General features: G+C 41.6%; 1 protein-coding gene across 2 annotated transcripts; it reads right to left on the reverse strand.

Moving 5' to 3' along the window:
• Positions 1 to 360: 360 nt before the first annotated feature.
• MET (MET proto-oncogene, receptor tyrosine kinase) lies at positions 361 to 91,157 on the reverse strand. 2 transcript variants are annotated; one of them, XM_068400785.1, is made up of 21 exons: positions 91,086 to 91,157; positions 70,106 to 71,317; positions 55,815 to 56,006; positions 44,578 to 44,712; positions 42,711 to 42,884; positions 37,090 to 37,250; positions 35,780 to 35,882; positions 35,430 to 35,566; positions 32,791 to 32,955; positions 31,817 to 31,916; positions 22,907 to 23,125; positions 16,720 to 16,866; positions 14,537 to 14,693; positions 13,577 to 13,717; positions 10,905 to 11,135; positions 8,639 to 8,719; positions 7,839 to 8,020; positions 6,147 to 6,256; positions 3,865 to 4,030; positions 2,822 to 2,958; positions 361 to 2,676 (listed from the first exon to the last, which is right to left on the reverse strand). In XM_068400785.1, exons 2-21 carry the CDS (start codon positions 71,300 to 71,302, stop codon positions 2,466 to 2,468), a joined length of 4,146 nt encoding a protein of 1,381 aa, XP_068256886.1. In that variant the 5' UTR covers positions 71,303 to 71,317; positions 91,086 to 91,157; the 3' UTR covers positions 361 to 2,465. The 2 variants fall into 2 exon arrangements, with proteins under 2 accessions (XP_068256886.1, XP_068256887.1); XM_068400786.1 differs by lacking the exon at positions 91,086 to 91,157 and adding an exon at positions 77,421 to 77,458.
• Positions 91,158 to 144,179: the final 53,022 nt, after the last annotated feature.

A 144,179-nucleotide genomic window follows, 5' to 3' on the forward strand; every position in this document is an offset into this window, starting at 1 on the left:
GGTAGAGCCTGTGGTTTGGCCAGAGACTTCCTAGTCAAACAGAGTATGCCTTAGCTGTTCACGACAAATATTGTGCACCTTTCTCTGATGTATTAATGGGTAGGAGGCTGATGAACTGCATGTTTGATTTACTGGTGCACTCTCTGTATTTTTATGTTTCGGAGTTGTTTCCTCTGTCTCGTAAAGTGCCACAGGTTGCTCTTCCCATGTTAGTCAGAAAAAGCATACAGACTTTTATCAGCTTAACAGTCAAATGTTAACAGTAATTACAGCACTCGGAGCATCAAGTATTACAATAATTCATTTTAATAACACGTTTATTAGGTCATAACAACAACTATAAACATAAGTACCATTCAGCTCTTTGCAGATATATGAACTTACTAACATCAAATCTTTACCAGAATCACGTATTCTTACAGGGGTCCCAGACACAACATTAACTTTATTAAGCAAAAGTTCATAAATAGTAAAAAGGTCCTCTGTTTCACATTGCAGCGTTCCTCAAGCGTGTTTGTACAAGTTTGGAGTATCTTCTCCAAATCTATGTGTCATAAACTTCCTTAGCTGTTTTAACAACCATAGAGATGATTTTTTTTTTGCCTGCAGCAAAGCCTTTTGTCCTTGAGCAATCTACAATTAGTACTGCTCTCGGCAGACATGAAAGTTCGTTTCTCAAATGAAAGTGGTGATGAAACACAATACAATAGTATCTGCTCATAGTTTGCCTACACACTCTGCCCTCATTATAAATCTTTCAGTTCTAACACTGTCTCCCAAGAACGATATATCTCCCTTATATCAGTTCTTTATTTGCACTACCTCTCTTTGAAGATCTTAAAATGGTTGACTTGCAGCAATGGAGATATTATACTCAGGGTGGAGTGTGTTTACAGTCAGTTCTTTTCCGTTTTAATATTTACACAGCATTTTTTTAAGGTTGCTACAATTATGAATCATGTATGTTGACATACATTTTCTGAAATGTTCACAGTGCAGTATTTTGTGGCCTAACCAAACTTTGTAAATGTCATTAAAAATAAACTTTTTTTTTAATATAAAAATAGAATACTTTATGCGTTTACACCAACAAACCCAGTTCTATCCTATACTAAACAAGCTATACAGTAGTATGCACAGAATTCCACAGGAACAGAAATGACATGTGATGTTTGCCCTAAAGCTATAGTACTCTTCCCTAACAAATTAAAGTTTTATTTACCATCTCTTTTCAAAATTGTTTTTCTGGTCATAATTTAGAAATAAAAGTAGGTATCATAATTCACTGGGTTTGTGATCCAAGAAGAGGCTAGGGGGGCTGAAAGCTGTTTCTTCTTTTGATTGGTCTTCTCAGCTCTTGCCGGCTGGCATAAAGAAGTTACCAACATTCCTGCTACGGCAGTGTCTTTTTAGGTCAGGGCTGGCTGCAACGCCTCCGCTCCTTACTCACCTTTGGCGGCAGCTCCACCCAAGGGTAGGTGGCAGAGCTTCAGCTGCTCGCCATGTGACTTACTAGACAGCAGCTCCATAAGGTTGCCAGCCTGGCTGTCTCCTCTTCCTCTCTAGAATAAGGCTGCCTGTATTACTACATCCCAAGGATTAGCCTGGCATTTAATATGGATGCCTCCAGGTTTTTATTCTCAGAGAGTGGTTAATTCTTTATTGAAAGAAATGGAGGCTTTGCATTTTTCAGCGAGAGATCTGTCAATATAGGCTGTTACTCAAGTGTTTGAATGTTGGAATGAAGTTGACACTAGGAATGCTTTAAGCTAGATGATTTTCCCTTCATTTTATGTACCGTCTGACTACACCAGAGGACTGGCAAGGCTGACGTACTTATTTTACAGCACACCGTTTTTTGCTGTTGATTTCTGTTAAGACATTTACCATGAGGCTGGCTCTCCTAGCTGTCCATGTTCTATGAAACCTCGTTGATATAGTGCAAAAATCCAAAGTTTGGACTGTGCGGAAGGAAAATACATTTTAAACTCTTGTAGCTCTCATTGTCTTAGCCTTTTGTGTGAAAACCATTTCTGCACCTCTCATTATCCTGTGATATGTAATATGTACATTAAAGTACATGCAACAGTAATGGACCTTCCAGCCGTACTTATTGGTATTCTACTTTCTCCTTCATGGCATTAATGATGAATCTTTGTTCTTGGGTCTGAGCACACATTAATGAGAGCTAGTGGGAACTAGCTCTGGATGGTGGCACACAACATTTTCATTTGGTAAATTGATGCAGTTGTCCAAATACTTGGAAATTACTGTGATGGTTTATAGAATCCCATAGCCTTAAACAATATGATAACATGTCCTTGTACTAGTGCAACTTGGGCAGTAACATAAACATGTGCAACAGTGTTCTCACAAAGACCGGGCAGTAAAAACTAGTGGACAAAATGTTTTGCTTTTTGTTCATACAACTAAGAATAGATTTTCCTCTATTTCAGACATACCCGTCATGTGTCAACATCCATGTCTGTGTTGTCTTGTGATGATAAAAGAGAAGGATAGGGAGCAATGCACTTCATGTTGACGTAAGTAGCATTGACATGAACGTAGTGTTCCCCAATAAAAGTGGAGAAGATTGTTGATATTTTTGATACAAGTTCAGAAAATGCTGGACGCATCTCAGGTTCTGGATGCCAGCACTTCAGCATCACTTCATACCTGTCATTCAGATAAAAGAAGTGTTCCATTATGAAATCATGTAAAAAGGAAAAAAAAAAACCAACCTTTTTCCTCCCACAGTCTCACTTACTATAATATCAGAATCAGCAGCATTTGCAGAAGGCTTTGCAAACTATTTACTTACAGTGGGTCGGGGCAGTATTCAGGTTGTAGCAGCCTTCTTCCTTGTAATAAGTAAACAGTTATATCAAAAGAATTTACATCAGGATAAGGTGGTGCCCCTCTTGTCATAAGTTCCCATAACAACACACCAAAGGACCACTAAGAAAACAAAGAAATAAATAATAAGTGATAGGGTTGGAGAGCTTTACATTTCAGTTTTAGAAGATGGTTGGACAGATTTCAGCATTCAAATGCATGGATTTTCCCTTTTGGAAAGTTGTTTTACTTCATTCAGTTTTCTTTTAAGTGGGCTAATAAATGCTGTAAGGACTTGAGGAGCCACTTACATTACAGCCAGGGAAACTCAACTAAGTGAATGAAAGAAAATAAAAGCCTATAGGCCTGCTACTTAGCTGGTATAATTTGGCAGACCTCTCTTGAGGCTAATGGAGCTCTGCCAATTTACATGAGCTGATGATCTGACTAACCCTGTGTAAATACATACTGAAGAGAATATACGTGGTGAAAATTCTATGCATCACAGGCTATTTTGAAGCTGGATGGAAAGGAGAGCTAAAATACAAAGTGATCCGGCCAACTAATGACTTCATCTTATAATTTTTTCTTCATAAATGGCCAGATAATACTTGAGATTGCTGTAGGCAGTCAGCAAGTATTTCTAAAGCAAATAAAGTCTTTTTGAGAACTATTAAATTTTACGAGTGTCAAAGTTAACCTGTTTTGTCAAGCTTTCCAGAGCCCCTCCTGTAGCAGGGTTCAGCTCCAACTTGGCTTCTTGCAATGTCCTTAGTTTCCCTTGGAGTGGGATTAAACTCCTAATTCTTTCCTGAGCAGTAACAGATGATCAGGTCAACAACTTGTTGCTTTGCAATTGGTACAAAACCCCTTTCTGGATGTAGAAACAGTCTCTTATTCTTATGTGAACTACAGTTAGATTCAAATATAAGTTTTGGTTTGGAGTTAGTCCATTCATTAAATACTGGAGAGATGCCTCAGGCAATGTAAGAGAAATTAAGAGGTGATACAAATATGTTTGTACATTACCACATCTGACTTTGTTGTGAACTTCTGAGTTTGTAAACTTTCTAAAGCCATCCATTTCACCGGCAGTTTAGCTCCTGTTTTATTGTGCACACTGTAGTATTCTTTATCATAGACATCTCTAGCAAGACCAAAATCGGCAACCTTGACAGTGAATTTTTCATCCAACCTAGAGAAATGACAAAAAGAATTATCTGCAGCTGAGCAGATGAGATTTACAGTGATGGTGGATTATAATGAGTGACTCACATTTTAGAGACCGTGACTTTGGAAGGCAGTACTTTATCTTGGATCTATTAACTCATGTAACAGTGAAACAAAAAGAGCAGCAAAGTATATTTGACACCCATTTAACACAGTGAATGAACTCAGGAAATTACTGATATTGTTTTCATAATATAATTTGAATTACAGTTCTTTTAAAACTATTGCTCTGTATAACAAGATTTTTGCTAATAGCCTATACATCCTGATTGAGTGCTACATCATTTCTTCCACAGCTGTTTCTTCTCCCGTATCCTTAGAAACCTCTCATTTTTATTGCCAACTCAAGGCATCACCTTTCCTATTCACTCTCAATTTTGATAAGGAAGGACCCATCATTATCTCAGTGACTGCCTGTATATAATAATGTAGTCCTGTAACTAAGGCTGTGTTTGGTGTCTGTACTAGGAAAGAATGGTGGCTAAGGAAAGTTCTGCTGAGGTTACAACTCAGACATACCAGATCTCCCTAGCTTTGCTCTGCCTAAGCTTGTGTTTGTCCTGATAAGCTGTATCACTGTCAGAAAACAGATGGAGGATGGGTGTTGGCATGCTTAAGCCTATCCTTCTTTATATGTGCAGACTTAGCGACAGCAAACACCTGCTTTTGGGCTTCTTTACACAATCACACAATTACAGAATGGGTGAGGTCGAAAGGGACCTCTGAAGATCATCTAATTCACCACCACCACCACCTCCTCCGCTCAAAGCAGAGTCAGCTATTGCAGGTTGCCCAGGACCATGACCAGTTGGGTTTTGAATATCTGCAAGAATGGAGACTTCACAACCTCTCTGGGCAACCTGTGCCAGTGTTCAGTCCCTTACAATAAAAGCATTTCTTCATACGTTTAAATGCAATTTTCTCTATTTCAATTTGTGCCCACTGCCTCTTGGCCTGTCCCTGGGCACCACTAAGAAGAATCTGGCTTCATCTTCTTCACTCCACTGTATCAGGTATTTATACACATGGATAAGATGCCCCTGAGCCTTCTCCAGGCTAAACAATCCCGTCTCAGCCTCCATACGTGGCATTTCCCTGTCTTGAATTTATGAGATTTCTGTCTGGACAACTCTCTGGTATATTGAAGTCCCTCTGAATGGCACACAACCATCTGCTGTGCTTACTGATGTAATAACTAAACCAATATCTGTGAAGGGAGTAGGAGGGAACTTTGATGAGTCAACAAGGGACAGTTTATGTCATAGCAGCTTCCCGCATCTCTTCTGGGATAGTGGAATAGAGTCAAGAGTCCACAGGACTGTGCACGAGCATGCACCCTTTGAAAAAGAATAAGAAATTTGATGTCACAGGTGAATAATCTTTTTGCAGCCACAGTTCCAGATTATGACGTGCTAAAAATAAACTAACATTTAATCCTGTACCTCATTAATTCACAACATAGGTGATGAATCAGCATAATGGTATCGGCAACTCCTGTATCAGTCTTTGTGTGAACTGAACTGTCTGGCTACCCAGACACTAGTAAGATTCTTTGCATGCTCTAATTTTTTAATGTTAATTTATGTGTGCAATTGAGCCAAAGTAAGCTCATACTCATGTAATGAAAGATTACTGTCAGTAAGTCTCACTGGTGTTTCTTTGTGTTCCTGTTTTTCTCACAGTTCCCCTGTGTTTCTCTCGCTCCTGCTAGGTGCGGCAGCAGAGATGTGCTGCTTCTGAAGAGGCTGGGTGGAAGCACAGCAAGTTGAGACAACAGCAGTTTAACTTCCCTTAGGAGATGCCTTTTAAACACCCTAACCAATGACTTTGAGAGACTACACCTTCACCTCAGCTTTTCTTATTTCCCACACTCAAAAAAAAGCTTGTGTAAGAAGTGAGCCCTTAGCAAGCTGAGTGGCTCATCAGTATGCAAGACAAACATCAGTATAATTATGGAACAATGAAAAAAACATCCTATTTTGACTAAAAAAGGAGAATCCTGGAAACTTTCATTTACCTCATCTCATTGTCTTACACAGAAGAGCGTGATAGCATGGCTGGAATTAGATGTTTGTACTTACATACAGTTTCTTGCTGCCAAATCTCTATGGACAAACTTTTTGCTTGCAAGGTATTTCATCCCTTTTGTGACCTGAAGGCCAAATCCAATTAAATCTTTTACTGTTGGGTTCTGTAAAATACAAACATTTGTGATACAATCAATGCAGAAGCCCAAGGAGCAGACTGTTTTTTCGCTGTGACTCTCAGTTTTTGACACACCTATCTTGCCACCAGAATGATCACGACAGGTTGGTACTTGTAGTAAAACTGGTGTAAGTTTAGGTCAAGTTCTCACCTCCAGTAAGAAAATGTGCTTTAAGAAATCAAAAAAAATTACAGACTCCAGAAGAGTGGAGTTTGCAGCATAAGCAGCATGACAGGGGCTGGGAAGTGGAACAGTGTGCTGAAACCTCAACATCACAGCTGATACACAAAATTCACATTTATGAACTTAGAGTAATAGCATGTAACTCTGTAGAAGGTGCTAACAATGAACTTGGAGCTCATCAGCTGGAAACGACCAAGAAAGGAGAGAGTCCTATTTGGGGCAAAATAAGTACAAGCCATCATCAATATGATGCCACGGAAAAGGCAAATGAGACCTTAGCAGTTACCGGAGGAAGATTTTCCACACATATTGGTAACTCTTTTGGCTGGTGTACAAGGTGAGATCTTACTGAAAATGTTAAATATAGAAATAAATATAAACATAAACCTGTAATTCTTTTATCCAACATCATGACTTGTGATGTAATAGTATGGTCCAACAGATTTTTGTGTTGTTGCCATTGCTCCATGTAATTTTCTTCTGTGGAACAATCCTGTTCAACTGTTGTGTTATTCTGTTTATTTCAGGAAGGACCATGGCACTATTCACAGACAAGATCCCTGGTGCTTGTAGAATGAAAGAAACTGAAAAGGGAAGAGGCTCCTACCTCAGAAAGCTTGATTCCCCCAACAATTTTTCAAGATGCATTTTTTTTTAAATTTTACTGGCTATTGTTGATTGCCATAGAGGTAGGGATGAAATCCCATTGGCTCAGAAGTCACTTTATATTGTCCTACCACTGTGAAATGAGTGGAATAGTACAGTATAAAGTGGGCTTACACTACCTGAGGCAAGACGTGGGGTGTCATACTTGAGAGAAAGCAGTGAGGCACGTTTGAGAAATTTGCAGTCTTTCAATGAAAATTGGGAAAAACTCTGATAAGAGAGTACTCATTGTTTGTATAACAATTGCTGTTTTTCTCTCTTAAGAAGAAAAAATATTGATAATAACGGGACTGTGACACCCTCTAGCTGGATGTGAAGATCCCATACCTAGAAGTTGGAAGAGCAGATGGTGATGACTGACACAGCTGTGCTGAAGTCAACAGAGATATGCCAGTTTAAACCAGCAGATGGTTGGGCCCCTTGACTTAGATCCCATAAACACATTTGTTTATAAAGAGGTTTATGGATGGGAAATGAGAAATACTTATTGCTGATAATTTCTGGGAAACATTCTAGAGAGGAATTTGAGGGGGAAGGGAAGGAGTGGCAGCACTGTGGTTGGGCTCGGTGCCAGCCTAAGCAAGTGCTAAAGGCTGAGGTGTAGTAACAGCAGCAAGTTATAGACGTAATGTAATTATCAGAGCTTATAACCTGTGGTGCTGGAGCATGGCGTGGCTAGACTTGCATTACTGTTTTGTAGACCTCACCATGTACTTACGTGAGTCTCATCCCTAATGAAGTTTCGAAGATCTCCGTGTTTCATGTATGGAAGAACGACTAAGGGGGATCCTTCATTGGGCAAACAGATTCCCAGGAGCGACAGAACATTGGGATGAGTGAAATCTTTCATGATTATTCCTTCTTTCAGAAACTGAGCTACTTCTTCCAGGTCTGTAATCCCTGATAAATCCAGTAATAACATGAATTAATTAAAAAAAATCCAAACAAACTACAGTTCATTTCTCTACAGCATGTCATTGCACAACAAAGTGATAATGAGAAGCTACAAACATGCTCCCCACCTCCCATATTACAAATAGGTTATGATGTGCATCGGTTTTCTTAAAATGACCAAATACAGTTTGTTGGTGATTTTAATTCCATTTCTCCTTTTCTTATGAATTATTTAGAACTGAATAACAACACTTGAGTAAAGTCTTTACTAAATGCTGTTATAGTCTCTTTCTGTTTTTCCAGCAGCTTTGCCTGCTCTTTAGCAATTTAACTTCCAAAACCAAATCTTCAGTAGTCAATAGAATTAAAAATGACACTGCCTTTCCCTCGTTTTCCTCTGTCCTTTCCTTTGTAGAGGAAATACATGGGCATTTCATTTGATGCATAAATATATACCAATGCCTCCTGTTAATCTGAAGTCTTTGGAATTGCTCCAGAGATAAGTCCGATCCAGCTGCAACTAAAAATCTTTATTTATGAAAGTACACTTCACTGTAATTAATTAGTTCACCCCAGTTATCTTTGGAATTGTGCTAATGTCTCACTATTAAACATGTAACTCACTATTCAGTGACTTCACAGCACAATGAATTTTCCTGCCATCGTTATCCAGCAATGTCCCATGGTATACACACCCAAAATGTCCTGTGAAAAAAATGAGAAAGACTAGCTTTAATAAGTAAAATTAGCTTTCTGGTATTTTCCACTGGGTACCAGTTATGCATTAAGAAAGTGATCACACTCCATTTCTGTCCAATTCCCAACACTTCATAACTAACACATAAAACTATCATTACATAAAACCATCATTACATAAAATGAAAACTCTGTTTGCAGCATAATTGATATTTCTTGACCTAGCTGGAGAGTATAAATAATGACAAGGCTGGCGCCACAACAGCTTCATACTCTTGTAATGACTATGCACACAAAAATCATGTCAGCCCATTCCCACCATACTCTCCCGTTAGACAGATGTCAAAGGATGGCACTGGAAGGCACAGGGAAGCAGTTAGAAGGAACTGACATGACCACTGGATCAGTGGTTCCCAGTGGTCTGCAAGCCCATGCTAAGTGGTCCACTGGATTGTACAGCCTCGATGCATCTTCAGTGTGAAGTTCCATAAGGAGGGTCACTGTGGGCTTACAGTCTCTCAGGTCTTGCTCTTCCATGGAAAATGTTGAGTGTTAGAAGTGGTGTGTTGGCCAGGAACGGTTTGGGAGTTGCTCTACCCATCACAGACTGACCGCATCACTAGGCAGCAGTCTATGGTCTCTGCTATGGCCTAGTTCCTAGTGCAAAATATCACTAAAAGATGATGAGCGAAGTTTGCCTTCTTGCTGATGATCTAAGTAGTGAAATAAGCTGCCAGGGACACAGAAATCCTTCCTGATCCTGTGCTTTCCCATCAAGCAGATGGGGTAGTCTGCAGAGTGGGGAAACCTACTATGAGAAGTCAGCTTGACCTATTTGGGACACACAGAGAACTTTGAGCTCCAGGCACATGCATTGATTTATCCAAATCAAATTATGTACATGTAATGGTGGCTTTCCTTCACAGATGTACTATTTACTGGACACTTTTGAAATATTAATATTTTCAGTTAGAAAGCAAGATAGGTTTTTTTTGTCAAATGTGAGTTATGCAGAGAACAAGACTATCTGATTAATTCTACTAGGTTCCAGTCATAAGTGCTGGTCAGAGCCCAGTTGGCTTTGCATTTGGCTTGGGGTAAAATTAATACAAAGTTTGTTTTATAAAAGCAACTAAAATCCCATCAGACCACAGCTTGTTTGGAGCCTGGGCACAAATCCTAAAGCTTGGATTGGGTGTGTCTGAAATATTTTTGGGTTTGGCCCATTCCTAGTTATGGAGGAGAAAATGAAAAAAGTTAATTGTATCGGTGTCATTCGTGATATTTTTCAACATTTAAAAAATGGGAAATTACTTGGCCCTTTCTGAAACAAGAAAGAAAAGAAAAAGGCCCACCCTTGCTTTAGGGATGATGAATTGTAATACATGGAAGGGAAACACATTGACTGTTTGATTTGTGGCTATTTTCCTGCAAAGAGGCATTAGGAATATCATTTATAGCCAAATTTTTATCAGTATTCTGATACTCAACAAGAGACCTCTTATGCATGATCTGCAGAAGAACTGAAAATCCAGTTTCTACTTGGGTTGCTAATAAGTACTTAATAGTACAGATTTTAATAAATGCTGCTAACAGAAATAGTGGCTTGGGCTATGAAAGAAGGAAGGAACCTGCTTACAGAGATGTAGAGGAATAGGGATGATGGGAGAAAGTCAGAAAAATAGGGAACTCGCTATATCAGGGACAAAAAGGGAAGTGAATCAGGAGCTATGCATTGCTGCAGCTGGGAAGAGAAAGGAATGAGGGGGGGACGGAGAGCCTTCAGCAGGAGGAAACAGTGAATTCCTCAGAGCTGGAGGAAACTTGTGGAGGAGAAAGGGGTGTGTGCATTTCACCTGGCCCATGGGGACTTTTACTGAATACACTAGTGACTGCAGCAGTTTTCTGTGTCGTGTGGCAATCCTGCCAGCTCTCAGGCTCCGAGTTCAAGATCGCTGGTGCCCACGCCTCGGCACCCCCTGCCATTTAGACATGTGCCTTAGGCTTGTACAGTATTCTGTGGCAGCCTCGCTCCTGCTCTGAAGCCTTGTGGATCAGAAGCCCTGCCTGAGCAGTGCAGTAAGAGGTAAAAAGCTTGAAAAACCTCTGTGTAGAGACCTTGTTCAGAATGGTCTATAACAGATGGGTGTGCAAAAAGAACAGCAGTTTGCAAGGTAAGAGTTGTGGTACCCACCTCTTCCTATTACTTCACTGAAGTGCACAATCAGGCTGTCAGCGCCAATAACCACATGCTGCACTTCTTTGACCAGGTCGGGATTTAAGGCGCTGATGTCAATGTGGACATTAGTTTGGAGAAGTGGACTCGCTAAATCTGCTTCTCCGCTAGACAGAATTGGGGAGAGGTCAGAGTGAGGATACTGGGCAGGTCTGCACGATCCATTCTGAGACATGCTTGGAAACTGATCTGCAAGATGAACAGAAACTGTTATAATCCTTTCAGACTTCTCCTCGGAAAATGAAGAGCTTTATTTCATTGGTGAGCAAAGGTTTTGAGTTTATCAGTTTGGAAGTGGCTTGGCTTTGCAGAAGTTTTGGTCACAAAGGGAAAATGAAAATATGCATTGCTAATCTGCCAAACTCCAGGAAAACTATGTCACTAGAAACCTATGCTTGTCTCAGCTCTACTTTCATGAAAGTAAATGGCAAAACTTCCACTTTTCTGAGAGGATGGAATGAAGCCTTGTCACTTCTTGCGAAGCGCAGGTTATAGCATTTCTAGTAATTGGGAGTGACAAGAGTAAAATGTAGAAGTGACAGCAATATGGGAGGAGGAAGTACTGAAAAATAAAAAACATGAAACCTTTTATTATTGTCATGTTCTAATTTGGCAGGGAACTTCACATTTCATGAAGGTTTCCAAACTGCTGGTGACTAGCTATATTTATCCAATGGTAAATATTCAACCAGGGAAATGCCTAGAGGTGATTCATATCCTGTAACTGCTGAAGATAATACAGTTGGTGCTACTCATGAAAATAACATGAGCCGGCTGATTTAAAATAGCAGAAATTAAAATGTTTCAGTCAAGCAAGGAGTATTTATTTGAGAAAATTATTTTTGTCAACAGCATGTTGTTCAGGTGTTTTAAATTGCTTTTGTTTAAAAGATTTTTCTTCTAGCATTTCTTGTAATAGAATCAAGGAACTAAGTTTAATTGACACCCATTTCACTCTGGAATGATTCCAGTGGAGTCAATGAGCAGAATTTAGCCCAGGGTCAAAAAGTAAAAAAAAGGGAATAAATTTAACAACAGAAAATATCAGACATTATCACAAAGAGTAAAAGGTGTTGTACAGACACGCTTTATATATTTATGTATAAAACTTGGGAAATTTTCATATAGGGCTCTTATCACTCTAGGTGCTGAGAAAAACTCAGTGCTGCTCTATCTAGAAGCAAAAATACAAACTCTTATATTAAAAAAGCCACATTCATGTCACCAAGGGCAAATATCTATTTAATAATCATGGTAAAATACTCTATCCATGGATGCAAAATAATTTTTACAGCTGCTGCAAATAAATCTGCATGTTTTCTAACGTTCCTGTCATTTTATTCTTTGACAGTAGTTGATGTGAACATTCCTACAGGAACATTAAATGAACGCACCTCCTTCTTGGGTGCGCTCTCTGCTGTGCTTTGCCAGTGCACAGGGGCCCCAGGACCACTGCAGATTTACCTTCCACCAAGGATCTTTGCATAGTTTTGTCTCATGTACCACTTTCCCTTCTAACCAGTGGCACAGGTCTTCCTTTTCCTTTGGGAATCTTTCAATCAGGAAACTTCCTGTGCGAGCTGGTGGCAGCAATTAAAGAATCATAAAGGAAGCTCGGAACGGGCCCGGCTCTCAAACAGCTCCACAATGGGGAATCACAAAGGTGGAATAAGGATTTGGAGTGATTTCTATTGAGATGTATACAGCAGCACCTGAAATAGTACCAGACTATGCCTATACCAAGACTAACAAATACCTGTGATATCTCAAATATCATAATATGGTAACTCCTAATAGTTAAAGATTCTTTAATGGTAATCACAGAACATGGGCTCCACACGTCTTAAAGGACATGTTCAGCCTAAAGTGGTATGGTAAGTGCAGCAGAGTGCTCTTCTGGAGAATACCCAGTCTAAAATGGTGTTATAAAGCACAAAAATGTATTCAGCATAGGGTTATTCTTTGCTCATGCCGAGAGGCCTGAAAATGAACAGTGTGTTTTCTGAGACCAGCACCTCAGCACACATGGACCTCCACTCAATTTGTCATGGTTTTCACATCCCTTTAGCTTAATTTTTAAAATCAACATTTCTGCATCATACAATGTGCCACTTTATAGGAGGGGCATGAACAGACAAAAGAATATCAATTTACAAAACTCCACGTCCCATGTTGGGCCGACAGAACTGCTTTATAATGACTGACAGCATGAAGTCACCGAGACACACTAAACCTACAGCCACTCGATGCTATTCTAAAAATCACTTTTTTAAGAGTGGATTTGCGCACGGTGTGATGGACTTCATGATAACACAAAATCGTTATATCCGCTAGCTCCTAATAAATTGTGGAGCATGCTTACAGAGAATTTTTACTAATAGTATTTTATATATTCCTCCAACCTGAGTAAAAGTAAAAATCCTTTGCACCTTAATCTCGGGAAGCACCTGAGAAGCTCAGTTCAAACAGCAAGACTGTGAACATATGAAAGTCCCAAACAATGCCGCCACAGACAAACCAGATGAGAAATTGAAATTAAGATATTGATCAAAATAGCTATCATCTGAAGACATATTAAAAGCAAGATGTATAAAGTATCATCTGTACAGATTCATAATAGAGGGGCGTACCTTCTAGAAAAGTTGATCTGTAGTCTACAGATTCGCTTGAAACCATTTCTGTCGTTGGGCTTACACTCCTGGCGCTCACCAGCCTGTCCAGGTGAGGAGTGTGCACTCTGCCATCATAGCGCACCAGGTCACTTCCCAGATCTGAAGGGGGAGGAGAAAGAAATATTAGAAAACCCTCATGTTTACTGTGTGCCAACATTCATTGAGGTATTTATTTAAGTTTAGATGTTCTGCTCTGCTGGGAAGAGGGTTGGGTTGTTGCTGAAGCAGACGTGCAGGACCTGAACTTGAGCTATCTGTACAGCACAAGATTTGCTGTAACTTGTGTTAAAGCCCCACTCTTGGCCACACTGGAAAATCCAAGAGACCTTCAAAGCCTCTGGGGCCAGCTTCATGATCTGGCTGTGATACTGCATCAGAACAACACCTATACTAGCTCCCCTTCTCCTCCCCGATTGCGTGGTGCAGCAGTTCCTGCTGGAAGGCAACCCAGACATGGGGGCCAGAGAGGAGGCACACTCTGACCAAGTGCCTGATCTGGGTGAACAGGAGACCAGGACACCACAGCGCTCTGTCTCTTGCACAACTTAGGCACAGCTTGGAGGACTACAAGGCAACTGGATGAAGCTGAAGTACTCGTGATTCCACACATGCCATTTACTCATCCCCTCTTCCAAGGCTGATTGGGGAAGAGAAGTTACTAAGTTTTCCTAATAGCTCAGAGTTCCTCCAAAATCATTCTTCTTTAGGCATAGTGAGGCCCTTCACCCAGCTCAGGCAAGAGCCAAGGGCCGAAATGCAACTAAACATTGGACTTGATTGTGAAACCTCTGCTGACAGGTGTTACAACAGGTTACAACAAGGCATTGCATGGCAGTTAAGCAAAGCATAAATTGATGTTAGTTTTTAAAATCTAAGATATAATAGCAGAATTATTTGATGGAATTGACTATGATGGACCTTTAATTTGTTTTTTCTTCCTTCTCCAGAGGAAAAACACCAAAAAGATAAAAATTAAAACTGATGTTGAAACAACTCCAGCAATTAGTCCCGTGAAATTCTGATCTTGCCGGATCAGCACTTTTCCGATAACTGTTGACAAAACTTCTTGCTTCCACTGAAAAAAAACAAAGAAAAAAACCCAGTGTGATGATTTCAAAAGACAAGTAAGAAGGACATTATTAGTACTGAAGTATGAGCTGATATGTCCCACATGTGTTAAATCTTGATTTTGTGATGCTGTACTGTGGTAAGACACTGGCAGTGGAGAAATTGTTATATTGGTGTATGTGAAAGCAGATCTATATTTTTATGATTCATTACATGTCTTCAAGAGCTCTAATGGTGACACAGCTATGTATGTGCTACACCACACACACGGCACGCACTCACACATGCACTGTGGATAACAGGGTCCCACTGCTAGCAGATGTTAATTCAAAATGCTAAATTAATCCTTTTACTGAAGTGGTGCATGGAAATGTATGGGCTTATGGATATATGGGCTGAGATGTGTGTTAAAAAAAAACAGCCGAAATGTCTTTAATATGTGTCATTCTGGCTTAAATACACTGTAACATCACACTGTCTCTCTGTTGACAGCGTGCCTGCGTTTTAGTTCCCAAGGTCACGTGAGCCTGTCCCTTGCCAGCCTCTAACTTGTTGACAGTTTAAAGAAACAAAACAAAACAAAACAAACAACCCTCAAAATCAACAACCAAACAAACACCAAGCAGCTAACAGGGAAAAACTGTTCTAGGTCACACAGCACTAGCTCAGTCAGTTGGAATGCATTTGGCCATCTTTTCTCTTCCTCCTGTGGAATTCATTCCTCTGGGTACTGTAATGATGGATTTGCCCATCAAAAGAGCAAATTTTCTTCTTCGCTGGGCAGACTGCAATTTCTGAGGCTCCTTGCCAGTAAACAAGCAGAACCTTATTTAACCCCTTTATGTTGTGTTCTTTTCTAGGTACGAAATACATGTCACGCATATCTGTTTCTTGGAGGTTAAGGAAATACCACATAGCAGAACTGATTGAATGTCATGTCAGTCCCGGGTGCATATGTAAAAATACAAACAGGTACAGAATGCAACATGTGCACAGGTATTATATGAAACTAGGCATTTACAGGTCTGGGAAACATACACCAAAAGGAGAGCTGCATCTAATTTTATAGTTTGCCTGATGCATCCAAGAAATTTAATTTGTACTTTTCAAAATAAATTACTGTTAAAATAAATTAATATTTACTGTATTAATAAAGAAAATTAGTTATTACAATTTACTTAGATTTCAGTAGCACATAGGAATACCATGCATGGCCCAGGATCCTTTTGAGATGAATGCCATAAAGTAATAGAAAAAATAGATGGTCCCTGCTCCAAAGAGCTTACATAGACTTTGATCCTAATCACACTTACATGACTGGCAAAGTCTCCACTGTTTTCAGTGAATCAGAGGCACGAGCAGCGAATTTCATAGTTTAAAGGTAACTCCATTCTGCTGTGATTTTCCTTTTTTTATATTTAAAAAAAATACAAATACTGAAAGATTTGTGTCTTATTCTATGAATTAGTAGGTCAAAACTGTCTACAATTTAAATTTGCAATAGCACTCTGAATGACTCTAGTGAGACCACCTTTAGAACAACAGTGGAACTCAAACATTTGTCCTAAATGTCTGCGTCTTACAAGAAGAATTGAAATGAAATTATAAAAAACAGACAAAAAATTCTTTCAGAAAGTATCTGATCCTCTTGACTGCAGCAGAATTTTTTGCTGAAAAAAGGGCTTGTGAACTCCAACGTAAACCTAGTCCATTATAGCTTCCCATTCTTCCCCATATGTTTCCTCTTGTGTTTGGATTAATAGCTATCATTTTATTTCTGTGCTTAGTTAGAACCTACTTTGTGCCTAAGGCTCCAGAAAGTCTCTGTACAAACAGGTAATAACAATAATAATGATAATATTTCTTTTAAAATAGTCGATATTATTTGAGTTTCCATCCCAAACAAACAGGGATAGAGATATCTCCGTAAATACAGGCTTAAGCTTAAATTTAAAGTTTATAGGTTCAATAGTGACATTGGGAATGATAATAAAAATGGCATTAATATCTCATGTGTGGTGTAGCCGCCTCACCTCTATATTTAGCTCGCTGTTGGATTTCAGGAGGTCGCTGGGAACCGTACACAGAATTGATTCCGACTGCAGGAGGAGGTTTTCACAGCTTTTATTTCCAACTTTTAGCACCTCTCCTTTAACAGCTTCTGAATCAATATAATTTCCCTTCAAAAAAATAAAATCAGTTTCATATTACGTAGCCATCTCATAGAAGTTAAGGAGAAATCCTTTTATTACCTTGGAAAATGTTTTTAATGGAAAAACAATTGTGAAATTAATACTAATGGAAGTTTACATTGCCCTGTCAATATGCATGTATCAGATTTTCTCATGTAAATGGGAGTTTGACAGACAGGCCAAAGGGGGATGATGAAGTTTACAGATAAATCTGCTGCCACTAATACTCATACAGCCCGTACAGACTTCTAAAAATGTAAATGTCCGAGGGATAAACCCTGTTGGTCCTGTTTAGATTTTTGCATAATTTGCACAAGAAAGGACGCATTATGTGACCCTGTTGTTTGTAACAAACTGGCATTATATTATCCGCAAACTAAAGGCATCTCAAACATTTTGTTTTGCAAGTGGTTATGGGGGCCAGAGTGAAGCTTTCAAAAAGAACTAATTAATTATAATAATAAAAATGCACAAATCTGTTAAAATCACATTCCACAGACCAAAAAGGAACAAACCCTGGTATAGATGACAGCATGAAAAGTGCACTCCCTACTCAGAAAACCTGCTTTCACATCCCAGACTTGGATGAAATATTATTCCTTCTGGTATTGTGATAGTAGTGTCCAAAGGCCAAGTTCAGGATCTTTTGTGGTCAGGAGCGCATCAGTATTTAAGAAGCTGCCCTACCCCGTGTACAGCCCAGCTTAAGATGAAAGAACAGGCATATTAAGCGGGATTTAAAGGGGAGAAGGGAGGATGAGGAGTAGCACTAATACAGGCTATTTATGTGGGCTGGATGTGGGAGTTTTTCACAAGAAGGGAGGAAGGCGTCATGATTGACACTGCTATGAGGCCTTGTGTACTGGAAAGAAAACAAGAATCCCATTCTGAGGGGCAAAAAAATCTTACTTCAGCATGTTTTAGGTCTGCCACAAAATCAGACTGAGCCCTGGAAAATTGTAATAAACATATAGGAGAGCCAGTTTAACATCCTATTTTGACTGGCAAAGCCACACCCCAGGTGAGGGCTCTTTAATTGCTGGCCAAAAAGTCCATTTTGCACTCTATCTTCTGTCTACTTGGAGCCATTCTGTTTGGTGTTAATTAAGTAAATATTCAATGGGCCAGGGAGCATGTGATCGACTGCTTATTGCTTATTAGTATGGAGACTTGCTGCAGACTGTGAGCCGTTCATGTTCAAATCTTTCCTCTGAATGATGTACCTTGAAAGACCTGAATTTGAGACTCCATCTTCAGGATAAACATACTATCCTGGAGAGTGTGGGTGAGTGGCCTCTTTTTCTTCTACACCACATCTTAGAATTTTTCTTCACCAAAACTGATGCTTACCCAAAGGAAAAAAAATCATACTGATGTTTCCTAAGGTGGTCCTTAGCCAGTTATAATGAAGACAGTATTACTTATTTACTACCATTATATTGCCATTAATATATTATAGTTACAAATATATTCAATATAATATCTCAATAATAAAGAGTTTCAGAACTCTTTCAGCAGTAGTTTTGCTCTTCTAAGGACCACAAAATTTGCCTAAGATTTTAAGAAAAGGAGAAAACTGACTCCTGTGAGAACTGGGAAACAATATTTCCTATTTAAAATATTACCCCCTTCTTGCTGAGCAATGCTCTTGCATGCAAGCTGGAAAAGCTAGTTACTGGACTGAGTAGCTGTTGCAAACCAGTCCGATGGATCAACTACCTCACAACTTTAGAGAGATGGGAATAATTTGGGTGAAAGTCTAGAAGCAGTAGAAGGACCACAAACCAAGGCGTGGAAAGGTGTCAGAAGAATTTTTGAGGTTCCTAAGCAGAGCGGGTTGACTTGGGAAGAATGAGGAGTTACTGCAGCTGCAGAGCTTCCACTTCAGCTTGCTCAGAAATACCAGTTTTTCCATATTGCACTCTCTTGGACCAGACATTGAGAGAAATATACTTTTCTATGCAACGTGGAAGAAGATTGAAAATAGGGTGACCTATAAATAGACAAGAAGAGTTCCTTAAGATTGTCTCATAAAGAATGTCTTGTACTGGCTTAGGAATAGAGTAGGCAATTTAGTAAGTCTTGTTCTACTCTTAGTTTTCGGACAGATGTGCCAGAGGACAGCCAAGATTTCAGACGTGATGCGTAACATGAAATGACAATTGTGCTACTTATTTCTCTAGTGGAAGATTTATATTTATAAATACACTTTAGTCACCTACTGGCCCATTCCTAGGCCTCCTCTGGAAGCACACACAGAGACTGTGCACCAGCTTGGTGCATGAGCACAACGTCTGACCAGGCCAGGCCTCTGGGCACACTGAGGTAAGAAGTTGTTTCTTTCCTAATTTATTTGTTTTTTTTTTTTTCACAGCTAGGACACACTGGGCTGTCAGCAGGCCAGCTTGCAGGTCTGGGACAGTGGCTCCTGCAGAAGGCAGCAAGTATACTCTGTCCTCTTGAGCAGACTCAGGTCTTTGGTCATCCCCAACAGCAAAACAACAGAATTTCTCCTGCCCTGAGAGCTTCCCGTGTTGGCAGGAGACGGGAGCACTTCTAAAGTGGTGTCTTCATGGTGTTGAAGCGGAGAAGTGCCTCAAGCCACTCTGCCATGACCCCGCTGACTGGGGCATGGTGGGCACTGAGAGACTTCAAAGAGCCACATACTTGGCAGAGGAAGACAGTGATGATGTGGGACCTTGAGAGGCTCGGTAGTGTGGAAGACAAAAGGGCTGGCACTGAAGACAAGAAGGGCTGGCATTCGTGGCACACAGTGCCCTGTGTTTTAGATAGAAGACTTAATGTTTCCTCGTGTGTAACATTTTCTTACAAAAACCTCTTACGGTCATCAGGGGAAACCAAACAGAACCTTTCAATAGGTATCCACTGTCATTTGATGAAAGCCATATATGTCACACTAGATTAGTTTGATTGAAAAACTTGGGATAAAAGCTCCCTCCACCCCTCTGAAACTAATTAAGAAAAAGATAAAAGAACTTTGGTTTGGTAGAACAGACTGTTCACTGAAGCAAGCTGCCATTTAATTTCATGCTGAGCTTGCTTAATTACTGCACAAAATATGACCATGAGGCATGTAAACTTGTGTGTGTGTATTTTTGAATGCGGGTACGGGGTGAGGGAAAAGTGTTGCCAATATGGCTTGTAGTGATCTTTTGGCTCCCAAATATAATTTCTGAAATTTGCCTCACTGTTTTGGTGAGGCAAATTATAACTAATTCTGTTTAGAGAAAGATGTTAAATTGGTGCTTGTTCATGCTTTATTCTAGGAGACCAGCTTTCATGAATGTTATCCTCCGGCTGGTTGCCAGGAAATAATCAGGGCATTAGCCTTAGGTAGATATCTGCTTTGGGTGCCATGACTACAGGTGACATCAATGCTACAAAATTGTGACTTTGGTCAGTTGTCAGTAGGACAGTCCTCGGCCAGCCTTTCTCATCTGAATGGCTTCTTCCCAGCAATAAATAGCACTAGGGACTTCTCCTTAAGGGAGAATAAAAGGTTAAAGAGTAAAAGAAAGAATAGGGTTAAAAAACACCTAATTTTTAAACTCAGTCTCTGGGAAGATCATGGAGCAAGTCCTCATGGACGCTTTTCCAGGCAGAGGAAGGACAAGAACTCAATTGGGAACAGCAGCATAGGTTCCTAAGAGTGGCTTTTGCCTGAGCAGCCTGATTGCCTTTTATGAAGAGATGACTGGTTCTGCAGATGAAGGGCGAGCACTGGAGAACTTTTACCTTGATTTTAGCAAGGTTTGCAACACAGTCTCTCCTAGCATTGAAAATAAATTGAGATCATATGAACTGGATGGATGGACCATAAGATGGGTGAAAAACTGACTGGCCATCAGCTTAAAGGTTAGAAGTCTAACAAGTGGCATTCCTCAATGGCTGATACTGGGACCAATACTGCTTAAAATCTTTATCAACAACCTGGACAAACAGACAGGATGCACTGTCCTTGTGCTTTCAGATTACATCAAATTTAGGAAAATGACTCAGATATTGGAGGGCAGGACCACTGCTCAGAGTGACTGTGGCAAGCTGGAGGAGCGGGCCAGCAGGAACCTCATAAATTCAACAGATGGATACAAAGTCCTGCACCTGGGGTAGAGTAACACCATGCACCAGGACAGGCTAGGGACAGCAAGGTAGAAAGACACTCTACAGAAAAGGACTTGTGGTCCTTGTGGACCACAAGGTGAAATGAGGCAGCAGTGTGCCCGATTTCGTTGTAGTGATGAAGGCTCACCACATTCTTTAGCAGCAGCAAAGACAGGAGATTGAAGGTGATTGTTTTCCTCTGCTCGTCACTTGTGGGAACACATCTGAAGAATTGTGTTGAATTTTGAACCCCACAGAACAAGAGGGATACTAACAAACTGGATGAAGTACAGCAGAGGGACACTGAGCTAGGAAGGGAGCTGAAGCACAGGATGCGCAATGCAGGGCTAGTGGAGCTGGGTTTTTTAAAGCTGTAAAATCTCCATTCTTGGAGTTTTTCAAAACTCATTTACACAAGACCGTAGTCAACCTGACCTATTTTTTAACATAGCCCTGTTTTGAGCAAGGGAGTTAGACTATGAAGACCTCCAGAGGTTCCTTCCAATCTAAGTTATTCTAGGATTCTTCTCAAATTAGTCTTCTTTGAATTGTTTGATATGCATGACCTGGAAAATACTGTAAAACTCTGCTGTCACTGCACAGAGGCACTGAGCCATGCAGCAGCTGTATATTCCCAGCTCTCCGTTGACCCGCACACCAGAACTCTTTCTAGCATTTCTCCATAACTGAACAGGAGAATTGCTCTGCATTGAGGAAGGGGTGATTGTACGGCCAAGAGTTCCAAGTAGAAAAACAAAATAAAAAAATAAAAATCAGACCGATTATTCTTTGGGATTTGCCCAAAACACTTTGTGGAGACAGATCAATATTCAGAGAGTTTGACTGGAACCCATCATGGCTGACAGAAGCTCTGAAGTAACCCTCTGATTTCCTGCAGCTCAGAAGCTGGCCCACTGGCCCATCTTGAAGTCAAAGACATCAGGGCTTCAAGATTTCATGACTGTCATAGAGGAAAAGAGTTTTGGCTTATAAAGCTGTGGAGGAGCTACACAAAGAGCTAACCCCAGCATTAAGCCTGATTCTCTTCTGTAAAGCATTTTTTATAGATTATATTCTATATAAATTATAGATATTCTATATAAATTATATGTACATAATAATAAATTTTCATAAACATTCATTGTAAATTAGAAATAACTGTACTTATACTGTTTCTTTTGATACTTTAACTCAGAAAACCACTAGATTTCAAGAAACTGGACTCTCGCAAGATGGATTTAACTTTCTCTGCAGCCCTCTAGTACAGAGCGGGCTGCCTGCAAGGGCCCCGAATTCCTAGGGGATGTTTCTCAGTGCCATGTAGGCTGTTCTCAGTGCTCTTTTAACAGACACTCAGCATCGACTTTGCATTTTTCATGGATCCATAAACATTTAGGCTACAGTGGTGACTGATCCTCATGAGTGCCTTTGTGCACAGGCCAGAGTTTCCCTCAGCTCTAGAGAGCCAAAGCCGCTAGGCCACTTTCTAAAGGCAACTCCATGTCTTCTGTGAGGAAGGACACAAAACCACGTGACAGTGAGAGCCGGCACTCGCGTGCAGATCGCATGCTTTAGGTTCTGGGCTGCTGGCCATGTTTAATCCCGAACTGGTCATGCAGCTCATTGCAACTGGAAGCTGATGCAGCAGGGTCCTCCCACGAGGATGAGGAAAGCCCCTCTCTCACCCAACCTGATGCCAACAACCACCCTCGTATATCTTTGGTTTCAGCTCTGCATCTTTTAAGTTGTGACAGCTGGGGGCTCAGATGAACGCAGTACTGCACACGCTGCTCTCTCTGCCCTTGCTTCCTTGGGACTTCCTTTACTTCATCAAAGTGTCTGTTCTGTACTATGCTGTTGATGTGCACTTGCGAATAATTGAAAAACTTATTTCAACTTTTCTTACCTTAATTTCCAGAACATTTCGGTTGCCTCTTGAGATGAGCACTGGCTTTTCAAAATGCTTAAATACAGGATTATTTACGTAATCAAAATCAAAGTACAAAGAGCTGACACCATCAAAAATAAAGAACACACTTGTTACGAAGGGTGGTTGGAGATTGAAGGCTTTCAGTGAAGGAGTTGTACAGCAGATTATCTCTGAGCTAGAGCGGTGGCTACATGCCTATGAGAAAGAAAAAAAGAGGTAATTGGAGTAAGTACGTGCATAGGAAGTTACTGATGAACGTAACTGTTCTTTAACAATACACATATATTGAAAAAATAAACACCAGAGGTCTTGTTCTTCTTTAACCAAAGCAAAATCCTCATCAGTGCTACACAGCACTTATTTAGAGCTGGGAGAAAAGTATAAAAACTTCATGTCAATGGTGTTTGCACTCTTGTTGAGGAAATGTTCAAGTAAACAAGCTTCCTGGCCTGATTGTTCACAGCACTTTTAAAGTAAATATTTTGCAGCTAATTAATGGAAAATTATTTCCAAAGCCAAGGACCATCAGGAGGCTATCCTGATGTACTGAGCTGTATTGGGACACAAAGCAGCCATAATTCAGTTCATCCAGCCTATGCCAGAGTGACTGCCACATGGATTTCTCTTCCTTTTACACTGCCAAAGCAATAGCAAGGAACCAGAGGAGAAGGTAAAAATAGGGCCAATTAATCTGACTGAAATAGTGGAAAACAAAAGTAAAGCACCGCTTACTGACACCGTAGCTAATCCGCTGTGTTTCCAGAAAGACACTGTGGATGCTGTGAGAAAGCGCTTCAAAGCCAAAGCTACCGTGGGATTCTGGGCCACGAAACCTCAGCAAAGTCTATTTTCTTTCTAAAAATGTATGTGTAAGGCCCCAGATGTGCGGCATTCAGTGCTTAGGTACACATGCAAGTCCCTCCTGGGACTGTTAACTGCAGGACGTGCTTCATGCTGGATATCCTCGGACCAGCGGGGATGAGATGTTTGCCCCTCACTGCCACCTGACAACAGGCGCGAAGCCATGCTTGCCCCTCACTCTGCCGTACTCCTCATGAGGACCTGCTCTAAAGGTGCTTCCTGGTGGAAATCTGCTGGTGCCCTCTATACTCCAGAAGACCTCCCAAAGCATGCTTTGTGCTGTGGGGGTGTGATCCAGCGTGAAATGTCTGGCCAGGGCGCTTCCCTCTATCCCATACCGCCTTGACACAGGACTCACAAGACAGACAAGAGAGACCCAGGTCCTTCCTAAAAGGATTGCTGTATTGCAAGCAAGGACAGCGGAGGTTTGCAGGCAGCTTGATCTGAAGCTGAGTTTAGGGAGTTTGCAGGGATAATATGAATCCTTGCAGATGGGATTCATCCAGCCTGCATCCAGACACCTGCGTTGGAGTTAGTTGTCTAAACTGCCTTTATAGACAACCGAGGGAAACAGGCTCACCTAGAGTGGGATTCAGCTGATCCATTTTAGACAACAGCTTTAATTAGATTAACGGTGCTCTAGAAGGGTCAACTTCTCTCTCTTGACTGTGAAGGTTTCTACGCGATTAATTTGATTATAATGTCAACAGCACATCTACAAGCATCGCTGGGAGGCACGGTGGGTGCTGGGCAGCATCACGCAAACCGCAGAGTGGCTTGTTTGTGATTGTGCCATGTATTCCCTTCACTGTGCCTCCCTTTCACGCTGCCTACTGTGGATACGGTTGAAGGACTTCTGGCACAGAGCTGCTTCAGCTCCACAGAAGTATTTCTCTTCCAACTGTATAAACCTTCTGTAAGTAGTTCCCTGTACACTGTGCCCTGACAGTAGAGATTACACTTTCTTTTTTTTTTATAAATAGAGTGGCTGACATGTGGCCTGGTAAGAACGGGACTTAGCTCCTAATAATCATAAATCTTACATTTGTTCTACAAGAAATTTCCCTGGAAAACCAACAGTGCTGTTGAATACCTTTGCGCATCTAGAGAAGGCCAAAAAAATATATATTTTTCTGTTTTGTTTTTCAAATTAAATTGGTTCTCATTATAAAACGCTGCCTGAAGGAGCTGTGAAATTAGTTTACATTTGTCTCTAATATGCTAAATTAATGCAGTGTAATTTTGCTGTTTCAAATCAGTGACATAACCATTCAAGCTATATCAGTTATATACTCACATTAACTTGAAAAGTGGGATTAAATTAGCCATCTAAGAATCAGCAGTTTTTCTTATTACCATAGCAATTCTTGTTTCTGTGCATAATATTGTGAAATCTTGAATCTGCCAAGGGAAACATTTTCAAAGCTCTGAAACTGAGCACTAGAGTTTTAGAGCTCTACTCCAAGAGTTACATGCCTGTGAGCTGTGAGTTCGGCACTCAGTTAAATAACTTGGTGCAGCTTTCAGTGATGCTAATGGGACTTACACCCGTGTAACTAACAGCCCATTTAGATTCCTAGCACAAATTCAGAAATATTTGTGCATGACGACAAGGTAATCTGTGGAGAAAAGGCAGAATTCCGCTCCATTTGCTTACAGTATTAGACTGTTCCTCCTCTTTTGAATACCTTGTTATATACAATTTACCATATCTCAGGCTTTGTTATATCACATGGATTTAGAAATTAATTTGAATCAGTATGGTAATAATAAGATGCATCATTAGTATAGTGTTTGATCAAGCCATATTTTTCCATGATATAGGAATATTCGTAAAGTATCCATCATATTGTGTCAATTCTAAAAAGGGATTTCTAAAATATATATAATTATAAAACCAAATATGTCCCAGGTAATCATTATATTTATTTGATTAATGTAAACTCATTAGACTTTTTATCTACTGCAGAGTAGTGATGTCCCTTAAATGAATAGCAGTGGTATTCATAACTTTGTTTGTGGCTATCTATTAGAATCAGATACTTTACTTTATCAGGCTGGTCTCTGAAGAGGAAGCTTTCAGAAAATGATAAAAATCTAATAATACTCTTTGGAGGGAATGCAATGTGACTGATTGGTAAGGTCAAGAAAAATCTTATTTGCAATGCCCTTATTGGTACATGATTTGACATAACATTTTTACCTTGAAATTGATTTTAGCAATTGAAGAATATGACGGTTTAGTTTTCAAGAAATATTGGATTGAGGATCTATAAGAAAAAAACTCTAATTCAATCTATTGCCTTCTCAATTAAGATACTGCCTATCACCCAGCACCTTTAACTTTTATCTAATTAGGTTTTAAAGTACATTCACTTTAAAAGCTAAGCCTACATTCTTCTTGTGACTACAATCTACATCTGAAGACAATAAACAAGAAAAGATGTAAAAATTATGGAGCATTTCACAAGCATAAGTAAATACTATACCCCAAAGGGAATAATAATCCATTGCACAACGCGTATGACTCATCACTTAAAGGTATGTATTCTTGTTTCATTTGTAAAATATGACCCTTGAGGCAATTAATTCAAACCTGACCTACAGAATCTGAACTTCGGTGCCCAATTCGTTTTCTTTTCATCTGATAGAACAACAGGAAAAGTATGAGGGAGGATCTCTGAGCTCCAGAGGTCTCCCAGCAGCTGACCCAGATAAGAGAGGGGCAGTTGGATGTGTATTACAGGATCTGTAGCAGTCAGAAGGGAGAAAAGGGACAATTTGTCCTTTCATAAAAAGTAAACTTTTGGACTTCCAGTGAGGAATGAAAGATGAATGCGGTTAAAGACAGGCCAGGAGACTCTCCAACTGTCTTTGCCAAAGGGTGATTTCTCAATAGAAAGAGATGAGGATTCAGGTCCAGCTTGAGGAAAGCCCATTCAGAAGGCTTTTCTGTGTAGGTGAGAAATGGAGCAGTGACACTTAAGCAGGGTACCTTGAAGATTTTTTCAGAGAACTCATTGGCTTTTGCTGCCATTTCAGGTAGTGCAATGAATGGTGCTAATGGATCGGTAGCATTTTTATTCTAGTTGTCTTCTTGGATGAAGGCATGGGAGATGATACTTCCAGTCTATCATCAGATCATTGGACCAGAAGGTAGAGTAAAACCTCTCTCGCTCCTGGGTCTGAGAGCCACCCCTTCTCACAACACGACCAGTACTTATTGGGAGTCTAAATTCCTCCCTGGGCTTGGGATGGCCAATGTACCTGATAGCACCACATCCCTGGCACCCTGGTGATTTCACAGTGTGGACTTTTCCCTGACACCCCCTGCTGCACTCTTTCCTTGCCAGGAGATGTGCATGACATGCAGATTCAGCACAGAAAGAACAGCTAATGGTTCCTCTTTGTGAGGGAAACTTTGATGGGCTTCAGTGGCAGCTTTATGCCACAGAGTCAATGCAGACAGAGGATCCAACCCTGAGTGTCTTTGGATAGGTAGTCAGGAATATCTTCAATAATCACACGCTCACCATCCACAGTTTCCAGGGAATTTCTTCTATCACTATTTAATAAATCAAAGGTAGACACTCACAGGTGAATTCCAGGCATTTTGATGAGTATCATGAGTATGGATTGTTCACGAACTTGTAAACATTGAAGGAACTTTATGGTATTTTAAAATTGTCCTGTAATACAGCAGAAAATAGCATCTAGCAGGAAGCAATTAAGAAATGCTAAAGATCATTCAAGAGACTACTTACTGAAGAGATAGATAATTAAAAGTCTGTGGAAAGAGATCATCTTGCATAGCTACAGGGTCAGTTGTTGGAGGTCATGCATTAAAAGGTGCTTCTCCCTAATTTTGCAACCTTGGAGATCTTGGGACATTCATGGTTAAAAGAGATTAAGCAGTGGGCATATACATCCAAAGTAATTAATGGATGGAATATTAAAAATGCTACAGCAAAGGATCCCCAAATGACCACTTGTTCACTATTGGGGAATCAATGCAAAGTACAGGCTTTTAAAGAGAAAATATTGGCCTCAAGTGCTTCAGAAGCAGAAGGATCATGTAGCAGGACTTATAGCAGAGGTTAGAAGACAGTTATTTTGTAAACAGGCTCCTGATCAAACACGATTCCAAACTGTGCAAAGCTTTTTTACAGGCACAATGCAAAGTGAAAGGAAGGAATGAGCTGCTTCCCTCCTTGTGCACCTCACACAGGAACTGGACATGTGAGCAGAAGTGAGAGGGTTTGTGTATCCTTATGCATTACCTAGAGCTGTCAGGAATTTATGCAGCACTGCCTAAATTCATATTTTTTGTTCCTAGTCAGAACAAATGGTCAAAAGAACTCACGAAATAAAAAAAAATTAAAAAGAACTACATTGCAAGTATTGAAACATATGGTTCAATAACTCTAGAACACTTTTTTCTCTCGTTGAAATACCAAATTCGAAGAAGGCAAAATGTATTATTTTGATAGTGTTAACACAGAATGTAATATAAACACAACTACTGTGAACACAGTATTGAATAATTTTAAGGAAATTTAAATAAATATGAAATGAAAATGATAAAGTTGAACCAAGGCATTTTTGCCTTATAGAAGAAAATGTTTCAGAAATACTGAACTTCAAACATGAAAGCTGAAAAGCTCAACTTAAATGTTTCTTCTATAGGGGCTGGCATATTGCCCCCAGAACTTTTCAGTCTCAGTGAAACTGCATTTCTTATGGGGAGTTGTTCCAAAAAAATTCTTTTACCAGTCGTACTGCTCATCTCTTCCACTGGGATGGAAAGAAACAGGCAGAGAAGAGCAAATGCCCCAGGGCACGTCAGCTGGCTCTGATCCCTGAGGCTTTGGGATGCAGAACATGCCCAACAGCCCCGGCTGCTTACAGAAGTGACCCTCTGCTCACACTGTGACTCCATCAGGGCTCTAGGCCACAATTAAGCCCGAGGGAGTGAATTAAGGGCCTGGGGACAGATAGCTGACAGGAAAAGGTGACACATCTTTTAAATTGGGCACCACCAGTTTTAGGCAAATGGGAGAGGGTCTGGGAGGTGGCAGAAAGAATGAGCAGAGTTCTAGGAAACAACACTTAATGGGAGAATTTGGAGAGGTTTGGTTTGTTCTAACTGGAAAAGAGAAAGGCTGAATCATAATGTAGTGGAAATATGTAAAATTAGCAGGAGAGACTGGTAATCTGTTGTTTGTGTCCACTGAGGGTTAAACAAGAAGATAGCTAATTAGCAGCAAGGATTTGGGTTAATTATTAGAAAGAAGTCTTTCCAAACCACTAGGTAAGCAGGTAGAACAGCTCTCTCCAAAGCTTGTTTAAGCAAGGTTGTGAAATTTCTTTCACAAGGAGCTTTAATAACAGCCTAGACAAATATCCGTCAGGCAGTGGTCTGGGTACGTTTGCTCCTGCCGCAGGGAAGTGGGCCAGGCTAGGTCTTTGTGGTCCCTCCCAGCTGTACTTTCCTTTGATTCTTTGGGATGTATTTCAGTGCTGGCTTTGGTTTTCCCAAGAGCCAGAGTTTATGAATGCTGACAAAAGCAGCTTCTTGGAGGAGGCTGGTGAGAGAAAACTGAAAAGAAAAACGGCTTAAATAACAATTTAAAAAATGACTCCGTTAGCTCTCCTCTCCCAAACTAAGGAAGCAAAAGGATATATCACCTCAGGTACAGGACTTCTTGGTCATTTTGGTTTGTATTGTACTGTTTGTCTGGGTTTGGTCTGTTCAGGACCACAACCTGTTTTCTCCTTTATACACGGGATAGCCGGTCATTGCAGTGCTCTGGATCCCTGCTGGAAATAGTCCCTCATTGTTGTTTATTTTTGCAATGACTGAATGAAACCTTGTTTTTTTGGCATATTGCTCATGCATATGGCCCAGAATCTCCAGCGCAGGATGGGGCAGGCTGCAGCCACAGGCATCCTCCACCAGCAATTTCCTCAGTTACACAGTGCAGTCTTGTTTTGCTACTTATAAATCTTCCCCTTCTCCCTGAGAACAAATATCCTTCCTTGAGAAATAAGCTCGAGGCAATGACTAGTGGCAGAACAAATGGCAATCAGAGCTGGGCTGCCACAGAGGCAGGGAAAGCCATCGAGTGCCAGAAGCCTTTAACTTCATTAGAGCAAAATCTATTACTTGGGCAGTGTCAAACACTCTGGATTATAACCTGTTTGAGTTATATTCCACCCCTTGTGCAGAGAGAATGAACTTGTGTACAGAGTCTTCGAGATCAGCAGTGGTAGGGGACAGATATCCTTATGGAAAAGGAGGGTCAGACCTGCCTCTTCTTGTGTGTTGGCAAATATCACATACACTGCAAGGCACGAAAAGAAAAAGGGAGATAATTCTGACTGTCTATGTCCATGTCTTTTTTCAATAGCAGGTCAAAAGGCAGGCTGGCAGCAAACCACTGCTCAAATATCCCCCTGATATTTGGGGGAGAGAGTAAACCTTACAGTGTTCACTGTCTGGAGTTTTCAGTCACTTTTGGACAGTGCATTTAGCTCTTTAAAACTTCAGAGCCTTTCAAATCTGTTCAAATTCTGAGAAAGTCTCAAATACTTCACAAGCAAGGTATGCAGAATCAGAGCCTGAAGACAAGCAATATTGCATATTCTCACAGCGGAAGAAAGCAAGCAAGTGAATGATCTTTACTTCAAAAGAAAAACTGCTCAAATCCACACAAAGCAAAATCTAAAGAGCTGCTTTCAGCAATGATCTTCTCTTTGGAAATCTTTTGGACTTAGAAATAATCATGCCCACATTACTCAAAACCTAATAAATTTTGAATTTGGTTGATTTCAGTGAAATGTTTTGCTTTCCGACTTATGGGTGAAGTGTCTTTTTGATAATATTGCACACTGTGTTTCATTGCAAGGGCACTGAGTTTCAGATGAAAATCCGAACGCATTAAATTACAAGCCATGATTACCTCCAGCTGAAATTCAGGTCCCGACACTCTTATTACTATACAAATTAGGATCATGAAGAATATTATGACCTTGAAGCTGTAAAAGACTGCAAAATTGCAGACATACCATTTAAAATGCTTGGAGCAAATCTAGGTCTAATACTTAGAATTCAATACAGGAAATAGCATATGATGATCATTAGAAATAAGCTGAGAATATGAGCGTAGCGTAGCATGTCATAAAGAGTGTAGGTCAACTGTAGCTTCAGGTAGGCTAAACAGACCTTACAGGATAAGAAAAAGTTGGAGGTGCAAGACAAATGTGTAGGCAAAAGCTTACAGGAAACAGTTCCAGTACAGCTAGCCAATAAATGTCATCTTTGCCTTATGAAAACTAAAGTAGGTCACACGGTCATATCTGATCACCTTATTTAGATTTAGACACTGTGTATTACCAACTCCAGTAACAAAGGAAGGCTCAGATCCCTGACTGACCCTCTGTTCATGCAGAGGTACCAACTGCAAAAGCCCAAACCTCTCTTAAAACTTAGTTGCTGATCCTTGATAAGTTAGAAAAGATTTGCCCCAACAGGTAATTTGGCAATCAGAAATTCTTCAAAATAATACTTACTTTTGATGTTACATATTTACTTTCCCTCTTTGATGCTTGTTCCATTTTCCTTTTATATCCACAGTCACCATTTGAACATATTTCCTACCTATCACAGTAGCACTTGAATTTGCCGTGTAATCTGACATACCTATATTGCGTTGCTCTGTGTTTAGTCCCTGAATTTGTATTGTTAAAAACTGCAATACGAAAATCTTAGTATCAGATACTGTAAAAGCCTTATTTCTTTGGAAGAGGTTCCTTGGAAACTGTTGTTTTACCCCCAGCTTAATTTCAAATCTGTTGTTGAGTTTTGCCTATGCAGTGGAAACAGTCTGTGCAGAAAACACCAAAATGTCGGTGGAAGCCCTGAAGTTTACAGGCAAAAATCAAAGTATTTTGACTGAAAATTCTCTGCCGTTCACCATGCGAAGATGACAAGATAACAGATTGGTTTCTCCAAGACTGACTCACCACAGAGAAGTTCATTCCCAGTTTAGGTACAGTAATCACCATCTGAGGCAAGCACACTGAGTTCAAGTTGATTCCCTGAGCTGTGATTGTACTTCCACCACTAGGAAATTTTTTTTTTTTTAAAAAAAAAGGAAAAAAAGAAGATGAGTAGGATAATGATACATCTGCTATGATAATCTTAATTACAAATTATATTTTAGAGTAAATGACAACACAAACCCAGAATTAGGGATATATGGGGTGAATGCAAATACATAGCTCTGAGCAGTGAAATTATTTTTCTGGGAAACAAGTTTTACACTCGCTGTAACAACTAATCAAATACAAGAAAAGAAATATAATTTTTAAAATTGTGGTATGCCAGGATATAAAACAAACGTGTACATTTTAAAGGAGGGTGCATACTTGTACTTAGCATTTGCTAACTTAACTTATTGCTTTCAGTGATGCTGAAAAAGGTGTCTTTTTTACGTTGACATTTTTTTGGCAAAGGCAGATGGCTTGCATTAGAGCTACTGAGACCATAAATATGTCACTTAAAAACACACACATACTACCATACATATATATTCATAATATTTATGTAGCGCTGGATTTAGGCTGTTTTAAAATCCATTTGCTCTCCTGAGTACCGCTGACTTGTCACATTAAATGATTTTCCTCACTCATCAGTGTAATGTCCAGACGCAGTATAGGAAACACACTTAGCTGTACGGTAGGTATCTCGGCAGGACATCACAGGTATGCTCAGAAGCAGCTAGGAGTTAAATCACGTAAAGAAAAGAGGCGCCCTTCCCCCTTCTCCTTCACCTCTGAAAGGAAATGATCTGCCCTCTGCAACTGCGCCATAACAGAAGCAATTGGCATGGCAGAGAGAGATAAAAACGCAATTTCTTTTAATAGATTGCCGTGCAGCGCAGCCATTCTTCTTTCATTCATTACTTTTCTTATTTCTATAAGAAACTTCTACTCACCTAAGAAAAGATTTGGCCGGATGAATTTTTAAAACAACGGGGTCTTCTCTGTATGTGAAATGGTCGCTCGCGTTTCGAATAGCTTCGTCAATTCCCACCCTCACACGATATTCCTGGGAAATCCGTTGTGCCGGAGTGTAGCACTCCACAGTGCTCGCTGATACGCTGGAAGGACAGAAAAGGGCTTGCTTGACAGCATTATAAAACACGTACTCAGTTTAAAACACTGTCCTTTAGTGAGCCCCAACCCTGCCTAAGGATCCGCTTGTAAAAAAATGTCATTGATTCCCACACTGGATGATCATATTGCAACAAATAAGCACGGCGTGAGGCAAAAAAAGCAACATTGCCGCTTAGGCTCAAGATTCGTCTTCATTTGGTTGCCTTGTACCTTGCCAGGTGGAAGTGTTTCCCCAGTGCTGGTGACAGCCACATCAGCCCCTGCACCCTGCAAAGGCAGCTTCCAGCCTGGAAAACAACAGCACGCTCCAGGTTTAAGGAGAATGACTTGTTCTGCTGTAACCAAGGGATAATGTCTTTCTCTTTCAAATCCCCAGGATTTACCCTGTGTTAAAAACCTCAAGAAAAAGTGCTGGTGGAGGATGTACCAGCATGTCAGAGATGTTCTGCCCTGAGGGCACCTGCTGACTCCAGGTGCTGCTGAGGGGCAAGCAGAGCTCAAGGAGAAAGGAGGAGAAGGTGAAAATTCAGGAACAGCTGGCCAAATTCAGCACAGCAGCAGAGTCTCTGTGATATTCACCTTTCCCTCGCTCTCTCATGCTCGGCCCTGGAAGTCCTCCTCCTACACCGAGCTCAGGGAGTGAGCGAGCAGTGGAGGGGTAAAGGATCCTGAAGCTTGAAGGACATGAAGCGTGGCCGCAGGGAGCAGAGCATGTCAGAGGCAAGGGTAACAACTGATCAGAGAGGCAAATGTAACTCTACCAGCTGGTTTCAGTAATTTGAGCCCAACCACATCCAGGAGCCCTCCAAGTGAGGCCATTCTCAAAGGATGTGAGAGATTGTCTCTAAGTTAGACAAAAGGGGCATTGGCTGCCACTTCTGAGGCTTTCCAAGAAGGTGGGATTCACCGTGTGCTGTAGGGGTTAGTGATTCCTTCATATGTATCTGGAAGCTTTCTACCGTCTTTTAAAGGAAAAAATAAACCCTTGATCTAGCTGCCTTCAGAACTGGGGAAAGCTGCCAGTTTAGGTAGAGAAACACCTGCCCTGAGAAACTGGCTAAGACCTGTTTAGAAGTCTCTAGACAACTTGGCTGGTGAGAAAGAGGGGTGCTGGGGATGCTTACTGGGTAAGCCCCAACTATGGTTTGATACCTAGAGGTCCACCTGACCAAAGCAGATGTCTGCCTCTGAGCTGGCTGTCATCTCACCCCTACAGTAGAGTCTCAAATGGATCAGATGAATAATTCTCAAAAGGTTTTTATATTTGTCCATTAGTTGACCAGCTGAGATGATGACATCAATAAATGCCACCCTAAACTATTAAGTAGCCACTGAACAGAACTGCTGAAGATCTTGGTAGTGATTAAATATCAGACTTGAATACCTAAATCCCCTTCTTGATTTAGTCAGACTTAGCCAATTTGATCAAGAGCCTACAATAAATCATTTAGCAGCAGAGAATAAAATTTAGTTCTCCTGAATTTGAGTCTGATGTTAACTATTGCTATTGCTTCCCCACTTTCTCCACAAGTGTGATGTTTCACCACTACGACTTTTCATAATCATTAAGAGAAACTCAAAACTTAGAGGAATTGCTGGACATCCTGTTCCTGGAACACAGTGGGCCAGATTCTGCCCTTGGTTGCAGAGGTGACAATTCTGGAGCCACCCTGATGTACCTGAAAACAGGACCAAGAAGGATTTGCACCATGGCAGAATGGCTGCCAAATTCAGAATGCTTGTCTGCCCATAGCAGAGAATCTATGCTTGGTATTTAACATTTATATTCAGCTGGGACTGAAGGCATTCCCACACAGAGCATGTCAAAGATTCTTGACAGAGCTCCTACTGGATCCAGTACAGAGCCACAAGAAATTCTGGCTTAATCCTCAAAACAATTTTATATATAGCAGGAAAAGTCCCAAACTGCTGCTGCCTCTGGTTTGGAGGCTGTTCATTGACGGAATAGCTGCTCCTCTGCACGGGATACACACGCCCACACTGGTCAGGTTTCCACCGAACAAACCAGTGCGAAATGGTAACCTGCACCCACTGGACACTCACTGGGAGCTGCTGCATAAACAGCAGCTCTTGCTAGTACAAGAGAGAAGGCTAAGTACATGGGAGTCGGGGTGACAAAAATGATGGGAAATGGGCAGTTTTTTAGTCCATTAGAAGCTGATTTGCTGCTTCTCTATGCAACCTTTTAATGAGGTTAATGAAGGCATCGCAGGATAAACATGTCTTCTAGGGAACTGTAGTCCCTTCTAGAAACCTTTCAGACATCCTAAACTCAGTATGTAATCCAGAACTGAACTCTTATTACAGTATAAATTCTCCAATATGGAACATGAGGAGAGGAGAGCAATCATGTTTGTGTTTTTTTTTTTTTTACTCCAAGACATTTTAATCAAGCCGTTTCAATATTGAAGGCATCACTTTTTAGTAAGCACATTACCTTTTCAAGGTGCATGGTTTCTCACCAACAAAAATCCTTCTGGATTTTCCACTGTTTAGGTATTTTCCAGCTACAGTTAGCAATGTTCCTCCAGATTTGGGGCCGTAGGTGGGAGAGATACTTGTTATTACAGGATTCTGAGGGGAGTTAAAAATAAGAACAGTGGATTGTTAAATTATTTTCAAAATGTGAAGAGGAAGAATCTTAAAACTTTTATTAGCATTGCCATGAAGTAATGATAAAGCAAACAGGAATACAGAATTACCATACTGGATTGGACTCATGAGGAGTCTCCTTCCAGTTAATATTGAAGCTAATTTTGACAATAAAGTTTTAATCACAGTGCTTACCACATACGAAAATGTATTGAATAGTATTTTGCCATGTCCAACAGAAACACTACTGGATATGTTAAAACTCGGGGTTTTTGCAGCAGGAACTGTGCATTCCAGCCTTTGGAAAACAAGGAAAAAGATGGGATTATGTTTTTTTTTTTCTGGCTTGATTTTTTTGTAGTAAAATAGAACTACATCAAACTCATACTAATGGAGGATCCATACTACACACATCAGTCTGTGCACGTCAGGGCCATTTCAGAAATAACAGCTAAAAGAACTGTGATCATCTTCTTTAAATACTAAATACAAACACTGTGGTGTTTATACTTGGCCAGAGAAAATAATTTTAGTATTCCAAATAAATTTCAGAAAAAAAAAGCAGCATGCTAGAGAAAACAAATACCTCCCATTCCATGGCTGAGCTGGTTTTTGGAATTTTCCTTTAGTGCCAAATTTTGGCCGACAACAGAATAAGAAAAAAAATGCATCATATACACAAGTTTGCTGTATAACTTTAAATATTAGCAGAAATAAAACTTGATATTACCAGAAATAAAACTTGAACTTTTGTGGCAGCATCTGTCAATGTATTACATTAAATTTACACAGCTTCATATATGAGCTAGTCTCCTTAAATCATTTTGCTTGCATTAAGACCTTTCAGAATAGCAGTTAGGAGAGTGCTTCTGGAGGGTGACCTTTTTGCTGCTATGTATCCGTGCCATGATTTGCACATTGCTTTGGTAGTAGATAGTCATATGCTTTGAACTGAGAGAGGATATTATTGAACTTCCTATTTCTTCAAGATAACAACCGGAATAACCTCTGTCTTTAACTTAAGCCATTATCCCACTGTCTCAAATACTTATTTCTGAGGAGGAGGAGGAGAGGTGCAGCCGAGGGTCACAAGCCTCTGGATGACGAAATACCCGCATCTTCTCACATTTCTCTCTAGCAGCTTCGCAGACCAGGGAGACGGAGGTGACATAACTGAGCCCAGCAGGATCCTGGCCAAAGGAACCTGCCCTCTTTTCAAACCTTTGAATAGTTTCCTTCTTGCCAGCTCCCACAGATGGTGAACAGCGTTTTGCAGACAAACCAGAAAAAGCAGCTTGCAGGAGCTATTGGCATTAACTAGATTTATTTGATCCCCATTTTGAGCACTTTTTTCTTGGGGAGCTTATCAAACCAAGGGATTGTTTCCTGTTTGAAATTTCAGAATTGGAGATTACGCTTATAGGTTGAATGTTTATATCATAAAAAAATCCATACCGCATAAAGAACATCTGTATAAAAGGAAATTAATATTTTAGGTTTCTTACTTGTTTTTGTTGCTAGATTTTGCTTTCAGAGCACAAATTTGTCCTCCGATATGGACTACTGTATTTTTTAATTCAAATCTATTATTTTTGCTGAATCCAAAGTCCCATCCACACAGTGTCAGTTTTGTCCCACCTTCTAAGGGAGCGCTGTTCGGGAGAATCTGTTAAAAAAATATTGTGTTGGTTACATCAGGTTTTCTTGAACTTCAAATGGAGTTAAAGAATGCGCAAAGGAATAATTTTAGAAAAGCATTTCTTCTGGTAGACTATGTCCTACCATTCATCTTAATTGTTCTTCACCTTTCATTTGTCACATTATGAGCTTTCTCTGACAGTAGCAATAAATAACAAAACCTATACTAGAAAGCTTTGAAGGATAGTGTTTAGGGGCACTGAACAAGCTGTGCATTGTAATAGCCTTTTAAATCCTGCTGTTCTTGTCTTTCACATCTTATTTCTGGCATGTTAAACATACAATGTACTTATTTTGTTAGAAGCTGAATGCTGAACACAAAAGAGCCCCGAAATGACCATTTTTTTGTCAGTTTGATGAAAGTCAGGTTCAGAGTGAAGTAGCTTCAAAGACACCATAATCCAATATCGCGTTGGCTGTGATAAAGTTAACGTGACTTCTGCTATTCTTTCCTTAAATCCTTTACATTTGGTCACCTCTAATTCCGAGTTAAAAATAAACTGCCCCTCAGAAACACAGAGACAATCTACAAAGGAAATGCTTTTTTTTCTGTATATTGTAAATTGTCCTGTAAAATATAACAATGGTGGGAAAAATGTAGGAACACTATAGAAGTCTTGCAAAACTCAGTAGAAGTACTGGTCAGTACTGCCAGTAAAAAAAAAAAATTTAAAAAGACATTGGTTTAGGGTTTATGGGCACTTTTAACAATACTGCAGTACTTTGCAAACATATCGGTACCAAGGGACAAACAGCAGAGAATGAAAGACTGAATTTATACTCATGGTCATAGTGCCTAAATGCCTTAGACTTAATGCTTTAGTGATAGTAATTTTGCCCCTAAAATGCAATACAGCTGTGTCTTTCAAAGGACCCGACTTCATTTTCAAGCTGAAAGGAAAGTGTTTGAGAGATACTTGGCTATTATATCGTGGGGAAATCCAGTAAGACAGCACATTTCTTTTCAACTCTCTTGTAGCTATACTTCAAGACTCTCACAAATGAACTATTGTAGATAGAAAGTCAGCTGAAGAATACTTCAAAAGAATTACACCGTATATTCTATATGGGGAAATTTACTGCCTCCATTAGAAACCAGACAAAGAGTCTGATCTAATATGCACTGAAGCCAGTAGGAATCTTTCCTATTTAATGAGCTTTGAATCAGCTCTCAATGAGCGAAGAAGAGGGAACCTATGCAGGAACAGTACTTCTGCACAAATCCCATAAACATGGAGTGATGCTTGCACAGCCCCTTAACACACAACTCTACAGCTGTGAGCGTGGAGCAGTACTGTATCCTGTGGAGTCTGTGCTATTCCCAAGTTTAACTTTCCCTTATTTCTTCGTTTTTTTCCTCGACATCTGGATTGACTTCAGATCCTAGTTTTCCACTCTACTTAATAACTCAGCACACTATTTTTGGAGTAACAAAACCCCAGCAGAAACTGAAATTGCTGTATGGGGGCACAGGATGTCTCATGTTTTGTACAATAATGCATTGACGTGTGGCATTTGAAGAGTCTGAAATGTAATCCATAAGTTAGCAAAATAAGGGCGTTAAAATCAGGCTTCACAAAGCCATACAGAATAAAAAACGAAGGCACTTAACCGGTTTTGAGCAATCTTATCTGCCAAAAGAGTTGTGATAGCAGCCCATGTGCCTTAATTGAGGGAGAGTGAAAGTACTTACTACATTCTGCCAGCAAATTTAGGAGGCAAGACTTCTAAGTAGATAGCAAAAAGTAAACCAAAACTTGTACTTCTTTATTTAAGTTCTGCAGAATTTTCCCCAGAGTGTTTTTATTAATTTATTTTTATTCCACTTGCTCTGTATGATGAAACCACTGAAAGTCAAACGTAGTTTCGCAGACTTTTTCTCGGGAGAGTCGACAGGAATGAATAGTGAACCTCCTGGACTTACAACTGAGGCATACGTAAGCATCTTCTGTGTGCTTACATCACGCACGTAGTAACAGAAAGTAAGCAAAACCCAAATCAGTTATAAATCCTGTGAAATTTAGGATTCAAAAGTTCTCTACAGCAAGGAAACTCCACTGATAAGATGGAGTAAGTCCTGCTGCAAGGTCTGATGTTCTGCTTCTCCCTGCCACTCTCTGGACTTTGGGTTAAGGGAGAAAAAGTTAACTTTTCTTTTTCTTTTTGGAAAAATTTAAAGTGTTTTTCTTTTGTTTATGTTGACAGCCATTGTGCTACTATCCACTCACATACTTCATAAATTGTTAGAAGAAAATATATATTTATTAAAGTCTCAACGTCCCATTTTAATTGAGGCAAGAACATGTACAGGCCACATGTGAAATCTCCAGCAAAACCTTCAACCTAAACAGGCAGCAGAAGGCCTGATGTTCTTGATATGTCCACGATAAAACCCAGCTAAAATGACTCGCTCTAAAAACAACAACAAACCACGTTAACCACAACAAAGAATCCAAAGGGTGACCAACTTATTTCTTCTTTTACGCCGTTCACCTTCCAGCGTGACCTGAACGCTGCACGCAGATGCCTGCAATTTGTTCCAGCACCGAGTGATCTCCGAGGAGACTCCCTCGAGTCCCCCAGCTTTGCTCTAGCATTCCCTGTCCCGGCTGACAAAAGAAGCCCCATTGCTGGCAGAGGCGGTGGATGGGAGTGGGGTATGGTGGATGAGAGTGGGGGTATGCTGCCGAGGCGTGGGGTGGGAGCCAGGCTGTGGTGGGGACGTGTCCTGGCACCAGCCCTGCTGCACTGTCTGTAGCAGGGGGGATGCCTGGGCAGAGCTGGAGCTCTGCGCTCCCCACAGGGCTGGGGTGCAGGGCTGCTCCCAACCACCCCCAACTCCAAGGAAAAGTGCTTAAAGCAGGGCTGAGAGATGAAGGACCTGCAGGACTCCATGGGAGAATGCTGGATTTCTTCTCTATCATCCCTCCTGAGGAGAATATCTCTTATTTTTTTTCCATTGCACACCTCTGTGTAATAACCTGGGAAAACTTTGTTGAAGACTTAGCTCTGTGTTCCCCTCAGGTTAAAGCGATCGTATGACATATCTCAAGCAATCTGTTCCTCTGAAAGCTGAAAAATATTGGGGGAGGAGTTTGGACTGAATTTCAGATACTACGCAAAGCAGGTCATCCTCTGTTTGTTAGGAACAAAACAAGTTTGTTTCTCATATTTTATGCATATGAGTTTAAAGACAGATCAGAAGATGATGAATAATCTGTGTTATATTTTTTTCAGTAATAATGTTAAATGTCATGGTCCAGTAGAGCATGAAATCTATCTTAACAGCTAGCAATCCAAAGGGATTTAATACTCAGCTGAATTTTTTTTCCTTACAAGCCTTCTAGAAGCAAATTCTACCAACGTGGGTATGCTGTAATTCAAGATTCACTTTAAGATCCATCAGTGCCACAGATCCATATTCATTACAGGGGCAGACCTGGCTTGTGCTGAGCAGGCAGGGCTGAGACATATGGGGAACGGGAGCACCCAGCCAGCCCCACGCCTGCTCCCACCGCCCCACGTCCAAGGCACGCTCCCCTGGCTCAGTCCTCCCCGCGACTTCACAGGGACTGCAGAGGTGGCCTTGGGGACGACCTCTTGGTCTAAGCATCTCTGCATGGGCTCCAGGCGCTTGGTTCTTAAAACTGCCGAGTGCACACTCTCATCATTGAAATTAAAGAGGGCTATATGAGCTCAGCACCTCTGAAAATCAGAAACTAAGCAGTTCAGAGCCTTAGAAATCTTTTTGGAGGCATGGCAATATACAGCCACTGCTGGAAAGTTTTGCCAAGGAAAAATCATTAAGGGATGCTACTTGTGCTTGAGCTCTAGGGAAGACAAAACAAGCTGTGCGGGACAGGTGAGTAGCTTGGGCCTGCAGAGGTATATAAAAATATATCAGGACTAATTCTCAGTGTATCCCTTTGAATTGGTGATTCATAGTTTCATACAAACTAAGGCCAGGAAGGACTATTTGATCTTCTAATACAGCCTTTTTGAAATAAATGTGTTCTTGTATAAAGGGAATGTAAACTATTCACATTCTGTGTCAGCAATTTTTTTACATCTCCTTTGCCCAAAGGTAAACGGCAATACAAGGCAAGGCAAACGCACACACACACACCTTTCCATCTGCTTTGGGTTTGATTCCTATAATGTTTCATTGCTTGTTCATTGAATTTTGCCTGTGTTAGTCCTGAATTTTGTATCCGAAAGGTGAACATGGAAAAGAAAAAAAAGCCCTGTAAATGTGTTTCTAGATCTGTTTCTAGACTATTAGCACTTCTGCCTATCTACTCTTTAAAAGGTTGTTGCACATGAAATCATCTGCCTGGTTGAAAGAAAAACATTATTTATTTAAAAAAACCCTTTTGTCTCTCTTTGAAAGTTTAGAACGTCAAATTTTCATCTCTGTTTATAGGCTGTATGTCCATAAAGAAAAACTTATTTCTAACTACACAGTGTAGTTTAAATGCCCTAACAAAAGTAAATGGGTATAAGCACTACCAGAAAGTTTTATGCTTGTCCTTCCCTCAGTTTTCTAGTCCGTTAACTGCCCATAAACCTCCGCCTTCACAGCTATGTCACACTTCACACGGGATGATTCGGTTACACGTACAGCCGGCCAGTACGAATCCTGCGTTAACCATAGCTAAATGAAAACAGGAATGTGCCAGTGCAGCTCTCTGCTCGGCCGTGCGGTTTCGTTCTCGCACACCTTCAATGGGCTTTGGCCGGCTGTCAGCAGCCTCCGGCTGTCCCCTGTCCCAGGGAGGGCTGCAGCTACAGGCTCGTCCCCCTCAGTGGCGAGTGGACCCATGGGAACAAGGAGCCAGGGAGGGATGCTAGGAAAAAACATCTCCCCCAAGGTGATGCTTTGGTTGACAGCTCTGTTACAGAGCTTAGATAGGGGAGAGAGGGGCTCTTCCCCACAGGGAAACACCACTCTTTCCTCCAACGCTAGAGCCAGCATGGGATGGATGAGGAGCGGGGGCTGGAGACCTCCTGCCTTGGGTCAGGCTGTGGCAGCTGTGGGCGAGAAGTGCTTTCCTCCACCTTCTCCCTTTGAGAGGGGTTTGAGAGGAAGGGTGCTCCTTTTTATGACTGGTCTTTCCCATCAGACCCCTGCCAGGCTGGCTCAGACCCATCTTGTTTCCCCACCACGAGTGCTTCACAGGGCCGAGACTCTCCTGTGGCAAGCCAGGATGCTCAGACAGACCTGTCCACCATGAGCACCTGAGCCCACAGCATTCAGGAAGAGTATGTTGCATCCAGCCAGGGGCTTTATGGACCCTGGGGCCGAGGGGAAGTTGAGGACAGCAGACATTTCATTTATCGTAACTGCATAAAAATAAACATAAAATGTCTGCAGAGCGCAAACTGTCTTCTTCCCTCAGAGATAAATATGAGAAATGCACTGTTTTACCTCATAAACCCTAGGCAAGCAGGTCTCCTGGGTCCAGGTGCCATCGGGGCACTCGGGAAACCTGAGGCACTGCTGGCTGCACCAGCCACACTGCATGAAAGGAGGTGCCAGCAGGCACTGGCTGCAGGACCTGAAGTGATGGCAGCCCGGCCCCTTCAGCGGGATCTTCGTGATCTGTCAATGGAAAGACATGATGCACACATCCTTTTAATCATAGAATCACAGAATCATAGAATTGTTTGGGTTGGAAGGGACCTTAAAGATCATCTAGTTCCGATCCCCCTGCCATGGGCAGGGACACCTTCCACTAGACCAGGTTGCTCAAAGCCACATCCAGCCTGGCCTTGAACACTTCTAGAGAGAGGACATCCACAACTTCTCTGGGCAACCTGTTCCAGTGTCTCACCACCCTCACAGTAAAGAATTTCTTCCTAGTATCTAACCTAAATCTACCCTCTTTCAGTTTAAAACCATTCCCCCTCCTCCTATCACTCTTAATACATACCCTAAGCAGCAAGGAGAGTCTCTATTTATGCAATGCGCTGTGCTGCTACTCAGATTTCAGATGTGCAAGCTGCGGTTCAACTTCTCTTCAGCACAGTAATTACAGGATCTTATAAGTAATTTAACTGACATGATTTTAAATTCACTTGGGAGAAACCCTAAAGGCATCTTAATGTTATATACAGTTACTACCAGCATCTGGTGTTTACAGCAAGATAGCATTTTTTGCTGATGGAAAAAGAAAACAGCAGTGTGCTCCTCCCAATTCTGCACTAGTTCTTGGAAAAAACAGTGTATCTCAGTATGCCTTAGTTCATACATTTGCAAAAATAGGCACGATGGCTATTTCGATTTTGGCGAGTCTGTGTTAATACCTGTGACACACTTACAGCATGTGACTGCCCCTGTACTTGTTTTTTACCATCAAAAAACCTATACTATACCTAAAATATGAATTAAAATTTATATTATTTAAAATATCAGGATAGTTATGACAATAGTCACTCTAAATATATAAGAATTATTTTTAGTCAAAATATTAAAAGTAGTATATAATTACATCACTATATAAGTACATCATACTTCTTTACGCTTCAGTACCTTCCTTTAACTTATTTTGGACATTTTCTTGAAGATTACTCTTATAAATATCTCATACATTTCTATTAAATTATTAATAATCATCTTTCTTTACTAATGGCTGATGTGTTTCTGTAAATTCTTACAGAACTCAAGGGGTCAAATTATTGCTTACGATTATGGTTTAGATGATTATCTGTAATATTATCTGCTGATGTTTTAAAGTCATTCTACAATGCGTATCTACTTATGACAATAGCATATTTATGGCAGCTCTTCATCTTTTATTAACCCTTTGTAGACTACATGCTAAAACAATCTTCAGACCTTACTATGAACACTGACTCCCAATTTTAAACCCACCCACGTAATTCTTGCACACACGCCCCTCCTTAAAAAGTTATAATGTTATGACACAAACCAACAAAAGCCAGGAAACTGTGAGCACCATTCTTTCCTTAAGCCATTGTGTGTTTTTTCTTTGCAAGGACTTGAATTAAGGACAGGGTTTCAGCCTTAAAATTTGCATTTCCTGGCTTTTGTTGGTTTATATCACAGCTCTTACATTATTTAAACATTTCTTAACATTAGGCTGTCGGTTTGTTTAGTAGGGAAAAAAAAAATCTTGGAGGAAACTTGCCCCTCCAATGTTCCCGAGGGAATGGTGAGGCTGGTAGGATGCAGAGCATAATGCAGCAGTCTGAATAGTTGCTCTTACTGAACGCTGGTGCTCTGACGGCAGGTTTACACTGTGCACAGAAGGATTAGATTATGAACCACTCACCTTTCTCCCAGTCACTACAAGGGTATAGCCATCATCTGCTAATGAATTCTCGACAACAACTTGGGCAGAGACGGGGTGGGAGTCTAGCTGAAAGCTGACATGTGGAGCTGTGGGTTCTGAACGGGAAACCACTACCTAAGAAAGAAATTGGGAAAATCAGTAGGCAGCGTGTGACACAAATGCATGCTGCTCAGTGGTCTTGTGTTCCTACCATTCCTCTGCTTGCATTAATTACTGTGCATTACATTGCGTAATATTTTGCATAATGTTCCATCATGATCTGATTAAAGCGCTATAAAATCTACTTTATTTAACACAGCAAAATCATGGCTGTTGGAGCATCCTCAAAATACATCGTATTTATTAAAATATGAAAGAGTCATTGCATGTTTTCTAGTCCTTTAATTTCAGGTATTTATAAATCAACTGTAAAAAACGAAGACGGGTCATTTAGTCAGCCCAGTACATTTAAGAAGAATTTTATCTACAATGTCTGTTTAAAAGAATCTTAAATCTCCAGGCCTTCAAAAGTCAAAGATATTTCCATTTATTTTCACTTTGGTCCTCCAGTTTGAAAAGTAAACTTTACCCTGTGTCAGTAGTATCTGGTCTCAATGCACGTGGGGCCATTAAGAGTGCAAAGCTATGGCAGGCGCAGGAGCTACAGGTACATGGACCTCGATTCCCAGAGCTGGTGCGGTGGCTATTGCTACAGACAGGCTCTTTGCAAGACGTGGCTGGACACGTCGAGATCTGGCTCCTGCTGATTTCTGCGGGAGCCGGGTGTCCAGGACAGAGCACTCAAAGTGTCTCTTAAACAACAGGGAGAGCTGGAGGCTTCTTTGAAAGATGTTCCAAAACAGGAGTCTAATTTAGTTGTCCTGAAGCCCCTTTGCAAGAGCCCTTTCTCTCTCTATTGATTTTAGGAGATCTTAGAGAGATTAGTCACACCAGTATGAAATTCCCCCACTCCTCATCTCTCTGCATCTTGAGTTACCTAAATACTTCTGAGAATTTGGGCCTATTCCTGCAAACACACGCTTAACTTTACTACTGTAACTCTGTTGACTTTAATGGGATGAGTCATGGCTGTTAAGCACAGGCATAAAGCATCTGCACATTGAGGGAGGATATTCGATAGCGAGATTTTATAGGCTTGGGCCTGCAATCCAGAGGGATGTGCGCCCAAATGTGATAGCATCAGGCAACAAAGGCAGAGGATTGTTTACATGAGGGAAGATCATGTTCATGTTTCAAAAGCTGCATCACGTGTAGTTTACTTAAGGAATTTAGATAATCAACATTTGCTGAGAAGCTAAGATTCAATGGGGTTCATTATTTTAAAAGATTGAAGCCATTCTGGAAATAACTTGTATGTCAAATGTTTAATTTTTCACTATAATGAAGCTTTTCTTCTGACTCCGAAGGCAGCATCAGAACAGCTAGGACATTGACTTACACGATTTCACTGGCTTTTCGCACTGCCAAGGTCTTTCAACAAGATGGCTGACTCCAAAACTAGACTTAGAGATGCTGTAATTACAGCTGATATTTTGCTGTAATTCAAGACTTAAATAAAATATACGAGCAGTTAATTCATGGCAGTAAGTGCTTCACGTCCCAGAGGTATTTACAGTTTGGGGTTAAAAGAGGCTTTTTTTTCTTTAAAATGAAACTAGGTTTCTTAAAGACTTTGCTATGGGTTTGTTTCACAGTACAGAAAGTGCAGCTTTTAGAAATCAATAAGGTCTGATCATTTTTGGTGACACAGAAGTATGGTCTCTGACTCACTGTATTAGGGCATGAGCTCTGTTTTTATATTCAAGACAATGAAAAATAGAATGGACTGCAAAGCTGCATGAAAAAGCTTGATTAATGTTGGCATTATGGGGAGAGGTAGCACCACAGCTGCAAATACCTTTTCAGTTGATCATTAGCCGCGTCTCATCTCGAATACCCACCGCTATAAAATGCTAAGAATTCTCTTCTATCATTAATCCAGGCTTCCTCTTATTGCCAGGCATTCTTTCTGATTGAGCCACAGCGTTAACCCTTTAAACACATCTGTGTTGCAACCTCAGAGCAACACATGAAAATTTGAATCCCACCTCTATAATCTTGGAAAAATATTCGTTACTTTAAACATTGACTGACCTTTATTTTACTGAGGCTGATAGTCAAATCACCTGCTCAAAGCCTGAGTAAATAGACTTTGACCTCATGACATACGGGGCGCTCAAATTACACTTCCTAACTCATTTGGGACTATGGAATAAAAGTTTGGAGTTTGCCTAGTTGCTGCCGTAACAGATACTAGATGCAAAAATGCTCTTTTTGGTCTATACAACTATACGGTTTTTGTACGCATCAGCCCAGTCCTTGAAATTCTATCTTACCCTTATCCAACATAATCCTGAAGAAAAAGCCAAGCTGAAGACATCTTCTACAGCAGGAAGAAGAGGCTACTTATGACTCCAGTGTCTTTCTCAGAAACCTCTGATGTTTATTGCTTGGGACTGGGCTGGTATGCATACAGTGTGGCTTTAATCTACCGTGGACACACCACCCTACAGGGGCTACTTCTACCATGGAAATGGTTCAGTACTACAGAAGGATTTCTCTTTAGAAAGACTTTAAAGTGCTGGCTTGTTTTTTCGGGGTTTTTGTTTGCGGGGTGGTGGTGTTTTTTTTTTAAATTTTAATAGTTAATGTAACAAGCAAGCATTTCTCCAGAGCATAAGAGAAATGGAAGTATATCTATGTGCCTGCACTCAAGCAGTTAGGAGAGAGGGAAGGTCTTGCACAGATAAATAATTGACTAAAAGAGAACAAACAGACATTAGCAGTAAATGGTCAGTCCTTGCAATAGTAAGAAGTCACCACAGGTGTTCTGCAAGGTGTCTGTGCTGGGATCCATACTGTTCAACATACCCATAAATGAGTTGGAAAAGTGGTTGAGCAATCCAGTAACAAAGTTTTCTGATGATCTGAAGGTATTCAAGGTGCTAAGGATGAGGACAGACTATGAAGGATGGCAGAAGGACTTTACAAGACAGCATGTCAAGGCAATAAAATGGCAGGTGAAATACAACAAAGATGATGAATTTAAAGTGGTATATGATAGATAGTTCCATGAAAACATCATCTCACTGCTCAGCAGCAGTCCAAAAAACAAATAAAAATGTAGGAATTATTAGAAAAAGATCAGAGAACAAATCAGAAAACATCCTGATGTCATACAAATTCATGGCTTGCCTGAACCTTGAATTCAGGAAATCCCCAGAATGGAAAATAGTTGGAGGCTTGAAGCAGAAGGTATAACGTATGTTACCTGGGTCCCTAGGCATCCACTTGTCACCACTGCTGGGGACAGAGCACTGAACAAGATGGACCCTTCGTTTAAACCCATGTGGCTCTTCTGATGTTCTTACAAACAACCCTTCTGAGAATCACATTCATTATCAGTAACTACAACCCCAGACATCCTTCTCAAAGCAAACACAGTATTTATGTCCCTCTATTTAAGAGAAAGACAAAAAAGTATGTGGTCTTTTAGCATAGCTCAAAGTACTTCCATGAAGATACCAGCCAACAGCTAATTAATGAATATAGTAATTAATATATCCTTTATACTGGAAGTCAGTGATCACTTAGGTTCGTGAACATTAAAATAATTCATTTAAATATTCTTTCATGGCCATCAGCTAGTATTACTATTAAGAAGACTTGACTCTAGGTTCGTTTATGCATAATATGGCAAATTAAGACTGTAATAACTTGAGTTGAAAACCAGCATGCAACAGCTTCTTTTAAAAATAATTCTGATGCTCAGTTCTGCTAGTCAGCAGGATTGAATTACAAATGTTACTGTCTGCATGTTGAAATATCTTCTGCAAAAATGAGAGGCCTTCTAAAAGCAATCCCATCTAAGTATCATATTGTTATTTTTTCGCTAGATGTCTGGCAGGTGTAGGCCATTACCCAGCAGAGATAGGCTCAGGGTTAACTTTATTGTGTAACGCCTCAAATGCCCTGGGATATGCAGCGTAGCCTTCCAAAGGGCACATATGTAGCTCTCTAAATGCTGTATATCATTCTAATCCATGGAGAGTATAATGGATCTCCTCTGAAGGGTGTAAGCTTTTCTACTCAAACTGAATATTAAAACATGTGTGCTCTCAAAACAGTTATTTGGCACCAGGTGTTAATTTTAATTTTACTATATGGATTTTGCAGTCTGGGAGCATCAAGATACTTTCTTTACCACAGAAAGAACTGCTATTATAAAACTGTTAAAAGATATGAAAATATTACTTATCTAGAGTTTGCTACAGTTTTCTGTTGGTTTAAAAATGATAAAGTGGGAAAGACTGCAACTATTCACATTCCCACAAATGCACGTGTGCATAGTTTGTGTTTAGCTTTAAATAGGTCAGACTGCCAGTATTGAAAAGCCAGGTGAGTTACTGGATCACAGAGGCAGGACAGCAGCAGGCACTGAGGACAGCCCTTGTAATGACTCTATGGGCATCCCATCACTCTTTCCTCCTTCTGGCTCTGTAAGGTTTAAGGTCCATGCTCATGTATTTCTTGACCTTCTCACACTTGCTTCCAACTTGGCTTGCCACTTGCACCGGTGGGTTTCATTACACTTGTATTTGTCTAGTGGGACAGAAACTAGACCAAAAGATGTTTGATCAATTTGAAGGTGGAAATGGCTTCCAGTATGCTGTGGTATAAACTGGATTTGGATGACCATGCTGAAAGAGGCAAACTCTGTACTCCCTTGCCCTGCATCAACTTATTTTGCTGATAGGCAGCATGGCTTTGAGCCTTGATTCCTGGAGAGGCGAGGCCTTGCCACTTTGCTGTTTACAAGAGGAAAGCAATGCTGAAGGCTTGGCTCTCTTCTTGATGAATTTTGGGACAAATTTTTCCAAGCCTTGACTGCAGCTACAAATAAAAAGCAGATGTGATTATTTTTTGTCTATACTAATTTCTGTAGCATGCATTATGTTCCCTGGCATGTAATCTATGAAAGCAGATATAACACATGCTAATTTCTCTGTTTAAGGGAAATTAGATGTGTGTGTTAAAGTTCGGTGGTGGTGGTGTTTGTTTTTAATCGTAAGCATTCCTGGGAAATGAGTGTGACTACTAAGTGTTCTGTCTACTTGGACGTGAAAGACAACAGGTTTGTGCTCAGCGTGTGAAAATTTCCCAGACCATTTATCTGTGCCAGCCCAGTCCCTATTCCTCATCAGACAGAATCAGGGGCACCACACAAAACGATAAGGCAGGAGGTTAAGGAAACCCCAAAGAAAGCTCTTCATCATTCAAAGCAGAATGAAATTATGTAAGTCATTGTCACAGCATACTGTAAAGGACAAAACAACAAATAATTTCAAAAAACAATAAGCAAAATTGATGGAAAAGAAGTCCATCAAGGACTGTTAAACACCAGATATGGGTGCAATTTCCAGCTCAGGGAATCTCTCAGCCACTGAGTGCCAGAAGCAGGAGAGTACTGGAAGAAGTATCACTGTGTGCTTTTTCTTGCCTCATACCTCTCCCTTATCCATCTTAGCCCCTGCCACAGATAGGAGACTGTGATCCTTGAACCTTTATTCTGACCCCATACATTCTTTCCAAGCTAAAAATATGGTTAAAAATACTGGGATATAATGGTTCCCTAGAATAAGGCTTGTTATTATTCTGTATTCTTTTGTGCTTAACAAGTGCAGAGAGGCCGTGAGGAGGGTGAGTGGCCTGTTGTGTGATGTGCTCTGCTCCGAGGAGGCCTATCTGTACCATCATGCTTTGGTTCTCGTGCCCTAAGCCATTTTCAGTCCAGAATCTGTTCAGACATGATGCTGCATGACCATGTTTTGCTAACGCTTGGCTTCTCAGCTGGAGCTGGCTCATGTCCGTCTGGATTGGACAGGACTGCAGCCAGCATGTGGCTGACTGCATCTCAGGGTGTATGTATACCCATGAGAAGAACCTTTCCTTGCCTCCAGGAGCAACAGGAGGGATGTCCTACTGCCCTGTGAAGATGAGAGGGCGCATGGGGGGAAGCTCCTCACTCCACACGCAGCCCAGCATTGCCCCACTGTGTGCTGAGTTTCACTGGTATAGTCAGAAGGATGAGATGGCCCTGCTGCCAAAATTGCATCTAAAGAGAGTGGTTGCCCATAGTAGTTGAAAAATATACAGTGAAAACTTCTCTATCCCTCTCCTCCTCGGGAAGGTCACCAACAAGCAGTGCATTTGCTTGGGCTTTACCTCGGTGAGGCCAGCTTCAAGCGTAGGGAGCACATGCAGTATTCTGCTTCCAAACATAGTGTAACGCTGAAAACCAGCCTCTGCCCCGGTCTCTTGTTCTTTATAAGGCCAGACCACATGTGAGCTTTTCAGAATAAATCTTGTAAAACTTTCCCATATCCCACTCTCCCCAGAGCTATCAGAAAGATTTCCCCTTCCTGAAGAACTTTGCTCTTTTCTTCATCACTCAAAAGTCATTCTCTGAAAAATACGAAGCTCCAGGCAAAAAAAAAAAAATCACCTTGGAACTGAGCAAAACTAGAAGATTTTTTATCTCGATATATAATCTTTTTTTTTTTTGACAAACTATAATTTCCCAAAATACTGGCTGGTAATGAAAGTGTCTTTTCCAGTTGTGAGTCATATTCTCAGCGTAGCTGTTTTAGCTTGAGTGGAGTAAGGCTGCTTTACACCAGCTGAAAATCTGATTCCCCAGCTACTGCAGTGTGACTGGGTGCTGTTTTCTAATCAAATAACCACTGTGAAATACCTGATTCACTTTGCACCCAACAGCTGTACTTTCAGCCTGTGTTCCCAGTCACACTCTGAAAACAAGCACAATAAGAAAGGCCGAAACAGCTGCAACTTCTCAACAGCAAAAAAAAGAAGGGGGAAAAAAAAGCTTGTTGTCAGGCTCCAGCTTAGGAAGGAAGTAAAACCATTTTTCTTTTCCGTCTCATACATGTCAGCTGTCTTAGAAAAATTATTACTGCTCTGTTTTGTAACAAAAACTCCACAGTATTTGGTAAACTACAAACTCCAATCTATTCATGGCCAAATACAGATTTAACATTTCTGATGCAGCCAAAACATGCACAGTATGTCAATGGGCTGCAATTACTCTCCAGGAGAGCTTTGGAATTCACCTCCTGGCCCCAATTATCCTCCTTAAAAGAACTCATGAATCTTCTGTATTTGGACCATCCAGATCGATTTAATTTTAGTTTTAGACTGGCTGAAAAAAATAAACATTTAATGAAGGAGGCTGTATTTCATTTGCAGTATTAGTGCTTTCCAGAGCTGTTTGATTGCATAATTCTATTTAATCAAACTAAAAGCACAAGCAGAAAACAACAGGTGACTATTCCTTGGTTGGATAAAACATACCTGCTTTTGCATTCTGAATATTACTGGCTCTTTGGATGACTTTTTTTAAAATAAGCAAAATACAGGCTATATTCTGAGTTGGGTCATTAGTACAGTTTTGATGGGTAATGCCATAAGCTTCAGTGGAATCACTTGTAAAGATAGGAACTATTCATTGTGATGTCTCTAAATATATCAAAACTCCATAATGAGGTAGCCATCATCTATAGAAGGAAAAACTTTGTTCTCAGAAACTACACGTTAAAGCTTCTGTTGACTTTTGCAACAATGATGTGCTATAGTCGTGTGGAAAAGAGAGAAAAATGGATGGAGATGGAAAGAGTTAGAGACGAGGTGTTGGTAGGAAGGCAGAAAGTGATGAGCAGAAGAAAGTACAAAAGGAGATGAAAGACAGCATGAAAAAGGAAAGAAAGAAAAGAAGGAGAATCAAGTGATTGGCTGCTGATGAAGTATAAGCAAGTATAATGGGAGAATATGAGAAACATTTTCAAATAAATTTTTCTCAGGTTGAGCGTCAGTAGCTTGCAGGCTTGGAGCTTCAATTCTATTTAGGTGGCATGATCACTATGTTTTATACATCTTTTTTTTTTTCCCCCACAATATGTTTCATAACACTTAAAGGAAACCCTAAATTAATACAGCAAAAACGTGAATTAAATGTTCACTACTTTCACCAAGCTGTCTCATATTTGGGTACCTCAAGTTGCGGTTGTCAGAGACAAAGGTACTGTACTACTATTTCTTTTAATGTCACGGATGACCGGTAGTGCTGAAACTTATGTCACAAACTAAATTGTCTAAATATGGTAAGGTTTGGTATTTCAAAGAGGACACAAAACGAACTGGATTCACTGGAAGGGCTGAGCTGATTTTCTAATTTTAGAAACCTATCTATGAATATTTTTTCTTTTGCTTTTAAATAGTTGGCATGAAAATATGTTCGCAAGATATTAATACAATATAACCAGATTTAAAACAGGTTCCCCGATAGGTAGAGTTTTGCAACTAATTTTCTCTGAAAGCATACCTGCTTCTGAAGGGATATAGTCAGCTGTGAATATCTACAAGTTACAAGGGGATTGCACAGGAAAATTCAGTATTTGCATGCACAAAGAGCTAAAAATATGAGTGCAAATGACTGTGCAAAAGTGAGGTGTGTAATAAGTGAAAAACTGAGGATTCTTTGCAATATGTTCCAGTAGATTTGTGAATGAAACAAAAAAGAACATCATTACATTTCTGTGATAAAAAACATCGGGAAATGTTTGGGGATATCTTTTTGATAAACTAAGTCATTGTTAGATTATCCTGATTTTTTTAAACCCATTTTACTTCAGTAATGCTGGTTTAATAGCTCAATTTTTAATGATCTCCATCTTATTGCAGTTAATAGCTGTATTTCCATAGAAACACTGCAAATCTGCTTTACTTAGGCATTTGCTAATGAACATGTTTGATAGCACTTCCTAGATAACTGTTAGTGAAAAAAAAGAAAAAAAAAGATTTAATAGAAGTGAACATGAAATTCTGCAAAAAGCTGTGTCTGCTGTATCCTACATAGTATCCCTTCCAAGATCATTTAAAGGCAAAACAAATACTAACCTTTTAGCATCATTAAAGGTATTCTCCTGCTGGTTGTACCAAACCCTCAAAGAAAGAGCTCCGACTTATTACAATATGAGCCCTGTGCTGACTTCCCCCTGTAGCTCAAGCCGATCTAATTCAATGATGAGAATATTTCTGCTAATGGCAATGTGCAGTTTACACAATAGCCTTTCTTTTGATCCATAACTGAACCTGGAATGGGAAATGTATTCTGGAAATATTTTAATTGTTCCTTGAGTTGGGCAAACGTCTGAATGAAGTGTGTGGTGCAGGACTTGAATGAATAATTTAAAGAATGTTACAAATAGTAGAAATAATGCTGCCTTGTGCTTTCCACCAAAGCTCCCTAAAAGCTTTGTGACAGCCCAGAAGAAATTCTGCGAGTAAGACAGTAATTGTTATTAACTGTGTTTTGTGGATAAGGAAATGGCTTCAGAAAGGTTAAACAAATTGCTCATGTTTGCTGTGTGAACCAGCATCTACATTTAAGAACAGAGCGTAGGCTGGTCCTGTGCTCAGTATGTAGCTCTTAGCATTTGCCTTTCCTGTGCCGAAGACGAACTGCAGCTTAAAGTTATAATGGAAAGTTCACGTAAAACTGGCAGAGTTGTCATTGAACATTTTGTTAAATTTGTATCTTCCAAGGGGAAAGAGAAACATGATTTTCTCCAGTTTCTCATCTGTACTTTGCGTTAAATCACTTTGATGTCCTTCCCTGTAGGAGCATTACGGATTTTGCATTATGGGGCAGGTTCTGTGTCAAGTCTGTGCGGAAGACAGAAGTGGAGGTATAGGATTCCCTTTGTCCAGAAAGGGTGTATATACTGGGGACAATATGTAACCCTACTTACTGCATGTGGCAAGGACAGAGAATGAGGGGAAGGGAGAGAAGAAAGGGAAGGATTGTTCATGAAGAGTTACATGTGCCCAAGTATTTTCTAATGGAAGGTTATGGGAAATGGGAAAACTGGAAGGGCACAGCAACTGATGGCCTCATCAGGTTTCAGTTAGTGATGGCTGGGGGATACCACTACTAACTTTGATGACTCTCTGCAGCCTACACAGCAAGAAGGACAAAAGACTTCCAATACTTCAGGAAGCCCACTAGAAGACTAATAATAGTGGTGGAGTAAAAGGACACCAGGTCCTTGGGTGCCAGAGGGATCCAGGCTGAGATGCGCATCCAGGCTGGACTCTGTGGCAGCTAGAGAAGCCAAGCTCTCCAAGGCAGTCATTGCAGGATGACAGTGCTTGAAATAAGATGGGTGAATAGAGAGCCCTTGGTGCTTTCGAAGTATTTTGTATTTCTGATGTTTGATTTTGACTGCCAAGTTTTTAGAAGACTGTTGGCTCAATGGGTTAGATTTATTTCGTTAGTCACCTACAAAGAAGTCATGTAGTGTAATCTATCTGTCTAGGTTAGTTATGTACTCAGTGGAGGGAGATGACTTCTCAGGAGGGTGATTTACCACTTATTATGGAAAACCTGATTTAGGACAGGAAGAATTGCTGTCCAAAAGAACAGAGTGAGATGGGAATGAGCAAGAGCCCAAAAATCTAAGATGCACTCAGAAACTTGAAAGTAGGTGGAGGAGGAGCTAATCTCAATTCTACAGCTGTGAGTCATAGGCTATGGGTATGTTAGCAAGTAATTTGGTGCCAGAGGAGTGGATCAGTATATAGAAACAACTAATGCTGAGGCTCCTGCTTCTACATTATAAGATGTCTTGGCATTTTACATTGAACTAGGTTTAATCTGATCCTCTATACCAAATGACCATATGAAGTGTATATCTGAAGCTGTTTGAAGAATCAAGCACTGTTTTGGACCTTTCTGCCCCAGCTAGGGTTGGTGTATATTTGATGTGTATCCAAGACAGACCTTTCAGTTTAGTTCCTTTGAAAGAAGTCTAGTTTGTATGGATCAAAACTGCTATGTGAACTGAACCAGCTGGACTAAGTGGAGAGCATGGCAGAATTTGCTCCAAAACCATTGCTCCAAACCACAAAGCCCATGTAAATGCTTAAACTGCTGAATGCTCTATTAGGCACTTTGTTTATATTCCAGAGGCTCTATTTTACTCAGCAATTTCAATTTTCTAATGCCCTGTTAAACTGGGATAATACTGTTCATCACTTTTCACCATCCTGCTAAACTCCAGTACATTTTTTTATTGTGAAGGTGTTGTAGTAATGTTTACCTGCATGAAGCGGCCCTCCGAAGTTCCCAGATTAGCAATGGTGAGGTTCCCTTTGGTGAAGACAGATATCGAAGTTAACAGGACACTGTTGAACTGGCCCATGAACAAGTCAACCCTCTGCAAAGGAGTTGTAACTTCTAAGCGGTATTCATCATCTTGTGCTCTGCAGTATGAAGCATCTCTTGAAAAAGCCTGTTAGAAAATGAAGTACAGATGAGTACTGTCTTTACGAGTAGGAATAGATCTTTGTCAGAGTGAAGTCATTTAGCACAAATGCATTTGACCAAAAGTATTTTAAAATGTTTCAAACTTAATTGCTTCATCAGTTATGATGTTCCATGAGAAAGGCAATGACTTCTTAATGTTATGGGAATGTTTCTTTTAACTTTTTTTTATCCTGTCTGTTGGGTATAAGACGTACGTAGGGTCTTTATTTAACCAGATGATACATGTATAAGCATATATATCAAGGTATCCTTTCACTTAGTGACTTCTGTAATGCTGCTTCTCCAAGGATCTCAGAATTCTTTGACTGCAGAGCCTGCCCAGTGACATACCTGCTTCTAAAAGTGATTCCTAGAAAATGATTGTCTAAAAACGTAGCAATTCTTTTAACCTTTTTCTGCATTAAAATAACAATTTCCAGTATTCTCTTTCTATTCTCTTTTCACTATCTTTTTCAGTGATAAGACAGAAAAGGAGAGAAAAAGATGGAAGAGAAAAGGGAGATAAGCCAAGAAAAATACGTTTCTGACTGTATATTTAAATGAAACTATGGAGAAGCCAGCTTTTTATAATTACTTAGGCTATTGTATTGATCATCTATGGCTCATGCACTATTTTGTCCAATCTCTATATGTCTTGAGTGTACTACAATAGTTGCTGCATTTGCAGGATTTTCTCTTTCAGTTTGAGAACAGAGATTGTGTTTTTAATTTTCATTAGAAAAATTCTTGAACAATACACTTTATGTTATCACCAGAGAAGAATATAACCTGCTGTCCTGACAATTCAATAGTAATCTATTAACTGATTAATTCCATTACGCTTGATACTACATCATCTGTTTTGGTGAGATCATACAGATAATAACCAGGAACCCCCTGAAGGATCTCTAACCAGTTTAAATTTGGAAGTCATCTGGCATCAAAGGATCTTATGGTGGTTCCCTCTGTTGAAATCAATAGAGCGCTTAATTTTTCCTAATTTTTTTATTGATTTCTTGTTGTTACAAACATGTTTTAAATAATTTTTTAAAAGCTTGAATTAAACCTTTTAAAGGCAGTCAGTCTTTCCACTAAATTCAATAGATCTGGATCATATTCCTAAAGAACGAGTGGGAGTAAAATTTTATTTTCTTATTTTCTTGATTCAGATGGTTTTCCTTCTACTACCTATAATCAAAGTACTATGAGAAAGCAAGCGATGAACCAAGAATTTCTTGCTGGCTTAACTCTAGTGAATTCTGGAGAAAAAACAAGGCATTGAAAATGCTATTAACAAAAGGTTCAACCTAATAGCTCAGTCCTTTGCTGTTGAATTGTAACATTTCTGAACTGTGTACAGCAACAGCACTGACGGGTGAAGTTTTCTATGATCCCTAGGAGGTGCAGTCAGCTGTAGTGCCAGCTTTTCTCTGGGTGCACTGTCATTTTACTGTATCATTTAGGTAAAAACCTGCGTAAGACCAAACAAGAGCAACTGAAATCTCTGTGCACTGCCTAATGATACAGAAAGAAGGCTTCCAGACTAGACCTGATCACAGCAGCGACTTAACAATTTGGTGATCCACATGCTAGTGTTTGCTCTATGAGTTTTGTTATTAACTGTTGAATTATGGTGTGTTTTGCTCAGCAGGAACTGAGCTAATACTTTGCACCATGCACACTGAACATTCATTGAATACACTTTAAATATTTTGGACTGATCAACAAGGGACAAATTTAGCTTTTCTTTGGCCACCAAACAAGCTAAAAGCTTTATTCTTTTGCACTCATATCCTATCCAGTCTAAAAGTATTTCTGAAACATCTGTGCAAAGATTACTCATATAATGAGTATGAGTAGTTCAACAGCAGAGAGATGTACAGTTTTCATGCTTTTTGAAATAAGGCCGATTTCTGAATTTACCCTTCCCCAACTTGGGATCTCTGCTCTTTGCTGTAACTCTTTTTTTCCTCGAGCAAATGACTTTGAGGAGGGATGTTTCTGTGCTAACCTAAAAAAAGTACTTCCTGCTATGTAGTAATCTGAACACAATTTGAACATCCTGACACGCGTCACGAATGCCTGTTCAAGCTCTTCTTAACAAGTGGCTAGATTTTCCTGCTTGGCCCACCACCTTTCGTAGCTTCCCCGAAGTCAGTTCAGCCACAAAGTCAGTGCAGCCTTCCTCAGAGATGTCGTAATTTTGGGTATCTATCTGCCCAAGAACCTGCAGACTGTTCCACATATGGGGTGCTCAAAACCTGGCGCTTCATGGATTAACCATAATGTAAGGTTAGCTGTTTAAGAAATAGGAAGGCTTTGATCTTTGAGTAGAAATGCAGAGATTAAAAGGCTACTTGGAAAACTAAAGGAAGATTGATAACACAGAAAACTTCGGCAAAGAAGCTGCTTTAAATTAACTCTTTGAAGTCTGTATCTCTCCCTCCCTCTCTTTCAGTATACACATAAGTACCCATTTGGCTGTTAATGTGGAAAAATAACTGATGTCGGATGATGCACTCTGGATATTATGCCAAGTTCCAGTGACAAATCACATAACTATTGAAATGGACAACTAGAGAGCGAGTTAAGTGCTTGGGTTGGGCTATATTGCTTCACTTGTAGGACGAGAGGTGCCAATTGCGCATGTGATTCATAGTGAGGGCTTTGTGAAGCTGGTGTAGGTGTGCCACTGGAATGTAGTGAGGTGTAGGCAAGCCCTGCCTTTCAACTGTGTCCAGAAGGGTAGGAGATAACCAACGCTATCTTGTTTGTTCATAGGGGAAGTTGTGGTATTTCAGAATTTACCCTGAATTCGGTCCACAGAAGACAAACACGCCAAAAAAGTCTCTAGACAGCGTTGAGCTGGGCTTCAGGAGCTGTCGCTGTTTGGCAGTTAACTAATGATTTCTATATCATATTCACTGAGCATAAAAATAATATTTCAGACAGAGTTGCACATTTGAAGCCAAAAGTGCAAAGCAGGGAGGAAATTTTAAGGCCACTAATGAAAAATCTAAAAAAAATACTCATTTAGGTCGATGTCAGAACTGATCATAGAGTCTAGACTCTAATCTGAATAGCTAGACTGAGGGGAAAAAAAACCCTAAAATTTTAACCAAAGACTTTTTGGAAGCTTTTCTATTATTTGCAGCAACTGCAGTTTGGAGAAACACTACTCCAGGCTCATCCTTCTAGAGCTGGCCAAAACCTGTTCTTCTTCGTTAAGTGCAGTGCTCAATTAGAAAGTGATATTATGTTTAATGTCTTGAATGACATAGAAATTAATGATATAGTCACTGCAGAACATCTAATACTGTCTTGTGAAGGAAGAAGGATTTGGAGGAAATAATTAAAATTAAAATTTAATTTGACAAATTGGAGAAATGGTCCGAAAGTAACTAGGTAAAATTTCCTAGTGTCAATTGTAAAATACCACAGTTATGAAGGAGAACTCAAGTGAAAGTAGGAATAAGCAGGAGTTTTATTTCCTGCTGGTTTGTTTTTATGACTTTTAACTTGTTGGCTGTCAGGAATCAAATTCCTAAGTATCAACTGTTGTTTTCTGCTATGGATCCTGGGAGTCTCCCTCAAGACCAGTGGGCACCCACAAGTGCCGATGACATTTCTCCTTTGAGCATTTCTATGGTATAACATGGAGCAGGGAGAAATGAGCTACTGCCAAATGAGCTGGGTCTTGATATTTGCAAATGGAAAATATCCCTTTTCAAAGAAACTGCTGTAGAGTGAATGAATAGATGGTTCTACATAACAAACTGATTCCCAAGCTGATTAAAAACAGAGACAGTGTATGAGTTGCTTATCTCTTCTGTTGTGGAGGTCAGTGAGTTAGGATGAATAATAAAACTACAGTTTTCAGGAGTGTGTCCTACTGCAATCAATCAAGCACATAATGGTGAAGAATTTACGTGAACAGCAGACTCTGAACAGGAGGAGTAACTGTGAGGATCACAAAAAAAACCTTATCAGATTTTCCCTTCTAAATTTTGTGTATTTTTAGCCAACACAGGTTTGCTGTTCTGTAATACATTTGAATTTTCTGGGTAGTTTTCAGTATTTCTCTTGAGGTGAGAAGTGCATTTGATCACTGCTTCTTCCCATGTGAAATACAAGAAGTGAAATTCTGACCCCAATAACTCAGTGAAGCCGGGGTGTTGCCTGAAGAAGATGAGTGACTTGATCAGCATCATGTTGGAGGTCTGATAGAGGGCTGGAGTTAGAACCTGTATTGTCTGTTTCCCAGTCCCATCTAAATGAAAGTGAGGGACGTTATAAATTTGGCCTGTTTATCATTGTTATTTTTGAAAAGAATTACTCCTTAAATTTCATAGAGCTCATAAATGTTCCCAGCTGTCACATACTGGTCTTTTTAATTCTGGACTCAGTTAGAGATGACTACTAAGATCCTTGTACTTATAGCTCTTTGACAAAATGGGGAGGGGAGAAAAATAACCAGGACAAACTTTCTGGCTTCTTGCACATTTACAGACTCTGTTCACTTCATGCCTTCTTCTGTCAGTTCCCTTGGCAAAGGGACTATCTCCCTTCTCCTTTCCCACGTGGCTTCATGCCATAGCTGGTCAGAGTCAATAAACCGTAATGGAGAAGAGGAGAAATATATAAATAGCTTTCTACTACGCTATCACAAAGGAATATTTTTTCCTCTGCGATTTGCAAGACAGAAAGTTTGTGAAATGGACAAAATTTTACTACTAGCAATTCTAAAAAGTTATAGTCACATTTATTGTTCTCACTATACATAACTGCCACGGGGTGTCTGAATTCTTTACGGTTATGAGCACATTCAATGATGATACATGGAAAAAATATGGACACATTTATTTTTTGGAAGTAATTGACCAGAAAAGAATCTCTTGTGAACAAACTCCAGTGCTGTGAAACAGGCAGAAGAGAAGCCAGCCAGAACTGAGGAACATGAGAAACAGAAATCCTTTGGATGTAGCAGCATGTTGTCTTTTGCCAATATGATCAACTGCAAGTCTACAGTGAGACTCCTCACCTGCTGGGTCAGCGTAACTGCAGTGTGATTTCCTCAAACTTGCTGCTCCATTTCCAAGAGAAGCAAGTTTGGGTAACTAAATAGGGACGGCCATACATCAGTACTAGTCATAGGTACTGCTCAATAGCAGGCCAAATGCATGTTAATAGTGTTCCTTATTGGCACCGAGATTGCATTACGTTCATATTCTCCCATTTCACTTCCTTTGTCAAATATTATCAGTTAAGAGATTGGGTCTTTCATATTGAACTATTGCACATATAGATAAAGATAGGGTCACTAAGTCCTCAGAAAGAGGTATCCCAAACGGATGAGTCAGCTGTTATTTGCCATAGAGACTACACGGAAGCTAGACTAGAGCAGTCTGCTGGGGTTACACAGTGTGTACCCCACCTGGTGCTCTCACAGCACAGAAAGACAGCTAATTTCCAAGTTAATATGGCTGTGATAGGTACTAGGTATGCTGAATTTCTCCTTCTTCAAGCTGTATTTTGTCAAACAACTAACTTGTTCTTCTCAAGAACTCCATGTTCTCGGGAAGTGGAACAGAAATCACTCAGAAGTCACATCACAAGTGAAAAGTATTTGAAAATACAGTATTCAAAATGCTACGTGCTTTGTAAATCAAATTTCTGCACAGTAGCACCAGACCCTGTTACCAAGCACTTCTTGTAATACTAAGGAAGGAAAAAAAAAAAGAATAATAAATGGAACAGCTCAGTTTTGGCAGTGTACACAAATTTATGTGCTAAACAACTCCCACAGATGCAAATTCACCATGCTTCTGGTTTCCTCTTGACCAGTGAAAGACATCTCGAGGGTGTAGGTGCTGTGAACTCAGTCCAGCGTTCACAGAGAACTGAACATGCCTGGGGCAGGGAACTGGGTTCTCCTGTTTCTAAGAACTTCTGCTGAGCTACTGAAGCTTTACTCTAAAAGGTAAACGAGTTTTTTCCTCTTTCTGTTTTAAACAAAGAATTGCTTCCTTCCTCCTCGTCCCAATATTCCTCATGTATTTTAAAGCAATTCAAAGATTTTTTAATAAAATACAGAAGTATGTTCCCTTTCTGAGAATAAACTTTTCAAATTTCAACTGTGAAGTAGGAGACTTGAAGAAAAAGCAAGCAACAGGAAACAGTCCTTTAAGATGAAAACAATCAAGCAATCCTAACTACTCAGTGGCCACTACTACGTGTTGCTACTGCCTGGAGATGGTCCGAGTTACACAGGAAACCAACCCTTCAAAATACTACTTGTTGCAAAATAACAAACAATTTAGAGGGAGTTACTGAAGGATTAATTACCTTTAAGCTACACTTTCAACTTCAAGGATTTGATCTAGAACTCACTGAAGTCAATGGAAAGATTACACAAATTTTTATGACCCCTAGAGAAAGAGAAAATTTTTAAAGAACTCCATTGATGTAAGATCCTTACATGGTATCATCACACTAACTCTTAATACTTGTTGCTTTGATCTACTTCACTGCTAAAATGAGAGGGGGGAAGGAAGCTACTGTACTGATGCTCCACTTAAGGTAATAGGTAAAAAGACATCCATGTTAAATGTAATTAGTTAATACAAATTAAGATGATTACATGTTCTATTGTCAAGATCATTCAAAGAGTTATTTGCTTTTGTCATTGAGAGTGCTGCATTAGTTCTCATAATCTGGTTAGTGCATTAGCACTAAGTAAATCCTATTGATTCAGCAGATAAAATGGACCTAAGTAATCTTTGTGTTTTGCTGATTTCCCTTATATTAATTTAACATTTAACTCAGTATACAGATTATCAAAGGAGAGGTGTTGACTAATTACAAATTTTGAAGAAATAAAATAATGCATCGGAGATGTGTTGATAAAAGCAGTTTTGCCGTACATCTGTAGTTTACATCAGGTGCATTTTTCATAGAAGTCCTTATTTACATGGAAGCTGTGATGAAACAGAAAAGCTGTGAACTGCAAGTAGACCAGTTCTCCTAAGATAATGCTGAGTATGGAGACTCTTATTCCAAGACAACATTGCACAACAACTGCATGTCTAGCCAAAACAGTGGTGCAAGAGATGTGTGGGATAGGAGTTCAGAAAGCAGGAGAAAATCATGCAATTTGCTGTAATTTCCACAGGCTGTGTATAAAAGCAGGGTAACATCTGCCTCAAGAAAATGAAGCTCTCATTATCACTTCCCCCAAGATCGTTCCTCCTCTAACATTTCATTGTTTTCACCCACTCCATAGACAGCACAAGTAATATTTCTTTGTGACCTACACTTGCTTTCTGAACCATCTATGCCATGGATCTTCTTCCTTAGCAGTATGTGGGATTTGACTCTGGTTTTACTTGTATGTTTGGAAATGAGGAGTAATTCCACTCTGATGCAAAAGCTGTCTGAGATCAGAAACCCACATGCCACCTAGAAAGTCTGAGTAACACAACACTCTTCTGGATAATAATTACCTACTGTTGCTTTAGTGAGCAATACAGGTGGCAATATGTGGTCCTGAGTCAGATCAAGTAGAGTAAGCAGAGAAACTGCTGAGGTAAGGTTGGTGCTGAGTGAGCTGAAAGGCAGATAACTGCTTTGTCAGGATTTATGTGTCTCTCCATCATTTGGCAGCAGAACCTGAGGAAAATTCATTGCTTACTTAGATACCTCAACTACGTACCAAAGCCAGGTGGGATGAATCCAGGACTTAGATCTGCATGCAGTGCACTGCAGAATCAGCTTCTCTCACTGGAACATGGAATTGTTTATCAAGAAATCCAAGGAGCTCTTTCAGAAGGGGCTGATATGGTCCCATTGCAGAATAGCCATCAGCAGACCAGACAGGAACGTAGTCTGGGGCAAAGGAGCCTTAGAATTTGCTCTGAACCCAGGAAAAGAGGCTTAGATCTGAATATTACACATCTCGAGTGAGTGTCCTTAATGCTGCATACCTGTTAGTCTACGTGTTAGACAACTCTTCTTCTAGGACCGTAAACATTTTCAAATTTGCGAAGTTACATAGGATAAGAAAATTATTCTGTGTCCAGTTCTAGTCTTTAGTGTTATTTAAGGGCTTTCTGAAACTCTGAGACATAAAAAACACATGACCAGACAATCTAGATATCCATGCTTAAAAAAAAAAAAAAAAAATTACTTTCTTCTTGAAATGATTTCTGTGCAATTCCACAGAAAAGCAGCAGTCGCTCTTCCACACTAATAAGCAATAGGGAACCCTGCTTTCAGTGGAAGAATTTGATTAAAAAGTCTGGAAATGGAACATTATTAGTAAGTCTGGCTGATAAAGCAGTGCCCTTTGCAGAAAATGGTAGTTTAACGGATATCACTTTTTCACAGAGAAATCCAGCTTTCATTGAGGAGATGATAAAACATCAAGCAGCAGCACTGGGAGGCAGAGACAGGCCTCTAACAGGGGATCAGGAAAAGGAAACTCTCTGTAGTTTTTGCAGCACTGGGGGACTAACAGGTCAGCCCCCAGACCCCATAGCTCCTGGTGCTCAGAAGAGTCTGCAAAGATATCTACCACCCAGGGCGGTGTGGTTCTTCTTTCCAAAGAAACTCCCTGACCTGCCTTTTTCCTTGCCTTGCCTTTTTCTTGGGAACTCCCTTGTGACGGTGTCCACGTGGCCAGTCCCAGGGACAGAACAGTCCTTACCTCTATAGTTACACCTCTGCTGAATCTGGCCCAGCCTGAGATAACCATACCCACACCTATGCTCATATTTTGCCCCCTACACACTCATACCTGTATCTGTACCTGTACCCATACCCATGCTTCCCTCATATGCAGCTTAGTTGGAGTTCAGACTCTTCCTGCAATCCGTTAGGCCATGCCATTTGCCCGAGCCAGGTCTTGCATGGCCAGGTGGGTAGATGGCCATGTACCTAATGGTGGAGGGGAGCTGGGTGGTGAGCACACCCTGCCTTGCACTGTATCGTACAGGGCACGACAGGGACCCTCAGGGTGCCACCTGGGTTTCAGCAGACAGGCAGTGAGTGCAGAACAGGAACATGGATGCAGCCTGCCACCTTACTACTGTTGTATATGCCTGTTTTAAAGGGTGTCAGTGCACAGTGCCCATCACCCAGTCCCTCTTCGTTTATTCTTCTGAGACGTCAGAACCCATAGAGAAGCTCGCAGAAAATCTGTACGGATGGGAGCAGGCTTTGTGCCAGGCAGAGTGCTGTATGCCATTTGATATAGCATTTCCAGAGGAATAAATGACTGAACCAATCCAACGGATTCTGGTGCCTGACTTTTAGGGAAAATATTCAGGCATGTTCTACTTGCAATATAAAAAACATTTCCTCCATGCTGTGAGATTATCTAAATAAGCTACATCAACCCTTCCTAATCAGAGAGATGCCATGTTATTTTTAAACCTGCCAAAAATTTTTAAGCCAAATGGTGTGGGATATTACGGTTACAGGGCCTCAAAAGAGTTATTTGTCTCTGTTTATTTTATTAAATATTCCTAGACATACCCTTAGGATGACAGATCAATAAGTGCCTTTGTGGTTTCCTGATAGAAGGCAGCAATTATTTTCTTCCATTACAATATAAGCATAACCCAATTTTACTCATCTATCATGTGTGTAATGATAATAAAGAAGCATCACCATGTGTTTATTTTACTGTCACTTTATCTTTTGTTTTGGTGATCTTCTGTTTTCATTTCACGTTCTTCCAACTGTTCGTGCCTTTCATTTGACAGGAGTGGAGACCAGTTTGTCTTGCTTTAGGACACTTGTTGGGAACATGGTGACAAAAGCCTGTCTGTGATTTCTCTTTTCCTGTAAGGTGAATGGAGTACTTTAGGTTTTCACCTGAACTTACCTGTAGAAGAAACAAAACCACAGGAACTTTACAGAGCTGAATTTGGATTTAATTTTTATAGGTGTTCTTCCATGGAAGTCAATAGTGATTGAAGTTGGGTATCAGTGGAGAACTGAGCTTCACATTTGTTTAGCACATAAGAGACACAGAAAGGCTAAACAAAGCCCGGAAGATCGTGATCTAACTAATGAAAATTGAAATGTATAGTTGAGATTGTCAAGGCTAAACTCAACCCATCTTCCTCACTTGGAGAATCACATATAATCCATGATAGAGGCGCACACTACTGGACCATGTCTGCAAATGAAGTAAGCAGCATTTGTCTCCTCATCTAAGCACTCCTCTGCTTTGAGGAGTACCACACCAGGGCTGATGATAGTGACTAACTGTGACCAAACAAACTCTCCTAAACTCCTACATCCAGATTTCTGTTCATTGTGGGTGAGGAGATTCCTGAACAGTGATTCAAAACCTCCACAGCAGCTACCTCTCAGATATCCTTGTCCTGACTTGAGCAATAAAATCCCTTTACTATGACTCCAAAATTTTCTTTTAATTCAAAGCCAGTTCTGTTTCCTCCTTGCTGTCATTGAAGTGACAGCCAGGTCTTCACTGAAGGAAATTATTAGGAAGTGCTAAATGGTCACAGCTCCACTGAGGTACATCTGATATCAATCAGATGCACCATTGGATTCACTTTTCCTAACCCTGACTTCAATAAGTTATTGGCTTATTATGTATTTCACTTAAACACAACTGGAAATGTTTTATTTTAATTTTATAAAGTTTTCCATGAGCACCTGAATAAGTGAAGCACAGTTGTGTCTGGATTTATATCTTGTAGTTGGTTGACTTTGCTGTCCAACTAAGCTCTGACGGAGACCTTTCCCATGGGTGAGCAATACCTGCTTTGGTCCCTGTGAGTCCTTCTGATGTTTATAAAGGGGCTCCTTACACTTCATCAGTTTCCACAGCCTGAGTGTATATTGGATCTGTCTCTGGATTCACACTTGGATTCACATCTTTAGGATTTCTTATTGTTGAGACTGTCAGGACAACTAACAGAAAGACAGGCAAACAATAGCACGACCACATAAACTTCATTCCTTTAGGAAACAAGGCTAAAAACTAACAAATTTTGTCAACCACATCAAGATAAACTGAAGTATTTTTTTTTAAATGCTTGCAATCTGAAGAGAATGGGTTGAGGAAGTGTTTTGGATATTTTATTCTGGTTTATTTTGGTCTAATTCTACCTTTAGCAGCCTCAGACTAAACAGTCCTGAGGGACAGCCACTTAAAAAGATGGACTACCCAAAGTCCAACAAAATTATGTACAATTGTCTTGTGGGACTTTTTTTGAGAACATGAAATGGCCTTCATCAATCAGACTCTAACTGTAAATTATCAGATAGCACTCCCTTACAAACATTGCTAAAGGCTCATTTTTCTTTTTAACGTTGAAGTTAGTGGTATATTATATTCACTGCCATACTCTTTTCACTGTCCTATGACTTAATCTCACAGTGGTCAGCGCCTTTCACTTGCATCAGTGGTCTGTGGTTTCATTCTTTCAACATCAAAGAGAAAGATCACCTTGGCTACATTACAAAAAGCGAGTTTTGAATTTTGCCAAAATAAACTGTGACAAACTCTCTCAGTTTATAAAAGCTTTCTTTTAAGTTGAAGGTGACTTACAAAGGGGAAAAAAATGGGTTATGCCCTCATGTACGTTTTCATAATGTACAAAAAAGGGCCTAAGAAGAGTTGAGGGGTTTGGGATTCTTTTTTTTTTTAATTATTTTTTCTCCAGCAAAATCAAGGAAGACCAGAGTTGACATTCCTGACACGAGCATAAGCATAAGATATAATGGGCTTCCTTTCTCCTGCCTGCTCCTTGCCTTCCTTCACCTTCCAACGTTGCAGGTCTATTTTACACACCTGGGAAAAACAAGCGTATAAAGGATGACTGGCAAATTCTTGCCAATCTTGTTCGCCAACTGAAACCTGAAAAAACTCATGGGACACTTTTCATTGGAGCCTTAATGAGTCCTCTGGAATAAAGCAAAGGAAATGGAATGGCAAAGCCTGACAGCCTTGATATTTCAGTGTTAAGCAAACAATCAGGACAGAAATTTCTGACTGTCTTTACGCCATTTGAAGGAACCAAAAGAAATCACAGAAACATTTTTCCCTTTATCAATTTCATGTAGCATACATCAGAGTTCTGATGACATTTCTTGAAAATGGGCAACTATAATAAACCGTCTGCAGTATAAGACATTCAGTTCTGATATGCAAAGCAGCAGCAGCAGACTCTGGAAAAGCTTTTGAAACAGCAATGTACTTCCCAGCATGTGAAAAGTGGCAAATTATTCTGTCAATATTTTAATGGTATACTTTGCTATGAAAAGATCACCTTATAAAATAGGCATATAGGCAAGAACAGAATGAGATAAGTTAAAGGCCACAAGCTTTAAAGACAGTCACTCACAAATAAAATGACCCAGGAATAAGGAAAAAAAGTACTTTCAGAGAAGAACAACGTTCATTGTTAAACACAAACTGAAAAATGGAGAAAAAAAAGGATATTAAGACCCAAAATGAAAAATTAGGACAGCAATAACACAGTGAAAAAAGATAAGAAGTTACTGTGCTGAATGTTTGCTAACTTCCTTTTAGTGAAAATTGCCTTTCCCCTAAAAAAAAGGGAATAAAATGCTACATCTGTTGTGATTGATCTATCAGCATCCACTGGCAATGCCTACATGTGTGCTGAACACCTGGAGCCTGTGATAAGCAGTTGTCCCCTGAATGCCAAGGCTGCTGTGATGATGCTCAGACTGGGTCAGACCCCTCCTCTGAGCACGTTCCCACTACTGTGGAGAAGCCACAGCAGCTCTGTCACAGATGCTTCTTCCCAGATCCCCTGTCTCACCCCTGGCAGTGGAGAGCAGCTCTTTCATGCAAGAGGCTCCCACCTCCAACCAGGGCATGTGCCACCACTTCATCGTGACGCCTTGGGCTGGACAGCTGGGCTGAGGACAACTCTGGTGGTATCATAGAATCATAGAATCATTTTGGTTGGAAAGGACCTTTAAAATCATTGAGTCCAACCGTATCGGGGTGATGAAGGCCTGTGGTTCCCACTCTCACCAGAAGGGATCCCAACAATGGGGCACAACAGATCCCACCCAGCCCCAAATGCAGGTGGAGCTGTTGCTCCATCCTGACACAGGCCTCATCCTGGCTGGCGAGGCTGAGCAGAGCCACATCGTAATGGCTCTGGCCCTGCCCTCTGGGAAAGGACAGTCTGCTACCTCTGAACTCCTGTTTCTTGTATTCGAGAAAAGAAAGCTCCCCAGAGAGGAAATGTAAGTCCCTGCTGCATATGCAGGTACAATTCAAAGCTCTAACATTTTATGTTTCAAAATAAAAGTACCTGATTCTCAGAGTCTGTATTTCCTTTACAAGAGCTGACACCGGCACAGACACTGGCCAGAAAGGAAGAGATAACTTCTGTGCTTCCTTCACTCACAATGTTTCAGATGGGTGATGAGCAGCAACCACCTTAACACGCAATGTACAGAGAGGCATCCCTCCCATCCGAGACTACCGGTATCCTCATTCAGATACACTTTTCATAGACACTTCTTTCATTAAGAAAACTTATTTCAGTGGGTCCGTTTATGTATCAAACATGAGTAATTGTATTACAATCTCTCTCTTCATGGCATGTTCCAAACCAGCTCTTTCATTTTCTTCTAAAGAGGGCAGTGATTCAGCACTAACACAGTTTAAAATATGAGTGATATTTTCAGGGACTCCTCAGTGCACGTGGATACAAATATTAATGAATACTTTTTTGAGATATTGAAAGAAATGACTGCCTAAATGTTCCATTTATCTGCATCACAGTCTCTCAAGAACACAGAAAAAGAATTACTTACAAGTAAAAAAAAAAAAGGATTTTTTTCCCCAGTTCCACTAATACTTTCTTAGCACCATAAGGACCTCAGTGATTTTCATAGTCAATTTACGGGAACTAATCCTTACAGAGACAAATCATCAGCAATAATAAAGAATCTGAAATGATCAGGAACTTATATTTTGTAACTTAAACTGAGGGGACGGCTACCTGCCAATGGAGTAGGCAAAGAGAGAGAGTCCCAAAATGTAACAAATTAATTGTCACTTACCCTGTTCAAGCAGTATTTGCTCTCTTTCCCATAGAAGTGCTGGAGACATTTCATCTTCTGCTTGTCGACAATCTTGAAGAACTCGTTGATGGTCCGCACGGGGACGGCGCAGACAGCAGATCTGTTGGTTGGTTCGGAAGAGTCTGGTTTGCTTTGTGCAAAAACGCCGTAGAGAACATCATCGTTCAACCCAAGGCCCATTTCGTGGGCTAGAGCTGCACCTGGCTTGCTTATGTAGGCAGCTTGCAAAATGTTGAATACCTCCTTTCGGATGGACCTCTTCCGCCGCTTTTCGATAAAAATACACTCAAGAGGCATTTCCATGTAAGAATGCATCTCTGAGTCTAAAGTGCAGAAGCGGATAATTCTAGTGTGAAAAGCCTGGGAGTCGAGAGATTCTCTCTGGACAGTCAGAAAATAGACAAAGTGATCATTTTCAAAGGCATGGACATACCTAATGGGATACGAGTCGCGGAATTGAGGGAGGATATCTATATAAGACTGATCTGTGAGAAATTCAAAACCATCCTGTGTTTCTTTTAACCTTCTAACCGATACTGAATGCAGCACATGAGGAGGCTGAAACGTAGATGTCACAGTATTTCCAACAAAGAAGTTGACAAACCTGTCCTTTTCAGTCACCAAAACTTTGGTTCCTAAAGTGCTTACTACACAGTCAGGACAATTGTCGGCTTCTCCATCCACCCGGGGTGAATACATACAGTGCACCTCGCTTTCGATGTCAGCAGGGTTGTCGGGGTGAATGATGTGACGGTGGCAGATGCCTCCAGACATGCTACCACAGCTGATGAGCTGATCATCATAATAAGTTTCTAAGAGCAGTGCCATGTTGACATTATCCTTCCATATGCTGTTAGATAAATTGGCTTTATCTTTGCAGTCTTCGCATGGCGCGCAGTCAGGGTTCTCCAAAATGGGCCCAGTCTTGTACACAGAAATGTTCTGGAGAGTTTCACTGAGTACATAAATCTTGTTGACTGCTCCAATATAAACATGATGCTTATATAAAACTACATTCTGAATCGCTGTTTCTGCAATGAAGTTAGGAAGATCATATTTTACACTCAAATCCATCTCTGATTTTTTAGCAGCTTCTTTGCATTGTCCATGACTCCTCTGCAGCAAGGCAAACAGGAATACGACAAACCCAGAAGGATATGCAGAAAAAGCCTTCATTGTCAGAGTTTTAATCTGTCAAAATATATTTAAAGGAAAGAGTGGTTATACTTCATATACTAAAACATCAGTTTATCAGTCAACAGAAATCCGTTTCTAGGCTGCACATATTAGCTGACCTATTTCAGTTTAAGAAGTGTCATAATCTTGCTTAATGCCATTAACAGTCTTGTGCTATAAACTGCTACAATTACTGTTCTTTGTGGGTACCCATTTCACTGCTTTCAGAACAATTCACAGAAGGATTTTCTTATGATGAATTTTGCAAGACTCCTCGGTGTGTTGTACAGCAGCAGAAGAGAGATGACTACTTCCACATTGGCATTAAACCAGATGACTGATACGAGTTAGAACAAGATGGTGCACAGGTAACTGAAAGCAAATCTGCTCAGGACACAACTGCACACAAAGCAGTTGTAGCACTTCAGTGTGTAGACATAAGATATTTGGCAAGTTCCTCAAGGGGCTGAGCTGGTTCTTAGCACAGCTGCTCAAAAATGAGAAACAGGAAAGACATGAAATAATGTGCAGATTTGAGCTGGAAGTGGGCTTCTCTTTTATTCCGTTGACGTTTTTTATTAACCAAGGAAGAGACTTTTCTCTACCAGACCAAAGGAAGAAACCGCTATCTCTCCCTCCAGCTCCCCAAATCTCTGTCTTTCATAAGGGCCTGGTTTGGAAAAAAGAATGTTTTTTTCAGCCAGCTCTACTTCTTGGAATAGCCATTTTCCCTAGTGTTGACAAGGTTTTGTAATATATCGTTAGAATATTTTATGCATCATGTGGTGCCTGGCATGTGCAAGTTTTATTTTAGGCCCTCTACCACAGCAGTAAGTCACCCTGGTGAACCTTTACAAATACAGGCGTATCAGTGTATTGTAAACAAAGGGGTATCAAGTGACCTACAGCCATTAACTGACAAAATCAAAAAACCTAGCATTTTTCTTTTTTTTTTTTTACTTCTCCACACAATTGTTTGATGTGGCTTGAAAAACCAAAGGCAGATGACTAGTGTGATATTTCACCTCCTCGGAAGATCAATTAAATGAACTGTGGTTATGAGCATTTCGGTGCAGTGGCCACGCTATGCCTTGCCACACTAGACATTTTCTGTTAATATCATGACACAGTTGTTAAGACAAATTTAGCTTCTTCATGGAGAAAACAATTATGCATTCTAACAGCAATGTGATAACATACTTTGGGAAAATACTTATAGTTTGGCTATAGTTAGCCAATTGTTGCTAATGGAGAAATACTTATGACCACTGAAAGGATCTAAAACAAACAACCTTGAAAATTGCAAACTAATAATAGGAATCTGTACTGACTTTTTATTTCATTAAGACTTCAAGCAAAATGAAAAGATGACTACAGGCCAAGGCTGTTTCAGCTGTGTATAAATTCAGTGTTTTCACTAGATTGGTTAAATAATCCACCAATAATCTCCTGCATTCCTTGTCACATTTTATTTCAGTGCCCACTGAACTCTTTGTGGCTTACCTCATTAATTACACAAAATAATAGGTTTTGGAAACAAAGATTTGTTCTTCCTCCCTGTTATCTGATAAAAATCATGATCGAGAGCTGGGGATAAAGATCAGAAACACAGGCTATTTGCAAGTATTAGCTGGTAAGAACAAATCACACTTCTGGTATTGAGAAATTAAGATCTTTCTTCAAATCAACAATGTTTTCTGATATTAATTAGTGATAACAGAATCCTGGAAACAAATCAAACATGGATTTAAGTTTAAAATAAGAAGAAAATAAAAAAGAGCAGGGATATTGCTATAATTAGAAAATAGCCCCAGTACACAGAGCGCTGACTTCTATATTGTATAGGGCAGGACACAGCCTTCTTGTCCTGTGAAACTTCTTGCTATTACAGAATTTTTCCTGCTCTGTGCTGGGATGACACAATGAGCTTTCAAAGTTTGTGTGAAACAGCCAGAAGTCACACCCAATCCAAGAACAACCATGTTCACGTCCCTGCCTTGCCAGTGCCGAGCTAAGGTCCCTGCAATGGGAGGAGTGAGAGCCTGGTCTGACTGTCTGCCTCCTCTCAGCCAGTGCTCCCACCCAAGAAACTGCTAAAACTGATACATTCCTGCAGATTCACTTCTGAGGAGCCAACATGTTCTGACAAATACTAGATTAAGCAGAAAATTCCAAAAGTGCTCTATTTCTGACAGAACACAGAGGCAGGTATGTTGTTTACTGCAACGAGTTTAAACCCACATAGCATAGGTGGCACTGCCATGGAGAGAGAAGACTATAGGTGTGACAATAGTCAGATGAGGATGAAGATGAGGGTGATAGACCACGAATACAGGAAAAAAGATGCAAGGTTACTTGACAGGCACCTACTTTGTTGCAGTATATTCTGTGCTATGGTCTTGTTTTAACATGTTCCCAAATAGATTTCTCACCCAGTGTGCCCCTCCATCTTCAGTTTACAATCCTCCCCATTCTTCCAGTGTCTGAAAAAGAGGATCCCTAGCTGTTCAACAGTAAATACCAGCGTGCACTGCAGAGGGATTCAGAGCCATAAATACTGTCTGACTTATTCTTTCCCTCAAACCACATCTTGGGATGTGAGGCCAGTATCGTTGGATAGGCTACTCTGCCCACATGCAGTTGGTGAAACAGCTCTGGTTTGAATCTGTGCTCTGGAGACAGAAAATCCCTCCTTAGACTCCTTTAGCAAATGAAATCTGAAGCAAAGAGCTCAACAGCAAGAGCAAGGGCAGGATTCAGTGTAATGCAAAGGATGCCAGGAATAATAGGTTCTGTATTTCACCACTACAGCAAGGAAAATATGAGCAATAAATGAAAAACAAGTCATCTTTGCTCTCATATCTGAGCTCCATCATTGTGTCTTCCTTTGTATGCTTTTGAGGTGTTTCAAGCATCCTCCCAGACAGAAATCTGCTTATTCCCACCTATGGGAAGCTCAGGCTCAGATTTATGGGCAGCTCTAGGGAAGATGGTTCCTCACAATGCCTGTCTCCAGCACACTGTGTATCCTTCCTCCAGGTGCCCGAAATCAAGACATGTGCTCTACTGTGAGACATTTATAGCTTAGGGAGGACACAGGAGTTATGTGAAGAGTACAATGTGCAACTCCTTTTCTTATGCATCTGTTTTTTCACAGCCCTCACATCACATACACTCCACTGTTCCTCAGTGAGACTCCCGTGATATTTGGTGCCTTTTTTAATCTGTATTTGACCCAGGGTCTTTCTCTATTCCACTGCTGCAGCCTGCAGCACAGAGTTGCTTTTCTGTAACCTCCAGACCAGGTCATTGCAAACACACTTCACTTAAATACATCCTGAAGAAGCAAGAAAACTTTGGAGAATTAAAAATTCAGTCCCACCTCTCTTCAAAGGTCCAATAATCACAGTTCTCCTTAGTACATACTCAAATGTAATTTCAGTTGAACTTAAGCACTTAAAAGAGTTTTGCTGAATTAGAACCAAAATACTTAGGCTATAGACACACTTTTTGAATACAGGTCAAAGAACTAGTTGCTGCCTATAAATTGCAAAAGGAAAACAACTAATCCCTTTGTTCCTCTGCTTGGTTTGAATGATGGATGCTGCTCATTCTTGTGTGACCTTCCTGTGACTTGTGTGTCAGTGTGTCTTTCATGTGTCTACAGAAGACTTGTAAGCTTTGGCCTGTGATAACTATCAGCAAGCAATAGCTGTGGACTGATTATTTCTTTTGTAAGAGATATTTTCAAAGCCTGTGTCATGATGTGCTCATTTTTCCATCCCTCAGCAGACACTACGTTGTATAACTGATGAGAAAATGGATTTTGGTCAACCGTTGCAAGTGGCTAGTAATCATGTGTCATATTAGTGTGCCTGGCAACCTCAAGTGCTATGGCTGATAGCTTCCCACCAGGCTTGGTCTTGAGTGTTTGTGTACCATTAACAGCCTCCCAATGGCAATCTTTTTCCTACAAGTTTCATTCTCCCTAATTACAGCCTGGGTGATAATGTGTAAACATTGAACATCATGTCTCTTCTTCACACTGCTTGCCACCACACCGACAAGTCAGGCCTGGCCTATTGTGGAGTAATGTTAAAGCTGTCATATTCAAGGAAGACAGAAAAAAGAGTCATGCTTGTTTTCCTAGCCCTCATTTCAACAACTCGGGTCCCATTTAATTCTGATCAAAAAGCACTCTGTGGATCTGCACAAGCTAAGACAACACGATCACAAGAAAGCAAGCATTTGTAGGTTGTCTGGTGCATCTCATTTTTCCTTGCTTTATTACAGAAAAGGAAATGACAAGGTCCTGCGTACCCCACATAGGGCGTGTTTGTACAAGAATGCATTTACTCCTCAGATAGGTCATTTAGAGTTAGGTAATAGCAGAGCCATATTAATTCATATTTCACAAACTCTATTGTCAGCAAATGGTAGCCTTTTCCCTTCTTTAAGGAAATATTTGATAGTATAGTTTTACATTTTTTCCAGTAGGATAGTACATCTTGTTACTACGGGCTCTGACAGACTTATGGTTGCAAATTTATATAGGATAACCCTAGTGATTACTGCTCCTGAGAGTTCAGTTTGCTGAACTCTCCTGGGCCAAAATCTGTGCCGGTTCAGGACCTGATTCCCTGTGGATCAGACGCCCTGCCATGGAGACAGCAGCATCATTTAACAGGACAGGGCACCTGAGAGGGGGAAATGATAACAGCTCCATCCATCCAACTTCAATCTGTTGTTGCAAATCTACCACAGCACTGGCACCAGCTTCAACAGACTAAGCTCATAGCTGACGTGTTTTCATCAGACTTTTCAATTAATTGATTGCATCTGTAGACAAGATTGGTTATATATAAAACACTTACTAAGGTTAACCTATTTTCCATGTCCATAGATTAAAAATGTTCTTAAGTCAGAATCGCTAACCTGAATTAGCTACCTTGAGTTAAAGTAACAGAGAGAATAAGGAAATTTGAGAGAGTAAGTCAGTCAGCAACAAACATACAAATGATACCTGAGTGGAATTCAAATGGCTAATCTGAGTTAAAATCCATGTTCCCTTGTCTTCAGCACTATTTCAGCTCTAGTTCAGGTTACTCAACCTGACTAGGATGGGAACATAACTTCCCTGCAGCGTGATATGTACACTAACATCATGCATTTTCCCAGTGCATAGAGTCACAGGACTTAGTAGCAGTGATTTAGGTCATAAATTCATTCATAACAGAGCTGGGAGGTTTCTATGGTACTCCCAAGAGGAGAGTGTGCATGCAGGCAGCTGATGGTGAAGAACCGGTGGGCAAGGCACAGCCTAGGCAATTGCTGGAGGATCAACCATTAACTAAATCCTCTACACAGCCAGTGCAGTTGTGTGCGTCAGAAGAAATTACTTTCATTAGCGCGTTCAACATCTGTATACATCTGATGTTCAACATCTGGTGGTATACATCTGTAAGCCTTTTCTCACAATATTCAAATACAAAAAAAAAAATCTAAATTCTCCCTGCATAAAATATACTCTTTAATATACATGGTCCATTACTGGGTCCAATATGCCACTGTAATTCACATCAGCTATCAATAGAAGCATTTTCATTGTCTGCCAGGTTTATTTTTAACACGCATTAAAACACAAGAACACTAATCTATCCTTTGCAGTGGAGAAAATGTTACTCTCATACTCATTTAGCATTATTTTTTGTAGGTGTCCTGCAGTGTAATAAAGTGTAAAGAGTTTTCTCTGAAACTTGCTTCAGATCTTAACATCCTAAAGCCAACTCATGTCTTGGGTGTGTAGCGCAACTAGATTTATTTAATCATTTTTTGTTGTGATGGGCTACAATGGCACTACAGGTTCTTTCACAAGGAACGTCAGCAAACACTCACTGATATATCACAAATGAATGGAGCAGATCAAGAGCTACACATTGCTCAAAAAGACTAATTTAAAAGGTGGTATACAGCATTTGTTGGGATTCAGGGAGATTTCTCATGTGAGGAAGTGGTACTCATTCTAAGGGCTGAGGAATCAATTCCACAAAGAACAGGAACTAGAAAAGTAGTTCAAAATATACAAAGAATAATTGGAAAACAGGGAGGAAATACTCACAATAAGGTAGGTCCTTCGTTGTTTGTTCACGCTTACATTTCCAGGTGGATTTGAATCTTTAAATACAAGAGGACAGCTTTCCACATCTGGATGCATAAGGATGGGAAGATTTTTTAAAAATTATTATGTTGTTTGGCAATAGCAGGAAAATAGAAAGCAAACTTTGAACAACACAACACTATTGATCCACTCCATTCATTTGAAATGCAAGTGAGCAATTGTGGAGCTTCATTACGAAATACCTGTGATGCTACTGTGGCTCTTTACCACTACATTAGCAGTAAAATTAATCCAGTTCTAGCACAGACTTAAACTTGGTTTCTGCAGCCAATAATTCAGCCTGACAACTGACATGTGAACATCTTATTCAGTCCAAATGTTCAGTCCAAATAGAAAAGGAGCTGGCGGGGGGGGGGGGGGGTTGGACAACATGTTATGCTTGTTATTGTACATGTCATGACCAATAAGAGAGGGTAAGGTTGGTCTTCTGTTTCAGGTGGGTGAATATGGAGATATTTGGGTTTCACTTCCGATTTTTCACATGTTTGGCTAGACTAATTCATCTCTTAATGTTATTTTCACTGCTTATGCAAAGCTAAGACCTTTATTGACTCTAGCCAGTTGAGGTAAATGCAGGCATGTGCCCTGGTTCACCAGGAAGTCATACAAGCTCAGGTAATGATGCAAGTCCTTTTTGGTGTGATAAAACCACCTCACAGTAGGAGAAAGCAGTTTTCTTGTATTTCTGAGTTGATCCTGTTAATCAACTTTTTGCACCAGTCTGAGCATTTTGTGGTTGTCTGTACAGAACTGGGACAGTGTAATTTCCTTGGAATGTAGTTCCTCCTTTCGTAGAAAGCCAAGTTGGCAAACCTGGCTGCAAATACAGTTTTAGCTTGATTCCCTTAACTACTCTCAGCACTTACTTAGATTTTCTACTTTATGCTTTATGGTTATAACATCTATCTACCTGAGTTCTTCCATTGAAATGCAGAGTAGATTTTGGAAGCCTTTCTTGTCTTCTAAAGCTAACAGCCTTCCATACTGCGATAATTAAAGGAATGGCATGGGTCATAAAATGACAAAGATTAAAAGGCAGATAGCCATGAGTAACCAAGACAGCATACAGATTTGATCTAAATGTTATAACAGCAATTACGAATTATCTTGATGCAGGGCATTTCCTGCAGTTTAATTGTCATTTGGTGCTAATGGTTCTTAGGAGTCCCTGAGACAATAACTCTTCATAGACAAACATTAATCTCTTTAAAAAAAACATTCTGTACATCAATAGACAGTGATGATAACATATATTATATGAGAACTGTACCAAAGGATCTACATGCAGACCAAATTATCAAGTTTCTTTCTGATGCCATAGTAAATACAATAAATATAATAAGAACAGCAACTAAACCCCAACAAGTTCCTGAATTCCTCCAAGGTGTGGTACAAATACCTAGGATACCAAGCAAAAGAAATTGTGCTGGCTCTGTTCTTTCCTCTGAAAGAGCTGTCAGGACGGTGTCAGGCAGCGGCTTTTCTGCTCTGTGGGCACACATAAAGCATGCCACTGGGTGCCATGACTTCACCCTTCTCAGTCAATGTGTCTCCGAGAGCCACAAGGCAAATTAGTGGCAAAACCTTGGGTCAAGGATTTCCAATCAGTTGCTGACGCCTTGCTTGATACATAGCCCGTCAAGCCAAGATGTCACGGTCAAACTTCATGCAGGGTCCCAGCGAGACCAGCACATCTGTAAGAGTGAGCTGGGACCCCTGATTCGGAGAGCTCGCCCAAGGGCTGAAATGAGACTGCTGGGGGCTGCTTTATCCAGCCAAAGGAGAGACTGGGAAAAAGCTCTGCTTGTGGGCCTGTGCTGGCACTGCAGAGGCCTTTAGGTTGCCTCCAAGCCCACTCCTTGCATCTAGGAGCTGTGTGAGGCTGCTGAACTGGTCTGGCCTGGCACAGTCCATTGGGCTGATACTGTGCTTTGTCCACATGTATTATATTTAGTGCTGCAAAGTAGGTTGTACTCCTTCCATGACCAAGCTGGCTCCACAAGTAGTATAACCATGATTGTGTAATGTTGTGTCTGAGATAACTAGCCCCATCAAATACAAACTGCCTCTATGCAAAACTAACTTGGTAGTCTTTGCTCCAGGTAAAATCACAGTAGGAACCCTCAGAACAGGTGTGTTTGTAAACCCTGAACTGGCTGTGTTTGTAAACCATCTAGTGAAAGTAATGAAGTGTGTATTTATGTCTTAGCTTAGCAGAGCACATCCTTTATCTGGTACCAAAGTTAATAACCTGATGGTCTACTTAGTTTCATAGCAGCTTTTTGATAATCAAACAGGAGCAGTGTCAAGGATAGGGTTCATTTCCCATCTGTGTTTGGTTAGGAGGTTATGACCTTTTCTTTTTAATGCTGACCTCGCTTTTGTCACTGCAAGTTTATGTTATTGCAATGCACTTTAGCTGATGCCCTACTTTCACTCAGTTTAGAAGCTGAGTTAATGATGGCTCGTTGGCATGACTGTTGCCTTGCTGTGAACCTGTGATTCATGATCTGCTTCCAAGGACTTTACAGTATTGGTGTTCATAAATCCCGAAATGGCGTGAGACCAGCCTATCTGACAACCCTGCTCTCACCAGAGGCAACAGTGTCACAGCTGCAATCAGCAGAGTGGCTGATCTCGAGCAGCCTCAGCTCCTGTTTTTTGGCAGATCTCCCTCAGCAAGGGTCTGTCAGCCGCAGCTTTTATTCTGAAATGTTGTACTGACCTTCAGAAGATGCTGAAAAGCTCAATAGTTTGAAGAAGGTGTTCTGGGATGGCTGAGTGGTCTGAGTTTTTTCATGCTAATGAGGTCTTTTTTTTTCCTGAACATATTTTTCCGCTGCTTCATTTACTTTCAGCCTTTCCCCGTCCCCTCATTTTTGGGAGACCTGAGGAGCTTAAATGTGCAGCGGCTGCTCTCAGGGGTTCTTGTTTATACAGGGTCTGGTACCAGGTTTTGGACTTGTTCAGATCCCAGAGTGTCTCCTCTGGAAATCTGGAGACAGATTCAAGGAGTCTGTGAGATAAGCAAAGAGGTTGTTTCCAAACTTCAGAGAGTATTTACCTTTCTCATAGGGGTGACACGAGGATAAATTAGCTCATTCTTACAAAATACCTCCAAAATATGAAGGGCTTAGCACTGGTGTTTACAACAGGCACAGCACAGCAAGGCTGAGCTGTAGGATGGTGCCTGCCAGAAAGGAGTTGATTTAAAATCGTGGTCTTCATCCTCACACGAACAGGTTGGCCAAAGGTCTGAATCTGGAACTAGGGCTTGGCTCTGCCCCTCTCTACCACCCACTCTCCCCTGGGTGCAGGCAGCCCCTGCCTTCTCTCTCCTAGCCCATCCCACCCTACGGCTGCTGCTCGCTCTCCTCCTCCTGTCCCAGCAGGAAGGTGCAGACAGGGGAAGGTGTGGATGTGAATCCTCCTAGGCAAAGCAGTCCTCATGCTTCGGAGCCGAGCAGGCCAGGAGGGACAACAGGGATTGAGCATGGGACTGGAGGCCGTCAGCAGCAGGACCCGTCTGGGGTACCCGGCTCCATCCTGTCAGGGGGCTGCAAATGAGCTTAGCTGGGAGCTGCCACCTGGTCAGGACCAAGGGCCTCTTACTGCTCCACGTGATTTCCTCTCCTGTGGAGCTGAAACTCAGGTGAGATCCAGGGCATATTCAGCATGAAGTGCAGGCACTGGTTAATCTAAGCACCTGAGAGCTTTGTGGCCAGTGAGTGTTAGCTTTCTGGATCCCTTTCTTGGACTTATGCCCTGAACTCACTCTAAACCCCATTTTAGGTGCCAAAGTAGCCTCACTGGATCTTACCCGTAATTTTCAGCTTGGTGTGCTTATCCAAAAGGAAAATAAAATGGCAGGGGTAAAATTGGAAATGTCAGTTAATGTATGTTTTTAATTTAGGACTTTATATTACAACAATTGCTCGTAAGTATGAGGTTTTGTTAAGTAGTTGATAGCACTGAATTCAATACTTCAGGCACTGAGCAAAGGTCACTGTCATTTAACAAGAACATTTTCTTTCACATCCCTGCTCCTACTTAAGATATTCAAATTATATTGTACTGCTTATTAGCACCATGTACGTCATGTTCAAATAAAAAAATGGAAGACTCGTGATTAATAATTACTCACTTAAGCAATTAAATTTGAACAAGACACAGCTGTTGGGGGTGATGATGGGAGAGATCTAAATTCTCACACATCTGGATTTTCACACCAAAGCCTGGTTTCAGACCTAAGGTTTGTCAGGGTAAGTTACATTCCTTTACTGTGAAGCCACGACCTTTTCCAAGACTTGACTCTGCAGTCTTCATGCAAACAATATTCTCATCGATCCCTGTGATAGTTGAACTGACTAAGGACTAGAAAACGGGGTGCTTAAAACAGCCTGAAAGGCAGAAGATCTGTTGACATGACAGAATCTCAATATTACCTCATTTAAAATGAGCAATAGATGATACAGGGAAAATACTTAGATGTAGAAGGCATAACTTAACAGGGATGATAGGTGTAGAAGAGTAGATCTTTAAAAATCTTATATATTGTTAATGAAGATAATCATTACTCTTTAAAGAAAGACTCAATTAACCTACATTGCATTTCCAAGTAACTAGCAAATGGACATGGGCATTATCTTTTCATACGTCTTTGAAATCCCTATAAACCATGCCTAGTCAAATATTTGACTGATGGGCTTTTACCCCTATGAATAGCATGCAAGGGAGGTCTCAGTAAATAACGTACCTTCAGATTTGCCTTTTCCAGAAGGGAAAGGGGTACTTATCCTTTAGTCACCTCTTATTGCTCCTTGCTGCTTCCTAAAAGGCTTTTTGTACTGTGAAAACAATTCACTGGTTGTTACCTTATTTTTCTGCCCTGCAGGGATTTCGGGCACATACTCTCCCCAGATATGCAGGAAGCCCTCCCGCTGCAGTCCCGGGAACTTTGGAAGCCACGCGTGCTTATCTGCAGGCAGATGTTGGCCCAGCCTGTGTTTAGTTTACGAGAGAAATGTGGTATTATTTGCATAAAAGGAGTTCTTTCAAAGCATGTTATATGAAAACCTCTCAATTTGAAAACAAACAAACAAAAACCATGCACCAATTTTCACGAAGCAGCAAAGATGCCTCTGAGCTCTCCCCAAGCTGATTTTATCATGGCAGCTTACATCTGAAGAAGAATAAACACATACTTATTTTTGAAAATATGTTGTCAGACGGAAAGAAAACTCCAGAGAACTGGCAAACAGCCCTTCTGACTGATAATGACCATGCACGGTGTTTTCCCTTTTTAGCCCTGCAGAAAACACATGGGATTCAGTTCTGCAATTAGAAGGTCATTAATGATTTTTGTGATTTCATGCACTCTGTGCTGACTTTACCTACTTCCTGGCTGGCTCTCACCTCTCCCACCTTCTGTTAGGACGCTCTGCATTCAGAGCTCCTCCTCTCACGTAGTTGCCATAGTTATTTAGGAAAAAAGGTAACTGTTGTCGGTCAGGTCTTTCTGAATATAACCAGGACAGGGAGGGAATCATCCCTCTCTCACACATGGACGTGCCTTGCAATCCATGTCCTTTGTATACATAAGGTTGGGATAATAAGGACAAAAATCCAATGGAATTTGATACAAAAAAGAGTAACCGAATTCTAAAGGATATAATGGAAGATAAAACATAATGGCGTTTTAACATATTGCAGTTCTGAAGCACGAACAGAACTGATGTTAAATTTCATAGCATAGTTCAAAAACTTATAGTAAGGTTCCCATGTTGAGTAAACTCAATAGGATTTTCCCATTGTGGAAATCTGACTGACAAGTTAAGGTGGAGAACTGGCAAGCTCTGGAGAATGTCACAGGAGAGGACATCCCCATACAAGGAGCTACTTAATTCTCTGAGAAGGCAAAAGGACACAGTGAAATGTTGCCACCGTGCCATGTTCTTTGGTGATTCATAAGTAAGGCCAGTGTTTGCAATACCAGGAAAAACAGACATTTGGGAATTCCAGATTCTGACTACAATATACTTAATAAACACTAAATACTTGGAAATGGAGAAAGCAAAGCAAAGCATAGAAATAAAGCCATAGTACAAGTGTGGGTCCTCTACCTGTTCTCAGCACTTGCACAGTTTCCACTGGAGGTGATGGAAGTTATTTGCATCCAGACACCCTGAGTTTAACTAAAGGCACCTACATCCTGGCTGGGGGAACACCCCCATTTACTATTTGGAAGCGCTGAAAACACAAACAAGGATAAAACTCATTATCTTGCAGCACCCTGTCCTTGAACACGTACGGGAAGGCAACACCAAAGTAAATGCCAAAGTTTGCCATCATCAGATGGGTTAAACAACAGTTAAGATAAAGTTTTCAATCAGCTACTGTGGGCTAAATTGCATCCTCAAACACACACAACATTTTCCACTGATTTGAATGGATGGTAAACACACTTTTCAGGGTGAAATTTGGATTATATTCTCTGATGCAGAAGTGCTTAAACACACAGGGAGCTTCACATTGGCTCACTGCTTCACTGGAGTCCAATACTGTTTGCATTCTACCTACTTTTTAAAGCATTATTAATATTGCAATTGTATTTTTTTTACTGCAGCTTTAGGAATTTGTAAGAATGATATCAAATACCAAGTATTAACAAGAAACATTTTTCCCCAGGAAAAATATTGGCCTCTAATCCAAAGAGCAAAAGCAATAAACCTAAAGAGTTTACGCAAAGGCTTTGCAGACAGTAATATCTAACATTTAAAATTAGTACCCACTTTCTAGAAGTAGATAGGAAAACTGAATATAACTCCAGTAATTCATTTAACATTTTAAATGACATTAGGAAAGAGGAATTCATCAACTTTTGACATGAATTCAACTACCAACACCTTTCATTGTCTTCAGTAAAGCTGTCTCTGCTTTATCCTGCTTTCTCAGACCTAACCAATAGAATCTGGTATTTTTGGATGAGAAGACACATGAAAATGATAGAACAATACCCATAACAGATATGGGGATATATAATAACAGATAAAAGGATATATAATTCCCGTAACAGAAATCCTAATCCAATTTTGGCTGTGTAGCCATCTTAAAGATGGAAATTCAAGCCTCAGTTACCCCAGCATGTATCTGAAGACAGATGAAGCTTGTGAAATTATTTCAGTTTCACAGAGCAAAACATGTTCTTTTCTAGTCATGCATTTGGGACAACCCAGATTTGGGAATTTTCTCAAAGGCTGGGGTTTCTCGGAAACCTGCTTCCTTTATCCTCATAGGATCATCCATGGGGTGGGTGTGAGGGAGGAGAAGCAAACCCCAGAGTCTTAATAAATATCTCTAATGGTCCCGAAATTTTGGTGATTTAGTTGGGGCCAACCAATCCAAAAAGCATTCTTATTCATGATAAAGCTAAAGACAGAACAATTAAAAACCTTGTATGTTTCTAGGCATTCACATGGTACAACAGACCTCTACCAAGCTTGACACCATGCTAGCTAGAACATTTTCAATATGGAAAAAATCACATAAATGAAAGATGAGGTTCAGCATCCAGCTCAAACTAAAAATAAAAAAACAAAAAAATAAAGAAACAAAAGAAATAGTATCTCCTAAAATAGGGGGAAAATAAGTAAATTTGGAATTCTAACTGTAGCTGGTAAGCTGGTAATTGTTTTCATCTGCTCATTAGACATGCCCGAAAAAGGTTTCTGTTTCTGTTTATCAATTTGTACAAATATTAATGAGAAAAATTTCATGTGGAAAAAGATACCTCAATCTTCTATTAAAGCTGAAGGAGAGGAAATCCATTTTGCACATACTGTGCAAACACACCAAAGGCAGAGCTAAACCCAGTGCTCATGAAGGGTCAGTGGCAAAAGTCCCGGGGACAGCCATGAGGCCACAGTCTTGCTCACAGTTCCTACCAGGCAAGTAGCACAACCACAAGAGAAGGTATGAAAAGCAAGTTGCTTAAGACCTGCATGTGTCGTAGGTCTGAGCCGTTGTGGTGGGTGATAGAGGGACTGGAATGCAGCTGAGTGCAATGTTCTGCCAGATGTGGGCAGGGGCAGCAGCCGGCACAGCTGGGGCTGGGCACAGACATCCCGCACCTGGGCCATGTGGCTCTCAGCCCTAACAAACGCTCAGCGTAATCAAGTCCGTTAGCCCAGGTTTCTTCCAGTCCCAGACAGTCGTTTAAAATGAGCATCATTTGAAGCAAACCAGAAACTTTAACACTGTATTTAATAAATAACTATAACTTTACTGCCTAAATTCAGGGTGGTCCAGCCTCTTTACTGTTATAGGCAAAATGCCTTTTTGAGTCTCCTGATACCAACTCTCCCCTCTGAAGGGAGTTCAGCTATGGCATGTAGGGTGCAGAGGCACGCCACAAGGTCACAAACTTAGGCACCCCAGATAGCAAGAGGCAGGAGTGTGATACATGCTCTATTTTCTGGTCACCTGCCCATGTCTACACAGCTGAAAGCCCTTCAGGTACTACATGCAATCCTCCTGCAGTTGGGCTCTCGCCTGGAGGCCACCCATTGGGCTACTCTTCACTTTTATAAAGAGAATCAGAAGATTTTTATGTGACTCTCTTCAGTCACAACCCAAGTTATGATTCTAACCATTTTATAAAATAAATTATACATTTGGCAAATTTCATATCCTTATGCTGAAAGAACATCTGCCCGAAGCCAAAAACTTCCTATGTGGGAAGTGAACAACTCACATTGTATAAAATTGTCAATAAAAGTTAATTACTTATTGCTTAAATCTAGCTCTTTATAACAGTGCCGTCTCAATTAACTGAGTCTGTTTGCAGAAGTGTAACTGAGAGGCCCCTATGCTTCATCTTCAACTCCAGAGCCATGCTATTTTGAAAATAAAAGATCCGTATCCTGTCCAAAAAATAAACTCTGGAGGTGCCTTGCCATGTTGCCATTTTGGATTACAAAAAAAAAAAAAAATACTCAGCCAACACACAGGGGAAGGCTTAATTCCAGCAAACACACACATAAACAGGAAACCTCTCTCCAGTCAGAAGGTATTTTTCCTTCGTACAATGGGGTTTAAAGATGTGTCATCATATAGTTTAAAACAATCGCTAAGAAACCTTACCATTTCCAATAGCTTAGGAGTAGAGTCAGCTTCCACAGTCGAAAGCCTGTCCGAACTTGCATGGGAAGCACACAAACACTAACAAATATATGCTGGCTTAGGCCGCACAGAGTTTTTAATCAATAAGCATGTCAAGCTGGGGGACAGGGAGGGAATCAATTTTCAGAAGGCAAATGGTAACAACTGTAGATTTAATCAAATTGCAGCTGCAATCCCTTACTATTCTCAGTATTTTTGAAAGAAAGTAGCTCCATGGCAAAGAATGAATTTCAATAAATGTCACATATTTAGTTATATTGCTGATTTTTTAAATTTATCAAGCTAGGTCACTGATCCTTCGCAGAAATGATGCCAAGACATGTCAAAAAGACTCTGATACTGCTTAGCTAGATAAACGTCAAAATGAAGGAGCTATGGTAGAGGAAAGCAACTTACATAGAAATTGTTATTTCTCTGTGATTACAGGAAAAAAGATAGGCCAATGTGACCCTTCAAAGAGAGGTTAAAGCTGCAACGTACACACAAAATGGATAGCTATCAAATACCTTGGCGATGGCCGTGGTGTGAACACTTGAGCAAAATGAAAATCTTCTGAAAGCATTCGGAAATTTTCCTTTCGCATGCATTTGCAACCAAATTTATCATGAATTCAAATGAGATCCCTTCTGCTGCCTTCCATACAAAAGGATGATTGCATGTTCATTTTCTCTGGACAAGCAGAAGAGACTATCATGGAGCTGTAGGTTGTGCAAAAGAAAAAAAAAAAGGGATCTATTTAAGTATTTTGAGCTTACTAAACTGCTCAGCATTACAGAAACTCTTCTGATATTGACATCCACTTGAAAAATGAAATGCTCCGAGGCATTTTCTTCCCTGGAGACTGGCAGGCCAAGGGGAGAGGTGGAAGAGAGGGGTTTCGGGGCATCCACCGCCTCCCCGTTTGCACCACATGCACCTGTGCCTGGGTTATGCACACAGCCTCTCCTTAAAATATCAGGGTTATAAACCCTTCAAATCTGAGGGTTATAAACCCCTCAAATTCTTTATCCCCATTTCTGTTTTCCACTCTGATGCTCAACTGCAACTAATTCAAGGAAGGTCCATCTGAGCCAAGGGGACTCAGTCACCATCCAGCCACATCAAATGACTGGAAAAGATCACGGTGCAATGAAGAAGTCTCAGAACAGACCGAAAAAAGGGCAATCTACTTGGTAACACTCTTTCCTTCAAAGGAATTATATCCTAGACCAGTTTGGTCTGATAACTTTACCTTTCCTTTATTTTTCTAATGTTTAAAATTGGAGGAAAAAAATACTTTATCTTCTTGTACAACATCATAGTTTTCCTGAAGGCAAATAGCTTGGCAATTTGCTAGGTTTGTTAATGCTAGAGGAAACAAGTTAGCACACATACCATGTGTTTGAATGCCTTTGGAAATTAGATTGAAACACTGATTTGATTTCCTAAAAGGTATCTTAAACAAGGCAAGGTTAGAGATTTGGAAAGTAATGAGAATTTGTGTGACTTCAAACAGCTCTACATAAAACAGACCTGATATTCTGGGGGGAAAAAGGTCACCTAATTATTCGTTTCCTGAAGGCCCTGTCTATACTACATTTCCCCTGGGTAAGGAAACTGATTTAAAAATGGCTTCTGCTAATGTGCTCACATCAGTCGCTATGTATGAGATATAGATTTGTTACAACCATTGCCAAGAAACACGCAACATTTTTACAAGGAGAGAACAGCAAAAACCTTCCTGGCTTGGCTGTGCAGGGAGGGACAGGCAAGGAGGTGCCATCCGCGGGGCCGTGGTCCTGCCTCCTCAGTGATGATGTGCCGCTTGGGACCGTGTGGCAGCTGCCACAGCGTGATCGTGGGTTTAATTACTGGCTACAAACTTTGAGTGGGAGGCAAAATCACAGGCTGTGGCCACAGTGGACAAGATACATAGATTGATGGCTCGGCTGATGGTAACAAGCCTAAGGAAACATGAAATTATGCCACTTGCTCAAAGGCCAGCCCGCAAGGCAGCAATGGGGAGGTGGGAAGCCTGGACACAAGGGCTTCACAGGAACCAGCCACAAAGGCGTGATTGCCACCCAGAATCTTAGGAAGTATCACACACTGCAATCCATTCCTTCTCTTTTGCACCAGACAGATTCTGTAACTCCCTTTTGGGTTTCATGTTCCTGTAGTTTCAGAGAACGCTATTCAGCTACTCCACTGCTTTCTCATTCAAGAAATGATGTGTGTTTCTGTAGTGCTGAGAGAGCCCAAGCAGGATTATCCCTTAGGATATTCCACAAACACACGTGGAGATGCAGAACCTCTCCTTGCTTTCTGCCTGAAATGAATAAGGTCTAGACACATCACCACCACAGAGCAATCGTGGTACAAAGCAGATGATCCAGAGGTCTGGGACTCCCACTGCTGCAGCTCTGGCTCTCTGGCTACGCCAGGGCAGCGTGTTGCCAGCATCAGGTTCCCTTTGTGGCTGTGAAGGCGAGGCTGCTGCCCTTCCACTGCAGCCAGCTGTGCCAGTTACTCTCTGGACTCCTGGAAGCAAGAGTTGGGAGGCAACAGGCTTTGAATTTCTCCTCTGAGTTGAAAAATACAGAGCAGTCACTTGCAGATCATAGAAGAATGAGAATAGGTGGGCTGGCCCCTTCAATTGCATTGGATCAGCAGGAGGTTAGAGGTCATCAGCTAAGGTACCAGAGAACTATAAATGCAGGATGGGAAAGGCAGTTCTGGGAGGACAACATTTGCCACTCAGTTTTGCATTCATGAGCTGTTCATTAAACTTCTGCTGAGTTTTGGCTTTCTGGCTGGCTTGCCCTGACTCAGTGTGCTCCCGTCCACCTACAGGCTGCACTGCCATCTCCCTGAGCAAAAGACACGTCCATGAACCACTCTCCAGCCACAACATATGTGATTTAGTTTACCGATAAAGAACTGCTATGCAGTGGCTATCGTTTGGAGGGAAAAAAAAAAAAAAGAATGAAAAAAGATCTACAGGATAATAAAGACAATTCATTCCCTCCCCACCAAAAAGGCAAAGAAGCTGACTCTCTTTTCTGTAAATAGAGAGATGAATGTTTTACAAAATATTCCTTCTTCCAAATGATTCAGTTTGTATTAGAAGACAATCAGAAAAAGAATCACGCAGTGCTGAAGAAGGATTAGGGCACACAAAGAACAAGCGATACAGTCATTCTCTAACTTTGTTTTCAACATGCAACTCCTGCCAAAGGCTAGCTTTTTGCTCTTGCAGTGTATGATCTGTAAACATTTAACCAGCTCTTAGAGAAACATGTGAGACACTTTATCTTGCCTGATTATGAATCCAAACTGCTCAGATCTCAAAAAAAAAAAAAAAAGTGAAAAGGAAGAAGAAGGAAAAAAAAGACACCATCCACCTTTTACTGGTGGACAATGCAAAAAGCACCTGTAGGATGAAAGCAAATGAACTACCACACATGGCAAAGGGTCTTTGGGAAAAGCATGCACTGCAGCTTGAATAACCTCCTACAGGTTACAAACACAGTTTGTTTAACATCACTGGTACCAGATTATTAATCCCTATTTTAAGATGTATGTGTGACATTTCCAAATTCCAAGGAGTACATTTAGGGTTTATAAAGCCAAAGACCACGTAATTTAATGCTCACGTGGAAACAGTGGTGGAATGCCAGTATATAGTGTGAATTATTTACCGTTTTAAGCAAATTCTGCTTTTACAAATGAAAAAAAAAAACAAAACCAAACCAAACCGCAATATGAGTGCAAGGAAGACTGTGAACGCCGTACAACCACGAAGTACAAACCCCCACCTGGGGGAATCCTACGGGCTCACCCCGAGACCTCAGCCCCACGGAAGGCGGCCGCAGCGGCCACCACAAACCCACACACCTCGGAGCCACCGTTTCCCAGTTGGAACTTCCCCTCCGCGCTTGTGGACAGCCCCGCCGCAAGCGGCCGCGGGCGCTGCTGCCGCCGGCACCGCTCCGCGCTCCTGCCGCGCCCGCGGAGCCGGGGGGCGCAGCGCGCTCAGCCTGCGCGGCCGCCGCAAGCCGCCTACCGCGGGGCCGGGGCGGAGAGCAGCCCGGAGAGCACCCGGGAGCGCTGCCCGCCCTGCCCTGCCCGGGCAGCCACTTCGCAGGCGTCCCCTGGTCCACGCGCCCTGCAGAGCCCGGCCGGGCAGGGGCGGGCCGGTGCCGGCGGCCCCGCACAGCGGCTCACCTGCCCCCGCGGCGCCCGCCCGGTGCGGAGGCTGCCTGCCCCGGGGAGGGCAGCGGCGGCCCCCGGCGCTGCGCTCCCGCGAAGTTCCCGGGCGGGGCACGGCGCGGCACGGCACAGCGCAGCACCCGGGCCGCTCCCCGTCCTTCCCCCCTTTCTGGCTCATCCCGCTCCCCGCGTCCCCCCGCTCGCCTCGTCCTCCCCGCGGTTGCCGGTCCTTACCGGAGCGGCGCGGAGCGGGCTGCGCACCGGCACCGCCGCCGGAGGGGCGAGCGCTGCACGCCGGCGGGCTGGCTCCGTGGTCCCCGCCCGGGCACCCGGCACAGCTCGGCCCAGCCCGGGCGGGGCGGGGCGGGGCGGGGCGGGGCGCAGCCCAGCGCACCTCCACGACCCCGCTCCGCTCTGCCCGCTCCCTCCCGCCCCGCAACTCCCTCCGCCCCCGCGGGCTGAGCCTCCCCGGCCGCAGGAGCGCCGTCCCTAGCCCCGCGCTGCCGTCCCTACCTGAGGGCGGCGGGGGCTGCGCGCCCCGGCGGGCAGGGCCCTCCCGCCCGGCACCTGGGCTGCGGGGCGGCTCTGCGCGCCCTTCCCTCCGGCGCCTCCGCCGCGCTGGTGGCGGCTCCCGGCGGTAAATCAGCCGGTCCCCTCGGCTCCCTCCGCCCCTCCGGCGCGGTCCTGACCTGCCTGTGACTCACCACATCGCAGGAGCCCGGGCGCGCGGCGGGGGGAAGGAGGGAAGGGGCGCCTCCTTCCCTCCCTCCCTCACCCTCCCTCTCCCCTCCCTCCCCCCCTCCTTCCCCCGCATCTCTCCCGGCCAGGCTCCGCCGGCCTGGGGGCAGGAGGAATGGCTGTCGCTCCCCAGACGGACGAAGGCACGAGGGGACCCGCCGCGGCCGCCCTTGGTGGCCCCTGCCCTGCACCGGGGCGTTTTCAGGCCGAGCGGGTACCGGCGGCGTGCAGGCACAGCCTCCCTCTGCGCTCTCGGCCGCCGGGCACTGCCAGGTGTTTGCGCCTGAGAGATGCTAAAGCCTTACCCTGAGAGGGCAGGACTGTGGCACCTCTCGGCTTGTCCCTGCCCCCCCCCCCCCCCCCCCAGGCTGTGTAGTAGAGAACAAATTCAGCCCATATTGGCCCTGTCATAGTGGCAGTGCTGGTTGTGCTCTGAACATCTCTTCACGTGTAATTAAGAGCAAATGACCTCACTCCATCTAGACCATCAAATAGCCATCTCCCTCTGTATCTGCATCCTACAGGGTACAAACCAGCAAGGGCTGGGGTCTCTCCCTTGCAGTGTTCGTAAGGCAGACAGTGGCTTCGTCTTTCAGAGGGGCTGAGAAACTGAGGCACTGAGCAATGCCAGGTACACTGCTGAGGGACTGAAGGTCTCAACACCAGGGCCTGCACCAGACGACCCATCTTTTTTTGTGGTAATGAGTTTCAGCAGCTACTGATTTAAACCAGATTTTATGTGAAAGGCTCCATATTCCAGCAGAAGTTATTGGAGACATCTATTTTCCCTTTGCATGTTTCTTTGGCCCCAGCTCTGCTCTCCTTAATCATATCATTCAAACCAATGAATGTTTTGCATGAGTAAAGTACGAGTAAAGTAAGAAATGTTGCCCAGTTTCATGATTAACCATGGGAAAAATGTCAGACCTTACATCAAAACGTTTTGAAAGGAAAATTAAACTAAGTATTGTATGTGTTTGGTTTAGGCCTGCGATGTCACCACGCTGTGTATATAGATAAGGCTGTACATCAGAACAAAATGCTTTTAAAAAGCAGTTAGCCAGTGTTGCAGATGGAGTGAGAGATGCACTTCACTCCTAAGAGAGAAGCAACAATATACTTTATTAATATAAAAAAAAGTGAGTTAACAAAGTTCAATAGTAGATGCAACAGTTGTTTTACAAGGTTTGATTGCAAGGTGCACTTGATTATTTACTGCATAGAGGACAGGGTCAGACAAAACTGTCGGGGAGACCCTCCCACTGAGTGGTGAGTTTCAGAGAGGACCCCTTTGCTTTCTGAAGTCCTTCTCAGAGAGGAGTGTAGGTGCGGCCAGATCCAGCCCTAGTCCCAGACTTGGTCAACAGTTTATGTCTAAAGGATTATATGTGCACAATCAATCTTTTATATCACTCAGCTAAGATTTCAAAGTTTCAGCACTTATTCCCAATTCACTTACTGAGTGTCTGACACGACAAGGATCCTCGCAACCTCGAGGACTAACCTTGAGAGGCGTCCCTACTCAAGGGGAGATGCTGGCATGCAGCCTGCTGTCATTTCAGGAGAGCCCAACGGGCCCTGGGCTGTCCACTATGTATAGAGCAAGATGATTGCCTTACAGTCATATTTGCATACCAGCAAGACCCCTGGATTGCTGTTCCAGATAGCCCTTGGCTACCATGTTGCCATCCATCCCCCAAAGTCCAGCGTAAGTGGGATGCAGCCATCATGGCCCCCACTGGTGGCTATGGCTTAAGTGGGGGGGGGAGCACATGGCCACAGCCAGCCTGCCACTGATCTGCATCAGCAGCACTTCCACAATACGTTTATCTGTCTCCTCTTTCCTATGGGCTATGTGACACTAGTGATAAAGACATCTAACCTAGCTATAAACCAATTCTCTGCAAAAACAAATGTGTGATCGAGGCAGCGTGTAACCTTTCATATGTTTAACTTGTGAGATTCTTACTCTGCAGTATCTTTTACTGACAACAGATAGCAAGAAAGACAGCCCGTTTCAACAAGAAAAGGGTGTGATGGCTACAGGTGATGTTATATTTATTGCTTCCTCATTTCATGTATGTTAGCAAAACACTAAAAATTACACTGAGTGAAAATAAAACCAATCCCTTCTGCTCACTGAAAGGTGAAATTGCTAAAAACTAATCAGCAATACAGATGTTTTGACTGATCTGATCTCATTTGTTTGAAGTCACTGGAAATCAGTTGTTAGAAAAGAAAGACTGAGAAGCCACACGCGCAGTGCCAGCCCCTAGCGGGAAAAGCGTGGTTACAATTAGATCATACTACTCACAGGGCTTCAGTTAGTGATCTGTTAATCAGTGTGCATCCATATAGTTACACCAGATTTGGAAGAATCTTCCTCCTCAGTTTTGAAAGAAAGTGATAAAGATTTCAGTCCGTTGTTCATCCTCCTAAGGACAGCCCCACGCGTTATCTGTTCTTAGTCTGCTTCTCGGTTCCCCGTGCACCTGCCCGGGCTGAACGTCCAGTGCCCCAGCTGTTATCAGTGGGACAGCCCATGCTATTCTAAAGCTAACAAATGGATTGTCACTAACATGAAAAGGAGAAACAGATGTTTCCTTTCCATGTTGACCATGCCGATGCCATGTTATTTTAGCTCATCTGTATGAGACAACTACACTGCAGCGGGGCTTTGATAACCCTTGGATACTCCCTTCACTGGGCTTGCAATAATGTGTATGCACCATGAACAGCTTCTCAGAGGCTTGAAGCACCTTTAAGGTGCAGGAACTGGTGAAAAAGAAACTGTGACCTTCTTATTTATCATCCCATTTTTCTTATAATTTTTCCTCACTTCCTTCTCCTGTCCAAAAGGAGCTGGTCCTCTGCACTCTGTTAAGGCATCTGGCATAAGTATGACTGTGTGGCACATATCAGAAAGCTGACGGCACTGGAAAAAACAATTCAAAAATGTACAGGAGAATCTGTTGGGGTAATCTATTCTGCGAGAGAACTGGAACACACCGAGGAGAGTATTGGCACGTGCTTCCCAGCCCTGACGTGTTTCAAGATAGGGAGCTGATGAGCAAACACTATCACTTGTCCAAGAATGCAAACGCATAGTTAGAAAAATGAATTGCAAGGCTATGTTTAAATTGAACTTTCAAATGTAAAGATGGGGAATGAAAACACAGGATGATACAAACACATAATTAGAAAAATGAATTGCAAGGCTATGGTTAAGTTGAACTTTCAAAGGTAAAGAGAGGAATGAAAACACAGGACAATTTATATTTCTATGCACTGGCAATAGTGCATCCCCACTAAGGGGCCCAGTTCAGTCCTATGGGTTTGATTGTGACTTGTGTTCAGAGCCTAAGAAATGATTTATCATAACTACAGGTAGCAAAATGGAATCCAAAGGCCAGATTCACCTAGGTACCCAACTCCTATTTAGTTTCAATAAGGTGAAGATATTTAGATATCTCTCTGAATCTGGATCTAACCACCTTTTTTAAACCTACAGAATCAAAAATGGGTCTACTACGCATTTCTGTAGGACCACACTATACTATATGGTACCACAGCTATATGGTGCCATCAGTGGATTTGCTCTTTGTCCTCTGCTGCACTCATTCACACCTTTGGGAGTGGATATAAAATGCAAATGTCATTGTAAGACTCCAGAGGCTTCTGACTTAGTGTGGCTTACTCATGAGTAAATGATTTCACAAGGAGCAAGACAGTGGAAAGGAATTAACTTAATGCTTAAGAACACGTGAGACAAAGATCTCTAGACCCGAGCTTAGCAGTGGTGGGTATCAGGTACCCTCCTGCTGCAGTACCCTGCAACGTGGACTGATAATAGCTCAGTCTGAGTCTCCCTGGAGGGTGGTATGCAAAAAGAGAGCCTTAGATGACTCGACCCAAACCAACCACCTTACAGACCAGTGATCCAAAGGTAAAATATCAGTGCAACAGCCTGCTGGGGTAATGTGTAACTCTAATTCCTGTAGATCTTTGTTTACTGGAAGGCAGCCTGGCTGCAAATGCCAGGGGCAGCTCAGGGAAGGGGTTGTGCCTGAGGCACAGTTCCCTGTGACTGTTTTGTCCCTTGAAGTTACTGTGGCATAATCCCTCTTTCACTTCTGTCTTCCCTGGGCTCAAAAAGCACATGGTGGGCAGGGACAGGCAGTGCTGACTGGGGGATTGGGCTCAGGAGAATGCATGCCCCTGACGGTTGTTCTGCCTCTCTGGAAATCAAGCTAAATATCACGATTACTACTGAGAACTGTAGGCTCCAAAGATTTGATCATCACTATGCTTTATGGCTATTTATTAATTTTCTAGGCATTTATTAACTAAGTCCATAGATTCTGCAAGCTAAATAAGTACTTTCTGTTTGTTTGTAAGAGGGTCAACAATGGCACTAGAAGAAATTTCAGCCTGTGGCTGAAGGTTGCAAAAGTCCCTTACAAAGTCAGAAATAGAAGTCCCCGGCCAGAAATCCTAATCTCTAACCGCTGAGCTACCCTGGGCAGTTCTCCATCTGTATGGAAACACAGATCGTAACCAAATTAGTTTTTCCACTAATTGCGCTGTGTAGCACAGGTGCTTTCTTTTCTCTATTTATTGACTAAGCAAAGGGAAGTCCTTTGTTTAACCTGATGATGGTTTTCTCCTTATTTGTCTTTCAGGTTATAACTGAACATCACAACTGAGCGATGTCAAGATCTGAATGGTGCAGGCACCAACTAACTGGATTTCTGGAGAATGGAGGAAAATATGGATGGTGTTAGTGCATCTGAAGTCTGGATTGCCATGATTCTGTGTCCCTGTTGCGCCACCCCAGTGCCTTGGTGACCAGGCGGCAAGCTGGTACGTGAAGTTCAGGAATCCAGCAAAAATTAATCAGAAGAACAAAGGTTAGTTTACAGACAGATCAGGTCTTCAAATCCATCTGCTATCCTGTAACATGAGTGCTAGTGCCTGCAAAAGGATGAGGTCAGAGACCGAGGAGGAGGGTGGGCTCACAGCAGCGGAGATTTACGGTACTTTAAACCAAGGAGGCACCTCACCCTGCAAAAAGCAGCAGGGGAACTGGGAGAAGAGGGTGTGGATTGCACCGCTACTCCCCACCTTAGCCTTGCCTCCCTTCCTAATGGTGTTGAAATATGTTAAATCCCTGAATGAGTATCTCTGAATGTACGAAACCAAGAAATCATTTCAGGGACGGCAAGCTGAATGGTCTTCATAATTTTATGGTACAACTACAGTAGCCCTTGGTGCATTCACTGAGCTCGCACACCAGAAGCAAAGGCTTTCCAGCACATGCTGTAGGGGACTTTTCTAGCATAGCTCATCATGAACTGCCTCAGGCAAAGCACAGGGACAAAACCCAAAGCCATATATGTGCCACTTTGGCAGAGTAGATTGGTTTGTATAACTGGAAACGAACCCAATGATATTCAAAAGTCAGATATTTGCAAAGTGAGGAATTTGCTGTATATTCTATTCATACTTTCACTGGTATTGCACATGTAGCTGTCTTTAAATGGTCTGATAACTGTTTCTTGACATTCTTTTCAGTATATTTTAAATGTGTGTGTCCCCCCCTCATTTTGACAGCAAACATGTTGCATTTGTCTTGTAGTAAAATCACTCTGATTATGATATTTCCAGGATTATTTTTGGACCAACTGCTAGAAAGTTTCCAGAAGTGTCTTTTCAGACGGATTCCTGTGACTCAGGTGCAGCCTTTTTTTTTCCTTCAGTTTGCTATTTGTGTTTACAAAGGTCATAGCAGCCAGATCATTGGAAACAGAAAATCTGCCTATTTAAAAGCATGGGGACAAATCCTGCCTCCAGCTATGTGCGCACCTGGTGAGCAGGGGAAGGGTGTGACTGTGCTAACACACGTGTGAGCATGCTTGAACAAATACAGTCCTGATTCAGCCTACTTTTGAAGGACATAAGCTTCACTAGAGATAATCGGATGCCTAAAGTTAAGCACATACCTAAGTCTGGTGATGCTGAGTGCCACGGGCATTTGCAGCCTGGTTTCTGCGGTTGTGCTCATCATTGTAGGTCATGATGCAGGTTTGCAGTGTACCATTTGCACAAGCATTACTGTTGGTGAGCTCCTGCAAGTTGAAAGAGAACCATCACCTTCAGATTTCTCCTTTGTCTGAAAGCATCTCAGAATGCTACCGCCTAAGGTAATGCTGCTGTAAGCACTGTCTCAGAGGAGTGAGACTGAGAAATTTGAGGGAAAAAAAATCCCTTTATTTTCTGCTTACTTACTCTTTGCATTTATAGCACTTTACCTGTTATCGGATTAACTCAAAGATTTTTCCCCAATAATTTTTTTCAACATATGTGAGAAAGGAAAGCATTTTAAAACTAGAAATTATCATTGTAAAACTTCCACAAAATGCCAAGGAGTACAGGAAAAAATAGATCCTCCATCAACCTGTATTTCCTCGGCATAATGTTGACCAGGTGTCAAGTGGAGAGAAAGGAGAGGCATTACAGAACATCTTTGGTAATGAAATTAGTTGCATACATAAGTGTTTGCAGACTTGGGAGCTTGCATCTTAGCTCTCCATAACTACCAAAGTGGAGGTCTTCAGCAAAACCTCAGACTGATGTGGTTTGTAGTGGGAATTTGCCTGGCATGCTTAGTTTTGGAGAGCTGTGTCTAGGTTTCATCGTCATCACCTTTTCACCACCTCTAGGGGCTTATACACAGAATTATTTGTCGATTTGGAAAACCAGGTTATCAAATTTCTTTTCTACATGGCCATGAAGAAAAAGAATACAGTTCTAAATACACGTAGTGGCTTTTTACTTAATGTCATTAAATATGAGCTATTTCCCAGATGTGGTTTAGAATGTGTTGCATTTTATGTACAATACCTATTTTGACGCATTTTTAAAGATAAAGAAATATATTCTATGACCAAGCCAATGTATTGTAAGTCAGGCCTGGATTTGATTCATTATCATTAAAGAATGTGCATTTTAAGTTGATTTTAGAATAACATTGTTGATTCTGTAATGATGTAAGTATATGGTATTTGCCAAAAGCTGTATTTCATAAGGCTGGTTTAGGATACAGCCCAACTCATAAGAATCTTGATAAGATATTATTCCTTTCAATAACTTTCATAATTTAATTAGACACATGTGCTGATTACGAATCTAGTACTATGGAGAATGAAGTCAACGTTAAAATCCCATTATTTTAAATTAGGCAGGAGCACACCCATAATGTGTAGCCAGGAAATATTTGTGCCCTTAACAATACATCTATACTGATAGCAATATGTTTTTTCACAAAAAAAAAAAAAAAGGAAAAATCAGGCTGTTCTTGTACGATTATTAAAATTCTACCTTTTTTATTCCTTCAGGAGCTAGTAACACTGCTGTGTAACATCCAGAGAGAAGGCACATTTAACATCCCAGCAAGGACTCAGGTGAGTTTAAAGTTTAACTTTGAGTTTGGGAACATTTTCAAATCAAATGAAACAGGGAGTTTCTAGGTAATACTGAGCCAAACCAAAAGTGATTACTTCAGTATTGGAATTTTATGTTTCACTTTCCTCTATCTGTTATCAAAGCATTTTTTAACACATGGTCTCAAGGCAAAATTCAAAGTTAAAATGTGGATTTTGTAAGAACATCTTCCTGATTTCGGTCACTTTCATAGGTTTAATTTTACCTCTAGGAAAGAACAAAAGCATCCCACCAAGAACTGGGCAGCAGGAAAGAGGACACCAGTAGGACAAAACCCATCCAGCTCAGGAGATTTAACCATATAATGAGTATATCAGAAGTGAGGAACTGGAAGGTGACGCTTTTTTTTTCCAAATTAAATGGCATTACTCACCCTGCCTACCTGCCCAGCCCCTTGCGAAGGACCAGGGAAGGCTCAGGTGTCATGCACTGCTCTTCACCCAGCTCAGTGGTAGCTGTGCATCTGTGCCAGTCCCTCAGAGATATGGTGACTGTGTCTGTCCTTGGTTTGCCGGGGGTGTTTTTAATAGCATGCTCATTATACAGAAATATTTTCATTTGACAGACAATTTAAATGATCCTATAAAACCGCAATTACCATCAGGACAAATCCAGCTCTGATTGACTCCCACGTTAGCTCCCAAAGTTTGACTCCCAACTAAGAGACAAGAAAGATTTTACCCTTTCTTCTTTCTTACATATGCTCTTCCTTCTTATAGCTGTCTCCCACATTAATGTACTGAAGAACATCTCAAACACCTGCTGTCTTAATCCTCCCCAAAAACCACTGCTGAGAAGTGCTATTAGCTTCATTTTACTGATGAGGGACTGAGGAACAGAGAAAACCACCATCTTGTCTAAGGTAAGACAGGAAGGAAGCCTTGAGAGAAGCAAAGGGAGGAAAGTAGGTCTAATATAGAATTATTTTTCTGAAGGTCCAAAAATCCTAAAGGAAACACTTTTTTTGGTGCTTAAATAAGTGAAAATAAAATTAAAAAGGCAGCTTTGAAATTGGGACCTTGAGGTATGAAGCTAATTCTGAAAACATTGCTTTTGCCTATGTTGTGTTGTTAATCTATACATTAGTAACTTATTTGCATAGCTGGCTGCTCACATAACTGCTTGTTGTGAAATCCATGGATTTTTGTCTGCAACCATTTCTTGAGAAACAGGGAAGAAATCGGAGTTATTTGGGTCATCTGCCTTGAGCATCCTGGTCACCAGATGAAGCAGGTCACCTCGGTCCCCTCTGTCAAGTCAGTCTGTGAGTTCAGCTGGCCACTTTGAGGCATCCAGGTCACTTCAGCCTGTCCCCAGAGAAATAAAGCATCAGTTCTGTGAAACTCTCAGAAGTTACACTGAAGGCAATGAAGGAAGATTGGCCATTTGTTGGGGGTTTTCAATTTCCTCTGAATGTGCAAGCCTGGACAGATCTTTTACATCTTAAAGTAGTTTTTAATGTCTTTCTCAGAGCATTGTGAACATTTTGCTGGTATGTGTTAGTGCTCTTTAATGACAATAATGATGTAACAACTGTTAACATTATCTTAGAAGGCTGCGATGTGTCTCATTGCACACATCCTATTGGCATTAATCAGGGAAAGTGCTTAATCTCAACCCAAACATGTCAGAGGAGTGGCTGGGGTGGAGGTCTGGCTGGAGATAAAAAGGAAAGGCTGCTCCTTTTTAGGAAGGAAAGGAAGGTCTCCAGCCCTATCACCCCGCTGTGGTGTTAGGGGTGGGTTCGCATCTGCTCCCAGCCTCTTCCCGCACCTGGGCAAGACCCAGCTCACTTCATGTGCCTTTTGAGATGCCCAAGTTGAGGATCTTGTCAGTCTGGTCTCCTTTCATAGTAAACAGCAGCACAGAGAAAAATGCCTGAGAATGTAGTTCAGTGCATCTAAAATATGAATCGCTTTATTTTTCTTCATATACTACATACAAGATGCAGGGCAGCTAATGCTTCTTATCTGAGTCTCAGTTACAGAGGGGTAGTCTGACAAGAAGAGCCCAGCCTTTCTGTCTGTGTGCTACCTGGGAAGCACCAAGGCAAATGCAAGAGACGGAAGTTTCGAAACCAATTAATTTAGATCAAGTTTCAGTGGAAATATTCCAGCTAAGGTTTGTAATCTCCAGTGTTGTCCAAGAGATTTTGAAGCAGGTAATTTTTGTCTTGAGGGAGAAAGCAGATAAAATCCACAGATGAAAACATAAAAACCCAACACTTACACAGCTCCTAAATTTCTCCTAAATTTCTTGACTCAAGACTGCTGATGTTTTTTCTCATTATTAAAGGTGACATTAGACCTCACTGTAGAGTTCTCTCTCCCTTTTTTTTTTCTTTTTTTAAGATTAAAGAGGCAGCAAAGTACACAGGGATAAATTCACTAGTTGTGATAATTAATAGTTTTATTAAAGTTTCGTTAAAGGTATGGCTAACGAGATACACTTGAACTACTGATCTACTTGTGCCACGGTAGTTTTGGAGATAGTTCTAAAATGGACGCCAAGAGACGGCAGAGACTTTGGCTTGTGGACCACGTTGCTTCTCTTCTGTTCATATTCTGGCAGATCCAACAGTCTGATCAACATTGACTTTACATGGAGCAGGTTGCCATTTTTAAATTTGAAAGTTTCCAGTAAGGGATTTCCTAATCAAACCTTGATGTTTTTTCAGCAGCTTGAGTGTAAACCACACATACCTCCTTCCTGGATGGGAAGCAGCCTCTGTGCCCTTTGCAAGGATTCAGAGCTGGTTCTGCCTGTCCTGGTACCCCTGCTCAGTCTTAGAGCTGAGCGCTGCTGCTCTGAATACCTATGCATGGGTTCGAAAGGCTACAAAGATCTTGCTCAGACAGAACCTATGATTTAGAGACAGGCCAGGTGTGAGCATCTGGAGGTAGGTCTGAGGCGGCGGCATGCCTCGGGCTTGCAGCAGGACACAGGTGGCAAAGTCTTGAGAAAGGCTGACAGCTGTGTCTTAAGCAGGTTTGACCTGAGCTGCTGAAGATAGGAGATGTTCACAGAGAAGCTGAAAGGCTGACTCGGACAGAGGGGTGAAGTGTGTCTTGAAGATGATGAGACTCATTTTAGATGTCTGTGTGTTTCCTGAAATAGCTGACAGTATCAATAACACCTCCATGCAGTGTGGCCTGAGCACCCAGCTCCCACGCAGACACCTACAAGTAGGCACCTCCAGGTAGGTGTCTTCGTCACTGAGCTGAGCTATACCCACCGAGTCTGTAACAGCAAGAGAGCTGGGCCCACAGCTGAGATGTTACATGTGGGTGAGATTACGCCAGGAGAGAGACCAGAGAAGGGGATTAAGAGGCAGAGCCATGTGGAGAGCTAGAAAAGGAAAGAGGAGAAGATCGCACTGAGGAGTGGTCAGGAGAGAAGGAAGAGGAACAATCACAGACGTGAGTTTTCAAGAAGAGGACTGTAGCTGTCACTGAGCCTAGCTGGTAATTTCGGAAGGAGGTGACAGGTCAAGCTAGTCAATGGCGCATCTCTTGCTCTGAGAGGTGGCTAGGAAATGCCAGCGCTGACTCTGCTGAGAACAGCCCCATTTGCGTGTCCATGGCCTCACAACCCTGGCATTTATTGAAAGGCTTGCTAGAATGAGGGAGGAAAGCTGACATTGGATGTGCAAAGGTTTGGAATTGATATACAGTGTCTAAATAAGATTACCTTAATTAATCATTCTCCTGGGAATCCGACAGATCCTGACAGATGCGATCTATCCAATTGCATTAATCTTCTCAATGTGACGGCAACTCTACGTGGGCCATCCCGGCGCAGAGCCAGCAGCCAGGATGATGGCCACAACCCCAGCCCTCAGGACAGAGCAATCCAGCCCACGAGCAGCCTTACAGCGGGTGTGAAGGCAACAGCAGCCAGGGAATTCAAATGAAACCATTTGTTAGGTTCTGCATGACCTTTTCCTTCATTTGCAATAGGGATGTTGTGTTTCCTTGGGAAGACTAGAATAGGACAAGGGTATCTCTCCCTTTACATATTCTTAGTGGTTCTGCATTCTTAGTGTTTTCAAAAATATAATGCAGACTTTTTTTCATTAACATAGGGTCATATTTTCTATTCCACTTTCTAAATAAGGAGCTTTTTATTAAAGAGATCTGATATAAGCTAACATAGGCCTAACATTCAGGATTTTTGGGAAGTAACAAAGTCAGGGAGTGAGCAGGCTTTCTAAATAAAACTGAAACAGGAAGAAATTGCCCTTAATTTTTTATTTTACTTTTACGACTGTAAATGAAAGCAGGTTTTGAGGACTGGCTAATTTCAGGGTGTGATGTTTTGATTTCTCTGCAGGATATGATCACGTCCAAATTCAGCATCCTTCACGAGCCTCTGTAGGCTCTCCAGCACTGAACACCCAGGAACGTGACAGATGCCTCGCAGGAAGCCGGCTCCTCATCTTTACACAACAGTTTCTGCCTTTTCTTAGGAAACTAATTTTTCATTGTGAGGTTTTGGAAATGAAGGACATGTCTCAAATACTTCCCCAAATTTTTCAAAACTGAGGTGATAAATATCACAATGACATTTAGATATTTTAAAAGAAAATTAAAGTTTCAGGGTGCGATACTAAGAAAGCTATGACACTGCCACCTCGTGGATTCTGAGATGATATCTAGATCATATTTTGTCATCATTATTTATGTAGTGGCATAAATGTATGTCACACTTTATGGCCAAATAATAGCTCATTTCTTACTCATAGAATTTTGCGATACAGCATCCAGATTATTGTAAATATTCAGGCTTCTCATGCTGTAGATTAACATCTTACTATGATTTATGTAAGCAACTGCATAAGTGAAGTTCCTAACACTTCCTTTCTGTTTGAAAGTCAGGGGGCGTATTCTCACATAAGCCGCGCTTTAAAAGCAATAGCAGTCTAAACTTGCCACTTACTCAGTTCCTCTATACCACCCACAAAAGCTAATGCTATATTGAGATGTAGTGATTCTTGCTAATTGTGCCTGGGATTAAATTCTTCTAAAAATTGTTGAAGGCTGCTAATATAAGGAATAAACGACTTCTCTATGTATAATTGCTCATTGTAATATAAACTGAATCACCTCTGAGAAAGTCTGTGGAAAGGAGGTTGTAGCGAGGAGGGCATTAGTCTCATCTCCCAGGTAACAAGTGACAGGACAAGAGGAAGCGGCCTCAAGTTGCACCAGGGGAGGTTTAGATTGGATATTAGGAAAAAATTTCTTCATGGAAAGGGTTATCAAGCATTGGAACAGGCTGCCCAGGGAAATGGTGGAGTCACCATCCCTGGAGGTATTTAAAAAATGAGTAGATGTGGTGCTTAGGGACATGGTTTAGTGGTGGACTTGGTAGTGTTGGGTTAATGGTTGGACTCGATAATCTTAAAGGTCCTTTCCAACCAAAACAATTCTATGATTCTATGATTCTATGTGCATTTGGAGGAATCCTTTCACCTCCGGTATTCTGGTGTATATATAACACAGACTGAGAAGTGCTCTATTCTATTGGACCCAATGAATCAAGAAAAAAATGAAAAAAGCAAAGGAATCTCTTTTTTTTTTTTTTTTTCTAAAGGACCTGAACCATTCCTTCAGCATATCATCAGTGATTGCTTAATGAATCAAGGCATGAGAAAAAAAAATACATATTATGGCAACTTCAGTGCTGTCCTTGCTTTTTGAGTTTATTAAGATCTGCACCAGGATGCCCAAATCCTGTATGTGTGGGAGCCAGTATCTGAAGCAGAGCTTCTTGTAAAACATTGCTGCAGCTTGACGTGCAGCATGAATCCATTCTGAGAACAAACTATTGGCAGCTGTAGTAAACCGGTGATATCAATATTTGTATCAAGACAGCTCATCCCATTAGGGGAATGAAAAATAGCACTTCTGCATATTTAAAAGTCAGCTATGAAGACATTTGTGAAAGAAGAGCTGTTGTGCTGTACAAAGACAAAACAGAAGCTAGGGGAAGGGTGTTAAACCCCTTAAATAAACAATGCCTGAAGACTGCTTTAGTACAAAAATGGGAAAACAGACGCCATCACTGGCGTAAACTCCATTATGGTTCGTATTTAAGGCTAGACAGTGATTCATACTGTTTCACTAGACTCAGCATGCTGCAAAAGGCACTTGAAATAATTAACACTTAGAATTAAACTACTTAGATTTCACATCATCAAACATTTAACTTTCTGTAATTCCCTCTGCAGCTGTGATTTATTTGCATTTATTATTTTCTCTATTTACCAGTTCCCAGTTGCTTTTTAAGTTGCTCATACTTCCTTCTTCTGTGAGTCTGAACACTGGCTTATTGTTTTGGTTTTAGCTCTTGCATCTTACTCATACTCACACTTCTGCTGGCTAGTTAAAAAAAAATGCATTGCATCAAATATGGTCTTCAAATTGCTGAAAGGAGTTTTCTGTTTATTTATTTTAATCATTGCTTTCTCCTTACTTGGTATTCATAACATGCTTAATCATTACTGCAGTTTGATTGTTTAATATTGGCAAGAATATCACTAAATATATTTTTCTTATTTCTCTCACCAAAAAAATATTCATTTTGTTTTGATAAAGTTTAAGAAAGAACACATGTGAAGAGGAAGTCTCATTATATTCCAAGGACTGTATCAAGAAATATAGACCAGAGTCCTCAGTATGACAAAGTTAGTGAATTTGTGGAGACAAAGGCCCAACAGAAAACTTGAGAAGAATGGACCTGGGAAACATTAGACAATGTTGACAAAATGCACTTTGAAGGTATGGTTACACTGTGTAACTTCAGAAAGCATTTATAATCATAGCGATGAAGGAGAGGTTCAGGGAAAGGCACCAACTAAGTATATAAAAAGTGTTATATTGGATCAGGAGAAAGGTCCAAAAAACCCATCAAACTTCTGACAGTCACCCGCAGCACATGTTTGGGGAAGAAGCATAGGACAAGGCAAATGTACAGGGATGTTTTCTCTAGTTTTCCTGCCAGCTTCCAACCTCTGTGGCTGGAGGACTTCCTGAGCCAGCTGTTGATTCCTCAGGCTTTTGTTTCTTTGCTATTGATGGACATTTCTTCCACCCATTTTTCCTGTCACGTTTAGTAGTTGTATATGCTTCAGGCCTTCAGTGTCCTCTGCCAATGAGTTCCACTGTTTAACTAGAATCTGTGTGGGAAAAAAGCCCCAGCACTTCCTCCTGTCTGTTTTAACCCCTCTGCCTTGTCAATTTGTTTGATTTCTTCTCATTCCTGTATTTTTAGACATACTGAATAACTTTTCCTTACTTTTTTTCCTTCTGTGATGCTTTCACTTGTCTGTACCTATTACATTTTCCTCTCATTGTCCCTTTTCCAGGGTGGCAAATCCCAATCACAGAATCACAGAGTTACAGAATCAATCAGGTTGGAAGACACCTCTGGGATCATCGAGTCCAACCATTGCCCTGATACCACCATGTCAACTAGACCATGGCACTAAATGCCATGTCCAGTCTTTTCTTAAACACATCCAGAGATGGTGACTCCACCACCTCCCTGGGCAGCCCATTTCAACGTCTAATGACCCTTTCTGAGAAGAAATGCTTCCTAATGTCTAACCTGAACCTGCCCTGGTGAAGCTTGAGGCTATATGTCCTCTTGTAATTTAGTCTCTTTTTTGAACATCATCCTTGCCACTGTATTCAAACCTTTTCTAGCTCTACTGTATTTTAATGACAGTCCCAGAAGCCTATGAAAACAAATCTTTTCAGAACCAATAAACTTTCCTTAATAATAATATAATGTTTCAGATTTTGAGAATATACAGGTTTCTTTTACAGTATGTTTTCATTTGAAGTTAGCTGGAGAGTTTGTCACTCAGGTCTCAGAAGCCAAATTAATGCAAGCTGGGTGTGAACTGCACACCCACATGTGTACAATTGTTTCTTCATTGTTTTTACAATTTATTGCATGTATCTGGCTTTGTAATTCCTAGCTCTTGTGCTTTCTCAGTCAATTTGGGGAGAATCTGTTTATCCCTCAAGGGAAATTATGGGAAAGCACTGGCAGGCTATCAGCTTTCGACCAAGTTAGTCAGCACCCTCACTGCAAAAAATCAGGTTGAAAAACATATGGGTTTAACTGTGGTTTGCAGTGGGATAATTTACTTGCTCTCCGGGTGCATCCAAAGGAGGGTAAAATTTTTTGTTTGTGTGTGAACGTGGACTTTAGGGTTAAAATTTGAATAAGAGCTTTGGTTTATACTGCTGTGTCTTCACAGGCTATTTTGGTGAAGATTTTCACTAACTTTTTGAAAACACAGCTAATAATATCCTTCCTGTGCTTGGTATTTGAAATAGTTATAGGGAGAAGATTGTCCAGAGCGCACTTGGATTAAAACCTGGAGTAAAGACAAAAGGTGCTGGTCAACACACCTGAACAGAGCAGGGGGCTCGGAAGAAACCAAATGCTTGGATCTGCCTCCTGTTGATACCCACCAGAGCTGTTAAGCTGACACAGGCCCCTGGATCGCGTTGATGAGATGCTTTTTGCAGAGCTCATCACCTCAGAATTCAGAATGTAAATCTTGAGCTCCCGTAATTGCTGAAAATGAGATTCACTGCACCTAATTTTGAGAGTGCGAAAGCCTGGTATGTAATGTAAACTAGTCAAATCCTGTCTGTAGTCAATGAAGAGAGATGGATCCATCTGGAGAGCAACCATTCTGCCTACTTTAGACTTCACTTTTAGCATGCCTTTAGCAGCCCAGACAACTGTAGAGCTGAGTTCTTAGAAAGTTAGTGTTGATGCTAGGCAATTCCCATCCTGAGAGTCATCATGGACTAGTACTCAAATGGAAAACAAACTTACTTGTAAAGGGACAAGACTGCAGTAAATGAGAAAACTAAGGGGAAACTTGAGACATCATAACCTAGCTGGTCACATTATTATCCTCAAGGGATCTGGAGTCAGCTCGTAACTGCACTCCTCACTTGAAGTGTGAAGTCTAGGAGTGGAAGGATGATCATAACTCAAAGTCTTAAAAAAAGGTACAATGCAGAAGGATGTAAATTGAAAAGATGTCAGCAATGATTCTCAGAGAGCAGATATCAGACATCGTACATAGCTGTCTTGCAGCTTCAGCTTTCCTTTGTCATTTTTCAGAACCGGTATGTATTTACTTCCTGGCAGATTTGTGAGTAGACGTGTGGAGATCTGCTCTGGTGTGGCTGAGTTCAGAGGCAGGATGAAGTGAGGTGCCCCACTAGCAATATCCTCAGAAGGCTCCAACTCTTCTCCTTCATTACCTTCCTCCAGGGACACACCTTACCTGTCAAGAAGCAGGTTTGGTCCAAGGCACATAAAGGCTGTGCAGTTGTGCTGCAAGGTGAGGCTTCACGATAAATAAAACAGTCATTGTGGGGCTAACTTTTCCTTAGGGCAGCGGCTCTTGTCTCAAGGCTGACCCCCAGCCCTGCAGGATAGAAACACTGGCTAATGCAATCCTTCACATAAACCGAAGAAACTACCATAATACTTCAGAGAGTGGAAAGATACTATAAAAGTCTCTTTGGAGGAAGGATGACACCATAAATTCCAGAAAGAAACTTATGGGGCAAAAATACAGAAAGAAATTAAGAAAATAAATAAAACACTGCGGACAAAAGTGAAAGCCAATCCAACTGTAACAACTGCGAGAATATTGTGACTCTTACAATTGTAATTAACTGTTTGAAGTATGATGAAAGCAGTGAGGACTTACATAATTAGACAACCACAAAACTAGTTTGTAGCAGACTTTGATAACAAATAAAATTTTTCATTATTGATAACTGGGCTTTAAACGGTATTTTGGAGAAATCTGAGACTGGCAAATAATTTTGGAAGTGCATTAGAGATATCATCACCTTGCTTCATGGAAGTCAGCTGCATGGGTTTTGTTATACATTGCAGTACTTCATTTTAGAAAGGAAGGTTTGTAATTTTGAATAAACAGAATCTTTGTTAAAAGTGAGTTTTGAGGAATGATTTAGTAATTTTTGTGACTTCCCTTTTCATATAGAAATAACCATTTTCTGGAGGAAAATATACTGTCTCCCAAGTAAATTTTCCTGATTTCATAAAAAGAGTGTTGTTTTCTGCAATGATGAAGCTAATGTTAGAAAGATGGACACCTTGAGCTTATCATTGTTCATTTTTTAATTAGCCCAAATATTAGTTGATTTTTTATTGCTTGAAATAAACATTAGAGTATGAGAACAGGAGTGATTACTGTCATCTCAATTCTGACTTGCCCTTTTGCTGTTCTGCTTTAGAAAGAAGTTACAGGTAATTATTATGCCTTTATAATTGACACCTTCCATGATACACTCTGACTTGTGCTCCAGAAAACACAGAAAAACACACACAGACTAAAATGATGCAGTATGAGTTGTAACTGGTCTATACAATCAGACAGAACTACCTGCAGGTCTTCTCTTTCAAGGCACCTGCATGAAGAGCCACCATTACAATCAACACTGAATCCAATCTTTTGATTCCCACAGGAAAGACATCCCACTTTAAAAAGAACCTATTTTTTTTCTGAGTTCCTCTGAAACAGCACTAAGAGATTGTACACAGATATTCCACGTAAAGGTTCACAGAGGGTGTTGTAAGACACAGTTTGGGAGTAGAGGGATTGCCATCAGCACATTCACATGACAGAGTTTCTGTATTTGAAATTACCTTTATACTTAGTTCTCCAAATACACATACACACACACACACATATATGCACTTATATACATACATTGTTTTTTTCCTTATGAAGGGAATGAAATTGAGGAAGATGGTGAGGATGACAAGGTTGAATGTTTATGGGTGAAGATCAGGGGGAAGGTCGGCAGGGCGGACATTACGGTGGGAGTCTGTTATAGACCACCCAACCAGGATGAGCAGGCGGACGAGGCGTTTTACAAGCGGCTGTCAGAAGCCGCCCGGTCGCCGGCCCTTGTACTCGTGGGCGACTTCAACTTGCCGGATGTCTGCTGGAAATACAACATGGCAGAGAGGAAGCAATCTAGGAGGTTCCTCGAATGTGTGGAGGACAACTTCCTCATGCAAGTGGTAAATGAGCCCACAAGAGGAGGGGCCCTGCTTGACCTGTTGTTTGTGAACAGAGAAGGACTAGTGGGAGATGTGAGGGTCGGTGGCCGTCTTGGGAGTAGCGACCATGAAATGTTAGAGTTTTCGATAGTGGGGGAAGTAAGGAGGGGAAAGAGCAGAACTTCTGCCTTAGATTTCCGGCGGGCTGACTTCAGCCTGTTTAAGAGGCTGGTGGACCGAGTCCCTTGGGAGTCGGTCCTGAAGGGCAAAGGAGTCCAGGAAGGCTGGACATGCTTCAAAAGGGAATTGTTAAATATTCAGGAGCAGGCTGTCCCAGTCTGTAGGAAGGCAAGCCGTTGGGGAAAAAGACCGGCCTGGTTAAACAGGGAACTTAGACTAGAACTTAAGGAAAAAAAGAGAGCCTACTTGCTCTGGAAGAATGGTCGGGTAACTTGGGAGGTCTATAGGGACGTGGCCAGGTCGTGTAGGGAGAAGATTAGAAGGGCCAAAGCTCATTTAGAGCTCGATTTGGCTGCTACAGTCAAAGATAACAAAAAAAAGCTTTTACAAATACATCAACAGCAAAAGGAGGGTCAAGGAGAGCCTCCACCACTTGCTGAATGAGGAGGGTAGTGTAGTGTCAGGGGATGAGGATAAGGCAGAGGTGCTCAATGCCTTCTTTGCCTCGGTCTTTAATGTTAAGACCGGTTGTCCTCAGGAGACTCGGCCCCCAGAGCCTGAAGTTAGGGACGGGGGGCTGTGTGAACCTCCCGTAATCCAGGAGGAGACGGTTAGTGACCTGCTGTGCCAGTTGGACACCCACAAGGCTATGGGCCCGGATGGGATTCACCCCAGAGTAATGAAGGAACTGGCAAATGAACTTGCCAAACCACTTTCTATTATCTACCGGCGGTCCTGGTTAACTGGAAAAGTTCCAGCTGACTGGAAATTAGCAAACATAACGCCCATCTACAAGAAGGGTTGGAAGGACGATCCAGGGAACTATAGGCCTGTCAGCCTGACCTCGGTGCCAGGCAAGGTGATGGAACAGATCATCCTGAGTGCCATTACACGGCACATGCAGGACAATCGGGGCATCGGGGCCAGCCAACATGGATTCATGAAAGGCAGGTCCTGCTCGACCAACCTGGTCTCCTTGTATGACACAGTGACCCGCTTAGTAGATGAGGGCAGGGCTGTGGATGTAGTCTATCTAGACTTCAGTAAGGCATTCGACACAGTCTCCCACAGCATCCTCCTGGACAAACTGGCTGCCCGGGGCTTGGGTGGGTGGACTCTTAAATGGGTTAAAAACTGGCTGGATGGCCAAGCCCAGAGAGTGGTGGTGAATGGGGCAAAGTCCAACTGGCGGCCGGTCACTAGCGGTGTTCCCCAGGGCTCAGTTCTGGGGCCGGTGCTGTTCAATATCTTTATAGATGATCTAGACGTAGGGATTGAGTGCACCCTCAGCAAATTTGCAGATGACACCAAGCTGGGTGGGAGTGTCGATCTGCTGGAGGGTAGGAAGGCCCTACAGAGGGATTTGGACAGGTTAGATAGATGGGCCGAGACCAACGGCATGAGGTTCAACAAGAACAAGTGCCAGGTCTTACACTTCGGCCACAACAACCCCATGCAGCGCTACAGGCTGGGGGAAGAGTGGTTAGAAAGCGGCCCGGTGAAAAGGGACCTGGGGGTGCTGATCGACAGCCGGCTAAACATGAGCCAGCAGTGTGCCCAGGTGGCCAAGAAGGCCAATGGCATCCTGGCCTCTATTAGGAATAGTGTAGCCAGCCGGTCTAGGGAAGTGATCGTCCCTCTGTACTCGGCACTGGTGAGGCCGCATCTTGAGTACTGTGTTCAGTTCTGGGCCCCGCACTTCAAGAAAGATGTTGAGGTGTTGGAGCGAGTCCAGAGGAGGGCGACCAAGCTGGTGAAGGGTCTGGAGGGTCTGTCCTACGAGGAACGGCTGAGGGAGCTGGGGTTGTTTAGCCTGGAGGAGAGGAGGCTCTGAGGTGACCTTATTGCAGTCTACACCTACCTGAAGGGAGGTTGTAGTGAAGTGGGAGTTGGCCTCTTCTCCTGGGCAACTAGCAATAAGACAAGAGGGCACAGCCTCAAGCTTTGCCAGGGGAGGTTCAGGTTGGACATCAGGAAGAATTTCTTTACAGAAAGGGTTATTAGACATTGGAATGGGCTGCCCAGGGAGGTGGTGGAGTCACCATCTCTGGATGTGTTTAAGAAAAGACTGGACATGGCACTTAGTGCCATGGTCTAGTTGACAGGGTGGTGTAAGGGCAACGGTTGGACTCGATGATCCCAGAGGTCTCTTCCAACCTGGTTGATTCTGTGATTCTGTAATTTCACTAGATTGCTGCTTAAGTAATCTGGCTTTGTTTGAATGTGAAGACTAGAGAACCTCTTACATTATATAGGAACATAATCTAACCCTGCCGTTATTATTATTTGTTGGCTTTTTGTATAGCTAAAGTTCTGACTACATTTCAGCTGTAAGGATGCAATTAAGTTAATGGTTAAGACTTTGCTACTGGCTATCCTGTCTTGCTTTTCACAGAAGTATTATTCTTGTTACTTCAAGAAATATGGGAGATGAACATGCATTATTTCAGGCAGTCATAGCACAAAAACTTTAGAGATTTGAGTTATTTATAGTCTTGAAACAGGGAGGGGTTGTTTAAAATTTTACTCCCTGAAGCAATGTCACTGGAAGTCTGAATTTTTCTTTCTTTCTGAAGAACATAATTACATTCTCCCTAATGCTGTTCCCCCAAAGAACTGCAGTGCTCTGACAGAGGAACTATTTCTCAGAGCAAAAGGATGGCCCATCAGGGACTGCTCAAGGGAGAGTGAGAAGGTACAAGGTATGACAGTGTTTCTGTGGTCTGAACATGTTCACTCAAAACTAAGACTCTTGAAATGGTTTCAGAAGACAGCAGTTGATGGATGGTTATACCCAGGACTGAACCTCTTCTTCATGTTTTGCACAACAGAATTTTATGATCAGTATTCTCGGCAATAAGGAACTGCCCTTGTAATGAGCTTCGTTATGATCTGTAAAATTGCCAGGATCCTTAAGTATTTTGACCTGTTATAGTCTATGCCTCCTTAGCTCTGTTGTTGTCAGTACTCAGCATAACTAAATTAAACTAGCTTGGAAACATCTCTCAGGACTGGAAACACTCACAGTGAGTATAGTGGAGACATATCCTGTGATTACAGCATCCCCAAGACATTCAGAATTCAAGTCTCCTTTCTCAGGATGTTTCTTTTAGCTTGACCACATGCATATCCATGCACTTTTAGAAGGACAGCACAGTTTGGTTTTCTGCTGTCACAGTAAAAATCTACATTTCTGTGTCATATCCATGATAACATGATCCTCTGTTCTTGCTGGTGTAGGTCTGCTTTGGATAATTCTCAAGAGAAAGGATAAGACCCTTCCAATCAATTGTATCATCAGAAGGAGATGGATTGTAGATAATCCTGGTACAAGAGTTGGCAGAGACCTAGCCAGTGCTGTACAGACACTTCCCAGATTGTCCCATCCCTGGCCGCCAACATTCTTGCCTGCCCCTCTGAACTTCTTTGATGCATCCAAGGCTAAGTTACAAGCCACGCACACTCACTGCTTCCCTACTTTCTGGGAATAGGGAATGGAGGGTGGAGGTGGTGGGGCCATTGCACCCACTCTTCAGAAGTGGCCAGCGCACCTGGTTAGGGGTGCTACACACCACTGGTGCATCTCTGTGCATGAAGGAGGCAGAAGTGTGTTGACGACCTTCTTTGAGATGGTTTGACTTTTCTACTATAACCTCTACCTTCAATGCACATGAATGGCAGTATTATTTATTTTTTTTGTAGGATGTGCATCATATTCAAGAGGTATTAGCTTGATTTCAAACACAAATTAAAATGCAAACTGTACTGCTATAAACTTACTATTTGTGTGATAAAACCACCCCAAATTTGATGAAATGAAATCAAATGGAAGAGCGCAGCTGTTCAATAGTATGTAGGAAAACTATAGCGTACTTAGAGCTTACATTCTGAAGCTGGGAGTTGGCTTGAAGATGGATGAAACAGTGCCATGACATATTCCTGTTGATTCCAGTCAAGACAAATTCTTCTGCCTATCCATAGTCTATTTTAAAAAGTACTTTTATTTTTTTCTCTATTACCAGCTTTATTCAAATGTAAATCTATTGACTTCAGCAGAGTTCCGATATTTATCTCATTTCCTCAGTGTATTTTCCAGTCTTATGCATGACTTTTCTCTCCTGAAAAACCCAAGGAAGAAAAACCCACCAAGGTCTGTTATATGCAAACTGAAGCTCAGCAAATTTTTGGAGGCTGAGGGGGTACTACTGGGTGCTGACCCTGTTTTAATACCCTTTCATAGGCCTCTGAGGTTAGCTTGCTGCCAGATAGAGTATGGGGCTGCGTGGACCTGTCTGCCTGACATGGTACAGCCTTTATTATATTCTTCTGATTGCTACTTTACAGTTAAATTATTTGAATCCTCTCTTACAGAGACTAATCTAGTGAGCTAATTTTAGAGTTTGAAAATACTAACATGAATAAAACCCCCCAGCATAATTAACAACTATCAGAGTTTTTTCCCAGTAAAAGACCAAGGACCAAAATAGAAAAACACCCACCCAATTCCCTTCTTCCTTACTCTGTAACGATATATGGCTAAACACAAGAAAGAGAAATGGTTCGTCTTTTTACACGTAACAAGAGAGTTCCTACTGGATTTATCACAGCAGTACTCCTCTGACGAGCCAGAAATCATGGAGGCATCCTAGGGAAGAATTTTTTTTTTCTAAAGAGAATGGTTAAGGTCACTGGGAAAACAAAGAAGAAAGCTTGTATTCATCCTGCTGCTACTAGAGCCTCAGATTAACATTTGGGGCTTTAATTTGAGCAGTGTCAAATACCATAGTGCTTAGAAGCAGAAGTACAAATATTTGCAGTTAGAATTAAGGCTTTTATTCTCTTACCAAAGCATATGCGCTTGTACGTTTTTAAATGTAGAATCACATGTGAGATAAACCTGGCAGCCTAGGATGCTAGAAGATAGGAAGATACTACTTCCAGGGTCCTGGCCTGTGGGCTGGGAGCCTGTGAGCCTTGGCTAAGTTAGGAGCTGGGGTCCCCCCATCTTGTTTCTCATAACCAGTGTGGAGAGCTTTCCTTCTCTTTTTGTTTGGTAGCTTGGCAGTCTGGGGACTCCCCTGAAGTGAGGGGGATAGCACTCATATCCTTCTACTGCCTGGTGGGAAGGGATTCCTGATCTACCATTTCCAAGGTGTGTCTGGCCGTTCTCTTTCTTGTGCTTTTGCTTCTGTTCAGCTTTGCATAAATATTTAGCATTGTAAGAGCAGCAATTAGAGCTTTCACACAGGCTGTAGGAGAGGCAGTCTCTGCCACCTCTGAAGATTTTATGCATGTGATCAGAAGCATCCTCAGATGGGAAGAATCAAGAGAGCTTTTATTTAGATGACCCAGCAGTCCAGTTGATAGTATTGGAAGGTCAGAGGCTGTCACTGCTGGGGAGGATACCAGTGGCACTGGACCATCAATCTGGCTGCACACAGCTTTCTTGCAGTTTTACTTCAGCTGACAGGAAAGCACTTCTGCCATCCCAAATAGGTGCAAACACGTACTTAATCAAAACACTAACTGTGATACCAGCATCTTCATCACAGCATGGTTTCTGTGGGATTAAATACATGCCTAGTTTTCAAATCAGTTCTCAAAGGATGGGCAAGGACCACAATATTGTGGTACTAGGTATGGAGCAGTGCTACTAGGATCTAAATGAAAGATGTGTGCTCAAACAGTTCAGTGTTGCCAAAATGTAGGTGGTTCTGGTATACTCATCTGCAGAAATGTAGAAAGGCAGGAGGATTTTTTTTGTGTGTATCTCTGGTGTTAAATGGAGGTTTGAAGGACGTTAATTTGGGACTTCAGGAGTCAGTTAGGAAACTCAGTTCCTGTTGTGAAGATAGTAATTGGAGGCAAAGAGCTTTCCCACACAGCAGAAGTCAGACTGAGCACCTAGTTGCCTGGACTGCGTGCACGCCTGTTTCACAAAATGCAGTGTCCTTGCAATTGTACCCGTTCAGTTGCGGGCACCAAGTGATGAAGAATAGCTGTCTGACAGCCTGCTTGGCCTTTAGCTATTTTTCTAAGCCTACAAGGCAAACTTGGCCAGCACAGTGAGCAGCTACATCCAAGTAAACAGTCTGATTCAGAGTTTCTTTCCTTTGCCTAAATGAAATGTGCACAGGAGGGACTCAGCAACCCCCGGTTTGGAGAGCACAGGATTCACAAACAGCAGCGTACTGCAGAAATACACTGTGCTGGTGAGGAAGGCTTTTTTTTTTTTTTCTTTTTTTTTCTTTTGTTTTTCCATCCCAGCTATAATGATCTTTCCCAAAGCATGACGTTTGCTCACCCTTTCTGGGCTGGCAATGCTGGCACTCCTGGTTTCCAAAGCTGTTCCAAGGAATAGCTGTCTCATCACCCTGATGGCTGTGGCCTCTCCCAAACCCCACGGATTATCCAGGGTACACAGCACAGGGTCTCCGGGGAACACAGCGCAACGTCCTGCAAACTGCCCCCCGTCGCCACCAGCCCGGGGCTGAGGTTACTACTGCAGAACAATAGGCTGAGCCGTATTTCCCTGTCAGCGCGGTGACAAATGGTGACCTGCTGAGACTCTGAGACGTATGTAACTTGGCTGGCAATCAATGGCAAAGGCCACAAGTTGTCATCTTACATCTTAAAGCTCCATGAGACGGTTTTGTGCTGTATCAGTCTCTGTGTATTAAGTTTCAGCAAAGAGGGGGCGGGGAGGAGGAAAGAGATTTTTATCTGGAGTTAGGCGATGTTAAATGTTCTGAATAATTAGATAAGATTGTGTGTGTCAAACTCCGTAAAAAACAGATCATGTTTTCTGATAAGATGTCTCTGATTCCCTCTGCCTCCCTGCCCTCCAGTACATACATGCATGCGTGCACATACACACGCGCTTTTAAAGTGGTTTCAGGGCTCATTAAATAAGTTGGGCTGATAGCTATAGAAAATGTAATTCTTTCTCAGTGGGGCAATGAATCCATGCTCTGCACATTTTTGTAAGTCTCAACGAGTAGCCAAAGTAGGTGAAAATTCACTTTCCATGGCTGATCCTTTTATTCTCAGCGTGGAGATTTTAAAGCCTGACTAAGCACCCATTGCCTGGGCAGTGTCCCAGAGTTTACACCACAACGACTGCCGCTGCTTCAGCTCAGTTTACTTTCAAAACTCCTACTGAATTTCCAAAGAGGTGTGCAAAGCTTACCAGGAACAGGCATATAAGGATACCCACAATGCACTCCTGGCCTCATTTGAAAGGAGCCTTGTCCAAATCTGAGCCATGCTGGAAAAAACTGCTGTGAGGATGTGATTATGCAGAGGTGTCCCCACGGGCTGCAACTCCTTCCAAGTCTGGAGAAGAATTCAAGAGGAGGACTGGCCTTACCCCTTCTGCCCAAAGCCAAGTCCACCCTCACCCCCTAGCTTAGCTCCTCCTAATGGAAAGAAGACATCTTCCTGAGCAAAGTGGCACTTTGAACATTTCTTTTATTCATATCCTCTCACTTCCCCGGCTGCTGTCACATCAATATTTTTAAATTGGGATCTATGGTAGTTTATCAGGCAGAATGCCTGACAGCTCTGGGAAGCAAACATATAACAGAAGTAGAAACACCAGAGAAATCACAAGAAAATCATTAAAATGAAAAATGTTTTAAAGACAGTGCCACCACTCCAGAGGTCTACTAGCCTGGGAGGACCACAACTTAGCTTTTTTAGTTCATTACAACCCATTAAATCTGGTGTCAGTAGAAAGTACATCTAGGGATGGACTTGCTGTCACTCTTTCCACACAGATATCTTCTACAGCTGAATAAGTTTGTCTTCTGCTCCCCACTCCCTGCAGAGGGAACCATGGGGAGCATCAGTTCCTGTCTGCGGATTGCAGAGGAGCTGTTGTGTGGAGTGATAACCTGAGCATCCTCCTTCCATGGTGTGGGTGATAGGTCCAAGCAGGGAGGCTGTATACCCCTTTCCTGCAGGTGTGTTGGCTGATGGCTCCCATGTCTGATGGGAATACAGAGTCTTTCACGTGGTCTCACTGTGGTTTACTCCTCACATGTCTGGTTGGCGATAGTTTTCCTTCTTCTGGGACCCCATTACTACAAAGAATGGTGGGGTGTAGGACTTGGCTCGGCTGCGTGCTGTGGTGGGCTGTGACAGGAGCCCCAAGACGCAGGTGAACGAGTGCTCCCCACGGTCAGTGCTCCCTTGCAGCTGATCCGGGGTACCCATGGGGCAGCTGCACTATGGCTGGTCGTGGTACATTATGAGAGCTGAGATTGCTATACTTGACCAAAAACTGATGAAGAAGGGAAAAAATGAAAGCAGCCATCCATATTCCCTTCCACATTTGTTTTTCCAGTGCAAATATTTATGAGTACAAATAGATGAATGTTAAGCATGACATAGTTATTCACTCCTTCAATCTCATACTTGTCTGTGAATCATCGAACTACTAGATTAAGAGCAATATGTGCTGAACAAATCCTGTGCCCAATGGTTGTGAATGGGTATGCAAGGCCCTGGATCAGGGCAGGACTCTGCAGGGTGCATGGCAAAGGCTGTGAGCCCTGGGGTGAGCCAAGGCTCACCGACGGCGCTCATCTGTAAGCAATTCTTGTAAGAGATGCTGAACAGGAATAATGTCAACCCCTGCTCTTTCATGACGGGAATTTTACACTTTGTATTGATGCACCCTTGAGGAAACAAATACTGTTTGAAAATATCTATACGTACATGATTAGAGCTGCTAGGGGAGCAGAGGGAGGACACGCAGGCGAGTGCATGCTCTGCCTTCCCCAGCCGCCGTGCAATGAGACGATACGAACGAACGAAGATGGTGCTTACAGCCTTACCCAAGGATAGTTTAAAATAAAGAGAAAGATAATACTTTTGAAACCAGGGCCATAATTGCTATTTATTTCAACAGCAATTTGCCTTATTGTGGTGCACAGCATTTGTTACCTAGGCAACAGGTTTCTGTAGAGGCCTGGCTCAAATTAAAGTAAATCAGGCAAGATCTAAAGTCAATATCAATATTATATTTTAAAACCAAAAGACTAGGGAGTCGGCAATTTCACCTAAGTGTTCTGTTTTTTATTGTTCTCATAGGCAGATACAAGCAGCACAGTTTGCATTCAAGTAATACTTTTCTCTACTGTGTCTGACTGATCTTCGTACACATTTGCGAATAAAGTGAATTTTACAGAGTCCTGCTCTTTCCTGAGGAAATAATTGTGGGCATGGACAAGTGACATGCAATACACTGCTGCAACCATGTGTAGAAGCAGCACCATTGATGTGTCTAACTTTCTATTTTAGTTTCAAGCCCTTGCTCAAGCTCAGCCTCCACATTGTTTATTAGCAGGTATGTGCTTTGCTGTAGGCTTAGACGGATACACCTGGGGAGGAAAGCTTGGGTCTGGTCACTGCCTGGATACCTGCACCCTCTTGGTTGACCTGAACAGATGAGCACAGGGGAGGTCAGGCTCCCTGGACCAGTCTACAGCCAGAGCTTATTAATGGGTTGCCCTAAGCATGAGTGCTTTGAGTGAAACTAATAGGCATAGATGTGTACGGAGAGCATCCACCCATGGATGGAGAGCATGACATGAGGCTCGATGTCCTCATGCTTGTCTGCAAGCCTGTCTTAATCTCACGGCATAAGCAGAGGTCAAACACTAGTTTATGAATTCATAAACAGTGTGCGGTTCGATGTTTTTCTCATCTATCAGCAAATAATTAAATTAAAGGACTGAACGCTTACAAGTGGGATTTAGGGAACAGTGTGAAGATATACTTTCAAATGTAGCTTTTGGGGAAGAAAGGATTGTATTTTAGGACTTTCTCTTACCTTAAGGAACACTGGAAATGTAATTCAGTGAAGAAATAAAATTTTTAGGAAAGGAGTCTGACTCCAACAGATCTTTTAGAGTCCAAGGCAGAATGAATACAGAAAGATAGACCTAAACACTGTGAACTACAAATATAGCAATCTCTTTATAAATCCTGCTTAAAAAATGCAACTCAGCAAACACTAGACAGCTTGAAAATGAATCATTGATCATTCTAACCTTTTTTTTTGCACCTTTTCTCATTTGATTTTTCTTTTTTATTACTGTAAGTATAGAACTTCTGTAAAAAATCTGTATTGAAATTTTGAATGGGCCAGAAAACGTAATAGGAAGTTATTGTGAATGGCAACGTAGGAAGGCTCAAATATTCCCCTCTTTTAGACAGCTCTGCAACTAAAATCCTTTAATGGGGGATTTTCCCTGCAGATTTTTTTACCTATTATATAGATTTTACCAGCTATTATAGGCTTTCCTCTTCGGATTGGGCTTTTACTCTTGTCAAGTCACAGTCTTTGTTATCTAACACTTCCTTAATGTACCTCGGTCAGCCTTTCTCCATCCCAGGGCCGCTGAAACACTAGGACTGTTGAAGCAATTACGGACAGACTCCCTGGCTGTTTCGTGGCCTCCTGTCCATCCCGGTTGCCTGTCCTTCGCACTCCTCCGCCAAAGGCAGTACTTGGGCAGGGTGCCAGCCCACGGGGCTGGAGATTGTTCTTGAGACAGTCACCCACCTTCTGGCAATGCTCTTCAGGGCTGTGCCATTTCCTTTTGTCCTGCCTCTCACATAGCCTCTGAGAATGCTGAAAAATCATTGAGAGAAAAGAAAGATCCTGACTGTTAGAGCCATTGGGCAGCAAATATTTTGCTGGAAAAACTTCATTAAGATGCTGCAATACGACCCTAAGGTAGTGCTCACTTTCTGAGAGCCTTTAGAAGTTCATGGTGGCCAATAAATCCCACAGCAGTAAACAATCCCAGCTGCTTGATGTTGAGGGAACAAGAGCTTCTTAGTAATCTTAAAGTACTTTGACTTGCTGTGCTGCACTCAGTTGGGTTTTCAAACATGCACTTGGGGAAGTTGCTTCAGTTTGTGCTGAAAATGTCGGATGCTTTTCTTGCTAATATGCATCTTGTCTGTTGTTTCAGTATTTCTAATAATATCAGCAATCAAATGTAAGAAGGACTGTTCCATCTTAATATAGACGGCAAAAGAGGTACACGTGTTGAATCATTTGCTTGTTGGCAAAAGGAAAGAGTTTTACTCAGCTTTGGCAAAAATAGGCATTTATTAGTTGCTGTTTCTCCTGAATCCTTCCTGATTACCTCCTTCACAGGGTCTTAGGGAGGTGCAGGACTTTGGAGGTAACAGGTTTTGGATGAGGTGTTATCACTGGCATCTGTGGCTGTTAATGATTAGCAAAGGTCCCCTGGTTCTTTTTTTCCGAGAATATCCTGGCCATGCCCCAATTTCATAACATGCAAATTCCCCACTTCAGTTTTAATAAGCCATTGAACTGTGTATGCCACTGGACTGTTGTTTTTGGAGCTGCTCAGAAATTATTTTTCTTAATGAAAATTATGCTTTATGATGAAAAACTAAGCTCATGTTTTCAGTTGAAAATGGTTTTGTTTTGATACCTCAAGCGTCTCATGGGAGCAGTAGTCTGCATGCTTCGTACTCCAAAGCCTTTGGCTGTGTGGGCGTCTTAAACAAACTGCTCCTCCCTTGACCTGCTGTATGAGTTCCTGGCTGTAGGACTCGTTATATGATACCTAGTCCAGCTAAAAAACCTGGGTAACAGAGGGGACTGAAGACAGCTACAGCTTTCATGAGCCACTACAGGGACAATCCTGAAATGTTTTGGGTTTTTGAGGGGAAAAAAAAAAAAAAAAAGATCATTTAGATTTCTGGTAATCTGCTTGAAGAAAAAAAAAAAGCTAATTTAGATTTCTGGTAATCTCCTTTTTGAAAAACATGAAATTATGTCCAGTAAATGGCTGTTTCTCAACAAGAAGTTACTTTAGCTGAAAACTTCTCAGAAAACAGTGTGATAAAAGAGTTTGCATACCATTAACTGGTTTTCTTTTTTAAGGAATAATGCTAATTCTGTCAGAGAGCTGGTCTGGGCTGCACCAGAGGAAGGTTTATAAGACTTATGCTTGATGAAATTATAAATGGCTGTACTTGAGATATACATATACAAAGTACTGAACACAATGGAAACTGGAAAACGTGAACAGACCACCTGCACTTGGGTGATCAAACTCTTCTGGTGTGTAATGATCCTGTAAGATAAACACTTTACCGCCTGAAAATACTGAGCATTCTACATTACCACAACTGCTTTCAAATGATTTCAGGTTGATTTTCCAGGTATTTGGACCAGAAGATCTTGCATGGGAGGTTTTTTTAACTTGCTTGGGTACTGTTTTGTTAAGGCTTGGCATGACTGCCTCTTGAATGTCATCTGTTTTCCTGTCTCATTCTCATTCTTGCTATATGGTCTTAGATTTTTTTAAAAAAATAAATATATTGTCTTTAAACTCAGAACTTGGTGTGTTGTTTGGGCTGCCCTATGGCAGCAGCAGGTCCTGACATTATGTTCTCAGACACCTTCCTCTCCCTGTTTCAGCCTGCTCTTCAAGTCCCTTTCATTGCTGTTTGCACAAGTGGGAATTTCTCATGCTTTTGTGCACTTTGTCACAGGTCTCTGAATTGCCTGAGTTTGTCTCTGAGGATTTTTCTTCTCTTTTTATTGCAATGGGCTACCTCAGCCAGGTTTTGCAATGCTAAAAAGAACAAGCTGGGGAGAAGTTTCCTTCTATCCAAATTGTGGATTTAAAATCCATTGGTTTATGGTATGCTCAGTGCCAACTTTGCTTTCTTGGTGAGAATCAAAGATTTTCCACCTATAACAAAACGATTTGCTGGGCCTTGTGGCTTTATGCATTCGTGATCTCTGTTAAACTTGTGTTTTTCATGTCAACTGAACTACTTGGTGAGATATTCTCATTTCCTAGCTTCCCTGTATTCATTTCTTTCTATGCCCATTCCCCCCACACCTTTTAACCACACAGCAGCAAAAAAAGACATTTTTTAGTTAGTGGAAGTCAAGCACAAAATTTCAGAGTTTCAGGCCATTTAAGGACTTTTGTACTACTTTAAAAGTAAAAAGCACTGAGGAACAGCGAATTCACAGAAAATTGATGGGATTTACGCATGTTAGTTGATTTGATCCTGAAAACAAACTATGGTGTTTTCCAAGATACCTTATGTCTTTTGTCTCTCCCTTCTCCTGTTCCTGTGAGACTGAAGGAGCAGACACGATTCACTGACTGACTCCTTTGATGCCAATGGGATGAAAGCCACAGACAAATTGGGCTATGGGCTTTCAAGATGACTTGGTGTATTATTTTCTGATTGCCTTAATGAAGCTACTATAGCAAATCTACAGCTGTCAGGATAATTTTAATACAATTGTCTTTCTTATAGTGGTATTATGTAATTATATTGTGCCCAGGAAAAAAAATAATCCTGCCATGCCTTCAGGATATTTCTGGAGGCTGCTCTTCTACAATATTCATTTTGATTGTTACTCTGATAGGTAAACCTGTTAGTTTACCTATCACGTAGTCAGTCTGGCTTCCTTTGTTATACATGACTATATTGTGTAAGATATACCCTTGATTCAAAGAGCTAGAACTGGTTGAGGGGAGATAACTGAACTGGCAGTCCTACTCTGAAATGTCAAGTTCAAAGATGCTGTTTTTTTAAAGACCTAGAGGTGTTTCATCTGCATGGGCAAGTCAAGTTTGCTTCTCCCTGACTCATGGGTTCTGCCTGTGTAACCTGGCTGACAATGCTGCAGCTCCTGCATCACCAGGAGCAGATGCAGTTGGGTGTCCCTATAGGTGCCTATAACGGTTCTGCAGAACCACGTGGAGTAAAGAGTAGTAAATATGTATTGTGATGAGAAAATAAGCAGGTAGCCATCTACTTAATGGATCACAGCACCTTCTGAATAAAAAACATATCATCTGCTGTGCAGACACAGTTTGGAGAACAAATGAACCTTTCAGATGGTTTTCATTCATCAGTCTGATCTGTCCAACATAGATATGAATGTTGACATTTGCTTCCCAGAGAAGAGGACTGCAGTGATTGCAAAACTCTAGGTATTTTGCATGTTCATTTCATCTTCTCCGAACAATTACCTAAAGCTTCTTGAAGATTAAAATTAATCAATTTATGTTTAATTGAACTGTGTTTTAAAAATCATGACATGTATCTTCACTCCTAAAATAGATTTAAAAATAACCAGAGAACATAACTACTGAGACTATAATTGAACAGTATTTATCTTTTTAATCACTTGCCGGTTATGTTCTAGGCTTAGCATCTATGACTGAACGTTCAACAAAATATCAGCAGGATTTTCTTACTAGACTCCTACTTTAGTGCCTAAAACATAAATTAATTCTTACTTTGAACTGCTAGTAATCCAGACAGTATTCAGTATTTAGTATGCTGGATCTGTGGTAGAAACATGTCCCCACACCGTGTCTTTGACTTCAGTACAGTATTAAATAATTGATGTTGTGACAATCTTTCAGAAATGTCATCACTCCTGCTTGTCAAATGGGTCTTCAACACTTTTACAAACTGGCTGATAGCGATGCGGCTTATTAGCTCAGCTTAACTAGTGGCTCTGAAGAGATAACTTCATTTACAGATCAGAAGACTTTAAATTTCTGTCAGGGTGGTTTTACAAACCATTAAACAAGCTGCCAGGCTCAGGGATGCTCTCAGAAAAAACAGGAGGAGCAGCAGTGCTGCTTGGCAGAGGACCCCGCGCGATTCCCCCACTGCAGCCCTCCGTGTCCCTGCCGTGAGTGACAGTGCTCTGATGAGCTGCTCCTCGGGGAGGGTTTCTTCCAGTTAGATAAATATGTGGGCATCCACACACTCTGCCTCTTCCTATTTATTAAAAAATAATAATCTGAAAAGCCTTTCTACCCGTATTGTGGTACAACAGCAAAATGGGATGACTGCCTGTGGCTCTGATGTATAATCAGATTCCAGATGCAATAGATTGGGCAGTAGATTATCACTAACCTATTCCCATTTAAGCTTGGGTGACAGACTATTCCATTAATATGTTGATTTTTTTTAACAGAAACAACAAAAAGAGGAATATGGGATGAAATAAGGAGGTGGATGTGGAACTGAAGTTTCTTTTATCACCAGCTAATTCACCTTTCTGCTTCAAAACCTGTGTCCCACCTCCAATGGCTCTGAAGATGGATTTCTTACAGCATCATGACGCCTGCCTCGTATTTTGCCTGTTTGAATGTATTCATATTTAATCAGGGTATTACTGTGTATTTTTCCAGATACTACCTTGCCTGCAGCTGTGGCAGCAGCCTTTTAGAAGAGTCTTTTAAACTGTAATTAAATAAAATAAATATACACAGAAAGAGTACGGAAGCTGTTCGTTGAAGACAAGATCATTCGCGATGCAATAGGTGCTATTTTTCTGTGTTGACCTCTAATAATTTGCATAAACCACCTGCCTTAGTTTTTCCAGCTGTTAAATTGTTATAAAAGCACGCTTCTCCCCCCAAGGGTTGTGGACAGAACTCATTAATGTTTCATAAACACTTTCAAATGCTTTTGTAAGATCATCCTACCCATAGTTGGTCACACACTAATGAGGTCTACTGATAAAAGTTAAAAAACAGGTATTATAATAATATTATTCACTTTCAAACACAAATATTTTGATGGAGTATAACAATCATGGCACCTTTACAATGAGAAATTTATCATCATTTTTAATTAAAGCATTATTTCTGATTAAAACAGCATTATTTCTACAGCAATAGCATTAATTTTTCCATTGACAAACCAATCAAAATTCTGACACTGATAGTCAGAGATTTTGTAATTAAATTCTTTATGACACATCCCAGCTCTGACTCTGATTTTTATCCATCTCAGTACACAGCACTGCCAGCAGCTTTTCCACAATAATTTAATAATTTCTGAGAGAGCAGCCATTCATCTATAATCCCCCCTCCCTACCCACTGCGATATAAACCTTTCCCAACAATAAAGCCTGGATTTTCTTCTATCTTCAGCCTCAGCTAGGAAGGCTATTGCCTGCTTCCAGTGACTCCTGAAATGGGCCAGATGCATCTGTATGAGCCAGGTGTTGACCAGAAGCGTTTTGCATCAGGCCTCATTCTCACCTCCTGTAGCATCTCCAGGTGGCTTGGCTGGGACCGGGGAGCATGGGACACCAGACAGCAGTGTGCCGCTAGCAAAGGCGTGAGGGCAGGGTGCAGTGAGGCAGATGTGCCGAGATGCACAATAATTCCCTCACGAGGCAATGAAAAATCAGTCTAATTACTAATGCACAGACACAGGCAGGAGCTAGAGTTTGTCCTCTTCTGAATCATGGAGATTTAAAAGATTTGTTATATTACTTAAGTTTTCCAAAGAAATATCTGCATTTTCAAAGGTGCAGTTTCTCCCAGACAGGTCCAAGTGTTTTTTCCAGGTTGCCTGCAATTTTGTGTGTAAAGGATCCCTGAGGGTGGTGCTTAGCGCCTGGTGGAGGATGCTCAGCTCTCCAAAGCTGGGCATGAGGTAGGGACTGCATACACTCTGATAAAGTTTAAACCTGCCCCAGACAAAGTTGGTGTAATTATGGCAACCAGGATTTCATAAATACAAAACATATTATTATGTAGTACTGTACTTGGCACTGGTGAGGCCGCACCTCGAGTACTGTGTCCAGTTCTGGGCCCCTCACTTCAAGAAAGACATTGAGGTGCTGGAGTGAGTTCGGAGGAGGGCAACAAAGCTGGTGACGGGTCTAGAGGGTATGTCCTATGAGGAGTGGCTGGGGGAACTTGGATAGTTTAGCCCGGAGAAAAGGAGGCTGAGGGGAGACCTTATTGCTCTCTACAACTACCTGAAAGGAGGTTGTAGTGAGGTGGGAGTTGGCCTCTTCTCCCACGCAACTAGCAACAGGACTAGAGGGCATAGCCTCAAGCTGCGTCAGGGAAGGTTCAGGTTAGACATTAGGAAAAATTTCTTCACAGAAAAGGTTATTAGGCATTGGAATGGGCTACCTAGGGAGATGGTGGAGTCACCATCCCTGGAGGTGTTCAAGAAAAGACTAGATGTGGCACTTAGTGCCATGGTCTAGTTGACACAGTGGTGTTAGGTCAAAGGTTGGATTTGATGATCCCAGAGGTCTCTTCCAACCTAGTTGATTCTGTGATTCTGTGATGGTGTCTTCCAGGTCTTTTTTTCTGTTTTCAGTCCCGGGACTGCCTAATAGATGTTAGCTTTGTTTACACAAAGTTCCCCAAAGAAGTGCCTTCTGGAGAGAGGGATCTGTGTAAAGATTCCCTCTCTATCCTACACATTTTTGGAGCCAGCTTTAAAGAAGGCTGGGTAAGGGAAGTCCTGCCTTGTAGGAATTCCTATGTTTTTAGTTAACTGATCATAGTGAAACATTTGAAAATGCACGTTACATGAAGCAGAAAAGCTGAAATGATAACAGTGAATTGTTTCAACACTGCAGAAATTAATTTGCAGCTAGCTTTTTAATTTACAATTCCAATGAAATTAAAAAGTTGCTGGCAAATATTTTGATTTATCTGAAACTTTGCTTCCAATGGAAAAAAAATACAATAGCAATTGGAATACTGAATGCTGCTGGTGGTTCTTGAAGCTTTTTGGCTTTGTACCCCCTTTCCTAAAAAAACCTTTTTTGAGGAGGCATTGTTGGGTGCAGGTAATGCACCCAGCACTTCAGAAGGACAGTTCAGCTTGGGTGCGTGGCATTGTCCTTCAGTGGAGTCTTTCTCCCCTTGGCAGGGTGCCTAGGAAAGACAGCCTGCAGACACAGGCACCTAATTTAGGAGCTCCAAGGCTCCTGTTTAGATGTAAATAAAACATTTCACTATGGATTTTCCTCAACTCCACATAAATCAGTTTTTGCACTAGGAAGGAGAAGATCAGCAAGGTAGCAGAGGATATTGTGTGGCAGAAAGAACATCTTCACTGCTGAGTGATGTTTCCTTCATTAATTGCTGGGAAAAAAAATCCTGGCTCTTTGAGAAGGCAAGCAGGCCCAGATTTACAGGGTTACCCTACAGCCACAAGGTATACATGCTTGAAAGAGAAAAAATCAGTTTTAAACATAGGTGCTTGATATCCATAGCTGATAAAAGGTTACCCTGTCCAGAATGAAGTGAAGACTACATTTGCCAGGAGTCTGTATGTGGAGCACTGCTGAAAAACTGTAGTTTTTCTAACTAAATGTACAAGTCTGTTACCTGTTAACCTGAAATAGCTTTCAAGAATTCTGAAGGTAATAAATAACATTGATGTTGCTGCTTTATGAAAAGTATTGAGGTCCTAAGGAGGGCACTTTCTTTGCTATTGACCTATTGAATGCTATGAAATTTAAAAATGTGGGCCATTTTGTGGAGAGATTGAAGGCTGTGAATCTCTGCTACAACGACCAGAAGAAGGTAACTGACCATAAGCGACATTTAGAAACTGACAAGCTGTGGAGCATTAAAGATCAAACAGCCCCCTCCTCCCCAGACAGCTCTGAGGATACAGCTGGTAAATACCTCACAGAGTGGCCCTTCTTTTCAAAACTTCTCCTGCTCTTGTCTCTAAAGTACATGAGGCTTTTCTCAGCTATATGGATGACTTTCTGGACCTTTAACTTTTAATGAAACACAGAAGCAAAATGTTTCTTTACAAGCCTCGTGAACATGGAAAGAAACTTTTCTTGCAAGCTTTCCACTTTGCACAACACTTTTTGAAGATCTGCCAACTGTATCAACAGCAAAACAACACTGGATTGTGTTTAACAGAAGTTAAAAACATGATGTCCGTGTCCCAGAAACTATGATCACGTTGTTGACCCTTGTAACACAGCCATGGCACATGGTACTCCCTTTGGCTACAGGAGGTCTACAGTTCCCACTGACACCTGGAGGTGGAAGTACCTCTAAAAGTGTGCGAACAGTGATCCAGATGCAGCAAATCTCCACCAGAGCAGCTGAACCCTGCTCTACTGAAGAGATGGAACGAGACAGCGAAGGAGGGCCTCGACTTCGCCCACGGCACTCACAGAGCCTGAGAGCTCTCCTGTGAGCTGGAAGACGCTGACCTGGCAAAGCACTGTCAACCAAAAGTGACAGCCGCTCCTGTCACCTCTTATCTTCTCTGCAGCTCAAAGACCAAAAGTAAAAAGCTCACTGTAGAGAAGATCCAGGAAGGATGTCTTCTGAATGTCTGTCAGAGCCTGGCCATTTCATTGCTATTCTCCCTTTACGCTATAGAGGATACAAACATGCCTTTATGCCATTGAGACAAGAATTTGAGCTGTAGTGTGAATGTGTCTGATAGATGCATTCACTGCTTGGAGATGCTAGATCTTTCTCACTGGTATGCTCAAAAAGGACAGGGATCTTTGCACTTCTCAAACATGGAAAGCCAACAAGTGATATTACTTCTATTCTAATAGCTTTCCTGTAGGCAATCTGTAAGTTCATGGGGGAAGTTTTGCTGGCTGATCATGCCAGCAAGATCAGAACCACCTCACTGTGGGAACAGGCCTGTTCCATATGGGGTTAAAATTGTACAGGCAAGATTTTGTTTTTACTAGATGCATTGTACTCCCTTGTGCTCCTGCACAGCTTCCAGCGTCACTTAGTGTTGTCAAACACTGCTGGCTACACTGGTGGGCAACTGTCTAAACTGCAGTCTTCTGAACAACCGTGCATGCCTGGATGTGCTAGAGAAGGTTTGCCACAGGTCCCTGCCTGCTCCTTCACTCTTCAACATCTACATTTTCGTGCAAGTTCTTCTGTGACAATTATATCTTTATAGCACAAGACCCCATTTCTGCTTAGTTCAAAAGTGTCATTACACACCTGATGATTTGGAAGCTCCACATTAACACTTCCAGACCTCACTACTAACTAATTACCAGAAGAGCAAACCCAGCGCAGAACTACTTACTGTCACTTTGTGCTGCCACTGAGTCCAAAATGAATCTCGTCTGAAGCATACAGGCATATCTTTGGACTGAAGACTGGCTTTAAAAATAATCTGAAAAATATATAAGAAGACATTAAAACTTCTATCTAGCCTCATGTGAGAATACTGATGCCCTGATTCACACAGGCCTAGAAATGTGTGTGCTGAGTGTACAGTGTTTGCACTGAACAGATCTCTGGTTGTGTAATTGAATGCAATGATTAAAATAAAAACTTCAGGATCAGAATCAACACTAGGGCAGTGTTTACCCTCTGTGGCACCCATGTTGCATGCCTTTTTAGGATCACCAGCTTCTTAAAGCACCTGAAAAATGGAATCATGGCCTTTAATGCAATTCTTATCAAAAGAATCAGGCTCTTATTTCTCCCCAGCAGACTGAGCTCTCTGCTGTGTTAACCAGGAGATACTTCAATTACCTTGTATTAACAGCTCCAAAGTCCGGGCAACGAGGTTACCTAAATCCAGTAAATGTGTACTAAATGGCAATGTTAACGGCTTAACAAATCTAGTTACAAGCAGTAAGTTACAAAAAAAGTCGTCTCCCCCTTTCCTTAGTTTTCCCCTTAATGGTCTCATTAGTTTCTGTAGTTGGGCATAGCAGTTAACGGCCTCAGAAATAAATCCGGCAAAGTGAGGTTTTAAATCATCAAGGTAGATCCGTGCTACTGGTTTGTCTTGTTATTTTCCATGTTGACCTCTCCTACCTTTATTTAGGTCATGCTCCCTTAACTTTAACTGTTTCGGAGTCTAACAGACGATATCTAACTATGAAATATCAATCTTGACCATATACATGCCAGGTCAGCGAGTCCTCCTCTACAAAATGGTGTATCATGGCCTTCCAGGATTACAGTAGCTTAAAATCAGAAGTGTTTGAAAACAGTGACAATAAAACCATGGTTTCTTTTTATTTGTCTCTTGCAGTTCTGAACTTCATTATTCAGGTTTTGCCAGCAGCCCTATGAGGGCCAGAGTCCCTTTTTAAAAAACACCACCACCACAAACCCATCAGTTTTTATTTAATCATATGACTCAAGGACCGGGGAGCTTAATGAAGAACAACGAGGGAAACAAAAATCACAATCAAATCTCAAGACTGGTAGTGATGTGCCTGACACAAAGACCCTTCGTTGCAGTTTCAAGATGTGTGTACTACGATAATAGTCAGATTAGCGATAAAGATCATTGCATTTTGTGTTTCCTTTCTCTTGACAGCTTTCATGTCTGATTCACTGTGGTGTTTATTGAGTGCAGGGATGTTCAGTCAGTGTACAACTGGAGTAAAACAGCCATGGATCATGCCCTTGACGTGCTCTTTACTGCAGCCACTAACACTCTATAATGCTGTCTAGAAATCCAAAAGAATGATTTAGTCAAACCGTGGCTTCTATTTCATTCTTATTAAACCTGGCTCTCTGCCTAAATTCTTGACATTTTGAACAGTGAACTTAGGCTAGAATATATTGCTTTATCCTGAACATTTGTAACCTTTATTGATCCTCTCAGGTAAAAGCACAGAGTAAAAGGTCTTTATTATTGATGTGGAAAATATTACTTCTCCATTTTTTTTCAGTCCACAAACATCTGTCACTTTCTCCTTGATAAATCTCCTTAAGTCTTCCTTGTTTTTGGCCTAGAAATCCCATCCACGGTTATTTGGTGGGATCCAGGTGTTTCTCCATACAGTTGAAAAACAGCACTTTCTCCATGTCTGAGTTCTGAATGCAATCATTTTGTATGAATACAGCTTACTGTGGTCACTCATCTTCTCAGACCAACGTGGTCTTTTCCTGCAGCTTTGGGGAGCCCTTCCAGGGACCCCGCTGCATTCCCTGTGGCAGCACCGCCCAAGGACAAGCATCCTTCTGGAGAGCCCAGCAGCTCCGCTGCCTGCTCCTCCCTGCACGTGCATATTTTCCAAGGGAAGGTCAGTTGGCAGCAGGGATTGTTGTGCACAGCTTCACCTTCTGATTTTATCACCCCTGATTTTATCACCCCCGCTCCTCTCCTCCATGGGCTGCGAGAGCCCAGCTCCCCCCAGCAGCAGGGAACCGAACACCTGCACCTGCCCCAGGAGTTGTGGGTGCAATATCACGGCTAATGATTTTTCAATTTTGTTTTTCTGCCTGATACTTGATGTCTCTAGCCCCTGTATCTGACATTTCCAGCAGAGTAAGTACTAATTTCCATGTCTGTCGCAGGCCCCGTGACCCGGCCGCGGCGCGGGGAAGCTTGCATGGTGCCTTCACCATTCCAGGGCTGCCATTCCAGCACTCTTTTTGCTCTTACGACTTCTGAGGCAGAAGAAGCCTGCCAAGGTTTTCGGTCAGTGCATGGCTGTCATGTCTCATTTTGCCTGATACAGATCAAAGTGATAGCTTCGACAAGTGCATTTTCCTATGCCATTTGTCGATTTCTCCTTTCTAATTCCACCTGCTGGGACCCAAACTGTCACCACATCGATCATCAGGGCACAGAAAATTTCACTGGCTATTTTCTGTGCCCGAGTACAGTTTTTTTTTTAGTTATTAGCATTTGAAAGGGTTATAGATTATTATTTTTCTATGTGTGTTCTGTTTGTATCAGTATGCATTCAGGCCATTTATATTAATTGTTCTTTGCTGTCTGGGCCATATGTAAGTTTGTGTATTTGTTTGCATATTGAGGGTATTATCATTTATCCTCGTAAAAACAAGGTGTGTGTGTCTGTGTGCATGCAAGCAGGTTAGCGTATTCATCTTCATATCTCTTCATATACGTGCAGTGTGTTCCTGTCTGTGTTAGACAAAGACGAGCTGATGTTGTGGTTTGTTTTTCTGCATGCAGCGTGTCTCTATCTGCATGTTAACGCTTCTCAGCAGCCTGCCGTTTGAATCATACATTAGGTAAGGAGGGCAGCACTGCTTTCCAGTTTTAGGTTTCCATTTTCAGAAATGAATTCAAGATGATGCTCCACCATTATCAAAGGAAAAAAAAAATGTATTTCACCTGACTGAACTATTTACTTGGATTGGAAGCAATGTTACGCTTCCAGTGCACTGTAGAGCAGCTCTGGATGCAGTGGGTGGAATCCATCTCACCTGTTGTTGGCCATCGTAAAGTCAGGCTAGTCCAAGCTCATCATCTTGGCTCTTTCTGTAGTCAGTGGAAAAAATACAGTTCTAGAGACTCCCTCTGTAGATATCCCATCCTAGAATAGCTGCCTAAAGCAGCTGGAAGGACAGCTGTCTAGGGACAGGCGCTTGTAGTAGGCCATTGAAGCTTCTGGCTGTTGCTTTGCTAACGTAGGAGAAGAGCTTTACTCACCTCTTTATCTGATGAGGTGAGCCCTGGGACTCCAGAAAAGCAAAATTAGCTGAACCTAGCAGTCTTTCTCTTTATATATTTCATGACCACATTTTTCCTTGCAAGCAGGTTTTTCAAGTCTAGACATGGCTCACACTGGATGAAAGGTATTAAAGGGAGTGGACTAGAATATGTGAACTATAAACGGCACAGGCATTTAATAGCATAGATCTGGAGAGAAGCTTCAACAGAGGAACTGTGGATGCAAGACTAACCCAAAAGCCAATGAAACAAAATCCCCTTGAATTTATGGGCTTGCATCTGATCCTACAGGTGAATGATGATTATCTTGCAAATGATGAAATCATCTGATTTTTAATATAGGGGCAAGGCCAACAGCTAATGTTTGTATTGCACTGGAACTGCTGGGCAGACAAACAGGACATCAGTGCTACAGCACTGGTAAGCCTGGCATGGAATTTAAAGCAGCTATCCCCAAAGGAGTATGAAGATGCTGAGTAAAAACAATAGGGTCCAGGCAATGAACAATTAGTATCCAATTTTTGATGACTTCTGCCAGAGTATTTGTGAAAGATAGAAATCCAAGGCAAAACCTGATGCCTTTTGTAGCTATTAAGGTATAAAACAGACACAGATTTGGACTAAGCAAAACTACGAGGTGTTTATTATCCAGTGGAACTGGAACACCAAAAGGGTCTTGGAAGTCTAATAGAATACTCAAATTTGAACAAAAGGGCATGAGATGAGCTTTCCCTTTTTTGGCTTTGATATGCTTGAGACAATCAGTAAGTTGATGGATCTGGGGAAGAACACTTGTAGGACAGAAAGGTTTTTTTATTAGTATCAAGTTGCTGATATACATAAAAATTTACAGAAGTGGACTCTTTCCATGTTCTAAACCTCTGTTTAAGTGGGATTTTTTATATATGACCAACTTACAGTTTATTTTTGTGCAGGGTACCGGAATGATACAATTTGAGGGAAATAACTGCCCATACTGATTTTTAAGGGGTAAGAATCTTTTATTTTTTTCTTTTTTTGGTGAGAATTTCACTGGACTTTGGGTGGAGCAGAATCCAGCTCTGTGTTTTAATAAGAATGTTTTGGATTTGGCTGATTTTACTATTCTGAATATGGAAATCACAGAATCACAGAATCACAGAATGTTAGGGATTGGAAGGGACCTCGAAAGATCATCTAGTCCAATCCCCCTGCCGGGGCAGGATTGCCTAGACCATATCACACAGGAACGCGTCCAGGCGGGTTTTGAATGCCTCCAGAGAAGGAGACTCCACAACCTCTCTGGGCAGCCTGTTCCAGTGTTCAGTCACCCTTACAGTAAAGAAGTTTTTCCTCAAATTTAAGTGGAACCTCCTGTGCTCCAGCTTGCACCCATACTTTGGATTAATACTTTTTTTTTAGGGCAGTAGTACCAATCTGTCTTAGGCATGCCTCATAGCTGTAGCTTTTCATTATCCTCTCTTTTCCTCCTCTCTTCTATCATCCCAAGACCCATGACTCCTTGGTGTCCCTGCCTTCGGAGATCTATAGCACTATATTTCCTTACTACCAAGCAACATGTTCTTTTCTCTGAGATTTGAACATGGAAGTGAAAAAGAGAATGAAGAAATGTAATACTCTTAACAGTTCTCCCTCTTCTGTTCTTCAGTCTCAGCAGTACCTCTGCTCTCTCTTCAATATCTTATCTTTAATGCTGTCATGCCTCACTAAGAAGGCTTGACTCATGGGTTGGGAACTACTGCTTTTGGTGATGACTTGTTACAGTTTTTTTTCTTTTGTTTATCACGTCTGAGCTAACTTGACAGCTTTCAGTAACTGCCAGATTGTCAACACTGCACTCAGATATTCCCTATGTACAGAACGGATGTGGTCACAGATTTCCAAGCGCAGCATCTGAAAGCTCTCTGCTCCCTGCTTCTCTTCCCTCCACACCAATATGCCTCAGTCCTTTCCTAGAGGGATGGCATCAGCAGCAGGAGTGATTTGGCTCCTTTGCCCACCGGCCCCACTGCCTTTCAGCTGAGATGCCAGCCTGGGAGTCTGCGGTGATGCTGGTGTTGGGATGTGGCTTAGAGCAGAACTGGAATGACTGTTTCCCATCTGGTTCAGAGCAGCTGTCAGATGGTAACGAATGCCAGCATCCAACGGCAGGAGCCTGTTTTCCTTGTGTGTACGTGTTTGTGTCATGCATGTGTAACTTCTGAACCGCCCCCGTGCCAGGAAGCAGCTTTCTTCTCTTTTCTGACAAATGCACAGAGCGGCTCATGTAAAGGTGCATATTACCCTGCGCTGTGGTTTGCAAACCATAGTGTGCATTGCTCTGGCTCACTAGCTAAAAGGCCAACTTAATGTGTATGTGTCAAAGTAATTTAATGAACTATTAACTAGAAATACACTTTATTTATATTTTTCAAAGGGATCTGGGAGAGATGCCGGCTTGGCATCTTGACTAAGAATCAGAAATGACTGTGATACAAGTCCTTCGTTTAACATATAACGTGACCCAATAGCTAAAACATCAGCTATGATGTTTATATATGGTGTTTACATATGAAGCATGCATGTGAAGCAGGCTACCTGCAGGGCAGTCTTTCTGCAAGCATGCCATGTTTTCAAGAGTTGTAGAAGTATCTGAAAGCCTGTAGCAAACCCACAAAATGGAAACAGGTTCAAAACTTTCCCCAACAGGACATCTTCAAACAAAAAAGAGTATTTATTCCCTGCAGCAGGTCAGTTTGGATCCCTGCCTAAGGAAAAGTGAGGACTATTTCAAAACTATGACGAAGCAAGACAAACTAAAAAAAAAGGCAGGTCATGTTAAAAAATATCACTACTTGTTTGTGATTCTGGACAAGTCTTCTGTGAAGTTTTAGTTACCTCAAGAACCGACTGGGTAATGGGACAAGCTTTCCAGCGCTTGCTCTTGCCCATCTGGCTAAGGGGCTTTGTGTGCTTGGCCGGGACCTGACAACTTTCGGGACTGCTGGTGTGTGGTATTTAAGCAAGGAGAGCAGCTGTTGCTTATTTTAGAGCCAAGATCTCACCCAGTCCTCGACTGCGAGCTTGTCATATAACCTAGCCCCATAATGGAGATAATAACATTTGCCCTTCTTTAGAAATTACTTTGAGATCTGCCAAAGAGAAGGGCCTATTCAAATGCAAAGCCTGATGCTTTTATTTATTAACAGACATTGTGCCAGAGTCACCAATCTGCTCCTGATGCCTAGTGCTGCTCTGAAAACAGAGGATGTGCCTGCTTGATTTAACCCAGCCGGCGAGTTGAGGCCTAGGGCTGCTTCGTGATGTTGGAAGCAGCACGGAACAGCCAGATGTTAACCAGCAACAACTCAAGCTTGGTGTTATCCCACTTAGTACTCCTCTAAAACTCAAGCAAACGTGGGGCTGCCTAAGCTTGCCTGCCGGCAGCACCACTGCTTCTGACACAGAGGACTGGGCTTCTCAAAACACTCTTGTTCCCTTAGAGGATCACATATTCTTGCAAAAAAAATAGCAGTTATAGGTAAAACTATCATCTCTCTCGGGGAATATATTTTATCTGCTCCATAGGACTCATAAGGCTGGCCACTTTGTGCTGCGCTGGTGAGCACAGCACAGGACCGAAGCTGGTTCACCTGGTGCCTTGCCATGCCCACAGCACTACCTGGCCTTTCCGGAGCCTCTGGCTCAGCTCAATCCCAGCTAAAATTTCCAGGGAAGACAGGCAGGAAAAAAACAAATCTCCTTTCAAGCTTGCTCTGACTTGATCCCTCTGCTGTCAATGATTAGCAGGTGGGATGTGTGCTTGTTTAATTTTGTGCCTTCCCTGCTTTGTTTTTGACTGCGCTTTCCTGGTGCGAAAAGCCTGGTGCTGATTTCAGTCAAAGCAGAATTCTGCTGGAGCCATTTTTGCTGTCCTCGAGGGAGGGTTTTATTCAATTACTGTCCCCTCCACACTTACAGTGACAGACGACTTTTTGAAACACTGCTATTAGAATGAAAGCAGAGGGTACATTTCCACTGGTAAAGTGGTTGACAAACATTTGTTCCACCAGATGAAATGTAAGTGGAAATAACTTCAGTAATGTGCTTTTACAAAGCTGGTTCCTGGGGCCGGTGTGTTACAGTCTGTTTATTTTGATTTCTCATAGAAATGATTTCTCATGTTAGAATAGTACCTCTAGTCACTGAAGTGTTTTTATCCCAGACATCATGTAAGCTGATGCACAATTTTAACTGCATCCTTAACCCCCTCCCCCCGCCACCCCCCTTCCCCCCGTAAGTCCGAGGGAGTAGAGTCCTGTTGGGGTGTTTTGATAAATAAATGATGGGCTTCAGCAGGATCAAACCGATTTCCTTTTTGAGCTCCAAAGGAGCGTTTCGTGGCTCTTCTCCCTCCCACGAGGAGGAGGCGCAAACCCGGCCCCGCCGCAAGACGAGCAGCCAGGAGATGGCAGACTCGGCACGGCAGAGCCGGGCCGCCTCCGCTGAGCTCCCCTCGGCCTGCAGGGCGTTTTCCCAGTGGTTATTTCCCCTCATTAAGCATCAAAATAAAATCTTGTGTGTTGTCATGGATTTAAAGAAGAAACAAAGGGGTATTTTCAGGGGAAGGCTTTGCTGTGCCTCTGAACCGCTGCTCTGGGGCTGCTTCTGCAGCCGCTTTCGTGGGCGAAATGTGGTGCCGTAGAGAAGGGGAGATGGCAGCCAGGTGACCTCGATGGGAAATGTGTTAGGCTTGGTGAGCTCGTTCTGGTTGGTGAGGGCCTAATTTTCACCAGGTTTAGGTCAGTGTCATTCATAAATGTTAGAAGAAGAGGGCCACTGGCGCTAACCAGGTGAGAAAAAAAAGCAAGTGCTAAAATAAGTCCTGTTTGCCTTGCTCTGATTACTAATACCTTTTAATGATGTTCTCCCTCACTATGGGGTGGGATTTTCCTTGGCTTACTTCAGTTTCCATTGAAGTAACTCGGAAAATTCCAACAGCTTTGGTGGAAACAAACTCCAATAATCTGTGATTCTCGGCGGTGTCCTTCCTTTCCAAGAAACATCATTCTGCTGCGATTGAGAGAGCTCTATCACTGAAGTTTAATGCTTCTTCGCTTTTGATGCTGAAAATGTATTGCATCAGAAATAAAGCCCAGTGCAAATGAGATTATACACTGAGCTCCCTACTCAAAGAGATTAAATTGCACGGCATTTTAAATATCTTGCATTAATATTATTTGGTCCTTCATTTAATGTCTTTGTCTGGCATTTGGAATTTATTGAACAGCCCAAGTTACCCTCAGTTTAATTCATTGTCTTGACATATAGTGAATTTGGCTGCCGTCTTTAAACAGAGATTTCTACTTCTAATTAGCAAGTTCCTGGAGCTGTAAATGCTTCTTTGGTTTTCATACCTCCACAGCGTTCCCATGAATTGACAGAATCACTCAGAAAGCAAAGCTATTTTCGGGTGTCTCCCTGGTCAGTAAGGAAAAATATTCCGCTTGCAAAAGAAAACTGTTTCTCTTCTGTGTGAGTCATGACTCTGCTTGTATGCACAGAGCAAAAGATTTCCAGCTTCTCAGGCTTCACTGGTATGCGGCGTAGGTTTCAGCCAGCCAAGATTCACATGTGGAAACTAAATATGGTCATAGGGTTACACTCCCATTTTTTGCCCATTACTCAGGCCCCTGCATGGTGTATTTCAGTGCCTACTCCCCTTCTGCCGCTGTGCATCTCCCTATACAGTGATAGTTTACTCTGTGGTTAAGGCTAGTAAGATCTTAGACAGCACCGGTTACAAACAAGTAGTGTATTTCATCTTCTGCTTAGGAGTACTATATAAATAAAAAAGACCCAGTATTAATCCTGGGAGGGAAGCTAAAGGCTAAATACCTTTATAAAGTTCCATGCTAGAGGGTGTCATCTTAAGGCTTACTCCAGCTTTCAGCTCTAGCAATCACCACAGTTTTCATGGTAGAACCTGCCAAAAATAGAAAAACAAGAGAGAGAGAACATGTTGTTTTTTTTAAAACAAAACAGCTTGTGTATTTTCAGCAACAAGAAGTCAGAGGGACATTTTTATAATTATATACAACAGCAGAAGGGTTCTGATGTCATGGGAGCCAGAAAAATACATCCTAAATTATACTACATTTCACCATGGAGGTTAATCAGCGAGCCAACGGCATTTTTAGGTCCCTGTGAGGGTGTTCAACCCCTGCTTGGGACCAGTCAATACGTGTGGCTGTGGAAGAGCAGTGGTAAACACAAATTACCGTGGTCTATCAGCTACGCACTGCTCTGGCACAGCGACACAGCTCTTGGCAAGGCGGTGACTCCCTTCCCATCAGCTCTCCCGGGGAGTCCTCGTCCCCTCCTCAGGTGCTCAATAGAGCTGTGTGGGAGTAGCAAGGGGCCTGATGTCATGCCTTGGGCTCGGCTTTGACTTCCTCAAGAGCTCTGTGTTCTCCATGCTTCTCAAAGCTATTTTGTGCTGCCTGGACAAAAACCTCAAGGCATCCACCAGCGGAGTGGTGACATTTGCTCTGGTCCCAGTTCCCACCTTCAACCTTCATGCAGAATTCATTACAGAATGGTAACGGCACCGTGACCAAAGGTTTCTATGAATCAGACCCATTTTCAGCAAGGTTTTTACATAGTGTCAAATGCATAAGTTTTCCCAGCAAATTATATGAGACCATACTTGATTAGGACAGACTTATGGTCAGGCCGGATTGCCATTTTGGTTGGGAGATATTTTGTTAGCTGATGATTTACTCTTGCATTGTACAACTTCCATGTGACTTTGTGGCTTGCTGCAATATCTCTGTTAGAAACCAAACCCAAGATTTTTATACAATAGCTGTGGTGACTGCATGGATTAGTACCCTTGAACCAGAAGTGTCTTACACAAATTCTTCAGTCAAACTTCTTCTATTACACTTATTCTTTTCTGCATTTTTTTGGATTTAGCTGCAAATAACTTGACAGTAAAAGAAATGCAAAATAAACCAGTCTAACTTTAATTAGATAAACACAGCTTGTTGCCATGAGAAGTGCCACACACTACAGAACCACAGAGTACAGAGTTTAAATTCACATCACATTCACCATGATTGCACCACTACTTTCTGGCTATGGAAGGGTTTGCATGGCAGAAGCAGTTCCAGTTTCAGTCCTAGATCCACACAACACAGAAATTAGCAGAAAAATGGTATCAGTCTTGGTAGAGGTAAGAAAACTAAAAAATCCTGCAGCTTATTTCTTTACTACAAGAACCAGTCTTCTGAGAAGACATGGGATATACCTTTCTGCAGGGCAATATGAAAGCATTTTTACTTCTGTTTTGTGTACCAATATTTACTGTGGAAACAGACAACTTGTTTTGTAAGAACTATTCCATTTCATGCCCTTTTCCAAGACTATTGAACTGTCTTTAGAAATATTCAGACATGCTTTATGCCAACTATTTGCACCTGTTACATTCTTTATGCAGAATTAAGTCACTGACTGTAAAGCTCCTCAGGGACTTATGTTCTGCCTCAGAAGATCATTTGGTGTTTATACATACCGAAATTTGATAGTATGTGCCATGGAAAGGGATCAACATGGCTGCTCATCTGGACTGCAACTACCCACGTATCCTTGGTTGACAGACAAACTGTTATTTCTTAAGATAAAAGTGTCATTTCTTAACAGACTTTCATCAATAGCAGTGTTTGGTAGCACAGCAGGACAGCTTAGTTTTGGGGAGTAATTTACAATTTGCTTTTGACATACTCGCTGTTCATGGGGCCATGGCAAGTAGCATCATATACTGAAAGAACTGGATGTAATACATTGGTATTATCTGATGACATTGGTCATTATCTGATGGGCATTTGGAAACCTAGTACTAGGACTCAACAGAGAGCAATAAAATGGTTAGCTAGTAAATTTTAGCCAGTTTCAATGTGGTTTCCTTAAAGGAATAAAGGCTTTTTGCTTCTAGCTGGTGTTTGTAAACAGAGACAAAAAAGAACGTAAGCTCTACCTAGGAGAAGGTTATGAAATACTATTGAACAGGGAGAAGGGCAGCTGGAGAGTGATTTTATTTGCATAAGCTTCCTATCCAGAATCATCTACATAACTACTGGAAGCTCATGCTGAAATGGAGGCAGAGCAGAACAGACATCAGAACACAAATAGGGCAAGGACTTTCTTTAAGACTCCTGCAAGTTGTAGACCTTCTGCAGACGTTGTGATGAGCTAATATTGAGGTGGCTTTGGAGGGAAAGAAATACCTTGAGCTGAAGCTGCTGAGCAGAGCAGCAGGGCTCTGTGAATTCCCTGCGTCTTGAAACAAGTGGGGTAGGTCTGAGCATCGCTGTGAGCTAGTGCCATGTCTGTGTGCATGAAGGAATTCCTGGATACCGAGGTGATGTAACCACTGATGGCAAAATAGGGAGAAGGGCTAGCTGAAACGACAGTAGTGACCACAAAAGGGCAATAGCTGAGGCAAGTATCGTGGCTGTGAAAACGAGGAAAAAGTTTAGCGCAAAGAAGTGCAGAATGCACTTTTAATCATTGCTAATATAAATATATGATTAATTCAGCACTGTTAATTCTTCCCAAGTTTATTTTACTTTCCCTTGTCTCTATGCAGGCTTAATCTTCTAAACAAGAAATATTGCTTATCAAGAGAGTCAGGGTTCAATGTCCCCAGGACGCAAGGTGAGGGTTCAAACTGGAGGCTTTTGCTAATGCTTAGAGGAATCCCGCTCTATTTAAGCACAGTTCTTGTTGCCATCAGCAACAGGGTTGCTCTGAGTTTCAGTCCTCAATAATCCGTGATTCAACAGGTCATAGACGATTAAGACTTTTTTTCTTATTTTGGATGACTGTCCACCAACAGGATAGTTTCAACTGTAAAATTTTTAGTCTCTCAGCCAGGAAGGAGTAAACTGATACACAGAGAGGTCCAAGTTTTTTTGAGAACTCTGCAACAGAAAGGCTTTCCCCTCTTCACTGAAGAGCGGGGCAGTACTGGCTTTAACCTCTCTGTGCAGAATACTGGTATTTGGTCAGACAATTCTGCAGCCTAGAGGAGAAAATCTGTATTTTCAGTGGTCTTCCTCAAAGGATGCTTGTTAGAGATACACAAAGGAATTTTATTAACTATAGAAATGATGCTCCAAAGACACTCAAATTTGGACCAAAAGATCCAGTCCTGCTAAAATCTGACAAAAACAGCTCCAGCTTTTTGTCCCTAAGCATCTTTGTTTCACAGGGTTCTTTAGACTGTTTCTGAAACTCAGCACAGATGAAACAGGCAGAATTTTAGCTGCTTCCGAATGTAGTTGAATCATTGTCTAATGGGGAGTAACAACACTTGCTCTCATTAAGAGAAGACAGCTGAATTGACAGATGTTTGTAACAGTTGAATAAGAGTCTACACATCATGAAATAAAGAGACAAAATACTGTACAAGCCAGAAGATTAAAAGTCAGGAGATGACAAAATATGAATAAACGTCAAAGGCACTTGCCTAAACCTACGAGAACTCATATGCTCTATTCAGTTGCCAGTTCCTATTATTGAGATATTTACTGTCCTACAAGGAATCTAGACCACAGCAGAGGACATCTGTCAGCAAGATAGAGCATATCTATACAATGACTAGTCTGGCAAGGCAGCATATGCTTATCGCAGGGAATACAGGCAAAGTATTGCCCACCAGCACACTTGAGTTGGGCTTTGGGATTGCATGCAGAGAGTTTTCATGCATGAGTCTGACTGCTGCTGGCAGCACAGGGTGATTCCCCAGCCTGTTTCCCAGTGTGGGAAGCAGCTCCCAGGCTTGGTTTTCTTCCTAGCCAGGTTCCCCTTGTGTGGATCTGGTCATACATACCGTGTTCAAGGCAAGTTCTGAGCTGACTTGTCAGTGCATTTAAACCTAGCTCTATCTGACCACACCTATGGGCATTCCCCTTCAAGGCAAGTCACAATTAAGTAGAAATGTGCACATCCTGATGACACCTTAATGCCTTGGTTATTGCTGCCTCTATTGGTGCCTAGCACTGCACTGTTCATATTTGCTTTCCTGGATTATTCCCCTTTAGTTCAGGATTTACCTGAAAAACGTTACAGGTAGGAACTGAAGAAAGGTATGAAGAGTCACCTCTCTCCTTTTTTCCTTCCAAAAGTCTCCATCTATCACTGCTAGATGAAAATGTGCCTGCTGTGTACAGCTTCTCCTCGTTCCTTGAGTAGACCCCTGTGATTCTCTCATCCCATTCTCTCTATAGAATATACCTGCTCCTTTTGATGTAATTCTTCTTTTTTTTTTTTTAACACCGACTATTTTGTTTCCGTGTCACTTTTTTCAGTTTGGATTTTCTGCCAGTAGGGTATCTGGCAATACGTACATCTGGCAAGCTACATTGGGAGCTCCGGTTGCTGGAGGTGAGCAGGCTGAATGTTTTGATGAGTAATAGTCACAGATGAACGCCTATATTCTGATAGTTGCCAGAAAGTTACAAAACTACACATCCCTTGGTCCTTTAAAGTTCCTCTGAGCTGATCCTCTGGTGTAAA

This window comes from Nyctibius grandis, chromosome 5, assembly GCF_013368605.1.
Source record: "Nyctibius grandis isolate bNycGra1 chromosome 5, bNycGra1.pri, whole genome shotgun sequence".
Lineage (NCBI taxonomy): Eukaryota > Metazoa > Chordata > Aves > Nyctibiiformes > Nyctibiidae > Nyctibius > Nyctibius grandis.

What these genes read in the sequence shown, in the direction of transcription:
- MET (XM_068400785.1), bottom strand. Translation starts at nt 71,302, where the DNA reads ATGAAGGCTTTTTCTGCATATCCTTCTGGGTTTGTCGTATTCCTGTTT. An exon ending in TCACAACAAAGTCAGATGTG is followed by an intron (nt 2,959 to 3,864) that starts GTAATGTACAAA and finishes TTGTTTTCTTAG; the next exon opens with TGGTCCTTTGGTGTGTTGTT. An exon ending in GAATACTGCCCCGACCCACT is followed by an intron (nt 2,677 to 2,821) that starts GTAAGTAAATAG and finishes TCTGAATGACAG; the next exon opens with GTATGAAGTGATGCTGAAGT.